We start from the raw sequence: 140,525 nt of genomic DNA on the forward strand, positions 1-140,525 counted from the left end.
CCCCAGTACAGTGTTAGATAGTTTAGTTCCGTGGTTAAAAGTAACCCTACCGATAAAATAGTCAACTCGGTGGCCCATCATGTTGGTGGATTTTGTTGGACAGTTGAACCGTAAGTATTTAGCAACAGCCTTCTCCTCTTTGAACGGCTCACCGACCTCCTACAACAGAGAAAGTGCAAAATTAAGAGAGTTTTAAGCACATGGGAAAAACATTCACTTGGGCTCAGAATTCAGATATTGCAAAATCCTCATTATTTGGTGGCAATTTATAAATAACAAACAAAATGTAAAAGACGTGAACATAAGTCATTATTCTCAAGAGCTTTCTTTCTACAACATGCAAAAGATACATAATCCCAGAATCTAGTGTTAGATGATCCAAAAGTAACGACTACAAACTCATTCAGCAGCTCTGTAAAAAAGGCAAATTAAAGGAGGAAGTCAAAGGAAAGTACTGGACACTTGGCAAATGGAAAGCTGCTTACAAGGCTGGAGGAAAAGAGTTGCGAAGCTGAGAGCGAAGAAAAACAATACAGAGAGAAGAACTGGCATGTATGAAATGCCAGCAACACAGGCATATTGACAGAATACTGAGCAGCTGGAATTTCATGTCGAAGAGGGGTGAAAACCATGTTGAATAGAAGTTGAAAGATTTGTGTCGAAGTTTTCAGTATGACTGCACGACTACAACGTGACTTAGACTTACGAGTACCATCGAGGAGGTTCTCCCAGTCCAGGGACTAGGAACACCAGTATAAAGCGCAGCACGTTGAGGTACATGAGCTCCAGAACAAGCATTTTAGGAAAAAGGCACCTTTAGTCTACAAACATCAACACATGCCACACATTTCCCAACTTGCAGACCAGTAGCAGAATTCAAAGGACTTGTAAGACAGAAGGCAGAAGATAAACGCTTTCAGTTGTGTTGAATTACTGCCTAGTATTTGTAGGGAGGGAGGAAGACCTTTTGAACATTCCTGCTTCAGAAAATCATGAAACAAACGTTTGGGATATTACACCGATTCACACAAACTTCCTCAAACTCCTTTCTGTAAGAGCTCTTTCAGTCAGAAAGGCTCAGGTCTCCAGGTCCCCTCCCCACGGTGACCTGGGGATCATGCACACAGACACCCCAAGACTTTTTGCAGGCCAGCAGCACCTTTTCTGTACCTGTCCTTGTGCTGCCCACAGAAATACAGCACAGAAGCCACGAAGACTGTGGATTTATGGGGATATACAGAATGCAAAGATCCAGTGTAAAGACACGGCATTTTTAAAGGTCCATTCCTGCTTTGAAGCTGCACAACCACAATACTGCAAGAAGCAGAAACGCAAGGTCAAGCAGTCGTTACCCCTGAATAAAAACTTCAGACAGTGTGAGCTGTTAACTTTCAACAGCCTGCACTGCTAGCTTTCAAAATCAACTGGTTAATGAATGATCCTTCTAAAGGAGATTTTTGCTTTTCCTACCTTTTTAAAGAAAATCAATCAGGCGCAGGATATCCACCTTATCAAAAGCACCCAGTGGTTTGTTAGTTCTGAGCCTCCTGAGATTTTTTAAGCCTGAATTCTTTGTGTGTGTGCAGAAATATGCTCTCACTCTCGCCAGTTATGTTTACAAACACACGCCAGATGATCCTAGCAGACCTCACATGGATGAAAAACTTTCTCCGTGTTCAACCCTTCATTTTTCTCCTTTCCAATTTTATCAGTCTGTGTGTAACAGCAGATAACTACCCACGAACTGGCAGTGCACGCACACACATCATTTAGATACTGTGGTCTGAAGTCCCCTTATATGGTGCACTTGTACCAGCAACTATAAATCCCTGATTATCTTACTAATTTTGGTACCAAACCAGATTTGATTCAATAGCAACAAACTACACCACAATGCACTGAAGGGAAATGGATGAATGTACCACATGATTAGGGTACGGCACCCACACCAAGGTGCCATGGATACAAACGATGAGATGCAGCAGCTGCATTTCAGAACAATGCTTTTCTCACGTTTCCTACCAGCACTTCATACTCCTGATGACGATTCACAAGGCAAACGCTCTTCTTTACAGCACAGTCCATGAAACAGCCCGAGAAGTTACTCACTTCATTCCTCTGCCAGGATTTCATATTTTTTCCTTCCTTAAATGTTTACGATTCTGCTAAGCCATGTGATGTGCTATACAGGCAGCGACTGGCACCAGTTTTTTTGATTGCTCCTTACTATCTAGTGCTTTGTCCTTTTCTGTGGGGTTGCAGCAGAGTAACCCAAGCAAAAAAGCTTTCCTGTGAGAGAAATTGCCATAGTTTGACCAAGCTTGTTCTCAGAAAGTTTTCCCTGCAAATGAATCCCCATTTTTCATCCTATTTTCAGCACTTTACTTGCAGAGCCAGACTTCTGTTACAATATTAAAGCAGATGACAGACAGAATACTGAATTCCCTCATAAAGCGAAGTCAACAGAAGCACTGAAAATGTCAGTACCTAGAGTGCAAGTTTTTAAAGATGCAGTTTAGCAGATCTCAATGCTCAGCTGGAGAAATAGCCAAACAGGGGGCTTCTTAGGCCTCCTGTACATTTAGAAAAGGGTTACACAAATGAATCAAGGGGTAGCTTGGAATAAATTATGAAGCTTTAAAGCAGACAACACAGCCTTAAAAAGCATGCGATATTTAAAATTCACTTTTATAGGAAAGACAGAAGACCTGCACACTTCGGTTTTCAGAACATCATCCCTCACAGACGGTTTCTGAAGCCGAACAGTTTATACAATTTTCAGATAAGGAAAGCAAGACATTTGCGTACTTAATCAGGTGCAGCCGATCCTCCCAGCTGAGAGTTTACATCCAGAAGGAGTCTACATCATTCCATGCTCTCCTCCTCCTCATACCCTGCCTGCACACACAGCTGAATCCAAGTTATCTCGTCCCAGGATGGTCTGAGCATGTTGGAGTTGGGCTGAATCACCAGCCTATCTTCTCTCGGCCTTGCAGACTCTCAGGATGCCGTTTTCTCATTTTGCCAAACGAGCCTTCTCCAGGGGGCACTGCCAGTGGCACAGAGCTGGCTCCAGTGCTTCCTCTGCGCCATCAGAGGATCCCTTATCCCAAAGTCCCTTTCCACTCCCAGTATGGCACAAAAGGCACGAAGACTGGCGTGGGGTTCAGCTCTAGTATCACCCACTACAAACCATCACTTACTGCTGGAGCAGGGGTTAGGCAGCACGGACTTCATGGCAGTCCACCAGCTCCTGTAACCACTGCCACCTGCTTTTGAAGTCCACATTCAGCACACAGCCAGCACCACAAACGAAATGCACACAGGCTAGAAGGCGCTGACACTCACACCTTCAGCAAGTGTTGACATCCAAACCCACACAGACATTTGCCAGGATTTTCTAAATGCCTAAATGTTGTTACAGTGAAGTTGGGGTGAACTCTTCAGGGACAACCAGCATTTTAACCATCTAAGAATCTCTGAACACCTAACCCAGCCCCTGAAGAGTCCCCCTGCATCACCCTTTGCTAATCAGATAGAGGTGGTGGGGGCTAAGCCACCAACCTACATGGAGCACCTGTACCTAGCTGATGGGAACGCCCTCATGTCCCTGCTAAGGACTCAAACACATCAGCTTTCCAAAGGATGCTGAATATGTCAGGGCACACTCAAAAACATTCGCAGGCTCTTCAATCAGTGGTGCTTATACGGGGCACATGAAACCCCTAAACCCCCTCCTCAAGAGGATTCATACCCAAACCTTAGGCTGGATGTTCTGTGGCAGGGAGAGGCGTCATCCTCACCCACTCTGTTGAAACTTGGGGACTTTGCCTAAAAGAAACCAAGGTGCTGTAGAGCAGAGAAGGAACACGCAAGTTAGCACGATTTGATGCATCACTGGATGAGGCTGGGTCGGGGGAAAACAACCCATTAGGGGCTGATCCTTGCTCTTAGGACTCCGTCTGAATTTTCTTCAGTGCCTACCAAGGGTAAAGCTGCCCGGCTCCTGCCCGGATGACCACTACGTGGATTGCCCCAGGTCTCTCAAAAGGCACCATGGCAGAGGCAGGCAGAGGAACCAGTTCTTCTGCATTGCTGCGGCTGTCTGCTGGCCACAAGACGCTCACTCTTCCATACAGGAAAAGGTTAACCTGCTTTTGTCCTGTACATGTCCTAGGTAAGTAGAAGTATTTGTTTGTTTCTTCGTTCTTTGCAGCTATCACTAATTTTCTGGAGAAAAAACTGAGTTTACATATTCACAACAAAACACATTGGGTTCTAAAACTCATGCCCAAGGAGCAACGCATGGTATTTGGGAGATAAAACATGCCAGCTGCAGTCTTCTTCTAACCTGAGGCCAGTTGTTTTGACTTTCTCCCTTCTTATTGCCAAAAATCTAATTCAGATTTTCATACTACAGGGATTCTTTTGTTATTGACACGAGGAGCTACTATTTTAAATGCTTATTTTTCTGTTTTCCCCCCTCAATCTTTGTTTCTTCTTCCTTTACCACTTGATACTACTCCCTTCTGAAAAAGCTACTTCGCTGTTCTCCCTGGTTATCATCCTACTCGGCTTTCCTCGAATTTACCAGAAGATAACAAGAAAATTGGCCAGCTGCATTAACATTTCTGGTAATGGTACAGTACTGCATTGTCATTTCAGAAGACCCTTTCCGTACCCATTCCCAAAAAGCTGTACCACTTTGCAGCAATGCAGCTGTTGCACGTTTTCCTTCCAGCAGAGCCCAAATCAAGGCATGGAAGAATGACCAGCAGGAACAGTTAATACCAATTAGTCCATGTCCTTCATCAGGAGAATCTCAAAGCTTGCATCCAGGGATTCAAGAAGGGGAAAAAAAAAAAAAAAGACAACAACGAAAGCACGTTCTCCTGTTACCCCCAAACCTCAGTTTGCAGTCGAGGCATTTGCCAAATCACTGCCTCAGAAGAGTTTTCTCTATTTATAAAAGTGATATTTATACGCATTAGCATTTTGAGAGTGGAGGGCACAGCACTAGGATGCTATGCGAGTGCTATTAATCGCAACGCAAACACAACTTCACATCTGCAGAATAAAACCATGCACAATGGAATCTGGCCAAAGTAATTAAAACTTAATGCCGACTTAATAGTCCGAGTGCAGACCTGCCAAAGTGCCACGTGTTACCCAACCGAACGCTCGTCAAAGCGACCAGCTCAAGATTTGGTGTTTAAGTGAGTGTTTCGGGACAGACTGTTTTTCCCAAGAGATGAAATAGCCTTCCTCGGGTTGCTGGAGCAATAGGCATCCAAAGACATCCCCCAGATGTCTTTGACACCCAGAGAGGTGTCTGTCTCAAGAAGAAATATTAAACTAGCCATCAGACAACATATGTTCTTTTCTTTTACTAAGTCCTTCATATACATCGAGCATCCCTGACTTCAGAAGTTTGAATCACGTGGGAGCCCACTGGCTCGAGCAATCTGCTTCCCACAGAACAGGCTCTTTGCACTGCTGCGTGCCTCCATGTTAATTACAGTTAAATTACCGTCAGGAATGACACCGACAACTTAACCTACAAAACGTCTTCACTCCGGCTTTTGAAGTTAGGATTTCTGTAACTTCCCTCACTTTCACCTTGTTGCCAGAGGAAGAGTCGAAGCTCAGCGGTCCAGATTGGGCAACGTATTTCGTTATGAAAATGCATCCTGAACAATAAATCCTTCCTGGTATCGCTTCCGATGGAAAAGCAGGCTTGAGAGAATTTTGAGCTGTTTTATTGCCCCTTTTTGCATGCCTCATCTCACATTTAGCGTGTTGACCAAAGTACCACGATTCACATCTTGATGGTAGATATAAAATTATTCCGAAGCCTGTTTTTGTACACGCAATGTTTGTGATTGAAGTCTGCTCCATCAGCTTTTTCCACAGCTAAATATTCTGTCTCCTGCTACAGTCTTACTCTTGACAAGAAATTAGCAATGGGGCACTCAGATGTCAGACCCACTCACAGCATGGTAAATAGCCTCTTTAGTAGGGGGTACACACTGCCCTGAAGTAAGTACTGACTTCTAAAGCACTTCAGACACCTACAAACACACACCCCACTCTTCCTTTCAAAAGCAACTTGCAGCATTATCCTGAAACATGATAAACATACTGTAACTACGCCAAGAAAGTTCAAAAAGCTTAAAAAAAAAAAAAGGCAAACCAGAAAAATACATCTTGCTTTATTCACTCTGACCAATTAGGATCACCCTCTGGGCATTCAACAATGTTCTTTGTTCTGTGTCCTGTCTTCCCATTGTCACTGGGACTACGAGGAGGCAAATAGGGACGTAGCTGTACAGCTGTGCCACAAATTTAGGCCAGAATCACAAACCTTCAGCATTCACACCTAGACACGGATGCAATCGGTAACAACCCAGGAAATCCTCCTATTGCTAGCAGGCTGGAAGTAAACATGTGCTTAAGTGCTTGCAAAACCAGAGCCCTGGGTATTATACAAAACATTAAATTACTTTCAATTTGGTTTTGATGGATGCTTGATTGGGCTGCTGTCATCCCTCCTCGGTAAGGGACAGGCTGGGACAATTCTGGAGAGTGAATAACCCCGTAATGCCCACCGCCTGTGATTGATAACTTATTTAACAAGATTCTGGTTAATTACTCTTTGCGTTTTTTCCCCCCTTCACGGTAATTTGAATTAGAGGGGAACAGGCACCACTGCGAGCACTGACACATCCCCATCTCCTCAGGGGAGGGGAGGGAAAGGAGCAGAAAGAAGGGGGCAGCGAAGCAGAAGGACAAAGTCTGAGGCGTCCATCTGTTGAGCAGCTCTGCGACTCCCCTCACAAGCGTCACCTCCACTCCGAGCACGGCCATAAAACCTGACCACTCCTCAGCACTAGGGCTAATGATAAACACACGCCAGGTCCCAGCTCCTGATGCTGCAGCTATGCACGGAGTCGCATCAGGACCCCCACAGCACTCACAAACCCCAATTTTTGGCAGGAACGGCTCGAGGGGGACACCCGGCCCTCCCCCCCGCCTCCACCCGCTTCTCTCCGGCCCTACCGAGCCCCCTCAGGGCGGCCCCGCGGCGCTTTGCTAGAAAATTCCCAGCCCCAAACCCCCCTCACGTCCCGGCGCGGGGCTCCACCGCCTCCCTTCCCCTTCCCCTTCCCCTTCCCCCCCCAACCTCCCCTTCTCCCTCCCGAGCTCCGTGAGGGGGCCGCGGGGAAGGCCTCGGGCTCGGGGCCCGGGGCTCGGCCAGCTCTTTCCACCGAGGGCTCCCTGAGGGGAGCGGCGGAGGCCGTGAGGCCGGCGGGGCTCGGTACCTGGGTCCGCTTCCTGTGGCGCCGCCGCTCCGCCATGTTGTCCCCGTCCGCTCCGGCGGTGACGTGGGGCGGGCGGCGGAGCGGGGCGCGAGGAGGCGGGGGGGGGGGAAGGAGGCTGCGGCCTCGCGAGAGGCACCGGGGAGGCCGCGCCCCTCTTCGGCCCCTCACGGGCGCCGTTCGGCCTCAGCGGCGCTTGCAGCTCGCTCTGTGGAGCCCTCAGAGGGGCTGCTTGGGTTGTAGAAGCGCAGAATCACAGAATATTAAGGGCTGGGAAAGCCCTCCAAGGTCCAAGCGCCTCCCAAGCGCCGTCAGCCACCGAACCGTGTCCCCAAGCACCTCGCCCAACCTCCCCTTGAACACCCCCAGGGATGGGGACGCCACCGCCTCCCTCAGCAACCCGTCCCCACGCCTGGCTGCTCTTCCTGAGGAGAAATGTCTCTGAATTTCCAACCAGAACCTCCCCCCGTTGTGCCACCCCTCATGGTGCCCGCAGGTGCCCCATAGGCTGTGCCCATCGCCCCGCTGCACGTCTTGGGCAGCCACAAGCCGTGCATTTAGGGTCAGTGCACCCCAAGAGCCCTTTAGGCCACGCAGATGCCCGATGTGCCCAGCTTTTGTTAGGTGTTACCCACTTAAACACACCCCGGGTGCCCTGGCCCTCGCACACAGCTCCAGAACCACAAGTAGAGAGCATCCTATATAAAACAAAATGGATTTTTGTCAGAGGTTGCCCCACATGCTTTTGCTATTAGGTCACGAAGCTAGGAAAGCGTGTAATGGTTTATCCTGGCACCGTGTTTCCAGACCGCGCCCTGGCACTTTGGGATGGAAAAGCGTGTGTGGAGCTGTATCATCTTGTCCAGCCCTCTCGCACCGCATTGTGCCTTCCCATTCCTGTGATTTTGGAACCTCTTAGATTGAAAAATGTGTAATTAAAAACCTGAGATTGCTTCCAGTAGCATATTTGCCCCTGAATCACCATGCCAGAATTAGTGCATTTTTTTTCTGGTGCAACGTCTTTCTCTTTTGAACGTTTTCCTCTTGCTGTTGCTGGGCAGAAAATCTATACAAGTTACAAATTAAGCTGGCTGACTGCAGAGAGAACTAGAGAAAGTATCATTCAGGAAAGGAAATCGTAAATACAGAGAATTAAAGTTTTTATGGTTACAATAAAGCAATCTCTCGTAAAATTTAGGTGAAATATATTTATTCAAAAATGTGTTTTTAAAACAGCGATCATTTTAACAGTTATTTAATGTGCTTACCTTACAGTAACATAAAAGCACATCTGAAATTGAGGATTTCTTGCAGAAGAACTTTTAGCCATCTGCAACGTATGGCTTGCTAATAATAACAATCTTCCATTGGTGCCAAAACGATGGTTTGGCAACTGAAGCAACCAAGAATTAATGATCAGGACACAAGCACGAAGAGTATAATTTGACAAATAAAACAATGAAGAGTGGCCTGTTGCTGTCATGGTTTGCTGTCAGTAAACTGACCACCTCAAGCAGATCTCTGAAAAGGACTGAAGGACAGAAAGTGGGCCAGGGATTGTATCCTCCAGTGTGAGGCACTGGGTACAGAACTTACTATCACTGTGGAATGTGGACCCTAACAAGACTGAATCTTGCACGGGACAAGCTCATTTGTACTCGCAAGTATGGCTGGAGAACAGGAGAGACACAACTGGCAGAATCTCAAGAAAATCAGGCGATGGAAGTGGAGGTTCAAACTGCTTGCCTTTAAGGTAAGTGTCTGTGTTAACTGTGGGGCATGTTGGAAAAGGAGCATTTCAGAATTATGTGGTGAATTTACAGCCTCTTAAGTGACAACTGCCATTTTTGTTAGATAAGGTTTCCTGAATCACGAAAACTTAAATTACTGTTGTGAAGGATATTGCATGCAATCGGAGTGGTTTCCTTTGTCAACTGAAGCAAAACCCACAGCATTTCATTAGCTTGTGTGTAATCAACTATGTTATCTAATATGGCAGCAGGGATGCTGGAAACTTAGCTTAACAAAAAAAAAAAAAAAGATACATTCATGAAACAACAAAAAAAATCTCCTCTGGCTGGTATATAATAGATCCTTGTAGATAAAAGAAGTGCTCTGAGACATTTGCTTTGCTTTTACACTCTGATTTTAGGTGTCCTTTATTGGCCTCTGAGGCAGGACACTAAGGCAGGCAGTGTTTTACTCTCTCTGGTATATATTTTCTTCTACCCTTACATTCACTTGTTCCTGGCAATTTACTGGCATGTGTGCTATTGGGCCAGCGTTGGTCACACTGGTAAGATGATGTGGTCTTACCACTGTGGCATAGTTGATATGCACCAGAAGTGCAAGTCCACATCGGCAACTGGATTACTGCCCAGCATGTCACGAATTATCTTTGGCGTCACGCTGCCTTCTGCAACACAGAAATTGAGGTAATACCAGAAGTTCAACCAAGCATCTGTTCTGCTGAACTAGCCATTCATTTTTATAAAGCTCTGGACCCATGGTTAATCCTTCTGGCTTTGGGGAAAGAGATGGGAAAACATGAATCAGAGTTACCTCAACCGTTATGCTGAGGGGAAGGAGGATGGGTGGGAGGGAAGGCAGGAAGGAGGGAAGAACATCCATGGAGGGAGCTGAGGATAGACAAATTCCCAAATGATGCATTAGGAGCCATTTCCTAGAGCATCTATACACGATAGCATGCTGCAGGCTCTGGAGTGACTTCCCATTTTATCCAGTCAGCTTCAGCATTGAATATGTGTTCAAAATACAAAGAAGATGGGCCTCATACTGTACAGCAACACATACTTTCATGGCAGGTTTAGCTAACATCCACCCACAAACACGAGTCATTACTCAGAAGCACACTCCAGTGTAGACATATCCTGAGTCACTTCCATCTCAGAAGCTTATAAATATTTAGTTCGCCACTCAGCTTTTAATTTAGCAGAGCAACAAAGATTCATTAGAAAAATCTCCAGAATTATGTTTTACTAAGAAGCTTCTGCAATAACTCCATTCTTGCAAGTTCCTTTTCATTTCTGCATAACTCAGAATTATTTGATATTTATAACCTACAAAAAAACATAGTTGAACTAAGCATGATTTTCCCCTGATTCTAGGCCTTATGTAATCAGTTTCATCAATTTCAGATAGCAGCTTTGTTCATTGCAAGAATATTTTTTTATTTTACTCCCTGGTGAACCTAGTAAGGATACGACCCTCCTGATGTCAATACTGCTGGTCCAGCAAACCATACCGGAGTCAGCGGGGATATACCTGGATATACAAAAAAAGTTAAATGGAAAATACATCAACCAATTTTTTGGAAGAATAAGATCAGGCTTTTGGAAAGAAAAAAAAGAGGCTTGCGTACCTCTGTATTTTTTGGCAGTAGCAGGAGGGGGAGGAGAATGGCACTAATTAAAGATCTAGCATTAGGAAAAACTAAATGTTATTGTTTTATAAAACCATACGTTTGTTGATATGATTACAAGTGTTTGAGTTTAAAATCCTTGTTATATAAAAATGTGATTCTCGGGTTTACATTTCTCAAATTAACGGATTCAACCAGAAGCTGGTGAGTGCTTTACAGCCCATCAATGCAGACTGTTTACAGACTGCTGGAAGCCCATGAATCACAGGCTGAGCAGCACTTATCTTGCAGAACTGTTTGAACCTTGTAACTGAAAGGTAATCAGCAAAGATGAAACCAGATTGATTTGTGATGCTTTCTTTTTTCCCCTTTGGTTAGGAGTGCTTTTTCTGTTTGCTATTTTGGTTGATTGATTTTTATTTCAGTAGTTCACACATGCAGATGCCAGATACTTGTGTTTTTAAATGTTGTAAAAGCAAAACACCTATTTGTGTCTTCATTGTACTATAGGAAAAATATCATTCTCTGTGTAACATAGGCAATAGGTTCCTTTTTTCTATAATCTTGGTAAAAGACTTTGTATCCTTAACAACAGGGAAATTGTTGTCCAAGAAGAACACACGGATAGCAGCAGAACTAATGTCTGCTTGGAAGAATACAGACTTAGGTAAACTTGGCAGGAGGGCAAGGGAAAGGAATGTATAAAGGCCAAGTCAACGGAATAAAAAATATTTTTTTTTGGTGGCCTACAACAAATGAAATAGGAGAGGCAGGTTTTCTGCTTACCGTAAAATGTATTCCTATTATTTTAGAATTACTATAGCATGAAGGCTTAGTCAAAGCCAAGCATCACAGGTAGGAGAACCCTGATGAATACCCAGCCTCATTGAACAGACTTGTTATTTTCCAGTGAATAATGAAGGGCTGAGATGAAAATATGGGGTCAAATAGGCTGATTCATAGAGCATCACGCTTCTTCCTTTGACCAGGTGTTTTGTAAAGGGCTGAAGCATGTACCTGCCCTGGTGGAAGTCAGAGCGCATGCAATTTGTTTATGGCAAATAGTAGGGGGAGTTTTAAAGCACAGAAGAGACTGATTTAGCAAATAAATGCAGAGTTTTGTGGATTGTATTAGAAGTAGAATGAATAGCTCATGTACAAAGGAGGCCTTGGGAAAGGTTCTTACAATAGTTTTGGATTACATCTATCTGATCTGAAAGCTGCATGGGGCTTTGACTACTATGCACACGGTTTGTAAAATGCATTGCACATCCATGTCAGTCAAAAACCTTTCTTATTTGGCTCAGGTATTTGGGTTGTATTACAAAGCTCAGTTCCATGCTTTCATTTTCCTGGTGCTGCCAAGGACAGCACTCTTAAAAACACGGATGGCTGTCCATGTATGCTCAGACTTACATTTTAATAAGGAAATTCTATTTTGATATAGTTTACTATGTCAGGCTCTTGCACTGATGTGAACTTTGATGACTTTTTTTTTTGCTTGTTTGTTTGTTTAAAGGGAAGTCTGCAAAGGAATGAATACAAGTTGAATGCGAATGAAGGCTGGGTGGAGGTCACTCAACGCTCAGACATCCTAGCTTTTAAGTACATATAGAACAGCAGGCAGGAATAATGGGAAAAAGGAAAGTGTACACTTCTCCCCATAAAACTATGGCTTCTTATCACCGTTTCTTGCATTCTCTGAGGAGAAGACTGTTTCACAAACCCATCGGAGAGCCAAGAACATAGCATGGTTGCTCGTGTAGCACATACATAGGAACAAATTGATTTGAACATTAGTAGCAACTTTGAGCCTGACTGGCTGTACTGCACTGATGTATATTAAGGAAGTCTTTAAACACAGGAGCCTCTGCTGTGGTTTAGCCCTGGCAGGCAGCTCAGCACCACGCAGCCATGTGCTCACTCGCCCCCAGTGGAAGCTGGGGAGAGAGTCAGAAAAGTGAAAGTGAGATAACGCATGGGTTGGGATAAAGACAGCTCAACAGGCCAAAGCTGCATGTGCAAGCAAAGTAAAATAAGGCATTCACTCAATGTTTAGCCATCTCCACCTGCAATCTTGGTTGTTGGTGTTTTTGGGTTTTGTTTATTTTTCCCAGATAGGAAAAAAAAACAAACAAACATTTCTTAAGGGGTTTCAATCTTAGGTATACCTTAAGTGCCGAGTTTAGATTGTTGTTCATCTGATCTGAAAGCTCCCTCATTATAGGATTCTGTTAAATGCTGTTCTGTCACTGTTAGTTAACATGTTAAATGCAAAACCAGTACAGGAAGGTGATGAGGAATTTGGGTCTCTTATGCCACATTCAGGTGATAGATGCTTCATTTTATTGAACCACTGGCTTTGATTTGTGTCTGCTTTCATGTAACTTTTATCAAAATTACATTTGGATATGGTTGGATGACTGCAACTCCACCCAGCAGAGCTGTTAATGCATCGGTGTTACAGCCTAACACACAGCTGATGTTAAGGGAAACACCTCTGATGGTGCCGTATGTATTAAAATACATCATCTGCATTCCAATGGGATTTAAATAGTGTAGCAGATAAAATGAGCACAGAGGAGGTATAGCCACCAGCAAATCAACAAGTACCACAGTTCTGCCAGCTCTGCCACTTGTGATTGCTAGCTACACCCCTGTGCAGCCGGAATAAGCACTGAAAAACAAAAAACCACATGCAGATGCTGAGAATCAGCAAGGCCTCGAGTGTTTCAGTGTAAACATAACACCTGAAAACAAAACAAAAATGAAAGTATGACTGTCTACTGATTCTCTCTCTCTATATATATTGAATTTTAACCTTATTTTTGTTTTGTTTTGCTTTTCTTTCTTTCTGAAGTGTTTGTCAGGGAGGAAACTTTCATTACTAGTGGTATTTCCTTCGTTAGAAATAGAAAAGATTATGTCTATTTAGGTAAACCCCTTTCCTTCCTATTTCCCCCTAGCACAGTATGCAGTCTAGGCCTTGTTGCAGTTTAGCTGCTCTGATGCGTCTCCTCCCAGTACAGGAAGCCATGAAGTCATTCCTTTTGTAGTTTTGGGAAGAAGAGCCCAGTATGTGCACAGGATCACATCACATGCTTTCATGTCTTTTTTTTTTTTTTTTTTTTTTTTTTTTTTTTAATTGCAGAAGTGGTATCAGACTGCAAAGTTTGGATCCCGGCTTTCTCTGCTTTTGGAACCGTTCACGTCTGAGCCATTTACAAAAATAGTCACACACTTCAGAACCAGATTTCAGGCTTTCTTCCCTGGCATATGGGATTTCAAGTCAAGCTCCTCTGCTGCTACTTTAGAAAAACAAGTTCAGTTTCTTCACATCCTTGCTCTTGACAGGCCACCTGTACCCCCAGTGTGCTGCGTGTCACTTTGGGATGGATTTGGCTAACCTCTCGCAGCTTTGCAGCGACATCTTGTGGCCCAATTGACCTTAAAATGCATCAGGGTGGAGGTCTCATGAAGATTAAGACGGTGAGGAGGCAGGGTGCCATTGGAAAACCAGTACATTAATTGTGTTTAATTAGATAAGTGGCATTGCCACTATGATAGTCAACTTTACAAACAACCAACAACAACAATAAAGTTAGAAATTGTTTCAGATGCTAAACAAAATTGGTGTCCCTGAAACTTTTACTATATAAAAATATTTGCTTTTTCACCAACGTTTCATGAAGAATCTACTTCAAAAAAGGGGGAAATCATAACAATTAAATTACTATAAAAGTAAAACTTTTCTTCTGATGCAAGTAATCTAAGAAGTTACATGTTAAAATAACAAGTAAAAGCATTACAAACAGGACTTTTCTACATTGAAAATCGTGTTTTATCCAGAATCTGGAAAAGTAAACATTTTTCATTATTAAGTTCAACAAAAAACTCTCCAAGCTGCCTTACTAAGTTTTAAAGCCTTGAAAAAATATAGAAAAGTTAATAAAGAGAACGGAGCTTGACACTTTGTGAAACTCATTGAGACAAAGCAAACAGCAAACTAATTCCAAGCAAAGCCATTCCAAGATTAATCATGCTGTTGTACTCTTCTTAGGCAGTCTTATGGAATTATACGCAGGCTTTCCAATTTCAGCTCATAATTTTGCTTTTTCTAAACACCATTGAGTATTCAGTAAACAGTTCCTTATGTGAAAGATGCCCTCACATGATGTGTAAGACATAATCAAACTCTCGTGTTAATGGAAAGAGTCCCAATAATTTCACACGATCACAGAAGATCACTGCCAGCAACTTTGGAGTATTTTGCTGCGTAGCATTTCACCGTTGTCCATCAGGCCTTACTGGAATTTATCAGTTAACCCTAAAAATGTATACCCTGCGTACAGTATTTGGAGATTAACACACAAAGCCCCAAACTGCCATAGCTGGAGTCAGTGGCAGAGTGTTCAGCAAAAGCAGAATCAGGCTTAACTCCTTTTATGAGACTGCTGTAGATACTTGCCCTTCCTCTCAAGGCTGCAAAGTTTGGACAGCATAATTGGTAAGTAGTCATAGGTAGCAAAAGTGAGGGGAAAACACAGTTTTGCAGAGAAAAGACAGCTTTCAGGCTACAGTTGGTGACCTCTTCCAATATGAAGAACATCGCTGAGTGAAGGGCTGTCCGTGGCCTGCCCAGGGGAGCAGAGGTGAAGGGTGCTGCTGCAGGGAGCGAGGCTGGCAGGAACCAGGAGCCTTTCAGCCTGCCACCTCCAGGGATGTTGCTGTCTCTGTGACGGGTCTTCATGGCAGCATCTGCCTGTGCTTCACTCTAAACTCAGCTCATCCATGCAGTCACTCAAAGCAGTTTCCAGCCCTGACATTAATAATGCCTCAGAATAATTAAAACAGCAGCTACACACAATATTTTGATGTCCTGGATTTAATCTGCGTACCCTGCCTATACCCTTACCTCCTTCCCAGGCACTTTGAAAGGCTTCGATCTAGAATGGGAATGGACTTAACTCAAATTGTTGAGTCCAGGGTATATTTCTCTCTCTGTAGCAGGCAATTCCTTAGTCTCCCAATGAATTCTATGTAAATGCCGCTGTATACATTTTCTGTGTAAATTTTGCTTCAACAGAAGCAGAAGCCAGCTGTGCAGCCGTAGCTTTTCCTGGTAGTTCCTCAGCAGCCTGCAAAACTGTACGGAGTGCTCTCAGCCTCTGACAAATGTCAGTGATGACACCAGACTTTAATGAAAATTTAAATGTATCTGTGAGCTGTACTGATATCCTTTTAAATGAATTGCACTTGAAAGAAATTGCACTAATATGTAGTCGCATTTTTAAAATGCTTTTGAGATGCCACACTGCCTCATGCATCATTTGCAGCTTACTTTGTTCAGTCCCAATCATGCAGGGGTTTCAGGCTGCAGCTATCCTCTCAAACACTTCGTAACTAGAGGTTCCTGTATCAGCAATAATGTTTTATGCCCTGGACCCAGCTCAACTTTTTTGAAAAGTGATCATCTGGAAGTCAGCCTGAGACCCAGCTGTGTCACACGGATTTTCCCTGCTTTCTGAAACAATCTGCTCCACTGTTTTTGAAGCTTCTGGACCTTGCGAGCAGGGACTATCCAGAGCATCACCACTGCTGTTGCAGTGAAGAGGGGAGGCGATGTCGGAGGGCTGGTCTGATGGTTTGCCTGGAGCAGACGGCAGAGGCACGGACAAAGGAAGATTCATCATGTAGAGCACGTTGCCCAGACGTCGAGACACCTTTAAAGACAGAAACACAGTTGCAGGAGCTGCTTTTTGAGGTAGAGTTAACATCACTAAATGTTAAGGCTGGCTGTCACGTAGCAATGCCAGGGACAAAGCCTAGAAGCCGTGTAGATCCCAACCATCTTATCAGTGGTTAGCAAAAGTGAAAAAAAAAAAAAATCTCTCCTATTTTCTCTCTCATATTTTTCTAGGCTCGGCCTTTTTCCATTTTTCTTGTGGAAGGAGCTTGGCAATGCTCAGCACAGCCTGCCTGGGAAATGGCTCAGCGTGCTGGCGCTGACAACTCTTGCTCTCTAGGTACTGTGGCACCCAGGAGACAGAGGGGAGGCAAACTGCCAGCCAGGAGCTGGGAAGGTGGTTTTAAAAAGAAGAGTGACAGAGAGCTTGAGATTAAAGAAAACAGACAGGCAGACAACAGAAACACACAGAGAGTTTATATTACTGGATGAAATGAAGAGCAGAAAATTTTAAACATAAAGGGACGGCCTGCCTATGAAACATGTAAGGTTATATTCCCAGAAAGGCTGTAGAAACATTCACTTGGCATCTTTAAAGGCCAGGCTGGAGCAAAAGCAAGTATGTATCAGAACACTTCTTACCAGCTGGGAAAGGAAAAGAGTGCAATAGAATAAATCCATCAAAATCATCAAATCCATCTTTTCCATTGCCAGCCTCAGCTTAGCCTCCAGTTCAGTTGTGTCCTCACTCTAGTTTGGGCATCTCTCAAACTATCGGTCCTCACAAGCCCTCCACCTCCAGTGTCTCCCTGCGTGCTGTCAGTATGTGCAGAGAAGCAAAAGCAAACTATGCTGGAAGCCTTTTTTTTTTTTTTTTTTAACCTCAATATTAACAGTAATTACCTAATCAGTGAGAAAAAAAAAAACACAAACGTTTTTGTTTAGAAAAAAAATATCCTGATAACTTCTGACTCTTTCACGTCTTTGTGACTTTCTGGTTTTGGCACATTTGGTGATCATACCTGAGAGCGGATTTTTAATGCTGGTCCGAGTTTTAAACCCATCGTATCCAGGAGATGTTCTTCTGTTAGCAGCGGGAGGGTTTCTCCATCAATAGCGTGGTCTTTGAATATCTTACATGAAACAAAAAAATACCATCATGGGGTGATAAAGCAGACTTCACTGGTTATTTTTTTTGCTTAATCCCGAGGCATAGACAACAAAAGGAGGAAATAATTTTAGTGTTTTATCTTCCTAGTTCTCTCTTAACGGCAGTGTGAGGCTGTTTGCTCAGATATACAGATAGCTGCACATTTGCCTGTAGCTGGTCTACTTTCTTTTCTTGGGAACTTTGTCATCTTTCCATGTTAATTAGTGAGGTTTTTGTTTGTTTCATTTGGGTTGTTTTGTTGCTTGTTTCATTTTAGGAAACTTGAGCAGCCTGCTGTCAATGAAAGAGGAGTGTTCATCTTGTTAGATCTTTCCCAGCAGTATACGTGATTTCAGCCTCTTGCATTTCTCATGATATTTCGCTTTTTTAAATGCAATGACGCTCATAAAAGCTCAGGGGGTAGGTGGGTTAAACCAATATCCAATAACATAGAAGTGCTTTAAAAATTGTGCAGGATATGTAGAAAGAAAACAATTAAGATACTTTTTTTATATTGTTGTTTTGCTGCTGATCCTCTTAGTATGTGTCATGAGCAATGACTGCAGATTGCAGCATGCGAGCAGAAGTGCATGCGACCTCTCAGAGCATGGGCTACTACTACATTTATAACTTTGGGACAACTAGCTAACCTCTAACATATTCGTTTGATGGCCTTTAAATCTAGATGATCCTAAAGACCTTAAAATGTGACTGTGAACATGAGGTATGTTTGTAATCACCTGGGCATAATCTGAACAGCCTGGGAGGCTGCTGATGAAGTTGTATACATCATCCACAGTCCACTTGCGAATGTCTTCGATGGTAGAAATGTCTTCTCCGTTCAGGATCAGGCCATGTGCTCCTGTAAGGAAGAAGGACAAGCGTAATGTTTTTAGGACTCTGCTGGCAAATCGGTTGGAAAAGACTGTTAACATAAGAATTTGTACACTTAGCCAGAGCCCCAGATTTTAACAGCACTGTGTATAAATTCTACATTTAGCTGCCATGACTCTGTTGTACCAAAATTTAGCTTAGATCAAAGGGAAGAAACAAGAGAGCAAGTCATTAATAATACTGAATATCAATATGCCATTTAACTGCAGGCTGGAGACTTGACAAACCTGGAGTTAGCAATGGGTTGCTGGGTACTGGAAACCCATATGGTAGTGCTGAGAAGGGGATTGCAGAAGGGTACATGTACTTGTCATCAAACGCAGCACAAGAGCTATTAGATTCCTTCTCATTTGTGTTGCTGCAGCTGTTGCTTTCAGCAGAAATTTCGTGAGCAGCACAGTTTTTCCTCAGGTCTTGTTCAAACTCTTTGCAGTTTTTGGCAACTGCAGATGGCTCGGTCTGATTTTTGCTTTGTTCATGTTTGTTTGGTGTCTCCACCTCGGCTTCTTTCTTGTCCTCTTTCTCGTCATCCACTGCGGTGGAAGCAAGGTCTGCAGTTTTGTCTTCGGCTTGGCTCTTGGTGCCATTGGCACCACAGTCTGCGGTTTTGGGATTTCCAGCTCTTCTTCCTGGCCGGCGGCCCCTCTCCCTCTGCAGAGCGCCGACTGGAGGGTATGGGCTGGCTGCCATGAGCATAGTGTTGCCGTGAATTTCATCGAGGGTGGTACGATGAACGTATAAGTCACTGGGAAGGTGGCCTTCAGGTAGTCTGTGCCTGCCGCGGAAAGCAATGGGGCTGGCTGGCATCCCGTGGTAAAGGAAAGGTGCTTCCAGGCCCAGCAGCCCTTTCCGATGAGCTTTCTCCATTTCTTTTTGCTGAAAAAGAGCACTCATCTCCATTTCCATCCTAAGAGACACACAGAGCACAAGCAGTCAGGGCAGCTCTGATCTTTAATCATCTCTTTTATTTTTTTTTCGTGTTAGATTTGACAGCGTGGCCTGCTCCTCCGGGGCCTAGAGTATTGGGGGATCACTGGACCTTGGTCAGGGGCAGAGTCCCTTCAAGAACAAAAATTTGGGCCCATTTGGGCCCAGCACAGCTGCAGGGGTGCAGCAGGTTGTTTGATAACACCTGGTTATCAAAGCCAGAGGAAGTGGGAGAGCTGGGGGCAGAATGCAGGGGGAAGGTGCTAGGACTGGCTTGAGAGTTGGGTAAGAATTTGTCTTGGGGATTTAGGCTGAACTTATTCACTTTGGGGCTTTCTTGGGTTTGGTGGGCTGAGGGAAGAACCTGAACAGGCAGTGGTGGTGCTGATATGGCCAAGGGGATATAGGCTGCCACTATTTGTGCCTAGCTATTTTTTATTTATTTTTTTTTACACTGTGTGGCAGCAGTTACGTGAAGCACATTGTTGATGCAAGTCTTGTGCTTGGAGGAGTTCAGCAATCAAGACTGGCTTACTGAAGAGCTTAAAACACTTCTGTCATAGTTCTCCTGAGATGCCTAATCAAAATTTATCAGTTCTTTGCTCTTAACCTCTTTATGCAAGTGATGCTGCAGCTCAGTGCTGTGCCGAATCCCAGTGTAGGTATAGCTGGGGTCAGAGTTTCCCTATGGAAATGGTGTGGCTGTGAGGGAGGGCATTAGTGACTACTTCACCAGCTACTGATTACACTGAAACTGGTACAAATGACCAGGCTCTCTGTTGTAACCCTGACATTCACATCGTTTGGTTAAATTGGGAAAGCTGTCCACCCTTGGTGGGGTGGAGACGTGGCTAATCATCCCCAGGGCCCAGCTGTAGAGGCTTAAAGTAGTGCATGTGATAGCACACAGCTGTAAAGTTTGAATTTGTTTTTGACTTTTTGTAACTTCAGGCTGTTTGGGTCCAGAGCTCAAGGGCTGGGTCTGCAATCTGTAGCATGTTTGTTTCTTTAACCAAGCTGACGGGGTTGTTTCTGTTCCCTAACTCATTTTAAGGCTAAAAGCAAAATAGGGACAAGCAGAAAGTTCAACAGTCTCAGACCCTCAGAGATACGAGGGCCCTCTGCTTCTCTGGGTGGTTTGAAAAACTACCTCAATGATTCCTAATAAAAAAATCAGCAAAGTCTGTGACTTCATTGCTTCCATCTGCCTTTGCTGTCCTAATCCTGGCCCACACCTCAGAGCAAAGCTTACTCTCAATTACCTGGCAATATTTTGCTTTTGAACAAGTTCCTGCCTTCTGGCCACAGCCTCCATGGATTCCGGCTGGAGAAAGCTGTATCCTTAAAGAGAAAAAAAAAATAAATTGTTTCCTCAAGCAAATGCACAAACCCCAGAGCAATGCAAAGGCACTTCAAAAGGCTTTTTAAGGCTTGAACCGTGTGCTTCTCCAGGAAGCTGCTGTGACTTCAAGTTAAATACTACTTGTGTTCATTACTTCAGTGGGAATATGTAGAAGAAGCACGAAGTCTAGGATCAGATGTGTCGTTAGGTGCACCCGCCGTTATCCATAAAGGAAGGAGGTAGCAGGGTTGTGTTATTTGGTGACTTAGGTCTCTGAAGTAGTTACAGCTGCTCAGAAAGTAATGGTTAAGCAAAGCAAACCTGCTCCTTAAAGACTATTTTCAGCCTAGATGTCATGTTATTTTAAAAGGCATTTTCTCTTGAGGTAATTTCTTATTTGAGATCTGCGTTTAGAGGAAAAAATCTGAAGCCAGAAATTCTTTCTATGGATCTATGCAGAATCCAGAGTTTGCATCCTCTGGTCAAAGAAGGAACCATAAGATAGGACCTCTCAGTATAAAGCGGTGTATAAGCTGATTATAAATAAACTCATGTAAATATATTTTTAGCATGATGTGTGTACCACAGTTCTGCTGCCATGCTGTGGTATCCAGCCTTCCCTTAGAGCTGTGCCCTGCAATTCTGAGTCTCCATTTAGGACAACCAACAAGTCAATTACAAAGTGTAATCTGTTGAGAGAGAAAATGGCATCTGATACTGTGATTAGAGAATATGTTCAATAAAGTAGTCTTTTAAAACAGCTAATACTGATACATGAGCATGAGTTAAATGTAGCAGAAAATGTTGATTGGACTCATTTGTTTAGCTGCAGACTTCTGTTTAGGTGTGCGATACCTGGGAAACAAAAAAGGAAAGAGAGAACAGAAAGATGCAAATGGTTTGGAAATCAGTGTATTTAACAGAAGTTGAAATTGGTGTTTAAGACCTAAACTGGCACAGTTTAGAATCCCTAGTAAGAGATTGTCTCCTTTTAGTGAGACTATTTTACCAAAGAAAATAAATTAGGGTTGCAGATACTGCTGATAAACCAATGGGGGGAAAAAAACTAATAGGTGCCATTTGTTTTCTCAGTTGCATGCTATCACTTATAACTTACAGACAGTGCTTCATTACCTGGGCCTGGATAAACACGGTTGGACAATATGTTTGGCATGTTTGTGTGCTGTGGGACTGTGGGCCCGAGGTGGGATGCTATATGAATCTGTCTTGGGTCAGCTGATGCCACCATTTCTGTGGAAGGTAACAAATCTCTGCGAGAAAAAAAGACATTCAGACATTGAAAGGACAATGTTTGGTTAATACTAATATAAGGTTTTTATGTACTGAAGGACAGCACATGAACATTTATTCTTTAATTGCAGTATTACACTAGAGAAATGATGAAAAATACCTGTCTACCAGTCGAGGCTCAAACTGGGAGGAAATCGCCTGCATTCTCTGCTGGCCAGTGCCCATTAGCGGGGGGTTTACTGCCATCAGCTGATTCCTCATGAGCATCTCCTGGCGCTGCCGCAGTTCTGACACAAAGCATACACAGTTTCCGCTGCCACCTTAACTGCTTTGTTTAACTAATGCGGTTTTATACAATCAAAATGCAGTAAAAATAAACAGGGTGTGCACAGTCAAGTGTATAAAAGGACAATTTACAATCAGCAATAACTTGTATATCACTATTAAACTGGGAGAGCATAGCCATGAATGTGAAGTTCTCTGTTAGAGAGAGTTTTCATTTCTAATATGATTTTTCTTTTTAAAAAATCTTACTGGCTGGGACCAGCCTTGTTGTGAGAGAGCAGCTCTAGCAAGAAGAGCCTGCAATTAGAGCCAGAACCTCTGTGTCCAGCTACAGCGTCTGTTGCTGAGCTGCTCTGTGGCCTTGACTCCTCTTCCAGATGCTTAGCACCTCTTGGTCAGCTTCTGAATGCCAGCAATTCCCCATGTTAACTTTTAATTACCTTGATAGCGAAATGCTTTTTCCAATTATTCCTAAGAGAAATTTGAGATCTTTTTAAAAGGCATTCAACCTGTTGCTGGCTGTTTCTCGAGATTAGCAATCCTATAAACAAATGTGCCGTAAGGTTTCTTCCTGCTTACCTCCTGCTGCCATGCCACTTGCTAGCCGGTACAAGTGCTTCTCTTCGAGAGCTCCTTGCTCCCCCAGCATAGACATCTTTCTCATGTGATCCCGAGGAGTCATGCTGTAAGGAGACAGCAATGTTTTTTTCCAGTGAGAACAGAATCAGCAGGCCCAAAGAAAGGAGTAAGACATTCAACAACGTAAAGAACAGTAGGTTTTATACAAGTTGTCCCATCCCTGTGATTTAAGGCCAGGCTGGATGGGGTTTGGAGCAGCCTGATCTGGTGGTGTTCTCCACATTTCTGAATGCTGCAAATGCTCAATTCTGTGTTGGCAAAGATTGTGGACTTTTTTTTCTTTCTTTTTTTTTTTTTTTTTTTTAAGGATACTTTAGACTTAAAGCGGTTTAGGATGCTGGGTGCCTCATGAAGAGCATTTGAGCTGCCAAAGTGCTTCTGAGCTGCTAAAGCATGCTAAAGCTCAGTACTAAAGCGTTTTAGTGCAGAACTAAACTGTGCAGCAGCTCAAAAAATAGGAGGCAACTGCGAAGATATTTGCTGTACCATACTGGTCCAGTGACCATCTGGGTGGTTTCTGTTCATGGCTGAGTGGGCTGTACTAAATGCACTAGAAAACGAAGCTGAAATTGTAAACTTCATCCTAACTTCTGTATATCCTGGTGCACCTGACTGGAGAATGTGAAGGGACAAAGCAACCAGCAAAGGGCCATGGAAAAAAAAAATAAAGGAGGTTTTTATCGTTTTAGTTTAGTAAATCAGGAAAGAAAAAAATCAAAGTTAATGTTAACGCTGATAAAGTTTCTCCTGTCGGATGACTGAAATGCTGTACCACTTTAACATTTTAGGAAATTGCTTCAATTCAATTTTGCTTTTGTTCATCAGGCCTAACTAGAACTCCTGCACTTTTGCTGTTGTAGTAGAAACACCTTCTTTCTCCTCTATAAAATCACACCTGTGACTAAAAATATGTGATGCAACTTTTAAAGGGTGGAATCACGGAAAACCTGCTGGGAAAAGACCCATCTATTCTGACCCAAAACCACCGCCTTCATGTAGGATCAAATACATGTATACCCTGTCTGTTTTGACCAACACCCAAGTGACAGTAACTGTGGTTAGAAACCATTAGCACCAGTATCACAGCATTATTTGCTGTAGGGTCTGGATTTTGTGTGGATGTGAAGCAAGTTACACTGGTGACAGTGTCTGTCTCCTTTCAGAGCTGGAGCAGAGACTATCTAAAACCTTTTTCAAAATCTTTCTTTTATAAAGGTGAGGTTAACTTTTGAATGCTGGCATTTCCACTGAAAAAAAAAAGGGTTCCATTCTGTATACAGCAGCCTCCATAGTGGAGCTGATCCGTAAGTTTTGATAGATTATTATCTATTGGATGACTAAAGATATGCCAGGATTCAGAGAGCATCACTTCAGGCAACGTTCATGACATCAGCAACTTAGCCTTGCAAAGGCAGAGTAGGTGGTCTATTGGTTTGATAAGGAATAGATATTATATTGAGAAGTCATGGAATAATATCACTTAAAAGTTTATCTTCCACTGCATCTGTAGCTTACTGCTTCCACTGACCCAGTTTTTGAATCATCATGAGCCAAAACGAGGGTTTGATTCCTTAATGAGGTTTTCACTGGAGTTGCTCCATGAAGCCGTTCTGTTTTGTTTTGTTTTCTGTTGTGCCAGTCAATCCTGTCTAATTTATCTTGGATTTCTTCTCAGATACATGAAAAATAACTCTGGTATTTCTGGTCAAAGTTTTCAGGATGCTGTTTCCACTGAAAATAATCTGCTTTCCTAAGCTGGATATCAGAATACCCGTATGGTGCAAATTTTATGTAAAGGAAATGTTTTGTATGTATGTTATCAGTTTTAAGTTCCTTGCTAAGTTCCCTGACTTTCCTGTTCAGGGAAGTATTGAGTTGGTGTGGTAGGATACATACTTAGCTCAACAAACTAATAGTAAGACTAGTATATAACCTTGTGTCAGGAGGAGATACTGAATTCTCTTAATTCGTTACACTGTTTGGAAAAACACCTTCTTGAGTTATTTAGCTGGAGCTCTGACTGGCAGGTCAAAATTAGGGTACTTAAAGCTCATACTATTTTCATAATAACTAGCATAGTAGAAAAAAAAAATCTCTAAGAAGAGAACAGGGAAAGTATACTTCTGATACATATATTAGCTGGGATTTAAGAGCAGCTCAAAATCCGGCCGCTGAGTTCATATAAATTCATACACACCAGCTGTCCAGTGTTGCATTCATATATGGCTCTTCTCTGATCCTATTGCACAAATCCTGGCTGTACAGCACATTACAGGGATGAAGACAAGTTAATCTGTACCTTTAGAGTCTTACCCTTAGCAAACCCTTCTTGGCAGCAGGCAGAACCACTCACCCAGTACTAATTCTGTCTCAGTTTATTAGACAAGAAGTGGCAAGACACGAACTTCATGAAGCAGAAGCATTTGGAAATCTAATCAACCTCTGTGCGCTTTCAAAATGTCTGTAGCAGTTCTGCGTCCATATCATAATGCCATCTTATGTATAGTACAGATTTATTGGAAGAGTTATTATTTTAGTTAAACACATTAAGATTTCATTGACTAATACTGCTTTTATATACATCAAATGCATATAATTAGCATTTTTAAAGCAATTTTTGGTATACCTTTGCAATGAATGGATCTATGGACTCTTTGAAAGAAGCTGGGTATTGTTTAAAATTTTCATGTAAATTTATGTCAGAGAAATCACTTAAACATATGATATAAGCGTGTATCCAAGCTTATGAGTGAAATATCTGAAGCAACTCATGCATAGTATCATTTTAATTCCCATTGCCTCCTTTCTTAGAAAAAGAAGTTGTGATTACTTGAGAAATCAGATTTTGGTTGAAAAAATAAATATTATTAATACTCTAGTGTTATTAACTGTCATATCAAGGGTTCTTACCTTTAAACTATGCTAGTGCTGAAGTTGTACTTATTCAAGAACCCACAACCAGTAAAGTAAGTTACTTTTGGAAAACAAGAAAGGGATTATACCAACATTATGTTCTACAGGATTGTGAAATATGTCATCTTAATTGGGGTGAGGTACCATTGGAGAAGTTGTAGGGCTAAATTCTAATCCTAGATACGTGGGCACAGACTGCTCAGAGACTGAGATTAGAGTGTAATCCTAAAACTGGATTGAGAACGATACATTCCCTAAAGAAAGGAAAATAACTATATTTACACTGTGTGTGTCATCCAGTAGAGTTCACGTTGCATGCCGCTACACCGAAATGGAGACATGGATGTTTCACCACTTTGGAGCTAGCTAATTGTTAAGACTGCAAGCAGCAAGTCAAAGTTCTTTTAAGCATGTTGGTTTGGGGAAGAGATCAAGGCCTAGTGCTGGTAAATTCAGTCCTTTGGGTACTAAGTTAAGCTGGCAATAGGAGTTCATCTTGTTGCCACTGAAATGTGTGGGAGCAGAGGTAAGGTGGTGTTCCTGCCTGCTACCGAGACACCATCAGCTTTATCGACTGAAACGGATGGCAGAGAGGCTGTGTGCTGAGCACACGTGCACAGCAAGAGCCCTGAGCAGGTGAGACAGGCAGATGGTGGAGGGAAAAGAAGCAGCCCTTCTGCTGTTTGACGTGGCATGGGAGTGGTACGGATACAGGATGGTGAGCAGCAGAGCGGGGAGTTCTGCTTAGCATCTCCCTGAGCTCCAGGCTGGGACCAAGAGACTGGGTCCTGCAGAAGCACGGTGCTAATGACTTGGAGTTGCATTTGTGGCAGCACCCAGAGGCTCCCACTGAGCAGAAGCTTAAGCGTGCACACAAAATGCTGTAACTATGCTTGCTAGAAACATAGGAAAATAACTAAGCAAGAGCTAATGAAAATAGTGGTGGTAGCAGAGCGGGTGTGTGCGTGCGTGTGTCTATGTGTAACATGGCACACTGACCCTCGTCTCCTGACAAACTGGTACGTGGCAATCTGTTTATAAGGGATGGGGCTCTGCATTACGTGGGTTATATGCAGAGAGAAAAGCATGATGAAATTTGTTTTCCCTACGGATTTATTTCATAATTGGCAACGACATTTGTCTTTTCATTGAAACATTATCTTGTTGTCTTTTATTCTTTTCGAAGTTGAAAGATTATAAAACATGGCATAAGTGAGATCAGTTAAAAACAAAGTATATTTTTCACTTTTTAAAGATCATTTTTACTTTTAAAGCATTAAGAAAGGTGTTTTTTTTGTTGTTTTGTTTTTTCCATTTTTTATTTCTAAATATTGGAAGTACAAGACTTGGAATGGAAAACTTTCTGATGATCAGAGAACAAGGCAGGTATTTTAAAATGAAATGCAATTGAATTATAGTGGGATTCTTGCCTTACTTTAACCTGAAATACCAGTGCAAATGACAACACTGCCAGTCCCAAAAGAAACCAGACAGAGGAAAGATGAAGATGTTTCAGGAAGGCTCTTTAAAACTATTTATATTTAACAACTCTTTGATTTCCACTGTCTAAGAGTTTGAATCTTGAAAACCTGTACCAAATCCTCAGCACCTTTCCCCTTGAGTTAGAATCACACCAGTATCCTTCAGACTTCCCAAAGTTCTTTGATAAAAATGTAGAAAACTGCATTTGGTGTGTCTTAGACCACTAAGATAAAACAAGATGGTACTTTTTTTTTTTTTTTTTTTTTCTATTACTAATCTTTTCAGGCTACTTTTCTTCATTATAAATCAAAAGATTAAAATAAAACTGATTTAAAAAAATATTTGCAGGTATATTTAGATATATGCAAGTCATATCTCAGATACTAAAACCATCATTATTTTCCACATTCATACAGAAAATTATAAGTTTTAATACGACCTTTTACCTTTTACAAGAGTAACATGAAATTGCAGATTAGCTCCCGTATACAGACTCAAAAGTCAGCATGCTCAACAGACTGAATGTTTTCTGTTCCACAGTTTGTAGGATCAGGCCACAATAAAATTACTTGAGTCAGGACTGTCTCTCTCGCTCTTTCCCTATCTTTGGAGCTTGGGGGAGAGGGGAAATTCACGTATTCTGTAACTGAGCAGCTTGAAATTTTATCTTAGAAGGCAATTTAATAGTGCCCAAGCCTTTCTCGGTCTATAGTTAATTCCACCCACATATTCCGATAATACCAAGATGTAAGGAACTCTTACAGCATAACGTTATTTTTACAGAATATATCACACTGCATATGCTGGTGTTCTACAAAGCTGTTATCACCGGGGTTTGTTACAGTGACTAGGCATAGGAGCAAAACTTTAATTAGGCAAATCTAACGTATGTATATCAGAAGAAAACAGCCAAAATCAATAGCCTTGATTAATTCCGATTGCACACTGATTTAGAAAATCCGCTGCTGTAGGAAATACCTGCAAAATATTGATTTTTATCTATAGCATTGAAAAAAAAATAAATTAGCACAAAGATTCAGCTCTACACATTAACAGACAGTTATCTTTTAAGAATATTTTGTGACAGAAGACAGTGAAACATTGGTTTGCGTATATTAAGTGACTCAATCTGTATCCAATTTGCTTGCAAAATACTGATTTTGCAATGAAAAGCCTTCCCAAATAAAACCTTTCATTTGTGTAATAAATCTTTAAAAGTTTCCAAAATGATCAAATTTATGCTTTAAAACAAATACAGAGTTTCCACCTGAACATGCAGGATTATTTACCCACGAGAATACACATAAAAATTGCTGAGAAACCTGTACATAGTTAATCACATACTTTAGTTTTTCTAAATCGCCCCTGCGTACTCCTAACTTTACTCTTTTCATTCCAGTGCTGCTTTTAAAGAAAAACACTGTGAAGAAGGCTCCTTCGGTCTCTGCAGTTTCTATCATGTCTTTCCTATAAAATATGAAAAATCATACATTTCTTGCTTAGCGGATGTAGCATAGCCACTTACATTTAAAAAATAGCACTATTTAGTTTTATTACATATACTTACGTCTATTGTGAAGGCCTTAATTTTGAGAAAAACGATGACACCATGAACCTCCGAGAGCGTGTGCCTTCACTAGAAGTCTTCCTTTCGAGCTGCCTCAGTAATGTGATTGGCAGCTTTTAAAACACATCAAGATTAACATGTCAAAAACTGCCTTAACTAACGCTGACTTTACTTTAAATACAAATTGAATTTATCTTGATTAGCCCTCATCCCTGCTTCTAAGCCCTACCCACTCTGACATCACAAGCCCTTCTCCAATAGCATCCTCTAACCAGGCTGTAAAAACATAATTACAAGAAGAGCACTGCAGTGATCTGATAAACCTATTTCACGTTTAACCTGCTAAGCTGTTGTTAGCTTTTAAGATGCTTGATGCATTCACTTAAAATCTTCCTGTTCCAAAAAGAAATAGGAGAGGTGGCTAAGAAGTGCCTAGCTCTGCTGCATCGTGTTACTTCTGTGCGCTGATTTTCGGAAACGGTGGACTTCTGGCAGTTGGCAAGAGTTCCCCCCAGAACTGCCTTATTCCAAGACTGTGCATCCGATTGGATTGGGGAGAGCTAGGAGATGGAAATCCCGTTAAGCATATTGTGAGGCTAACACAGGGATCAGATGGTTATACTGCTCAAGCTGGCAATTTACTCTTTAATTCTCACTGTCGGTGGGTTAACTCTCAGAATGAACGCCTGGTAAGTGGCAAATTTTAAAATGGCAGGGTGTGGTTGGTTTCTGCTAATATCCATGTCACCTGGTGGCACATCAGAGTTAATGTTTGTTAATCCCTTGTCCACACACTTAAAGTTCATCAAATGCTCGCTGCAACATCAAAAAATTGCCCCAAGTCCTCTCAAATGTTAACACAATGCCTAAGCCTAGAGAAAATTCGTTACGAAAATTGCTGCCGGAGATGCATTAACATTAACAAAGGGCTGTAATTCTGCTATAGTTCAGCATGACCTTACAGAAAATGAGCTACCTTTTTGTAACGTAATGCAAAACACATAGAAATCCTACATTGCATAGTATTAAAAAAAAGTTAGCAATGGCGACTAAATATGTTTGTTGTTGATGCTACTGCGGCTGTACTGTTGCTTTCTGAGCCTTCTTAATTAAGAAGAAAATCATACCCAGAATTGTTATTTTTCAAAAAATAAAAATAAAAAATCCAATGCTAGTGTTTTTAAAATAACCTGAGAATAATTTGCTTGTGACTTGAAATGTGATGAATCAAAACAGTCTTGAGTACAGCTCCTTTGCTGGGATGTTTCAAGATTGTCTGGGTGAGGATGAACCAAACGCTTTCTGAGGTATTGGGTTGCCCAAACAGATTAAGAGCAAAGTATTGCATCAGCATATATTTTTCATCAGATGTGTTAAGCCATGTTAATCACTTTTCAGGAAAAGTAGGAAAGTTTAATATTAGGAAAAAATACTTCCTATGGTAGAAGCAAAACCAATATAATAGGGATGCATATACATGTATATTTTTTTCTATTTTACCTAATGAGGGAAGTTTGGAGAGAGAACACTACTTCTCAGCCCCCCGGCATCCTGTCTTTGATTTTTGGCACAGGAGCAGGACTGCTGTATGCTGTAGTGAGGTGCGAAAACCACAATTCATAAAGATGCTTTATTGGCCCCTTTCCAGAGAAGATATAGATGTTCTTGGCTGGATTTCACAGGCATCAGGGTATATTTCTGAGTCATGCAGTGGTCTGTCTATCTCCGTGGTCCTGTTTTTGCTGGAAAAGTGGTAGAGCAGCAATGGAGCAGGAGAGAGGGGGACGTAGAAGATGAGTTCTGAGTAGAACAAAGCTATGTGGACTGTATCAACTTGGCCTAGGCCTCGGTCTGTCAATTAGTGTCACTGTTAGCTAAGATGATTTAGGGCAGCGTAGTCCACGTTATCCCCTTTGCACTGATGAATCTATCGGTAGGTGTTTCTGTAGCCTGACAGCTCCCATCCTGTCTCTGGTGGTTGCAGCCTGAGCTACTGGCACTAGATAAATTCTAATGCAAAAGCTGGAGCTGGAGTCACGCCTTCTTCTGTACACTCTTACCCAGATTTAGTGCCTGGGGTTACCTCTATGGCAAGCAGTGCTGAAGTCCCAAAACTGGGATTTGAGCCTTCCAGTATAGGATGCACCAAGACAGCATCGCTTCATCCTCAAGTGCCAGAAATGGTAAGCATACGCTATGACAGTAGTAGCTCTAATCTTACTGTTGTCACCAGATATTTTGTCAGGACCGATATAAGTCAGAACTTTATTTTCTCCCCTTCTTACAAAATCAATAATAAACATGTCTCAGCTGATGGGATGTATAGCTTTGGTCTTCAAAAACGGAAGGCAAATAATGATATCAGACAATTTTGTTACCAGTTCAAGGGCTGTTGTTTACCAAAATGCAATGATAGAATGGATTTGTATAAATAGAGAACCTGCTAAACTAGAGTCTAAGCAGGTTTTAATCCACAGTTTCCAAACACTGTCTGTCATAAGTGAGGAATCTGTGGAAGAGTGATAATCCTGATTTCTTCTCCTTATGTGTTCACTGAAGCAAGATGCATTTCAGTGGAGCCTAACTTCTGTGTAATGAAATGAGCTGGGCTGACACAGAACTTGCCAAATGGCATCTTTATCACTGATCGCCCTTTTCTAAAATGAAATCTGTGTTCAGAAACATGAAATTCTTTATCTAAACCTCACTTTTTTTCTATATTTCCCCCAAAAGTTTTAAACCAGAGTGTTCACAGCTGAGGCACCTGTATTTGTGGCAGCATAGGTAAGGAACAATGTGGTCTGATCAGGAAATCTGAGACAGCTAGGCTGGAAATCCCAAGTTTAATTTTGAACAAGAAGCTGTATCCTATAATTCTGGGATTAGAAACAATAACTGGACTCTACGGTGATGGTGTTGGCTTATAAACATGTGGGATCCTGCTTTTGGAAGAAACTAAAAAATAACCAGAGAAGGGAATGGGCAAAGCTGTGTGTTGGAGTGCCACGGTAATCATCTGACATCTGGGTGCACAGAATGTCCTTTAAGATATAACACTGCTTGGGAGTGGGTGAGTCTAAGGGACGAATGAGACATGGCAAACCAATAAGTTCCTTTGAAATCTAAATTGACCAAACACTGTTTGTTGAAAAAATATTTTATTATTATTATTATTTATCTATCTATCTATCTATTTATTTATTCTTTCATTTTGTGTCCCTGAATCAAAATGGTTGGAAATGTCTGGATTTGCAACCGTAGAAGACCTGATTTTTTGTTTGACTAACGTAGTCCTAAAGGGAACTGAAAAGCTTTGGTCACATTTTGCAAACTGACCAGATGCTGAAAGAACAAATCTGTTGGTAAAATTATATTACCAATTCCATGCACACACACCAGAGGTAATGGAAGATGCACTCTGCCATGCTTGTGTCATCTGTGGAACTTCACTCCTTTTGCTCTGGACATGTGTTTTTACATTGTTCTCGTATTTGGTTGTTTGGGGATTTTTTTCATTAGCCTATGTATGGATTTAGGGTATTTTTGGTTGTGGAAGGACAAATTGCAACTGCACAGGTATCACACTGAAAAAGAAAAGTGTTGAGTAAACCCTGTCTTTTGAATTCGTTTTTGAAATGATGGCTAGAAATACAGGGATTCAGGTGCCGTCATTTAGGATGACCATAAAATGCTTGACAACCAGCTCGTATATCAGCATAAATGTGCTCTCCAGTCTGAATATGTATTTCCAGGGAGTTTCACAGAATGCAATGGGGTTTCCCTGAACTATCCAGGCCCATTGTACCAGATGGTACCGTATGGAAGTAACACTGATCCTTTGACTCTGTTGATTTCTAATTAGGTTTCTAGTAATTAATATAGTTTGCAGGCCTTGCATGAACTCTGCAGATTACCCATTCATGTAAATGATTAACTGAAAGGGGATTACTCCTGGCATAAGTTCAACCAAAAAGAATTTTCCAGCCCTGAAAATCTTCTTTGACAGACTAGTAGGTAGTAACAGAGAATAAAATATTAACTTTGTATTTGTGTAATTCCATTTCAAAAAGGGTGAGTCGATAGAAGAGCGTTAAAAGCATAAGCATGGTGGATATGAAGATACATTTTCTGGGATACATCTTTCAGTCATGCTTTTTATGGGATCACAATTTCTATGAAATCAAAATGCATATTCAGTGTGAAATAGTAGTTGGAGAAATCTACTTATCATTGCTATTATTTTATAATTCATAAGGTAAATTCTGTCTTTATGGCTAATAATGTGTTTTAAAAGTTCAACCCCATGGAAATGCTCTCAGACACAAGGTCTGATTTTTGGGTGGTCCTGTGTGGAACCAGGGGTTGGACTCAGTGATCCCTGTGGGTCCTTTACAATTCAGGCTATTCTCTAATTCTGTGATTTTACAGTTTGTGTTCAGCAGCTTGGGCAAAAGGCTGAAATTCTCTTAACTATAGAACATCAGTGGCAACGAGGGACACGTCGCGGCTCTGCTCACGACCCGTTCACCCAGCACGTGCACTTGCAAGATGATCCTGCCGAGTGTGCAGCCCCTTTAGCTCGGGCAGAGTCCACCTTTGCATGTCAGCATCGTAGCTCCATAACTTTACTTTTTGTTATGTTTTAAAGTGTAAAAGTACAATGAAAACTCTAAATCTCCCTCACCTTTCCACCCGCAAAAAGCTTCCCTGAGTTTAGGGGGTCTATTTTAAGGTTATTAGAGGAATATGCATTTCTGAACCCATCGTTTTCTCTGGTTTAGCATATTCTCAGTGCCTTTTCCAACATCTCCTGTGATCAGCCTATGTCTATACATAAATACTGAGTGAGGCGATTGGCTTTGGTTTTCATAACCCAGTGAAATCTATTTTAAACAGCTGCCTCAGGACTGACTGTGGGCTGATACATTGGAAGGTCAAATATTTATTTTGTGGGAAACGATGAGAATACTTGGGCACTTTGGACCAAATTTAAGCCTCAGGCACGCACACCGATCTCAGTGCAGGGCAGTCTGGAATGGGTTTTCTCCGGGGAACTGTCAGCGTTACACAACGTTTCTGATGGTGTGAGACACAGAATCGCCTGGGTGTAGGCAGTCTGCATCCAGTTAGTGGGTGACACAGATACCGTGGGGCTGGTGACATACCGACAGCATCAGCTGAAAACTTCACAGCTATGGAGACGAGTTATAAGGGGTCGGAACTGAGAAAAGGTGGAGGATGGAGAAAGGGAAGAGACAGAGCAGGAGAGGGAGCTGTGGGGAGTACGGCGTGGTCTGCCAGGCTGGGAAAGGTGAGCCAGGTACTGGAGCAGGCCCAGCACCAGCTAACCTGGCACTGGCCGAGTGAGCAATGCCAGGAAGCATTTTTCCATCCAATTTCTTGGCCCATGCGATGCCTGCTTCACCAAGGCAGCCCACAGCAAATCAAGCCAAGCAGGAGCACAGCACGGAAGCTGCTGCAGGCAGTGACATTCGTGCAGAAGGTGGGAAGAGAGCAGCAGAGGTGCGTGCTAGGGGAAGGGAGGAAGAAATAGCATCGTAGTGACTCAGTCCCCTCCTACAGAGAGTGCTGGCTGCACTGGGAGGGAGCAAAACTGGGAAAGGAGCTGCCTTAGGGGGAAGTAAACAAGGGACACTGTGTTACTGCATGCTGCAGGACTCAACATTAACAATCCCTAGCAGATAAATACCCAAAGACATTACATTCTGTGTAAATATTGAGCCAAATGCCTCCCCGGTATAACCGCAGTGACTGTACTACAAGAAGCATTCTGTGTTATTGTAGCCAGGTGCTTGGGGGATTCATTTTCTTTAATGGATAAAAAGGGCCACTGAAAACAGAGTTGCTACCTTGCTTGAGCTTCATTGAAAGACACACAACTGAAGGGAGAGGAAATCCCCAAAATGATACTCAGTGATTAAGTACATAGAATATAGGATTTCAGTGTTTGCAAATCCTTTTTTTCAAATGAACTTGTGGCACTAATCCTCTAATGGCATTATTTCTTTGGAATATATGCCGGATTAAGGAGTCACAATGAGGCAAAGTACAAAAATCCACATTAATCTCTCACCAGTGGATGCTGTGTGGGATGCAACTTTAACTGTTTTGTTCCAAAATCGGTTCTGTCCCTATCTCTGCCCCAGGTCCACCCAGAGGGAGGTACAGATATAAACACATGTGACACTGAGCACTTGGCAGATGGTCACTCACCGTATCGCTGGATACAAAGGGGAAGGCGTTTATTATTTTTAAACTGCAAAAGCTGAGCCTGCCCGTGACGGAGGGCAGGCACCGTGGGGCAGGAGCAGGACAGCTCCCCAGCAGCACGCCGTGGAGGAGACAACACCCGATGTGGCACAGCCTGGGCTTGGTCTGCCAGCTAGCGGGGGCCAGGCTGGGGCTGCCATCACGGTACGTTGCATGTTCTGGGCACACCCTGCCTGTTGCAAAGGATTTAACACACTTAAGGACTTCCCTGGTCCCAGGGAGCGGAGCTTAGCAGATATTCCCCTGCCACCTTCCTGTCGAGCTGCAGTGGGCATCGAGAACCACAGGCACAGACAGGGGTTGCCTTGCATCCGTCTTATCCCTGGCCATTCCTTTGTCAAGCACAGCATGGAAAATGGAAAGGGGACAGCCAACACTACAACCGACTTGGAGATCCTTCCTGGTTGGGAGTAGAAGTGTGCCCCCTGTTCCTGCAGGGAAAGACTGCCCACCACACTGTTCTGTGCATCTTTTCCTACCGTAATCATTTCCCTGTGTAGTATGTCTCACAGGCAGGAGGATTTTCCTGCTGTGCACTTTAAGTTTCTCTCTTTAAATCTTATCCTGTTGGCTCCTGGCAGCAGCCATGCCTCGTTCAGCCGGGTCTGAATCATTCCTGCGTTGACACACTGAGTCAAGCTGTCCCCAGGCTGCTGTCTGCTCGGCTGCTTTCCCTGAACCATTGGGTTTATTGCCCAGCGTTATCACTCCCCACCAAAGCACTCCACTTTGCATATGTCTCTGGTGTGTACATAGCAGAGGAAGGCCCAAAGCTTTTAAGGAAGTGTGAGTGGTGTTGGAACAGGCGTAGACCCGGGAGAGCAGGAAATGGAGATTCTGCCCCGTAAGGGGAGATGAGAAGTATTTGGGTGGCTTAGGCTGTGTAAGTGAAGACACCATAGGTTAGAAAAAATCACTGAAGCCAAACAGATTCAGGAGAAGTGACCACAAGCACGTTTAAGCTAGAAAATGTAACGTTTACTGTCAGAGAACTCAGATTCTAGGGCAGATAGTATAGGTATAGGGCAGTATGTATATATGACGTGTTACATGATTGCCCCATAAAGCTGTGTCATGCTGCTGCCTACAAGCAGCCTGCACGGGACGGCACAGCAGGACCTCTCCCCTCCTGTCTCGCTGCCCTGCGGTGCCAGGAGCGAGCTGTGCGGGTGCCGTTCTCCTACAGAGCTGTGTAATGCCCGGTGGCAAGGCACGCAGGGCTTTGCTCAGCCTCCAGCAGCCCTTCTGAGAGGTATGGACAAAAGGGGTGGGAAAACAAAGAGCTTTTCTTCAGGTGCCCTGCAACCTGATCTGTGAGGTGGCTCGGCCCCTGCCAGCAGCAGCTGTCAGGCCAGGCAGTGGTTAGGGTGCAGCATCGAGGGCTGTGCTGCCGCTTCCTGGCTTCTCAGCCGTCGCTGGCCCGAGCTGGGACATGGTCTGGGCGTTCAGGTGGCTTCTCAGCTCTCTCCCCAGCAAGAAGAGGCCGTCTGATTTCTTCAGGAGACCGTGGAGGAGAACAGAGGCAGCAGGAAGGAGCCCGCAGAGCTGTCGTGCAGAACTGCTGCTGCCGGGCTGGTGAAGACAGAAACTCTTGAAAGAAAAGTATGTGGAAAGTCCTGTTAGGGAGAGGAGCGAGGTCTGGCTTGCATGTCGTGGCTCTCTTCTGCAAGCCCTGAGAGTGCTGCAAATGTGAAACAAATCCTCAAGCGTACCAATGGAAAAAACAGGTATGTGTTTGTGTCTGTTTAGAATAACACTGTTCTACAGCACAAAAAGCAGCAGGCATGAAAACCAGCACTGCTTTGCAGCCCAGGAATTGTGCCTGTACATCTCTGTGCTTTGCTTTGAACAATGTCTGTGCTTTATTTGAGAATACAGCTGCGGTAGGCTATTAAGAGCAAGCTTAACACAATGCATCAGGTTTTTGTAAGTGCTCTGCCCTTGAACACTTGTATCAAAGCAGATAACTTCCAGCGTGAGAAAAAACACATACGTGTATGCTGCTGCTGCCAGCGACGTTGTATTTAACAGTTATTAAAGTGATTGAGTTCGTGTGCTCTGGGGATGGCAGCGGATGGTGCGAGGAGTTCAGTGTGCAGGTCTGCACCAGGGGCTGTGAGCACAGGAATCTGCCCACGAGCCCTGACCCTCGTCCTTCCCCTGCAGTGCCTGGCACACAGCAGGACTCAGTACGTCTCCCTTCCACCCAGGCTTCACACAGCAAAATCAATGATTGCCTGCTTGGTTTGCATGAGTCACTGCCCGGTTAAAAGCATGTGTGTGCAGGTAAGTGCTAGAATTAGGCCTGGAGAAAGAGTGTTATATTAACATTTAGAGAAAAACAAAGCAGCTCAGAGTCAGCAGATGATGATATGGTTTGTGTAGCATAAATAGAAATAAGGAAATAATATATAAAAATTATTATAAAATTTAATTTACATGTCAATTAGTCACTGAAATTGAGGTAATTATAGCACTGAACTTTTTCAAACAAGTTGTCTGGAGGGGGGTCTTGTTTTTTTTTCCAGCATTGGCACACTCCCAGCACTCAGAGTTGCAATATCTGGTTGTTTTCTGCACTATCACTGCAGCTTTGCTCTAAGGTTAATGGGTTTTCATTTGCTTGTTCCACCCCTAGCTGGGAGAGCGTGACATTGTTTGGGCAAAGATGTCCTTGTGCTCCCTGCTGCACACCTCCTCCTCTCACCTTCCTTTGGAAGGAGGGGAAATGAGTTCAGAGACTGGTCCACTAAATAGTGATAGTGATATTGGTGTGGAGGGGATGGTAGGAAATTCTCAGCGCCCCTGCTGCTATGAAAGAGGGTAAGGAAGAGTGAATGTTAATAAAGCTAATTCCTTCTCTGCTGATCCCCCCAAAGGAGACACTCAGGGCTGCCAGACCAAGAATGAAGAGGCCATCCCAAAGAGCTCCCCGTTTGACTTCGTTATAAAACAGTTCCAAGGGAAGAGATCCTCTTCTGGGAAAAGGAAAGAGCAGCCTTCAGCCATCAAAAAATTCTTCAGTGGCTTTGACTTTGGGAAATCTGAAGGCAAGGGTGGAGGGGAAACCGAAGAAACAGAAAAAAACAACTCCAGTGCTGAAGATCAGAGTGAGAAACAAGATCTCTCTTTAGATGGTAATGTTGGTACAGTAAAGAAATCCACGTGCATGTGTGTACATTTTAATTTCATAGAGAATCATGTGCTTTTCTTGCTAGCCCAGATGTTGTATTTGCTGCCTGTAATTTATTCTTTAGCCAGAATTTGCTTCTGATTGAAACATTATGAAGGATGTGCCGTCTAACTTAATAGGTGCCAAGCAAGGAGTGGGACCTGTGTTGCTGAGGAGGGATAAAGCTTTGGGGTGACCTCCCTCTTGATTTCCAATGTGGGAGGTCAGTGCTGGAGTCAGCTCATTAGCTGCAGAGCTTATTTGGTTTCAAAGCCAAGCTTTGAGCAGTAGCTTGGCTTGTTGTATTTAAGATTGGTCTCTGTCCACCCTGCTGCTAAAGCAATCTGAAGACAACAAGAGCAGATGTCTCCTACCCATGGCACTCGTGAGGGGGAGGGGAAGGCAACTGAGGTTCATTATGAGTCTCATTTTGTGCACACAAGAGTACTCTTTGCATCCATACCAGAGGAAACGAGGGTGTTTTTAAAAAGATGCTGGAAGGTGAGGTTTAAAATCCCATCCTTTGTCCTGAGAGTTGTAGGTAGGTTGGGGAAAACAAGGAGAGGGCAGCTATTGTGAGTGGGGTTACTGTTTTGTGTAGTTTGGGGCTGTTTGATTGTTTGTTTCTTTTCCAGCTACGGACATGAGATGAAATTGCCAGTTTTTTAAAGGATTTAGTAAAGAATGTAAATGCAATTTTCCTTTCTGTACAAACTGTGCGGGGGAAGAATGTAAGGAAAGCAGGAACTGCCTTAAGCAGACAATGTATGAAAATGAACACAAGCTGTTCCAAGGCAGAAGATCACTACGCAACTGCAGGGCCACTTGGTTCTCACTGTCCAAGTGCAGACTGTACTCCAGCAATATGGCATGCAGAGGTGGTTGTATGACGTGCATCCGGAATAGCTGCAGCCCTGAGTTTTGCAAGAATTTAATGTGCTTGAACTAACCAAACACCCACTGGCATAGGTAGCATGGAGATGAGCGAGGAAGACTCTTTTCTCATTGTGCACCATGAGCTTTGTACTGATCTGATCTACAGTGATCTTATCACTCAGGTTGTTGGTCCATATGGACCAAAAATAGAACCCATTTTACTGGCAGGTTCAATCCATTTTGTAAAGTCTTCACCTGGCAGCCACAGGTTTTACATGCTGGGTTAGTTGCAGGGTTAACCAGGACCCTATTTCTTTGTTACTCAGATGGACCTTCACATCCCGTTTCTGAAGCGGAGTCACCATCTGGTGAGCAGAGATTTAACCAGTTCATGCAGAAACTGGGAAAGAAACCCAACAGCAAGAACCTGGATCTAAACAATTGTGCATTAAGTGCAGCAGATGTAACAGAGCTGGGTAAATACGCATTTTACTCAACTAGGCACTTCATATATTTCTTTAATTCTTATTTGCCTGTTCAGTTGTTCGCTCTCCTCTTTTTCTTTCCCTTTCTTTTATATCAGGCTTGGCTTTATTTAACATTCCATCTGGTGGTTCCAACCTTCTGAGAAATGTTAATTAATGAGTTATATTAATTATGTAATATATATAAATATTAAAACCACGCAAGTCTGTGAAGCTGGAGAATGTCCTTATGCTCAAACTACTGATAAGAAAATACAGAATGTCATGATTTTATAGTGCTGTACTGGTTTTAGAAAGCATCTCTGTATTAAGATGTATTCACATGCAGGGTTTGCAGATAACATGCAAACAGAATGCATTTTTTCTTGTCTTTTTTTTTTTTTTTTTTTTTTCCCTTCAGCTTCTTTACTGCCATTTCTCCCAGAGCTGGAGGAGATCAGTCTGTCCTGGAATGGTTGCGTTGGAGGAGCTCTGAAAGCCCTCACTGTGCAGCTCCATCACGTGAACTTGTTACGAGTCCTTCGACTTAACAACTGCAGGCTGACGGCTGAGGATGTCACCTCCTTAGGTACAGGATGGAATTTGCATTTACTTCCAGACAGCTTGGGTGTAATGTAATCCACCTCGTCTCTTACCATGCCCTGCCTCTGCTGCTTCCACACTGGACAAAATAAACTCCTGCTGTGGAAGGTTAGAAAGAAGTTGGGTTTATGCATGACCTCATACATTGGAGTGGCTCTGCCAAGTTCATTGCTCAGATTGTGAAGCTGTATCATTAAGAAGGGAACAGAATTCAGTCCCATTTGGAGAAAAGCATGTTTTCCATCTGGATTAGTATTTTTTTGGCTACTTTTGTTATCTAATGGTAGACAGAAGAACTGAAACAAGCTGTCAGTCATAATAGGGTCAGCTTAGGACTTCGTGCTGCAGGACAGATGCAGCGCTCATCACAAAATATTTGATGGTCTTTTGGAGGAGGCTTAAAACCAGAAGTGCTGCCTCGGAGCTTTATGACTTGTTTTTGTGAGTCTGGGAGAAACTTATTCTTCTGCTTACTTCTTTGCTTGGAGTGCCTGCAGCCCTACTTTTGCAAAGCAGGAGATGTAAGGGTTTTAACAGCGGTGTTATGCACTCAGATCCTGATGCTGAGTCACTTACCTCTGGGCCTGGCGTTTACTGCTGGGGTGGGTCTGTGATACTTATCTGAAAGAAGGGCAAACTCAACCAACTAAGTTATTCTAGAAACCTGCTGTTTATTTTGCAAGTTCTGAAAACTGGTCTGAGTTTGAAGGCTGTTTTTTTTCCGTCATTCAAATCCATTTTTTTTTCAGGAAATATTTAGAAATAAAACAACATATATGGTAATAGCTCAAAAGTGGGTCATGCTATCTGTTGGGGAGGAAAAATCCGTCTTTGCAAAAGCTGGTGAAAATAATTGGTCTGTTTCTGATGAGGGCAAAAGCTGTGTTTCATTTTCTATTGGATTTTTTCAAACATTTCTTTCTTTTTCAGCCCCCTTTCTCATACTTTCTCTTCTCTTTGAGTTTTATTGGTTATATTTTCAACTAATTTATTCTGCCTTGTTCTTCCATGCTGTTTCCTTCCCCCTTGGCTCGGTCTCTGCTGAGACAGACACAAAACTGATCATAGGATTTGAATTTGCAGTCAAAATTTGATTCCCTTGAGATGTGGAATGACAACAGTCTGTTTGCATTGATCTGCCTGCGATTTTAAAAATAACACACATGTTTAGGCCAGTACTGCCTGTTTGACCTTGTCCATCCATCTGTGGAAATGCAGCCATCTGTGGAATCTGTGTATTCTGCTTGGAAATAAATGCCTCAGATATAACCATAATATCAACCTCTCCTATCTGATTGCTCTGAGCTGTGACTGTAAGAGGTGGTAGGAAGCCATTCCTGAAGTTATAGTCCATTATTTATCTTCTGGGTGGAAAATGTGTCTGGAATGCTACTTCCCACATCAAACAGAAACAGGCTGTGCTGCAGTGAGAAAGCCATTTCTCAGCTGTAGAGCATTGCTCAATATTCAAGACTGAGGAAACCACTTAAAATAAATGAAAGAAAAAAAAAATTAAGATGTATTTTTCTCTCAATCCTGGATGTTCACTTATAACAACAGAAATCATTATTTTTGTATCAAAAATCTTTTGTGAGGAATTAGTTATGAAAACACACAGACAAGAAAAATTCTTATTATTAAAACTCAATTCTCAGTTTTTAGGTTGATGACGAGACTTTAGATCAATGATTTATATGTGACACTTTGAAATTGCATTTGCATATGGTCTGATTTATTTAAATGGGGTTAGGAGAATGTACATCTGCCTCTCCCCGCTGCAAAGCAATTTAGGAAGTTGGATTTTGTAGTGGATATTAGTGTTGCAAAGAAGCACTTACACAGTTCCAGCTGGCTGGTGCCAAGTCTGGAAAAGGGTAATTTTTCTGAATAGAGTCAAAATTGGTGCTGTCTGTCTTGAAATCCTGGGAAAGTTAGTTTGGGTCAAAACAATGCTTAAATGCTTATCTTGATTCCTTATGAAGTGAGTTGGAAATTCCTGCCAGAACCAAACCTTTTAAATTTCAGAAATAGCTATGAGACGACTTGTTTCATCCCATCCAAAACGACCTGTGGATGCAGTACAGAGGATGCTGGAAGTTTGCCAAATAAAATAAGGAAAAACTATACAGGACAGTAAATTCAGGCTTGTTGCTTCCCTGTAGACTACTTTCTGGGTTGTGGCACAGCTCTGCAATGATAGGCAAACAGTCTGATGAGTATTTGGGAGCCTGGATAAATATCAGGTCTGCGTGTGCTGTGACAGTAACTTGTGGTCTATACTGCTCCTTGGGCAAGGTGAGAATTTATACAATGTTGTTGCAGTAGCATGGCATACACCAATTTTTCTATCAAACCATATAAAATATAATAATTTGAGAATTAAATGGCTAACTTTTCCCTTTTATGTATTCAAAGCCTGTATTTTTTCCTTGCATTGAAATTGATCTTTAGAATGAATCATCTTGGACTTCTGTTACAGGAGAGGCATTTGAAATTGTTCCTCAACTTGAAGAACTGGATTTATCATGGAACAGCAATATAGGTGGAAAACTATCACTCCTGACAAAAAAACTCCCAAAAGGATGCAAGATAAAACTTCTGAAAATGACAGATTGTAACCTGACAGCAAAGGATGGAGAATCCCTTGGTAAGTGTATCCACATAGCTAGACTGAACAACTGGCTTCACAAAAATGTAACTCATTTGACTTAGATGATGGCTGTATTCAGGTCAGTATTAGTTGAGAGCTATTTATTTCATGCTTCACATTATACCACTATTTACCACACAGTATTGATATTTAATGCACTTCCTTCCAAAGAGGAGTGTTTTTCTTCCTAATCACGTGAGGGAGAATTAAGTGGAAGAATAACTGGGTCTAAACCACAGTCTGGCTGGCCCAGTGGTCCACGATTGCTACATCCTTTGAGACCCTGAGCAAGTCTTGTACACCAGCACTTCCAACGCTGATTACTTGAAGTTAAACAGCTGAATATGTAGTTAGCCGTGGGATGGAAAGGAAGGACTGAGGGGTAGGAGTTTAGGCTGAGCTGGCATTCAGTTGCCATTCCTCCCCTCTTTCCTTTTACCATAGCTTAATCCTGTGTGGTCTTTTGATCTGATTCTGTATTTTAAAAGCTTTTCTCCCTAAAAAGAATTCCCTGTGCTCTGTTCTGATCTCCAGTGCAGGAAATGTCTCATATGAAGCATGTAATTCTATATCTTTTCATTATAAATTTTTCATTCCCTTTGTATTCTTGTTTTTTATTCCCCTGTATTTTTTCTTACCATCTTGTATTTTTTCATGATTTTTTCATATAGATTTTTCAGAGATTTTCTTGATTCCTATCCAATTCCTGTTTTGATGTATTTTTTGGTAGAACAGAAACTGAATAAGTCTAAACCACACATACAGGCAAACCCAGCCTGCCTCTTCCTGTTTGTCAGGGTGTTATTTTTTTCTAGTATTCATCTGTATATTCCAGAAAATTACCAATTCTGTTTTTGTTTTTGTTTTCCAGCTGAAATGCTAACTGTGATCCCAAACCTTGAAGTATTAGATCTCTCTATCAACAAACACATTGGCTGCAGCATGAAGGTCATTGCTCAGGATCTGAAAAATGTGCCAGGCCTCAGAGAGTTAAACTTGCACATGTGTGGATTAAAGCACGACAGCCTCCAGGGCTTAGGTTAGACTTTACATTCAGAAAGACTTTCATTCTGAATAAACTGTACATCTGAAACCCATTTAAGAAAGGCAACGAGGTGGGGTTTTGCCGAAGGTTTGGCAGTATTAATGGGCAATGGTTATTTGCTGTTTGAGGATTGATAAAAGACTTTCAGCAGGAGTTAGCATTTATCTTCCCTGAGCTGAACATTGCAAAAGTCAGTGGGGAGAGTCACCTTCCATGCCATTTATCTGAGACACATCTTAGGGTGGATTAATGGCCCTCTGGACGTGCGTCCTCTATCTCCAGACAGAACATAGGCAAGGGCACAGACTGGCTAGCTAACTTTTAAAGACCTAATCCTGCTCTCAGAGGGGAATCCAAATTTACCATTTTCACTTAATGAGTGTCCAGTGAAGCCGTATGAAATGGGCTTATTATCTGTGGCTCTCCCTAGTGGAAGTCTTGTCCATAAGACAAAACAACTGGCACCAATTTGCACTTCCAGTCATCATTTCAGCAACATGTTGACTGGATGGATCTGGGGGATGAATTACCTCACCTTCACCTGCTCTTTTAGAGAAGGATGGAGTTGCATGGATGGGGAAGCTTTGCGGTATTACTGTGTGTCTGCTGTGTTTATACATTGAAGCTTAGTGTAAGAGCTTTGACTTCAATAGCTTGTGCAAACTTTGACATTAAAGTAAATAAATGCTAAAGCTGTGACCTGTGCTATTGCAGCAGCCAGTGACCAGCACGCTGCCTTTTCCATTTCAGATGCTGCCTTACAGCACCTTGCAGAGCTAAGAAAATTAGACATATCATGTAACAAAGAGATTGGTGGTAGCTTCAAAGACGCAGCAGCTCATTTGGCCAACTTGAAAAATCTTGAAGTCCTTGATCTCCACCAGTGCTGTGTAACAGAAGAAGATGTGACTGTTTTGTGTAAGGACATTTTAAGGAAATTCTTTACAAATGTATGGTTGTGACTTCTGAAAATATCTCAAAGGCATAAGAGATTCTGCCCAACCTAGTCTAACAGATCTCAGTACAGTTTTTGTTAGGCAGTTCTGGAAGTGCTTTATTTTTAAGTTATTGTACACTCACAAAAACCAATAGAGAATAATCACATTAATATAGTTTCAGTTAGCAGTGATGATATATTTTGGAAATAACCCCCATCTCATTTAATGTTAAATTCCCTACTTTTCCATCTAGGAATTTCAACCAGGGAAATTTCAACAGGAAGCTGTGTCCTGACAACCTTCCATACACTGTGTAATACCTAATTTCTTAAACATTCCTACTGAAAATGTCAAGGCTGTTCGTGGAGTAAAACATTACTCATCAAGTGTCAAAACTTGGCCTTCACTTTTGGATTGATTTATAAAGAAAAGTAATGATGTCAGTCAAATTTATAACTACATATTTGTCCTAGATCAGTGACTGTCTAACAAATATTTCATGTTTTCAAAGCCCAGGTGATACCTTTACTCTCCAGTCTTCAAGAGCTGAATTTATCCTCGAATAAAAATGTAGGTGTCTCATCTGCTCCTCTTCTTGGCAGACTCAGATTTTTACCAAATTTGAAATCTGTGGCCATCAGCAATTGTGGTTTAGGTGAAGAGTCCTTTTCATCACTAGGTAAGAATGTTTTTTAAAGTGTGTCTATCCTCAGTGTCTTGTTGTGGGATAAAGATCTTAATTCTGTTGGCTGAACTCCAGAGATAATGGTTACGTTATACTATATGTCCTGAGTAGAAAAGTAATTGTCTCTGCTCTGGTTGCCTTGTGATGAGACCAGTGCTTTGTGGGACTTGGTTGCAAGGGAAGATCATTGTATGTCTTCCCCTGTTACACCTGCCTGGATGAAGTCCTTTGAGTCCTTTGTCTGATAGTGAGCTTTCATATACTGCCTAACATCGGAAGAGGAGGAGGCAGAACAAGGTTTTATATTATGCTGGAATTACAGTTTGGTTGTAAGACTGCAATTATTACATTTATAACAGAAGGATCTGTTAGTTACTGTGCATTGTACAGTTCTGGTATATTTTGTGCTGTTTATTGGTGGCATTGAAACCCATCGTAAAACTCAACTTCCTTCAGCAAAAGCAGCATCAAGCTGAACTGTTGTGAGATCCCCACAGGAAGAGCACAATATTTATATCATTACAATTATGTAAGGATGACATCATGGAAATCAGTGCTGTCAAAAGATACAGTGCATTTTGCCTTCCAAGGTGAATTACAGTAAAAAAAATTGCTGGTTTTAAATGGATTTAAAATGTTGTAAAAATGAGCAGTTCTACTAAATAGACTTCAGTGGGACAAGATTGTAAATGTAAAGAGAAAGGCAAGAAAACTCTTCGGAGTCCTTAAAGACCCTGGTTACATGGTTTAATGAGCATAGGAGGTATGTTTGGGGGATTTTTTTTTGAGGGGCGAGGGGGTTGGTCTGACTTTTATTAAGACAAAATAAATCATTCTAAGCACAAGTAGGCAGCCTGTTAGGAGCTTATTTGCAGGTGAACTGCCGGTGAGGTGTCTGTTGAGGCCATGTTGTTTTCTCTTAGTAAGCAGAAGTTGCTGGTCTTAATCTTTTCAGCTGAGGCTGCCCTTCACCTTCCTGAACTGGAGATATTAGACCTTTCTTGGAATAAGTGCGTTGGTGGCAACCTAAAGCTGCTTTTGGGAGCACTAAAGCTTGCAAGAGAGATTCAAGTGTTAAGACTGAGCAGCTGTAACTTGGTGGCAGAAGATTTGGCACTTCTAAGTACGTATGACATGGTATTTACTAGCAGTCAAGGAGCCAGTGCATGTAGACCACAATTCAGAAGGGACTTGTTCCATGTGCTGAGCACGTTTTTGCATAAATCAAACGAAAAGATGGAAAATACAGCAGTATTTTTCCCGGAAAGGGTTTTCATTTTGCTGAAAGCTGTGTGCCCTGTTACATGCACAGTGCAAAACCTGAAAATGATAAAAATACAAGGAATCACCCTCACAGTTTTATGTATTAATACAAAACTGCAGCACTTGGAAAAAATGTAGGGTTTGAGTCTGTTTTTTATATCAGATGTTTAAAGCTGCCACTGAGGAGTTTTATTTTGCTCAATTGCTCTTTTTGGGTTAGTAATTTATGAGAAATGTACATGCTGACAGCTAGTAAAGCAGGCACTACCAGCTCTCAGTCCATTAGGTATGTTTCTAGAGTCAAACTGTTGTGGGAGAATTAAAATAGAAATATTTAACCTACTTCTCAGCAGCTGCTAAGAAACTCTGGAAAATGGGAACCCAATGAAGGAATAAATTTCAGGATCCTTTTAAAGAAACCTATATATTTTAAAGCCATCCCTGTGATTCTGTGCGCTCATGGGTTCTGAATGTCTGAAATTGGCAATAGCTGCACAATAAGTGTTAAGGCCCTGTAAACTGAAGGCTGGTGGAATAAAGCCTGAACATTTTGACTTCACAAACATCAGCCTTGACGGGTGGCTCTTTTGCTAATTATACATTAATGATCCCAGCTCCCTTTAGGGTATATTAGGTCCATTACCCTCCCGTAGTGAGAGGTGGATGTTGTAATCGTGCATCCTTACAGAGTTTTGCTTTTCTCTTTCTAAATCTCCCTGTACAGCCTGCCTACCTATTTTAATTAGCACTTCATATAACCTCCAACTGACTCAAAGGTGTTCAGGTAGCCATACAATTTTAACCTGACACTTTTGTTCCCTTTGAATTGTCTGTGTTTTTAATATTGTACACACCTTCAGCTGTGATAAAACAGTCTTTCTGAGAACGACAGCAAGTGATTGGCACATTGTATGTTGCCGAGGAGTTGATCCTTGCTGTTCGACTGCAGAAAGGCTCTAAATAATGTGGTATTAAAACACTCCTCTTCTTACTTATAAGCTTTTAAAGCAATTGCTGGGATGTATTGATTGTGTTTCTGTGTGTCATTTCTTGCAGCGTTGCTGACGCAGGATGGCCATCTAGTCAGACTACGGAAGCTGGATCTGAGTTATAACAACAGCATCTCTGACGAAGGGTGGATGGTTTTCTGTCGCGGCTTAGCAGCATTCAAAGAACTCTCAGAGCTGGATGTCAGCCTTCGCCCCTCGTCCTGCCGTGACTGTGGGACGTGGTTCAGTGAGCTGCTAGCAGCACTGACAAAGCTGCCTGCATTGGCAGAGCTGGGGATGCAAAGATGGGTCCTTTCAGAGTCACAGCGGCAACAACTGGAAAGCTTTAACCAAGACAACAAGAGAAACATTCGTTTTGACTGCTGATGGAGGTTGGAGGTTTCTGGAAAGCCTCTCACAAGCAGCATATGAACCAAGTATTGTGTGTCTTTGACTTAGAAAACTGCCCAGTTTTGAGTAATCTCTTCTCATGAGAGCTCTTGAAATAGTTCCAAAATTATATAAAACAGTTATTTAACCTTCTGCAGACACAGATCCTTCCATTTATTAACATATTCTTTCAGATTCTCTGAGCCATGCTTATGCTGCTATGGTGACACTACTATATATGCCTAATCTTCTTGTGAATACTACAATGACTGATGGCAAAAGAGCAATGAGGATTTCAGATAGACACACTGCAGGCTTGCCAGTGGAAGGAAGTGGTTGGGGTATGCACTGATGCAGACGGATGGGCAGTGTGATTATGGCCTCATGCCTATAATGAAAATGCCTCTAATGTAAAGATACTTGAAACCTCTGTGTTTTAAAATTTGGTTTCTTCTTCCCCAAAATGTCTGCCCCTTTGGGAACGCTTTAAAGCTACATAATTGTTGGGATGCTTTCCAAATCTCACAGCTCAGGATTATATATCAGTCCAGTAAGAAGAAAGCAGAAGGAGCTGTTCTGCCTCTGCTCTGGCCCTTGATACCATCTGATAGTGTAGATGAGTTCTGCATACAGAATCAGCATGAAATCAAGGTAAGAAACGGTTGATTGGTGTCTTTGCAAGCCTTGGGCAAAGAAAATGCTGCAGAAGGTTAGATCAGATATGTTCTGCTATTTTAGTAAGGATTTGGAATACAGAGTAATTCATAAGCATTCTGGGTTAGGCTATGAAGAAATTTCAGGATACTTCAGATGCTCCTTCACATCCTGAGGTGTTCCATCTTTAACTGGGTTGAGCTCCCTGCACTGAACATTTTATGACATGCAGCACAAGGTCAGACCTCAAGATTGAGGATTCTGATCCCACATTTATCAAAGCCAGTAGGAGTTCTTGGAGTGCCTTCATGCTCTCTGCATTCACGATTAATCCATTAGCCTTTGAAACACATTGTGACATAAAATGTGTTCTTTCTCTTACCCTAAACATGGAGGAAACCAAGCCAGGGAAGCAAAGGCTATTATTAAAAGCCACAGGGCAGCTTCTAAGTAGGAGCAGAGCATCCTCCTTTACACCCAAACCTGTTAGAAAAATCACCAGCTTGGATCCATACAAGTGGCTTCTCTTTTTACGTTTGATAATTTCTTATTTGGCATTTATTGGATTTGCTTACACAGAACCAAATTCTGGCATACTGACTTGTGTCATGGAGCCTGTTAACTCACGCATGAGCTCAAAGTCTGCAGTGGGATTATTCATTGGTAAGGTATTTTAGGAAGTAAAGATATTGGATCTGCCCACTGAATGAGGAGTCTTAGAGAAATCCTGAGGCAGCTTGAGGGATAAAGTACTGCTCAATTAGCCCTGAGTATGTCTACATGCTGCAGCAGTCTCCTGGAGGAGAGGCACAACAGGACTGTTCACTGGCACTTTCCTAACTTGCAAGGACCCTTCAGCAATTCCTCCCATGCAGAGGCAGGTCAATATTCAGCTTTCTGCCTGGGCGACCCTTCCAACACCAACTTCTGCCTGGTCAGGGCTATAGCAGCAGCTAACCATGTTATGCTGATAGCCCTTCGTTGTTTAATCCATGATTTCACACGAGGGTCTCCCTGGACTTCCTGATTGCAGTTTCAGTTTCACTGAGAAGTGCACTTGGCTCCCCCAGCTCTGAGGACCGTGAGATGAACCGGAGTGCTGTGGTCAGAGGTAGTAGGGAATTGCTGCAAAATAGGATCAGCTGCAGGTATGTTCAACCTCGGAAATGAAGCAAAAAGCCCCTATTCTATACAGGGCTAATGAGGGAGTCTTTCAGTCACTCAGGCCAGGAGAATTATTTTCATGTGGAAATGCTATCACCTCTGTTTAACACCAGCATACCCAAACTCTTAATCACTTGTCTTCCTGTGACTTTCCCTGTCAAAACTGCCTTTGGTCCAACTGGGAAAATTTGGGAATCTCTGTGAATCTCTCCTCTCTCACTTGAACCTCTCCATCTAATTCAGGCTGAGGTGGGCCTCACTGCTGGGCTATACTTGAGTTCCTCATTCACAGCTCCAGGGCACAGTGCAGACTCACTGTTAGTAACCTCTCCACTTGCTTTTTTGGATCCCCTTCTCTGCCCTTCACTCTTTCACGATTCTGTCGTGCCTATTCTACCACTAAAAAGCTTTTATTAAATCCCTTCTATTATCCTGTCTATCTGCCAGTCTTCCTGGAAATCTCTCTTCCAGTGTTTTCCTCCTCAGCAGTCTCTGAATCACGCTTTTCTCTGTGCCTCTTCACCTTCACTTAAGGTGAAAAAATTTCCTAAGACACCTGCAGACAGTCAAAACAGCATCAGTTACCTAGTAGGATGGAAAACCAAACCTGAGCAATCCCACTATTCTGCACTTAAAAGTCCCCGGTTCTCTCCTGCCAGCAAGCATATTACTGAGATTTCAGTATCAACAGGTTCAAGAGCCAAACAGCAATGAGATCCATACCCTGGATGCAGATGTAGCCACGGCACTCAGAAGAGCAGGACCTGGAGCAGAGCTCTAGGAAGAGCTGAGTCTCAGTGACCCTGCCTTCACCACCTCCTTCAGGGTGCCACCAACTTCTCTTTCTCTGAGGCAACGCAGGCACAGGGAGGGAGAGCAGGACTGAAGGTCTGACCTGCCAATGAAAATAAGTAGGGTTCTGCTCCCACCCGCTCCTGCAGTTTGGGTCTGCACCGTGGCTGCTCCTAGCTCAGCTCTGCGCTGAATGGATGTTGCAGACGGAACTCTGTAGGGGTGCGAAGAGTGACTGACTGAGCAACGAGTAAAAACTAGACATAGTGGATGTCTGACAGGTCACTGGTAGTCCCAGCAAGTGCTGTGGAGAGGTGTGTTTGCATATAAATTCGGCATGCAAGAATCACTGCAGAATATGGCATTCTGCAAGCTCACTGTTTTCACATAAACACGTTGTACACAGGCATTTTGCAAACTGTCACCAAGCTATCTCAGGGATGAGCTATAAAGCTCAGGATTTGACAGCTTGCAGTCATTCAAGGTACTATAACTACAGCGTGTCAAAATGTTAGGGAACATTATTGCAAAAGTGTAGAAATGCTTTTAAAACAGCTCTTTATCCTCTTGCAAGGTACTGCAGACTGTGGTGGAAGTGTGTGTGTTCTGGCTGCTTGGAATCCTGCTCCATATTTCCAAACAAGATTTTGATAATTTATGAATGCAAAAGTCATCAAATAGCTGCTAGTATGCAGGGCTACAAGTATTGTTTCATTCTAGGTAGGACGTACCTCACTGACTGGAAAATAGGTTTCTCAGTATTGGATGTAAAATCCTTTGGAATTTAGAACAATGAACACTTCATTGCACCAGATTCCTGCAGATTAGATTAATTTCCAGTTAATCATCTGCCCCTATGCTTTGAGATAATGTATTCAAAATGAGAAATCTCAGAATATTTCAGCAGATTTGATATCTCCAGATTCAGCTGGAGCAAATGATGACAAAAGAACTAAAACAAGCCTCAGAAAACAAAACAAAACAAAAGTTTTCATTGTAACACTCACTGCTTGAAATGCTTTAATACTACTGCTTGTCTCCTACTCACTTATCTCTGCTCACGTTTGCTCTTCTTGTAAATGAGAAGTTCTGTTCCAGTTACTGCACAAAGATCATTTTTTGGTGTTTGCCTTTTTCCCAGGTTTCTGTTTTCCCTTCTCTTTTCCTTTCTTTTCCTTTTTTGTGTCTGCTAGACTCTTCAGTATCAACAGAGATCCAATCCCCTTCTTGGTCATCAACCCTTGCCACAGATTTTTGATCTCAAAAAGAGAGAACAGTCTGGTTACCTTGCGGAAAAGGGTAAAAGCAAACAGTTGTGTGGAGCAGTATTACTGCTGGTTATTCTTAATACAAAAAGCTTGACACACCGTGGTCTCCAAAGCAACTCTTATTCTGCATTCAACCACATTGTTTGCAGCTTGACTGACAGCCACCTGACTTCTTTTATGGTGTTACTTTTTCAAGAGGAATTCCTTACCAAGGAGGACACTAACACTGCAGTCCTCCAGACCCTCTGAGTGGGAAATGACTATGTCTACACATTTTTAAGTACCATCACTTAGTTCAGAAGAGAAGTTTGGGAGAAACACATTAATTCATGAAGAAATAGCAGACACTACAGAAGGAGAGGAAGAATTTTAGTTTCAGAAGAATCAAAGGCTGAGTGTTTGCCCTTCCTTCCTTCTTGCCTCATACTTTTTTCTGAGCTAATTCATTCCATGGCCCATTGGGTGATACAAACTGCTCTTCCTTTGGGGGGAAAAAAGAAAGAAATGAACAAAAATAACCCTCACACAAAAAAATGTTTTGTTCAATGTGTCAGCAACTGTAACTTCAACTTTCTACAGTCAAAACACAGTCAACAAGAGTGGCAGTTAGATTTGTCTCTAAACAGTGTCTTGACTTAGAGGATCTGACTCGTTTTTAGGGGCAGTAACCATTCCCCTGTCACTGCCCAAGCTCCATTTCAAGTTGCAAGGGCTGTACTGCTGATTGTGACCTGGTGGGGCAGTGACAACCTTCTGCTACGTTTCTGCCAGCTGCCCGGTGCTCTCTTTCCTGGTGGTTCCCCATGCTTTACCTTAACATGACCAGTTTTAGAAGTATGGCTCCACAGTAGCTGATGCAAACAATGTTTTAAAGTGTTTTTGATGTTGTGCAGGTGCTCTGTAGGTTGTTCTACAAAGTATCTGATTACTAAACCTGCTGCTGTGTGTGTGCATTTGTGGTTGCTTTCTTAACAGAGGTACCTTCAGGGCCATGGCTTTTTTATGCTTTTTTTCCTGTAAGTACTCCAAGATAGCAGATGTCCCCTGACAGCACACTTCGATCGGAGGGTCTCTCATAGGGTTCCCGTTCACAAGGACCACCTCCAGCTGCTGCAGGCTGGCCAAATCCTCGGGCAGCTGGGACAGCTGATTGTCCTGAAGGAGCAGTTTCTGCAAACCTGAATGCACAAAAGCAGAGAGCTGCAACACAAAGAACAGGAATGACGTGGAAGGCAGTGCTGTTCCCTGTGAACAGCATATTGGTGAGGCCCGAACAATTCAGTCTGTGTAGGGGAAGAGTTTGCGTATTGAAAATTCAAAGTGCCTCTCCAAGAGTGGAAGGATGGGACTGGGGCTCTCCTAGCAATGCACGAACTTGGCTAGGTGAAGACTTTCACCTGTCAGGCTGGTGGCCAAATCCAGCTTTCAGAAGTCCTGCTAAGTGGTGCACCGGCAGTGTTAGTGAACTGGGGAAGATGGGAAGACTGGGCTGGGGAGTGACCCCAGAAAGTAGGTTCCTCACCACTGCCCTGGGGTCACTGGTGCTGACCCATCAGGTCTTCTCCCATCAGAGGTCTGCTTGGAGCTTGGAGACACCCCGTCTCTGTGCTCCTGGGGTTGGGGAGGGTCACCAGGAAGGACCTCCTGCCCACTTGGCTTGGGCACAGCACTTCCCTCACCCTCCCACCTCTTAGCCTCTGTCTGGTTTGGCCCTTTACTGGACGAGCACTGCACAATGCACTGCGTTCCTCCTCTCCCTCCTAACCCCGGGATGCTTACTGGTATCTGTGTCCTTAGGGCCACAAACACAAAGACTATTTTTCACCTTGTATCTGGCATACAGACTCTGGGAGCTCCTTAAGGAGGTTGTTGTGACAGTCAAGTATTTTCAAGTGGGTCAATGAGCCGACCTCTGGGGGCAGGTATTCCAGATAGTTATTCTCCATATACAGTTCTTTCAGATTCTGGAAAATACGTGCATATAACTTTTCAGAACTGAAGGATTTTTCCTTAACTTGCTTTATAATTAATATGCAGAGAACATCAATAAGTGCAGAAGTGAGGTTTAAAAGCTTAGACACTATTGGGATAACTAGCACTAGAGAGTGCATGAGTTTTAAACACTGAGTATTAATATTCCTATTTTAAGAGCCCTGGTCTGATGCTGTACCATGTACCTAAAGAGATTAGGAGAACTTTCAGTCCTGCATTTGGGAGCAGCTGAAGTCCTCAAAAGTGCCAGGCCACAGCAGCGAAAGATCTTCCCCCTTCTGTTGCTCCTACCTGCAATTTGATGATGTCTCCTGGCAGACTTGTGAATTTAATTCCTTTATTTTGTCCCAGGTATAACCTCTCTAATGATTCCAGGAGAAAGATTTCCATTGGAAAGGTACTGAACTGGTTTTCAGACAGGCTAAGGCATTTTAAATTTGTCAATTCTTGTATTTCCACTGGTATCTAGACAGTTGTCAAAAAAAAAAAAAAAAAAAAAAAAGGATACATGGATACATTAAGTCACTTATGCAGTAGTCTTAGGGATTTTATTTTTAGGGGAAAATTTCTAGGAAAAAGTTGTGGGGCTGCACTACTGTTGATTATTTCCTCTGCTGTAGAGATTTCTTATGGGGTTGATTTTCTTCTTAGCAGAAATATTTGTCTGCTTCTTCACCTCCTTTTGTATGCTCAGCGCAGGGGAGAGTCATTAAATGGATCAACTCTGAAAGTGATTCTTTTGCATGAATTACTACATCTGTAAATGTAACCCTTAAGAAGAAAATTGCACTGATGGAAATCTCCTTGGAAAAAGGAGTTGCATTTACTTAAAAAAGGGAGGTGTATTCTCAGACCTAAAAACGAGCATGTCACACTTATAATAGCACAATTTAGGGTATGTAACTGTTCTTTATCAAACGAACAGCAAAAGTTAAGGATGTTAAAGGCATTAACAATATCACATCCATCTTAAAGTTGCCCTCTGCTCTGGTTCAGTTTGTGATGCTTTGGTTCTACACAAGTGCAGATCTTTATTTTCCCATATGCACAGAAAAAAAGATGCAAAACCCTGAAGCAGTCCCTTCCCTCCAGTCACTATTTCGTCTTTACTATTCCACACAAAGGTCAGTGCTTCTACGTTCTTGCTTCTCTTTCCCTGTCTGAATACTCGGATGTCAGAAATAATGAGTTCCCTACGCTCAGGTGTGTGCCAGGTGGAACACATCTCACTTTAGTACAGAAAGGTGGGACTCAGCTGAAACAAAGAACTTAGACTTTGCAAAATGGGGAGGGTTTCAATAAAATAAAAACAGAAACAAAGAAACAAATACCTCCTGTATTTGATTGTCATCCAGAGCCAATACTTCCAGGCTTTTCATAGTGCATATTCCTTTAGGAATTTCATCAAAGCAATTTTCACTCAGATCTAGTACCCTGACACTGGTTAATCTGGTGAAGGAGATGGGTACTTTGTGCAGTCCAGTGTTCCTCAGATAAACACGGGAAAGTGATGTCCAGAAGCGTGTCTGGTATGGGAACTTCTTCAGGCTGTTACCAGACAATTTGAGATCTATCATTTCTGTGAGCTTCTTCAAACCTCGGGGAAGCTTGCGCAGGAGATTGCAAGACAGATCCAGCACAGCCAACTTCTGGCAGTGTTGCAGTGTAGGAGGAATGGAGGATAACTTATTAAAAGCTAAAAATAGCTTAACTAAGTTTGTCAACAAACCTACCTCTCGTGGGATGAGACGGATTAGATTTTCTTCCAGATCTATTATTTCTAAGTTAGCAATCTGACAAACCTCAACAGGGAAAATTTTGAATCTATTTTTTTTGAGGTAAATTTCCTTGAGTTTTGTCAGGTTCGCTATTTCTTTAGGCAGACTCTGTAGTTTGTTATCAGAAAGGCCAAGCAGTTCAACATGGTGGAGGTAGTTGCAGATCTGCACTGGGATTTCCCGCAAGTTTGTTTTGTAGAGCCTGAGCTTACGAAGGGACTGCAAGTTGCTGATAACCAGCAGTGAACTGTAAGAGAGGGGATTGTTACTTAAATCTAAGCTCAGAAGATGTTTCAGCTCCCCCAGTTCTTCGCATATGTCCTGTATGTGATTCTGATTCAAGTAGAGAACCTTCATGTTCCTCAGGCGATTTATGGCTTTGGGGATGCTCACAATTAGGTTCTTTTCTACGTGCAGCTCCTCCAGACACTCTAGACTGAAGACCTCTGATGAAATGGTTTGCAGTTGCTTATTGGACAAATCAATAAAAAATATCCTGTCTGTGATGTATGGGGGAAAAAGAGCTTTGTTCTCCGGAGCTTTGTTCTCCAGAGCTTCGTTCTCTGGAGCTTCGTTGTCCGGAGCTTCATTCTCTGTTATTTCTTGTGCAGTCTGAACAAGGTCATCCTCAGAGCAGACAGGTTCATCTTTAGGGTAATGAATGTCCCTTGTGCTGGCATCCACGCTCTCCTGAGACTCAACCATCTGTGCTCCTTATTTTTAATTTCAGAAGAGAAAAAAAAAAAAAAAAAAATCAGCAGTACTCAAACACCTTCTTGCACTAAATAAAGACTGGAAGAATTTAGCATTTAGGGACAGGTTCTGATCATGGCTGTACCACTCAAAAAAAAAACCTGCTTACATTCCTTGACATGGAGGGGATGTGTGTACAGCAGGACTGTGACTTGGAACCCAGCGTCCTGACGTGCCCCAACAGGGGGATCAGAGGGTGACCTTTGTGAAGTCAGTGGGGCTGGAGGAAGCATCTTCCTTGGTTCTTAATTTAAAAGTGCTGAGTTCTGTCTTCAGCTATGCTGACTGTAAAGCTGACAAGAGCCTTCCTATAAAAAGGTGGTACCTTCTTTTCTAACACTCGGCAGTTTCTGAGCTGGAGAGACACCGGTAAGCCTGATACCTGATAACCTTTAAATTGCAGTATTTGGACTGTGAAAGAGTAAGGAGGTGGAAAGGAGCAACCACCTGGCTGACTGTGTCTACAGGAGTGGGTGGAGGACACCTTTTGGCTGACATTTAAGACAAGCTGAAAGAGAGGAGGGAAAGGCTGAAGTCAGGAGGCAGCCATCAGTCACCTCCTACCTGAGGCCTTCACGTTCCCCCAGGTGCTTTCCCCAGGTCACCAGAACAAGGAGAAAGAACTGAAACAACGAGGTGGGGGAGACCCATGCTAAGCTTTGCAGTTTCACGCAGCCATTGTATAAGGGCATTTTCTTTTTTATTAGCTCTGAATTCAGCATTCTGGAGTGAGCCCTGCATCTTGTGTGGTGAGGAGAGAGTATGATCCCAGCCCAGCCCTGGGTTTTATGGGGGTCAGAGGAAGGATCTCCTCAGTGGAAAGGAGGGGCTGGGGCACCTCCCAAGTAACTGGTAAACCCCATAGCTACACTAACTCGTGCCAAGGCTCCTCAGAGCTACACAGGCATGCCACTGACTAACAAATTCTGGGACTAAGCGAGCCCGGTGTGACGGGCAGTGTGTGACGGTGACGCTGCCCCTGCCCGGCCTTCAGACCTCTCCCTGCTGGGATGGGACTGCTGCCAGAGCCCTGAGGGGACACCGGGGACTGTGGCCTCCTCCTGCGCCTCTCACCCACGGTCAGGCTGAGGCTGCCCCCCAAAAAGCAGGCACGGACGCTCCCTTGGATATCGGCTGTGTGGTAACGGGCCCAGCCCACAGTACGGGTGTGCACGGGGAGGGTGCTGAGGAGCCGGGAGCAATGGCAGGCCCTGGGAAGCAGCGGCCATGGGGATGTGCTTGCTGTGGTGCTCGGTGTGAGCCTGCTGTTCAGGTGGCACACCCGAGCCGAAAGGTGCCTCCTGTAGCTGCCACATGCACCCCAGGCCCCTTTCAAAGCTGCAGCTTTTGTATCCAGATCCCAAGACACTGGGGGCAGGAGGGCAGTTTGCTCCGGGCCTTGCAGCTTTGCTGCTCTCACTGAGGCTGAGACTCCTCCCAAAGCTTCCCACCTTCAGTCCTCTTTTGGGCTGATTGTCTCAGGTAACTGCAACACGGTGGATTAGATTTAATCACAAACTGCAGGAAACAGTCCTTTTTACAAGGAGAAGGGAATATCTATATGAATATTATGTCTAAAGGCTCAGATCCTCTGTGGTGGCAGATCAGGAATATATACACAATTCCACATTTTTTTTTCCTTTTTTTCCCCCCTCCCTCTGTATCTATCTGTTATTCCTGTATAACATTTGAATAATGGTAACCCTTTTCAGCCCAAGCCCATTTTTATTGTTATATATCTCCCAGCACAACAGAACTTGCGTCCATGGAGATGTTGCTAGGCTGCTGTAACGATGCAATAACAGTTTGTTTTATTTTCAAGCACTGTCATGTCAGTTCTTCCAGACCTTCACCAGCAGTATTTGCAGGCTTGCCAAAACCTGAGCCAACCTGAAAACCCTTTCATTGCTCATGTGCTTCAAGAAGCTGATAAAAGTGATAACATGTAAGGAAATAACAAACAGCATTTTTCAGATTCTTCTGAACTCCTTAAACAAGAAGCGGGACAAGGAATTGAACAGTGAGAAAGTTTATGCAGTTTCAGGCTTAAACACAGATCACGCTTAGCATTTACTGCAGAAGTTTTGGTTTGACTCATCTTGAAATCATATTTCAGAAGTTTGTAGCTGTATATCCCTTCTGGACAGCTTTACAAGCAGTAAAATCAAAGGTGAAAAAGGTACAGAATGGTGACTCCACATCCCTTAAAGAAGCCAAACCCAGTGTCTGTAGTCATTCTAACTCCTTTCTGCCTTGCTCCTGTTTAAAAAGCCTCAGCTGCATCCAGTTAGCTTCCAGCTGGTAATGCTTTCCTGAACTGTCTCTGAGTCCTGACAAGGTATTAACCACCCAAACTGTCTCTCCTTGCATGGCAAAATAGGGCTTCCTTTCATGGGTGCTCCTAGGAGCAGGATTAATTATTGTTTGGAGAGAGAACCCAAGAGAAGACAGGGTAAGGTGGTGGTTTGTGTTAGCTTTTTATTTTGGGAGTGGGATAGAGTAGATAAAAGAAAGGTAGCAAGGCGATGATAAGGTAACCTCCAGGACAGTTTCTTTATTTTCATCTGCCCTCTCCTTATCTTGCTGTTTCCTGCTCTCTGTGTATTTGTGGTCTTGCAGCAATACAGTGTCTTGAGAGTATCAAAATGGATAGAGCTTAGGTACAGGGTGAATCATACTGTCTGTTATGGCATTACCACAGTTAGCTACAGCAGCAAGAGCACCAGTGAGGTCGCACGTAGATACACTTCTTATATGGAGAGAGAACACGTTTTTCTGTATCACTTTCTTTCTCCTGACGTTCTTATGTTTTTGTGTTACAGGAAACAGATAAAAGGGATCACATTAAAAATAGCTGGAAATAATCATTTAGTGCCTGTGCAGAGAGTTACAGATGAAGATCTTCAAGTTCTTGCCTTTGTCTTAAACAGCTCTATATTTGTCACAGGTGAGTTTTTTCTTTCTGTGTTTGATGTGCTAATATTGTGGTGGTTCAACATCAATGGGCAGCTAAACATCATATAAAAAAATAAGAAATATAAAACATAAGCAGTCTTGACTTCAGCCTTAGTTCATCTTTGTTTCTTTTTGTTCATAGATCAATTAATTGTAGGTATACATTTGTCTCATTCTTCATCTTTTTCAGGTTTGGATCTTAGGTATAATGTATTGACTGATGTTGGAGCAAAGCACATGGCAACACTCCTCCAGGTGCCAAAATGATGTTTATGTTTCAGCAATATGATTTATTTGGCTATGTTAATATTTCTGTGATGTATTTGAGACAAGAATGCATTGGTTTGGCAGAATTCCACTGATTTTGATTTTTGTATCCAAATCCATCCCACTAGAATCTCAGATTGCATTCTCTGGGGGAGATTTTTAATTTCTGAGAGCAAAAGAGTTTTGATATTTATCTAGGGTGTTGTGAAAAAGGAATGGTGGAATAAACCAGAAGGCTTTTAAGCTTACATTCAGTTAAACAAAGGATGTAATGGTAGTGTCAAGTGTGCCAGGGCCTTTTTTTCGGATACTTTATCCTTTCTATTAGCCTTTCTGTGGTTCTAAACATAGGAACCTTTAACGCTTCCTTTCTGTCATTGTTAACACTTGAAATACAGACTGAAAGTGGTGAGTTTCCACTCTGTGACTGTATTTCTAGAGCTCAGGGGAGTGCCTTCAAGTTCACAAATTACCTGGAGTTCTACATGTGAGCTTAACCACCTGTCTTGTTTGGTCATATGGATTCCTAGGTGGCTATTGTAAGCCCCATGAGGATTTACACACTGCATGTTTTTCTCTCTCCCTCATTTGATGCACTTTAGCATTCTCAAACCACTTCTCCAAATCAGGTTCTGTCTATAAAGTGCAGGATGGAGGTTGTAGGTATGTGTATGACACATCTCCTTTTTTGAAAAGTTCAGGCATGCTCTAGAAAAGAAGTCTCATTGCTTTCTGCTGTATTTGTTCCTAAGGAAAACTCAACTCTGCAGTACCTTAACCTGATGTTTAATGATATTGGCACAAGTGGAGCAGAGCTGATAGCAAAAGCCCTCCATGTGAGTATTAGTCTGAGAGATTTTAGATGCTGGCATCCAGTTTGATATTTTCTTGCTTTTGATGAACAGTACTAGTTGTCCTGCCAACATCAAAGTTGGCTGAAAGGGCCCTCTGTCTTCAGCCCATTCAGCATTTTGCTGTAACACAGGGATTGCTTGTTTTCCCAAGGCAGCCTTCAGAAATCAGATTTCACGCAAGAGAAAGTTGCGCTGTGCTGCCATTAATACTTAATTATCACAATTATCGCTCTGGATTTTTGTGTGAAAAATGCTATGCTGTGCTCCAAGTTGTATAATGCCATCAATATTTTCCTTTGAGCTTTTTTTAATTATTTTTGTATTAAGTTTGCCTGTACCTTGATGTCAATGCTTGTCTCAAATCAAGATGTCTGAGACGTATTTTCAAAGCTTTGCCTCACAGCAACAGCACAAAAACATGTTAGTTGTTTTTAACGTGGTTTCCTCAAGGAAATGAGGCTTGCATGTATGACTCGTGTTTATGAAACAAGACTCTCATGGGCTCTTTCTTCCTCCTTCATAGTCTTTGAACTAATTTCAGCTAAATCTGGGAGGCCTCCACAACACTAAGGTTGTATGGTAGAGCTGTACAACATCGGGCTTGCCAGCATCCCCCAAACCTATTTGTGCAGCCCCACAGCAGCATTTGCTGAGCTTGTCCTGCAGGCAGGTGGCAGGACCTGATCTGGGCTCCCCATGGGTGAAGGGAGAGGAAAAAGGAAGGAGATGCTGTAGGGAGGCACTGCAGTGGGGGAAAGGGGACCAGGGACATGTGGAAGATGTAAAAGCCATATGAAACCAGGCTTCGTTATATCTTCTGCTCACAGAACTACTTGTTTTGTAATCTCTTACTGAATTATAACCTCTGATAAAGAGTACAGTGATACTGAGGAATTAAAAATAGAAAACTGCTCTGCATTGCACTTAGGACTTCATCCATTTAAAAGGTGTTTTGTATCCATTGAAATTCTATGGAAAGTGGGGGAGAGCTGCTGACTTCTCTCAACCTCTGATCAGAACTTTCTACTGGCAGTCCTGCAAAGACTGATGCATTGATTTGACTGTGTAAAAAAAGTCTTACTGAAATCGATTGTCTTTGCTGGGCTTTGATTTCAAAGCCTCTGAGAAACACAAGCAACCTTCTGCTTTCTTAAAGGCACGTTGTATTCTTGTTTAAGTGAGTTTTGGTATAACTTGCATTTCACTTGCCAGTGTATGCAGAAATATCTGCCTGGATTATTTTCATGAGTGTGCAGCTTGTGAGCTTACTTGGGAGAAACAAGTTTTCAATTAATTAAGCTTTGCTTCCAGACTCTTGATGTGCTTCCACTGTGGAAAGCTTGCGTCAACTGCTTAGTCAGTGTTATCACTTGGGCAGAATTCTAGAGGGATGTTTTGTCTGTGTGGCAACCAGCAGGATTCACAGGAAAAAGGACAGTTGTTCAGGTGTTATTCTTCTCATTTGAAAAGGATTTTTTTTTTTTTTGTCTAGAGGAATGAAGCCCTTGTATATTTGAGAATGACTGGAAACAAAATAGAAAACCAAGGTGGAATGTACTTTGCTTCGATGCTACAAATTAATTCCACCTTAGAGAAGTTAGATCTTGGAGACTGTGATCTGGTAAGTAAACCAGTAAAATTATCAGCAGTTACCAAAGTCATCGTATGTGTCAGTGTTACAAAGATCCTGCAGTGCTTGCTTAGAGGAAGTGCCCTCTGTTGCCATTGAGTTTGCATTTTGTGGTGGCTGGAGGTAACACAACGTATAACAATGCAATTTGTGCTTGGGAAGGTGTGTTGCATAAAGCCCTGAAGTCACAACCAGTGATATATTCAAGTCACTGTCCCTGGGAATTCAGGTGCTTGGTGTTCACATATTCCAGCATTGTTTCTGTTGTTCATTTGTTATGCTGTCTAAATCCTGTGTGATCCATGCTGAAGAAGGGGGTTCTTCTAAAGTGTGCAGTGCTATAAAGCCCAAAAGTCACCCTTTCCATAGCTCTGTTGCTCCTGTTAGAGCTTGACTCATAAAGGACTCAGGCATGGCAGTGCTGAATTGAGTAGGAAGGCCCCTAATTTGATCTCATGTAACTTGCTGCCTCCTAGGTGAGTGCTGAGGCTCCCTCAAACTGCACTGGGAAATTCAGGAAGGTAGGGACAGGTCAAAGCACTACACAGAGAGCTTCCTGCTCTAGCCAGTGAAAACCACGGATGGCTTTAAACATCTGTGAGGTGTTTACACCAGCAGCAGCAGGTAGCAAGTGGAGCAGTGAACCTCCTCCAGGTGGTGTGTCCTTGTGAGGTAGCCTCAGGGGGGCTGCAAGGTGGCCATGGTTCTTCTCCCTGCCTAGGAGAATTTGGTGCTGTGTCCCTGCTGGCAGGAGAATGCTCTGGCCAAGCTAGAAGTGAAATTGCGATGGGCTGCTCTCAGCCTCCTGTTAAAGCTGCTCACTTCTCAGGCTAAGTGTAGGTTGGGCATACAGAGTAAGCTGCACTGTAACGTAACAGTTGTGGCTGTCACCTGGAGGTCAGATGAAAAACTTTATTTTGTTTGTTTCCTGGAATTGCAGAACTTGCTCCCACACTAGAAGGGGGAATGAATACCTTCCAGAAACTGTGGAGGTTATGAATACATAAACAAGGAAAGTGTTGCTGGAGTTAAGATTTATTTAAACACTAAGTATGTTTATGCTTGGTAGGAAGCTGACGGAGTTGTTTTAAAATGAAATAGCTTCAGGTGTAGACCAGCCTAATTGGAAAGGAGCAGAAATGTGAGGTAGTGACCAAACCAAGGAAATACAGAAATCCACATTGGCCTGTATTCTAGACTCTGACTGCTCTATACCACATTAATTCACTTTTAGCATGCATTTATCTAGTGGATAAATGTTAGCTAAGACTTTTACTGAAGACCTTGGGAAACACACACACAGGCTATATTTTGCTTCATAAATTGGGGAAAAATGAAGTATGGGATTAATTACATAGACAAAGATCTCGCTGAGATGCGTTATTCTTGCTTTTTATTTTCTGACTTGCCAAATTTCCTGGTCATTTGTAGTTCTTAGTTTAATTCCATTCTGTTATTCCATGGGGAGTTGGCATCGGTGCCTGTAAGCACTCGCCTACAGCACTTAGATTTCTCCAAGGTACAGGGAGGCAGAAATAACAGTATTTCCAAGCAGAGCCCATTCGGTGTTTTTGATCTTCTGACAATCAATTTTAATAAGTCATGGTAATGTAGTAGCTTGATCTATACATTGGACAGGTTTATCTAAAGTTTTCTTTTTTTCTTTTTTTTTTTTTTTTTTTTTCCCATTTGCAGGGTACGCAGTGTCTGATAGCAATAGCAACAGCCCTGACTCAGAACAAATCAGTCAAAGCAATAAACCTAAATCGTCCTTTACTATACAGCCAAGAGGTATGTTGGTAGACTGCAGTGCCAGCTCAGTCAGAGAGAAGCATAAGTAAAGTCAATGCTGATGTATTTATGGAAATCTAGACTACAGGACTCTGGGTTTTCTTACAAAATGACATAATATTTTTTTTTTAAATGTAGATTTTCATTATTATTTTCTTCTGCCACAAATTTTGTGCCCTCACAAGCCACCCTTGTTTAACTAGGAGGCTAATTTTTTTTCATCTTAAACGTCTTTCTTGGTATGTACGCCTTTGTTAAACAAAGGGCTGATGGAGATGACTCGGTACTACGGAACTGGGTATTCCTTCCACTGCCAGCGCATGGGGAGTTTTATGCATCATTCAGCAAACCGAAGAGATAAAAGCTGTTTAGCAGAATCTAAGGGGAAGAACAAAAGGCTGCTTTTTATCTGAGCAGTGTGATACATGGGCAATTGCCAGAGGCTGCAGCCTAAGGAAGAAAGGCATACTTTAACAATATGCCACATTCACTGCGCTGTGTGGTTTCGTTGTTTCACTATGTGAACTTGAAGCTTGAATTTAACAAGTGAATGAACCTCAATGTAAAACCTACGATGCATCTGCGATCCAAAACAAAGACACAGACCTGCCAAAACAATCAGGCGCTGAAAAGAGAATCAGTAAGGCCGTGTTTGCTGGGGGCAGCACCACAGGCCACTGGATGGGTACTTGGGCGCAGAGGTGTGGGCTTTCACCTGCAGGCATGCGGCTTCTGTTGCATCCTTGTAGGCTTTCACCTGCAGGCATGCGACTGCTGTGAATGGCTGCTGGTCCTGCTAAGTCTTGGCCACAGAGCTGGTTCTGCCAGGCTGGCAGCAGTTTTCAGGTGCCTGTGATGTGTATCCCATTTTCCTGATGGCAAGATAATGTAACTAAACTGTCCCGAAAGCCAGATCTTCCCATATCCCAAAGGTGACTTTAAAAGTTTGAACAAATTATAGTTATTTCTTTTCTACTAAGAAGTAGGGGAGGGTAAGGGGTTTGATCTGCTTAAGTACAGACTTACAAATAAATCTAAACTACTGGTATTGAAAGTAAAGGCCTAGTCTGCATCTGTGAGAGTTCCTATTTGCCATTGTTCCAACCTTCAACCCCATCATCTTCTGAGGCCTCTGGATTGCTCCCTTATTTTTGACTCAGAGAATTCACTTGGTTGCTTTTGTAACTAAACGTGACAATTTCAAAATGAATTTACTGTGCCTTACAGTGACAGGGCTTATCTTTCCCCTCAGCAATTCTGTCTCTTTCCATGAAATAAGAGTGTCATGACAAAATGTTGTTGATGTTAGCGAGGGCTGACTCAAACATAGTTTTTTAAAAGCAGTGTCTGGGAGGGAAATTGATCAGATATCAGGGGCATCAATGTTTGAATCATTATAGTTGTAGGGATGTATATAGTACTGTAAGTCTGCAAATACTTTTGTTATTTTTTCCATCTTTTTTGAGTTCTTATAATACACTGTTTCCTTGCTATTTTCAATATGAAGTTGTAATATACAAAATAGAATGCTACTGATGAAAAAGTTTTGCCGTTGTGCATCTCTCTTACTGAAGCAAGACCATATCTTATTCTAACATAGAGTTTAATAAAACTTGGTGTGTACTTCTAGGAAGAGACCACAGTCCATATAGCTTCGATGTTGAAAAATAACTCTTCTCTTGTGGAACTACATTTGTGCAAGCACGAAATTAAAAGCTTTGGTGTAGAGCGACTGTGTGAGGCGTTGTATGAAAACTGCAGTCTGAGATACCTTGATCTTAGGTGGTAAGAGTTACTATGTGACATAACCTTGATTAACATTAGACACTCATTTTCTTAGTGTTCTTTTAAAAAAAAATATATATATATATATATGCATTATCTCTTTCAGTAATAAGATAACTCGTGATGATGTGAAATTTTTGGGAGAACTACTAAAACGGAACCAAACCCTGGAAATACTAGATCTTAACTCAAACCGAATTGAAGATGACGGAGCCATCTACTTGAGTGAAGCTTTGGCTTTGCACAACAGGACTCTTCAGGCGTTAGTATTCACGTAACTTCCCCCAGGGGCTGCAGACATAACCACTCAGGGTAAAAGGAGCTCAGTCTTTGCAGTGGCTGAACTGACAGGAAAATTTTGTGTTTTTATGCTACCAGTCAGAACAGTCAGGAAGTTCCAAATCTTTTGGTCCAGCTGAGAGGGAAAAAATGTGAGCACCAGATTGTGTGGGATTCATTTGCCTAAGCATAGGTGTCACGGCCATTTGAGGTGCCCTGAGGCCTGTGAGAGATCTGTAGGATGCTGCAGGGAAGCCACACGGGTTCTTTCGGAGACCTGCAGCTGGAGGCTGGGCAGGGCATACTGATGTGTCCTACATGGCATGAGAGACTTGTGTTTGGATAACTGAATGCAGCCCCCTGTAGCTTCACATGAATGCTAGGAGTAAAATGCCAGGCCAAGAAATGCCATGCAGGCCAAGGTGCTGACACTTCATGTTTGCCTTCTGTGCCTGTACTTGTTTTGTTCATCTTGGGTCCATTGCTGCATAGCCTGATACGTGCTTGTTCTTCTATCTTTGGTTTTGGGTTGAAGCTTAGATGGGTTTTGTAGAGGGTCTCAGCATCCTGCATGGGATTCACAGCTTCTAGTCATTGTGAGGAGATGAGGGAGGCTATGGGATCTGCTTTGTTCTTCTTGCATAGGTCCCTGTGGTGTGCAAGCGTAAACACAACAGCATCTGTAGGGCTTCAGAATTTTAAGATAATCAGATTCTGTGCAGGGATAAGGCTCTATATTTGTTGATTCTGATCTTCAACAGATAACAAAATCCTCTGTTGAAGTTAGCTTCCGGGTGAACCCAAAAGAGCTGTAATCTCTCCATCAGGGTGTATTTTGTAGCCCGCATTAAACCTTGCCGGCAGGATGTAAAAGCTGATCAAAGGTGTTACCTGAAGCCATTAGTTTTAAGTAGCAGACTGAGGAGGTGGTGGCTGCTAGGTGCCTCTGAAAGCCTTCCAGGTTCGCTAACATAAAAATAACTGCCAGTCCGCAAAGATCAAAGCTTAGCCTGGCTCTGTGCCAAGGCCTGGGCTTCAAAGCAGACTACAGATGAGATGTGGCCACCGCACAATAAGTCACTGACGCTGGAGAACTGAAGTGAGCAACCTGGCTGCGCGAGTCACAGAAGTGCCTTGAGAAATAGCACAATTCCATGGCCCAAGCTGCCTCTAGCAACCTGAAGAAGGTTTTATAATAGGACTGGACCTAATACAAATATCTCACATATCTCACTGCGTTTTATTAATATCAAGTATACAATTTTGATACCCATATAACTATATAAAATCTATAATAATATAACTCAGTAAAAAAATATTTTTAACTAAGATATGGGAATGGAGTGGTGTGGCACCTTTGCATAACTATTTTCTCTGTTTATTAGGTTATCAGTAGTAAGCAACAATATAGGTGGTGAAGGGCTTGTAGCTCTTTCACAAGCAATGAAAACAAACATGGAACTTTCCTACATTTATATCTGGGGGAACAAACTTGATGACGCCACCTGTATGGTAAGTGTTTACTTCTGAACCCTTCTGAGGGTTTTCTTTTTTTCTAAACTGGTTTTCACAGTCACTGGAAGACCACAGCACTTAGTGAACAAGATGCTTGATTTACTTCTTAAAAAAATACTTATATTATGGTGCTACTGTAGCAAGTCACCTGTCATCAGCATACTGAAATGACCAAGTACTTGCCTATTGTGTTATGTTTTCTAGATCCTTCCTTGCAGCCAAAGTATTGTGTTATATGTCAGATTTTTGTTTTTATTAATGACAGGCATTTTCAGAATTAATTCAGACTGGCCGCTTGAAACCTGATTGTACAGATGTGGAACCCTATGAAGTGGATGGGCACGTTTACCTTGCAGAGCTCTCCCACGGCCTGAAGAAGCATTACTACTGGACACCCAGTTATGGGGAGGTAATGAACAAAGCTGCTAACGCCAGCCTGGCAGTTGGAGCTGTTTCGGAATACTTGTAAGGTAGGAATAGCCTGAAGCCATAAATGCTTGAGGTTTTTCCACCTGGCTTCTAGTGAAATGGGTGACATCATACTTACTGCAGGTTGTTTCTTCAGGCTCTCTAGTCTAGGAGTCTAGAAACAGTTGGAAGTGGTATTAGAGATGAGATGTTGAACCAGTAGCTATAAAATTTGTTACTAAATAATGCCCAATCTATTAAAAGCTTATTAATATGAGAATGCATTAATTCTGCTAGTCATTTCTGTTGCGCATGCATCTCCTGTAGGGACATGGCTTTGTGGGTGATACTGATGGTAGGGGGATGGTTGGAGGTCTTTTCCAACCTTAATGGTTCTGTGATTCCATGCTTCCCTTGCCTTACTGTAGTTAGATGTAGTTCCATTGCCCTTCCTAGGCTGCAGTCAGGCTTCCCTGTAGCAGGCAGAGCCTGCAGGTTGTGTTGTTTTGTCTCTGCAGGCTGGAGGCCAGCCAGGCAGACAGAACCGATAAAAGCTTCCACCTAGGACTGCCTCTGGGCAGCAGCTTTGCTTGAGAGCAAATCAGATATGTGGTAGAACAAGATTCCTATTGAAGCTAAAAGAGGCTGGAGTAAATGCAGTTGTTGCCACTGCTCTGTACGCTCTCCTTTTACTTAAAAATGGCGTGCTTGTGTTCTTTATCCAGGAGTACTTTTTTTTTAAACCAAGTTAAGTGAATTTAAGCTCTTAGCCACAAGAATGCATGAATTTAAAAGCTAGTAAACCTAGTTCACAGATATATAAATGGCATTTTGATTAACTTGCTGTATGTAGTTCTTAACTTCCAAATGAAAAACACCACTGAACTTGGTGTTATTTCTTCCTGTCTCTTAAACTGAAAGCACTTCCCTCATTATAGCTGTGGCAATTCTGACATATAAATAACACAACATGTGCATATAAACGTAGTTAAAATTTGTTTAATGCTTTGGATACAAGCTGCTTAAAAGTTTGGGAATCACTCAGATTGTTTCCTTTTTCCATCCATTCTGCTTATACCTGTAGGAGCACAAATCTTGTCAAGTCTAAACCTAAAACATGACCCAAATATGACAGGTTTGCTCAAAGGTTTTCACAAATGCAATTTTCTGCAGATCTAAATGTGCCTGATTTAAAAAAAAAAAAAAAAAAAATCACACAAACTAATGTGAACTGTAGGTAACAAAATAATCCGTAAACTCATGTGCACACAGGCAAAAGACCTGTAAAATGGAAGTCAAAAGAAAAAGATAGGGAAGTAATTTCAACAGTGTACTTAAAAAGCAGTGATGTGTATTACCACAGTGGTAGTGTAGAAACAGAGAGGTGTATGGATACGGTTTATCAATCTGAAACAACTGAGGTGGTATCGGTAGCTATTTGTTGTTTGTTTTAATATTTAGAACATAAATTAGCTGGGCTTTGTTGGTCCAAAAATTGCTTAGTGTCAGCAGAGGACTTAGACCTCCTTGTCAATCAACTCCTGTGTAGTAAAACAAACCTACCTGCTCAAAACCAAACCTACCTGCTCAGTGGACTTACCTCTGTCTCTGCTCCCTCAACCTGCTTGCTTGCTAGCACCAGTGTTTAAAACCTGAGCAAGTTTTCTTCACCTTCCTGACCAGGAGTACCCCTGTGTGCTTGTCATAGAACAGCTTAACAGATGTAATACCCAAAAAGCGAGTGCAGAACAGGAGAATGGAAATGCATTTACTTTTCTGGCCTGCATATGGACACCTTAACCTGTGAACATCTTGGTTAGCACAAATTTGGTCTCTGGTCACCGTGTGAGAAGACTGTCCTAGACAGACACTTGTTTTTTAGCTGTTATTGCACAGGAAGGAGAGAACAACAAAAACAGCAGTTGAAGGTACAAAGAATGTAACTGTTTGAGAGGGACCTGCATACTAACAATAGATTTTTTTTTTTTTTAAAGTAGATGAGCTGTAATATTGGCTTGCATTAGTAAACATTGTTTTTCTGCATGTTGCCTCTTTAGAGCATTGCAGGTTGTACTATGACACTCTAAAGCAACTATTCTTAGTGCTGATCCACTGATCAGAGAATTTCTTGCCAGAAAGACCACTGCAACATTCAAATTGAGGTATCACTTTTCCCTCTATCTGTCTTTCCCTTAGCCTTTACTTCATGTACGGGACAACTTCATTGCCTGAAAGTTAAGTCTTAAATTTGTTAAATCTTGTTACACTGCTGCAGTAACAATCAAAGCTATGAAGTCAGTTTCAAGATAGCAATGCTGTTATACACAACATTAACAGCATAATGGCATCAAGTTCAAAAATGCTAGCGTATTTTTTGAAATGTTTTTACTCCATGTGAACCTTTACTTAACAACAGGAGCACTCTGCATTATCGATGAGATCAATAAGAATTGATCATAAGAAAGGGCTGCAGTGTCATTCTTACTGAATTTCGTATAAACAGATTCCTGTAAGCTACAACTACTACTTATACCAAGAAAAAAAAAGTATTGTTTAAAGAGGCCTATGCCAAAGACACTGCTTTCCTTTCTCTGAAACCCAAACCTTGAAATTCTTGAAGACACCTCCCTGTGTTCTCTTGAATGAGAGAATTCACATAGGCTAGAAATTCTTGCCATGCTGTTGTAGTACTAAAACAAGCATAATCCTGTTCTGCAAGCAAGTTTTTGCAGCTGTCAGAACTCAGAGTACCTTTCAGAAAGGCAGCGTGTTGGTCTCACACTCTGAAAGGAAGGAAAATGACTAAGCCAGCAGGCCAGTGGTATAGTGCAGGTCAGCTAAGTCCTACTGCATACTCTAGCCACTCTATCACCTCCTGTAAAATTAAACAATTGAGTCAAAATAAATTAAGATACAAATTCTGATCAATAAATCCACTGAATATCTCCTTGAGCTGATAAAGTACACCTCCAAAGCACTCAGGGAAAAAAAAATCCCCTACCCCTCAAAATGAGGGTGGGGGAGAAAAAAAGTACTAATGTTAGAGTGATCACATGAGATTGCAGTTAGAATAAAGTTCTTGTTTAATTTGGTTGGAACAGATCCAAAATATTTTCTATCAGAAAAATTGTGGTTTTGCTGCCAAGAAAATGCACTAATCCTTGCTGCAACAAGGGCAACCTTGTGTCTTTCTGACAGGGTGCTTTAGTGGTGGTTATGTTAGACTGCTTCCCTCCGCCTCTTGTTGTTTCCCCTTGCAGTTATAAATAGCACGCACAAGGTGAGGGAAAAATACAAAACAAGTTTATTAAAGTCTAACATAAAACACTTCAGGCTGAATATGTACAACTCCCTTCCCAGGTGATTATAAAATTGAGAGTTGAGCTATATACAAATAACAGAGGAGAAAATGTATATACATGAAAGATACTTTAAAAATAATTTAACCCAAAATCAGTCATTAGTCTTTATCTTAATTCTGCAAGGCTTATTGACAGCCTCTCCAAGATCACAGCCCTGAAGTCCTTGACATGGGACTTGTCCATATTCAATTTTCTTGAAATACATGATTTTAGGAAAGTTGTCATGCTTTGTGCCCACATATAGACACAAATTCAGATGTAAGTGCCATACAAGGAGTTATTCTAACACAAATATTTCAAAACAGCCAATTCAGAAACTTAGAGATGTAGATAATCTATTCAGGCAAAACTTGCACCCACTTCAGTGCAAAATTGACTGAAACAGTACTGAAACAATGGTGTTGCTGAGATAAATCATGGCATTCTCTCTAAATTACTGTTAATGGAATTATTAATATGTCCTATTTTGTTTTGCAAGTAGTTCTCAAGAATGAAAATTCTCCATAAAAAACAATTCCATGCTTTCTTCTATTAACCCCTTAAAGAAATTACCAATACTGTTAGAAACCTTGCACCTCCAAAAAGAACTTGGAATCCTTAAGCCTATGATTTAATGTGCAGCTGATTTCCATGCATCTATCAGCAAAAGGTACAGTGCAGACCTGCTTCTTCAGGCCTTACAGCACTCAGCATGAACATTCCTACAAATTTAATATATATATATTTAATATCTATATATATTTAAAATCTATATTCTAGTAAATGAATACAGTTAATAGAGATCATACCTCAGCAGCTGAGATATCTTCACGAGAGATGAGGGTAAGGATTGAGACTCTCAGATGAGAACTGAAGAGTGCAGGTCACTAAATTATTGCTCCAAGACAAAACTACAAGCCTGTGTGTTCTACTAAGAAAGGTTAAAATTGTTGCCTTGTAAAAAATAATGATTATCTTCTTGTCTATAAAGAAAACTAAATGACTAATAAAGAAAGTGTTACTGTTTTTAAATATCTAAACAAATCCTGTATAAATCTAAGTACTGTTCTTTAAAAAAGTCTGAAAATCTAAGAATACAGTATTAAGCTATAATCTCAGAAATATAAAAACAGTTCAAACTAACATTATTATGGAATGCATTTCCTATGTAGGAATGTGTGTTGTTGTTTTTTTTTTTTTCTAGCGCTATTTCTCTCTTGCTGTCTTTTATCCTGGATATATTAACCTTCACATGCTGTTCTTCACAAAACAGCAGAGTCTCATTAGCTTATCTTCCCAAGTTGGTTAAACATTAAACGTACCAGTTGTACATCTTTGTTCTTTTTTTCAGCACTCATGACTAAGTCTATGTCTATCCCAAGACTTCTGCTCTATTTTCAGAAAGAGAAAGTAAAGAGGAGCCCTAGGACAACTAGGGCTCACTTTTGTTAACGCAGGGTCAAGAAATTTGCCATTTGTCAGTGCCAGCTAGCTAAGGAATCTTTCATCTACTCCATCAACAACAGAAACCTGAAAAAAAGGGGAGGCGGGGGGCAATGCCAAACAAGAAAATCTGAGAACTTCATCTATTGTCCTTTGCTGGTGTTATGAAGGACATCAGCTGTTCATAAATGCCGTGCTATGAATAAGCAAGGAAAATAAAGGCGAGGAAGATAGAGTAGTAACTAGCTTTGGTGGACAGTGAGAGATGCCTGCATTAAGAATGTTCCTGGGGAACTCTACATTGTCCATGGTAGCTTTTTATCAAACTAGCCATAATTAAAACCTAAAATATGATCAAGAAGCGGTTTTGAACATGCAGCCTACAAAGATGATCAACACAAAGAAGTGAAAGATCTATTACCTCACAAGCTTAAACATGTAGAAATTAAAAGAAAATGATAGTCATGCTCAGGAGTCAAGGGACCATTTGCAGAATCTTTAAATGAAGTCCTCCAAGAAATTTTTCACAAGGCTTTTTAATTAAGGTGCAGATTAATTATTACTCCACGTAGAACAGAATCAGTTAAGAGGTATCTCCTATGCCCTTTGACTTATCAGTGTCTAGACACAAGGCATCAGTGGGAATAAAATGCTAGCACCAAGTAAATAACCAACAAATAATATCTTTAAACATCTTGTTGGTACAGAATATGATTGTTTCTCACTATTTGATGATTACTTAGATAATGCTTACATTATGCTAATGGCACAAACTGGCAAAACGGAGCATAAAAGCATTCCTACTGTCAAGTAATATTTAACTAATGACCCTACCAGGACACTATGAATGTTGTTTTTTAAAATTTAAATTGCTAGTAGTAAAACATACCTTTACAAAGGTCTTGCTAGATACCAATTGTGTGCAGTTACACTGGATAAACGGTGTGAGAGGTAAAGCAATACATAAATACTTCAATTAAAATAAATCAGTCATACTCTAATAAACCCATGCCTGGAAAAAAAATTAATCTGCTCTGTTGTACTCTTCTTAATGCCCCCTCAGGGGGGGCATTATTCATTCATCTAGTATTTTCACAGTGAAGGGCAGTGTTTGTTTCTTCTTTTGTACCTACTGTCACAGAAATGATAATTATGAAGCTATGGTTCACGCCTCACAATTAAGTCAATGTGTCTTTTTGTCTCATCTACAACGTGCACGTTCCAGCTCTTCTGTTTAGCAAACGCTGCTGTTTGTGCCAAACCAAGGATGTTTCAGAGATGTGAAAAACAAATCTGGGACAAGATACAACAATGCTAGATTCACTTTAAAAAAAAAAAAAAAAAGAGTGACTTGGAAAGAATACGCAGCAGTATCTATGCCGTTAGAGCCCTCTGACTTGCCATGCTGAAGAACCTCCCCTTACTTGCCTTGTCAGGGACATTACACCAAGCTCACTTTCCCTCTGGTCAGACTGAATTGAAGACAGGCTGCTTCTGGCTGACAGCAGTAATTCTTTGACAGGGCCTCGCCAGAGCACTGCCCTGCCTTCCGCCACGTACACGGTATCACCTCCGAATGCAGACGTACAAGCTCGTTAGCACAGTCAAATTCTGATTTTTCCCTCTAGAGCTCTGGATTGATATTCCTAAACTATCAAATATGGCTTAAAATGTTTGTTCTCAAATCACAGAATGGTTTGAGGCGAGAGGGGACCTCTGGAGGCCCTTTGGTCCTACCCCCACACTCAAATCAGGACACCCAGAGCAGGTTGCCCAGGACCTTGTCCAGGCAGCTGTTAAGTGTCTCCCAGGAGGGAGCCTCCACAGCCTCTCTTGCAACCTGCTCCGGTGCTCAGATGACACTGTCACACCTCAGATCAGCAGGAACATAGAAAGTGATCTCCAAAAATGCGTTAACATACTTAACAGAGAATTCTTAAGGCAGGTGTTGCTGAAAAGGAATTGTCTCCTGGAAATCAGTGTTAATTACAAATAGAAATTTGATTGTAGATTAGCACAATTCAACCAAAAAAAAATAAAAAAAAGAGGAAAGACAGCACTGTACAATGGAAATGCCTTATGAGGATTTTTACATAGAAGAAAAAAAAAAGAACAAGTCCAATTCAAAAACTGTGACTGCTTGATTATGTTCATCTTTACCAAACATATGCGAGTTCACTGCTGGATTACCTTGTGGCTCTGTTCTGCGCTGTCAGTATAACTGCTGCAAGAAAATAAACTGAGGTTCTGAATATCCAGTCACAGCGGATCTTAGCAATGTCTCTGACGAAGGAGACTGACTGCCTGTCACAGGAAGCAGCATCTGATGGTCTTCAGTCCCAATGGGAAGGGGAAGCGGTAAAGACATCTCGGAGGGCTTCACATCTATGGACTCTGATAAAGGACTTTTCTGACTCTGAATGGATTCTTGTTCATTGAAAGAATTATCGAGTGTATTAGAATCAGGGGGAGTTTCAGATCCTGAGAAAAGAAAAAAAAAATGTTTTTCTAAGCATTTATTTTATTTTCCCAGCAATTAATGTAAGGGAAAATTTTGCAAATGATACAAGAATTGCTGCTAGCAAGAACCAAGCAAGACTTGTTCTCAGAAAACACAGACTAACTGCTACTAGAAATCTTGCTACAGATAGCACAACTCAACAAGAAGGAAAGACAGCACAAGTGCCTTTACACAGAAGAATTAAAATGAACAAATCCAATGTGAAAAATTAAAGTGCTTGAATGATTATTTAGATCTTACCAAGACATTCAAATTCCCTACAGATTATCCTGTTGAGGACATCGTATGAACTATCCTCATGTGTGTCTCATACCATCCCTCTTAACTCGCCATCTCTCTTGGAAACCATCTGAAGGAATGTTCAAAAGCTCCTATGCAAATTCTGCAGATTCCCTTTCAACTGACTGCCCAAACAAGCACGGGGCGTGTCAAAGACTGCCTGGGCAGTTGTGCTATCAGTACCTTCAATGTGCTGTGAAGCCAAAACAAGCTGTAAACAGAGTGTGAAAACTGAGAATCACATCCTCTGCTTCCTGTGACGTGACAAATAGACAGATGATGAATTCTAAATTGATCTCTACTTGGCATGGTACAGAAGATAAGAAATCCTTAACACAGTGAACAAAGGAGCTCTGGAGAAAATGCACTTATGAAGGTTTCCTTGAGATTTTCCATCCCCAAAAACCTAAGAACCACAGCCACATAGTGCCCAGCCCTCGCTCACTGCTGCTCTCGCTGCACATTTGCTTCCACCCCCTTCTGCATTAGCACCTTCCTAAACGGGGCTTCACGGAGACTTTGACCTTCAAAGCTGCCTCCGCATGTGACTTGTTTTCTCAGCCTCTCCCTCGCCAAGCCAGACATATACAGACACCGATTATTCCATTTTTCATACGACAGAGGCTAGGGAATTAGGACAAATACACTTAAGGATGGACAGATAATGAGGTACGTGGAGCCAGTGTTGAAAGAGACTGGTTCTGTTCTCTGAAACATGTCCTGGGTTTTGCACCATAACCAAGTACTATGTCACATTTCTTCCTAGTCAAAATCTGGTATGCAGAGCAGGATTTGAATGTATTTGAAGTCTTTTTAGGGCAGTATTTGCAGCAGAGAACATTTTGCTGGCTGCCTGGTACTGTGTTATTGCTAATCCAGTTCAGACCTCAATTAACATTGACTATACTGTTGCATTAAAAATACTGGGTCCTTCTAGAAGGAAACTAATTCTTGTAACCAGTATGCCTTCTTCATTCACATTATTACCCTAATACGGACAGATTCCAAAAAGAGACTCAGACGAAAGAAAAAGTTACCTACAACTCAGGCCATGCCTTAATGTGGAAAGCTCTCACAATTTACGAGGACAAGAAAGGAAACATTCACATACAGAAATTCTTGTCAGCAGCAATCTACTTTTCTGTTGGTCAAGATGTGCTTGCTATAGCAATGCAAACTGCTTGAAAATTTGTCTTGAATTTACTTTAAAGCAAATCCTTTAGGCTTTAAAAGGTTTGGGTACCTCTAAACCAGATGCTTTTAGCACTAAGGTGAGCTACCATCCAAAAATCTTCTAAATGTAGAAAAATTTCTAAAATTAAAGTTTTCTCAATTTAGGCCAGTTCAAGAAAACAAAACAAAACAAAACAAAACACAAACAAACAAAAAACAATAATATTATTTGACATGAAGAGAAAACAGTTATGAAGTTTCTTAACCTCTCTGCACAAGGAGCTCACCTGTGTGAACTTTCGTTTTGTGCTTCTTAAGATTTTTTATATCCGTGTAAGAATTTCCACACATTTCACAGATAAATGGTCTTTCACCTGAAAAAACAAATGGGTTTGGCAGATAGAATAATTTTGAAATTGAAAGAAAACACAGTTGCAGATGTAGAACAATGGAATTTAGAGTTGTATTTTAAAATACAGTTTGTAACTCTAAGGTTCTGTCTGTCTGTCAGTATTTAGAATAAAATTGTTTCCAGAATAGGAGATTAACAAAGCAAAAAGCCTCTGTGTTTGAAGTAAAACCATGATCATACATCAACACCTACACTGTTACACACAGAAATTAGTCTGAAAAAGGCAATTAAAAAAAATCACAGATATTTTCTTTACTTTATTTTCACACAGAGATACATGGATTAAGAAACTCTGCTACTTTCAAGTACAGCACAATGTGGTATATTTTAAAGGCAAAAAGGTAAAAGTAGAATATTATTTATTGTGCAGGAAGCAGCCTGTCTGGAAACTGACCTGTATGGGACCGAAAATGTTTATTGAGTTCTCCAGAGGAAATAAAACTCTTTCCACAAATGCCACAGATATATGGCTTCTCTCCTAAAGGAAACACAAAGTTTATTTCATTATATTAACCATAATACACATAAAGAACAAGTTAAAATAAAACAGAGGTAACATCCAATGGGAGAAAGAGCTCCCTAAAGTGAAGTCAAAGGGAAAAAACGTGAAAAAGAAGCTGGATGGACACCAGAGGTCACTCCCAGATATCCCAGGGCAGAGATTTCCTCTGTCTCCCCTTACCTGTGTGTTTTCGGGAATGGGTGATGAGAGAACTTGAGACAGCAAAGGCTTTTCCGCAGGTGTCACACACGTAGGGCTTCTCCCCTGTGTGGCGACGCACGTGGTAGGTGAGGGTGCTCGCCTGAGCAAACCGCTGACCACAGCGGTCGCAGACGTAGGGCTTCTCGCCACTGTGCTTCCTGCGAAAGAACAGACAGTAGTGATCAGGGCAGGAAGGGAAGCAGCACTCATGGTTAGGTGACTTTCCTCAACTCTCCCCTGCCTTCTCCAAAGCTCCTTGTGTTACTGTTCTGTGAGCCACAAAACTCATCAACTGGGAGCTGATTTGGAGTTAGCAGTTTCTCGTGGAGTAAAATTCACTGTCTGTTTGCTTGGGGAATTCGTGCATCAGTGATTTCACGGCAGCTTAATCAAACTATGGGCCCCGTGCACGTAACAGTCACCCTGAGAACTCAGCAAGTGTTGCATTACAGCGCACTGAGAGATAAAACGATGGTTCCGAACAAGGGAATGTGATTTGTGCTCCTGCCAGAAAATGCAACATGCCAGCTGCTGTGTGCAGGGAGACCGGTTCTGTTTCACTTCCTGTCAGGGACTGCTTTTGTCTCCAGGTACTTCAAAAAGTTTAAAACAAACAACCGTCATTGCCATAAGGATGCCAGTACGTATGTTGTGCCATTCATAAACTGCTCCCTCCCTAACAAGGGAGGACACAGACGTACGCATTCTGTTAGTGTGATGTGAGACAGGACCCAAGACAGAAGGATTAAGAAACGATCAAATTATGTGACTGTGTAAGTCCTGCTCACAGCACAGAAAATTATTCTGTTTAAATAAACACGTGGATAAACATCTGCAGGATCTCACTTCTCCCTACCTGGCGTGAATCTTCAGGTTGCTCGAAGTCGCGAACTGCAGGTTGCACACGTCGCACTTGTACGGCTTCTCTTCGCCGTGGTGCATGCGGCTGTGGAACACCAACTGGCACTTCTGGGCAAAGCCTTTGTCGCACAGCTCACATTTGTATGGCTTCTCCCCTGGTAAAAAAACAAACCTCTTGTACTCTCTGGATTTACGTAAGCAAGCTTTCCAATCCATTACCTGGCCAAGGCTCAAGTGTCTCTTCTAGTAGGTCTTACAAACAGCATCCGGCGTTCAGCCCGCTGAGGTGGAACGTGCCAGCAGCACAGCGCACAACAGGCCATTTCTGGCATATTACCATTTGAAAACAAAAGGGAATAATTCATGGTTTTAATAATGCCATTTCCCCTCCCCCCCATTACTTTCTGAAAGCTACTACTACTTTTTCAGACTTTGTGCTGGTCATGTTTATTCAGAATTCTAAGTATCTGAGATGATCAGCCAGTAAATCACCTGCTTCCTTGCCTCTCAAACAACAAGAGGTCTCCAGTGCTCTCTAACTTCTCACTAGTGTCTGCTGCAGAACACTACAGGTACCTCTCTGACTGCCTGTGGTTTCTCTGTGGTCAGTGCAGTCTCATCAAAGGGCTGTGCGACGCCACAGACTCAGATGGCAGCATGAGAGCGCCTCTGCACAGCCAAACTGGGGACTTGACAATTCCTAAGCACAACGTGTACTTAAAAGCTTCGGAAATAAAAGCACCAGGCAGCTAACCTGCCAGCTAGGAGCAGCAAACTGGCCCTGAATACTGCTCATGAGTTTCACCTTGCGTATGAATCTTTAGTGAGTCAGTGGCTGACGATATTTGAAGTTCTCTCCCTTGGTCACTGAACGGGAATGGTGTTCTCCTGCAGCTGTACCTCAGGACCTCCTACTGGAGGCTTTGCATCCTACTCCTCTTCTGCATCCTCACAGCTTCCTGGAGAGAGCTCCACGGCTGACCTCTGCTCACAGTTTTCCAAAGGGAAAAAGAGCAAAAGGAACCATTTTTAAAAAGCCTTTCTCACTGTTACTTCAGAATTCGGAATGCCAGCCACAAAAGGAAGAAAACTATGCAAACAACGACCCTCTGCTGCTCACTGGGTTTAGCACAGCAGCAAAGGTGAGAGCAGAACGGCTACGCTGGATCAAATTGAAGACAGAACTAATCCAGTAGCAAGCCTTCCTTGTCTAGGGATGGGCATAAAAATAGACAAAGAAGACTTGTGCTTCTCCTCAGTGTCTTCCCAGGCTCCAGCAACTTGCTGTTCATAATCTTTCCAGGTTGAATGCGTTGTCTTAACGTTAAAGTGTTCATAAATGATTTTTCTTTGATGCTTTCTCTTGCAGCTCTTGCTACAACACAGATTTCTAGTAAAGTTACTGAATGAAGAGAACATCACACCGTTCAGCCATACATTTTACTAACTAAAATCCCAAATGGTGTAATTTAGCCACCTCCACTAACTTTTTTTTTTTTTTTTTTTGAAGATCCCCATGCGAGAAGCTACCTACGTGAACCAAGAATGTATTTCTGTCTTTTTCCACCATTGTTATCAAACCTATATTAGGATTTCATGTTAAAAAAAATAAAAATCAACAGAAATTCTGGTATCAAGTACCATGAGCCTTTCACGCTCTGCTGGCGGTGGTTTCTGGCACTGCACTCCAGTTTACGTCCCTGCAGTTAAAGGGTGCCAGCCTTTGGAATCTTTGCAAAGATCAAGGTGCTCTGACAAATAAAGTCCCCTTCTAGCTACTTAAAACTGAAACTATGGTTTTGTACTGAAAAAATGTCAAAACACTTTACGCTGCCAGGATATAGACGCTATCGCCACAGTACCAAGAACAGACAAAACCTCCAGAGGAACAACTCAGAACACAAAGATCTCTTTAGTCCCATGCTGCTATCGCAGATCTCCAGTCCACGGAGACAAACCAACAGCTTACCTGTGTGAGTTCTTACATGGGTTTTCAGCTGGTTGCACTGCGTGAACGCCTTCCCACAGAGCTGGCACACGTAGGGTTTCACTCCTTTGTGTATCCTCATGTGCCGGCGGAGGCTGCTGGCTTCCGAGAAGACTTTCCCACACGTGTTGCACACCGGTTTGGCTTTGGAGTACTTCTGGTCAAGTTCCTCTCCTGAACTTTCCAGCTGGTAAGTGTTCTTTTCGTTGGCTATATTGGACATGCAGTGCTCCTTCAGCGCACAGTTCTGCTGAGCCTTCCCCCGTTTTTGTTTGGCTGCAATAGTCTGAACTAAAATATCCTGGGCTGCCAGCGTTTCGCTTTCCACCACGGCTGCCAACTGGAGTTCGGAGTTATCGCTGCCTTGGGCAGCCTGCTCTGTTATCTGCGTGGCCAGCTTATTTGCATCTAAAAACATTTCAATCGACGCGTTCTCAGTCACGTCAGTCTGGTACTGTATTGATTTACTCTGTATGCTTTTGGGAGAGCTGAAATTCTTCTTTCGCTTTTTGGTCTGAGCGGATTTCTTTTCTAAAGCTGTTTTCTTTGCTTGTGGCTGAACCAACTCTGCAGGAGGAGCGTCTGCTTTCTCCCGATTGTTGTAATCTCGGAGAGTCAGAAGGCAAGTCTGCTGATTCATTTCAATGTTTCCAGTGATACTAGACGTCTCTGTAGAAGAGGGATTAGCAATAAAAGCAAAGTCTTCCATCTTTATTTTGCATTTAGTCACCACTTCTTCTACTTTGAGATAGTCGGCAGCCTGGTGAATTTCTTTAACATTCCAGCTGCAAGGAAACAAGATTTACGTGACAATATTCTGGACAAAGCAGTAATTTGTTCTGTACCAACTCTATTAACACAGACAGCACAACTACAGAGAAGTTACACAGCAAGACCTAATCTTGTGTCCATAAGACACCAATAAGATAATTATTCTCCAACTGACAGCCCGTGCCTAGTGGAATCTGCAGCTCCACAGAACTGAAGATGTTATTTTTGTTTGCATGCCTTTTGTAGAATTTTAATTCTGACTGTAAGGTGGTGAGACCGGACTTTGTTTTGTCTGTCCAAAATGCTCAGAAGTCATAACACAAAGGGATAAAAGACTGGAGAATAAAATGCTACAATTATTATCCTTTCTGCCAAAAATCATAAGTAATTCACAAGCAGCATATTCACCCCAGCAATTCTGCAAAGCAGCTATTAACCTTGTTTTATAAAATGACTTGCACACATTCTTTATTCTGTATGAACTACACACAGACTGCATCAACACCAAAGAAATCCTCGTTTAAGTTACTACACACTATTTTTCAGTTATATTTTTCAGTATCCTATATTTCAACACAGGCCTTGATGATTTAGAAAAAAAAAAGCATCCAAAAACGGTAGCAACAAGTACCAGTAACAATCTGTGGATTTCTGGCACTTTAACTAAAGATGAACAGTAAACAACAACATTCTGCCTGTCTATTTCACAGCAAACTAACTAAATCATCCGACAACAGGCAACTAGCCAAAATTATTCTCTGTCCATGTGTAAAACTGGCTCAGTAGCTTGTATGCCACTAGCACAGAGCTCTAGGTAAACCCTCTAGGGTTCACACATGCCCCTGCCGTCACAGAAGACAACGGGGGCTGCAGCAGGGATACATGGCAGGCTGACAGGTACACGCCAGCAGAGCCCCAGGTGTTACACAAACAGCTCTCCCTGGGTAAGAGCAGCACGGTCACAGCCCACGTCTTTCAGAGATCCCAGCCGCTCCGAACGAACCCAGAGACTTGCAAAGCCTGAGGCACTAACTTTGAGGCACTGCTGTGGGAGTTGCTCTATTAGCATTAAAACTTGTAGCGAAGTTAGAGACAGAAACAACATCGAAAGGACCACCCAGGCTTTTAAAATTCTCAGTCTGAGTTTCCAGACATCAGCAGCAACAAAGTTTTTTTTTTTCCGGATGCATTTGACACCAGACATTGCAACAGGAGTTACACTTCTGGGCTAAGTGCCTCTGAGTAGTTACAGCTAAATGAGCCACACCTCTTTCTTTTCCCTGAGAGAGCAGCACTGCGAAGAACCCTCCCTGTACACAAAGTAACACAACATGCACAAAAACACCTCCAGGAGGGGGAAAACAAGTATAGTTTCTGTGTGTTAACTGGAAAAAAGGCTCTTACAATCCAACTTCGGGAAGAATGGAGTTATCCCTCCCCCTCCCAGTAACCACACAGGATTTTTAATCCTTCCTGATCCTGACAGAAAGACTCAAGAAACTGCACCTATCAGCAAAATATCTGACAACATACTTTTGTTTTGGGACTTGTATGTCATGTGCTACCCTGAAGCATGCAAACAGACGATCTTCAATGGTTTGTATGCATCACATCCACTACTGTGCTCCTCCCAGATGTGTTACAACGAACAAAAAACCCAGCACTGCCTCAACACGGTTTGTTTCCCCATTTTCTATCCGCACGCGTTACCTGTCAAGGTTCAAGTTCCCCGTGTAAATAAATTCCAGGAGCTTTTGGAACCCATCGGCCTTGACTTGCGTCTGATCCAAGACCACGTTGTTGTCCGAGGCGTCCCGGTAGAAGGCCCCGAAGTACTCGCTGAAGGAAGCCAGCACATTTCGGTGCGCCTTGAACTGGAACTCGCCGATGACGACGGTGCAGTCGCAGAGGAAGCCGGCTTCGCGCTGCTTGTTCAGCCTCTCCAGCAGGTGCTCGCAGTGATGGGCGTACTGCATCTTGCCAGCTGCCTCTTCTCCGTCCTGGGAAAGCGAAGCAGCCCCGTTACACACCGGATTTTACTTTTTTTCCCCCCCCTTCCCTCAAAATAAAGTTAATGCTGACAGACACCTCAGCTCTGACCCCTCCCCCCCCCCTTCCCCGTGGCCGCCTCCCTCACGGGGCCTCCCTCAGGGCCGCGGGGAGCCCCCGGCCGCCGGGGCTTGACCCGGGGAGCACCGGGGGACAACGGGGAGCGGCCTGGCCACAGCTTCCCGGGGCCGGGCCCCTCCTCAGCCCTTCCCCGGTGCCCCCCGGGTCCCTCCGGGCCGGGCCGGGCCCGCCTCAGCCGCTCCCTCCCGGGCCCGTCCCTGAGGCGGCGGCGCCTCGGGCACCTGCGGCGGGACGAGCGGGAGGAAGCGGCGGCGCCTCCGCCTCAGGCCGCCATGTTGTGCCGCCGCCGCTTCCCTCACGCCACTTCCGGTGCTCCCGGGACCGCCGGGGACCGGAGAAGGGCACGGGGAGGCTGCGGGGGGAGCGGGGACTCGGCGGGCAGCGCCCAGAGGGGAACGGGGCGGGACGGGCCGCGGAACGACCGCTGGGAGGGTCGGGGAGGAGAGGACTACAGCTCCCGTGATGCACCGCGGCGCGGTTGTGCTGGGGTGTAGGGTGCTAGGGAGCGGTGCATGCTGGGGGATGTAGTCCCGCTGGGACTGAAGGCTCTGACATCTCTCCGTGTTGGTGCTTGCAGTTCAAAGTAATTCGGGGCGCTGGCTCAGCAGCGCTGGCGGACCTCGATTGCTTTCTAGCACGACGTCGAGAAATATATAGGGGGGGGAAAAAGAAAAAAAAGGCGAGCCACCCGCCGGTGTTTCCGCCCGGTTTCGAACCGTGGACCTTTCGCGTGTTAGGCGAACGTGATAACCACTACACTACGGAAACCCCGCTCTGGAACGCGTTCTGCGGCGAGCCCCCTCATGGTACTCACCGCGCTCACCGCTGCGGCCTCACCCCCAGGATCCCAAAATCATTAGGGTTGAAAAGCCCTAAAATCACCTGGTCCAACCACCCCCTACCACCGTCACCCTCTGAGCCGTGTCCCCAAGCACCACCCCCAGGGACGGTGGCTGCCCGCTGCCCCATCTGCCACAGGCAGCCTCAGCGGGGCTGTGGAAATAAACAGCTTGTTTGTGTTCCTAACGGCAGTGCCGCGGGTTTGTGGTGCCTTTCTTTATAACACTTTTCACGTGGGAAAAGGCCCTGCGTAGTCTGGTACGGTTTCAGGCAAAAGCAGGTGACTTCTTGAAGTGTGCAGGCTGACGGAGCATCTTTTCTTCCTCTCCTTCAGGCAGTGAATCGAGGAGACACACTGCCACCACCGCACACAGCCCTGAGATTTACACCTGCTGAAGAGCTGGACCCGCCACCTTTTGGGTTTTTATTTGAACCACGTCGAAAATATTCGTTGCTGGCTGAGAAAGGGTCCTACCGCCAACAATCGCAGCATTCACGTGACAGAGAAACTTTGAGATCTTGATTTTCAAAATCACCCGATTCATTTGCAATATATTTAAGCCTGTATATGTAAGTAAACAGAATGCCGCACCTTGGGTTAATGTTTCACACCAAAGTGTCATTTGAAAGCACTTTTTCCTACAGCGCCAAATCTACTGGCCAAATCTATCTGGGGTGGTTATAGGCCCAGATTTCAGCCCCTGAGCCCAGCCCCAGCCCCAGCCCCCAAATTCTAACCCCCAATCCCGAGCCCCCAGGTCTCCGCCCCCAGACCCCAGCTCCCACCCCCTGTTTCCCAGCGTCCTGACTCCACCTCCTGGACCCCGGACCCAGCCACCAGGTACCGACTCCGAGCCCTAAACCCCAAACCCGTAAACCCCAAACCCGTAGACCCCTAGACCCCAAACCCCTAGACCCCAGCACTAAACCGTTAAGACCCCAAACCCTAAACACCTCAACCACCAGGTATTTGCCCTCTAGACCCCAGCTCCCAGTTCTTAACCCCCGACCCCAGGTCCTAACCCAACCCCAGATCCCGGTCCCAAGCCCAGACCCCATTAGGGTCACGGGGGTGGGGAGGAGGGAGGGGGGGGAGTCCCCAGCCCGGCGCGCGCCGCGGAGCACGTGGTGCAGCCGGCGCGCGGCTAACCCGAGCCTTCCAAACTCCCGCCGCTCTCCCGGCCCCGCCCCCTTCCCCCCTCTCGCCCAATGGCGGCGGAGGAGGGTGCCGCCTCGACCAATGGGGGCGCGGCGGCCCGCGGTATAAAAAGCCGCACGCGGGGGGCTGCGGGCGGGCCGCGTGGCGGGTGGGAGGCCCGCGCGGATCTAACCCTAATGGCGGCTGCTGCCGCTCCCTGCGCCCGCCCGCTGTTTTGGTCGCTGGCTTTCAGCGGGCGAGGGGAGCAGACAGGGAAGGGAAGGGGACAGGGAGGGAGGGATGGAGGGTGGGAAGGGGGGCGGGAGGCGGGAGGCAGTGAGGGGGGCGGGGCGGGTGGTCTGCGATCGCCCCCGGCCGGAAGAAAAATAAAGAAGAGGAAAACAAAAAAAAAAAAAGAAAAAAAAAGGAAATAAAGAAATAAAAACGAAATAAACCACTAATGATAAAAAAAAACGTCAGCGGGGGCTCGACTCAACGCCCGTCAGCTCTGGGGATCCCGGCTGCCGGGGGCCCCCCGCCCGGCCCCCCCGCTGTCCCCCCTCCCTCCGGCCGCGGTCGGCCGGCCTCGCCATGGCCCCTGCCGCCGCGAAGAGCTCGCCTCTGTCAGCCCGGGCGGCCGCACGAAGGGGGCCGCAGGGCCGGGGGGTCCCCAGCCCCCAGCCGCCGGGATGACCCCAGCAGAACAAAAAGGGAACGGTGGCGGCTTTCCTGCAACCCCTCCGCCGTGGGGTGCACAGCCGGCCACGCTCCAACACCACCGAGGGCTCTGAGGTGTCCCCCCCCCACACACACACCACGGGGCGGGCAGGGGGCTGAGGGGATGGGGGGCACCGAGGGGGTCCCCTCTCGCTGTCCCTGACTGGGAAATGGGCAGCAGGGAGGCTGGAGGTGCGGCTGGTCTCGTCACGGAGGGCCTGGCAGTGATGTGGACTTGATGCGGACTTGAGGGGCTTGATGGGGGCTTGAGGAACATGCGAGGATATCATATCCGAGGATGGGCAGCTGGCAGTAAATATTTGGTGAAGGTGTGGAGAGGCGAATGACGACAGATCTGCAGGAGAAAGCGTCCGGGCTTGTCTGAAGTCGCCTCCCCTCCAGGCCCGGGACGCTGCCGCGCACCGAGCTGCGTGGTGCGAAGATCTGGGCTCACCGCGCTCACCCCGACCGACAGGCTCCGAACGTAGCTCCAAGGCCGAAATCACCACCTGAGGAAGGATTTCTCCAGCCAGGACCAACATCTTACAGGAGACTCGCCAGAAATACAAACCCACGTGCATGTCACGTGTGATGGGAGCCAAGCGTGCGCTGCTTGCCGCAGATCGCACCTCGGCGGGACATTGGCATGGCCCTGGAAACTTGGGTCAAACGCGGCTCGATGCTCATTTTTTATCGCCTGTCCGACGGTTTCCTGTGTGTTTGACCAGTGCCATCTTGTGGTCTTTTCTTCTTTCTTTGTGCAGATTTGAGCATTGGTGAACTTGGGTACTTAATTTTTGTAAGAGTGTTTGAAAGAAACATGTGGCCAGAATGAGTGGGAATGCGAGAGTCCAAAATCACCTGCTTGAAGCTGCAGAGCTCCTTCCTGTTAGCAGGAACTGAATCTCTCTTAAAAAGCCTGACCTGGCTGTGCCAGGGTTTGGTAACACGCCTCTAGTTTCAAAGTAATGCATTTTCAATGTTTCTGAGCAACAGGTTTCACTAGCAACGAAATACTTTGTCAGACTTGTAATTGCAAAGCCAAGATACTTCATGTGCTTAATGCTTGTTTTTTTTCCAAATGAAGCTTTCCTTGCCACACAAGTATCAGGACAAAACGTTGTTTCATGGAATGTATCTCTCGAGGCATTTACCATGTTTTGTTTTTTTTTCTTTTCATTTTTTTTCTCTTTTTTTCCATGTTGCTTCTGAAAGTGGTGATAAGCTTAAACTACAACTTCGTGTATGCATGAAAAAGTGTAGTTATGTTCGGCTTATTCATGTACCAGAGAATAAACATTTAGAAATGGAGAACTTGGTCTACTTTTATTTCTGTCTGTTTATTATAGCAGGGAAGACTTTGCACAAACGTAACTGAATCTGCTGTTTCAGAAGGGTATTCTGCAGCCTCCTTCCTGTGCCTGCTGATCACTGAAACAGCCCAGAAAGGGGAGACAGCCGCTTTTTAGGAATTGTAACAAAAATTCTCAGCACTTTTTTTTTTTTTTTTTTTTTTCCCAGAGTAGTTTAAAGCCATTTGCAAGTGATATCCGCCATTGCATATCAAAGGAATTGCAGCTGATGGCTCTCCTCTTAAGTGGGAGAAGCAGCTGCCGGTGAGAGTCAGCAGCCTGGGAAGCAGGTTGGCATCAGTCGCTTGGTGTTAGGCAGATTTTCTTCCCTGCAGAGCATGAGTTAATATACCCGCTTGTTAACATACCTGTTAATATATTCATTGTTAATATACCCTCTTGTTGTTGGGTTTTGTTTGCTTGTTTTTGTTTTAAATATATTTGCTAGTTTGAAGCTTGCCTGCACTGAGGAGTTTATCACCGCTAGCTGCGTGGCACAAAGTAGTACAGAGAGGTGATGATATCTGGGAGGAGTACGTGTGCCCAAGGAAATTATCAACACACCTTTCTGAGGTTCGTTCTCTAGGCTGCCACTCATGACTTGGGAACTAGGGTTGTGTGTCCTGGCTGACTTACTATCGAGTGTCAGCTGCCTGGAAATTAAAGCCAAGAAGTTAGGAGGTCCTCTAAGGATTGTTTAGGTGGTGAACTTCGAAGGATGCCTTGCTCACATCTGCTCGAGACAGATGTTTTCACTGTTTCAGATCAGTCGTGTGACACCTGCTTTGGATGCATGGAAAGTGCTTTGGCCAAAGGTGATAACACAACTTCTGTCATGCTAGCACTAAGAAATGGCCTCACCATGCTCTGGTAAAAAGTGAGTTCCCATTGCATGGTTGTATTTCTAGTGTGGCATGCTTTTTCTGAATATTAGAGTTTTTGTTTTATTTTTTCTTCTTTTTTTTTTTTTTTTTTTATCCCTTTGAGGCTAAGGGAATTTTTTTTTTTCTTTCTGTTGAGAATGTTAAATAAACAAACAGCACCATGTGGGTTAAATCCTTTAGGAGGCTTGTTCTGTGGGATCCGGGGGTAGCAGCAGGTGTGACATTGCAGCACTTGTGTGAAGAGCCCTCTTGTGACGGAGTTTCAGGAGTGGATAGGTTTGGGGATGTTGGGTGGGTGACCTTACCTCCCCCATGGGAGTGAGTTATTCTGCCCATGGCACTTGGTGGCATGGGGGGTCCTGAGCTGTGCTCCAAGCCGGGCTCTGCCTGCAGCCCCCCTTCCAGCAGCGGTGCCCTCCTGGCAGCACAGCAGCACTTTTTTCCACTCCAAAGAGCTCACTGTGTACGACAGCAGCAGTATTTCATCTCACGCTGGTTTCACTAAGCTGTTTCCAATTTGTGTTTTAGCTTTCTTGTGTTAATTTGGAGCCATTCATGATTGGGATGTACGTGATTTGCCAGTACACAACAAACCAAAATAAGAAAGGTCAAAATCTGTTCACGAGGTTCACATGCGAAGATACGTGAACTCCACTAAATTGGTATAGATTCACATCCCCGTGTGTCTTTGTGTGCAAACCCCGAATACACTTTGCTGTGCTCTTCAAATAAACAACAGAAAAGCTGGGTTTCTTTTCAGTTATTTAAAATTCTGCTAAGTATTTCCAAAAGCTGTGGGCAAGGATGCCAGGACGTGCAGGCGTTGTAGGAGCAGTGCGAGTGGAGTTAACATTGAACTGCAGCACTCGGTCTAACAAAACAGTTCACGCTGACCTTGCTTATGAGACAACAAAAAGTGTCTTAAGAAGAAATAATAATTATCAAAGAGTAAAGAATGGTTTAATTCAAAGGCTGTTTAACCTCTGACAGGTCTGGCAAACATTAATAGAACCTACCCTAATGTTGTGCCTCAACAAGGGGCACGTTCAAAAGGTGTTGGGAGTCATATCTAAGGGTATTTATCAGCAGAAAGAATGGCAAAAAGAATGCATCTCAGCCGTGTTTAAGAAACCTAATGGCAACGTGAAGTCATGCAATCTAATCTTAAAAATACGGACTAAAGGTTGTTTAAGCACATAGTGAATTTCTGTGCTTTCCTTTGCACTGCTCACGTTCAGCTTGACAGAGCAGAGCCGCGAGTTGTTTTATCCAAAAGCTGCTAGGAGAAAATGACAGAGGAACTTCAGAGAGTTCTGGGTATTATCTGGGTTTGGCCCTGTGCAGGGTGGCTTTGACCTGTGTGATGGGTCAGACCAGGTCTGTCTGCAAGCAGGAGCTCAGTGGTACATGGCCCTTGCACATACTGGGAAGGTTGGGGCGACTTTTGCCTTCTGCAGTTGTCATTCTCAGCTCATAGAGGCACGACAGTAACTTGGGTCTAACAGTATCTTAAAATTGAGCTTTATTTGGTAATCTTTTACTTTGTGTGATTCAACTCTAGCCACAGAAAATGGGGGAGTTTTAGAAACTGACCTGTTCAAAAAGAACAGTTGTTGAAGTCTGGATTTATTAAATCATGCATTTATTTTTATACCTGGTTCCCAGGTATACCAGACGTAAAATCAGAGCGGTTTAGGAGTAAGAGACTTCTTTTCTGCCTCTCTTTTGTTCAATTGAATATTGTAGTTCAGTTTTGAATGGAGGAAGCTGCTCTCCTATATGGCTTGATCAAGTCTGTTTTCTACATTTTGTCTGTGCTCTGAAGGCGGTCTGTGGGATAGGCTCCTGCTGCTGCTGCTGTTTTTTTTTCCAACAGTAGATGGCAATAGCTATTCATTTGTAAAACACGGGAGCAGAACTCAATGCATTGCAGAATTTATGTGTAAGCAGGATCATGCTTGGCTACGGATTTTAAGAGAAACTATTTATAAAAACCATATTTTTTTTTCAAGAACAGGTAAACTGTTGTTAAATAACAACCTTTGCAATTTAAATAAAATTGTTATAGAATTCACTTCAAAGCAAAAATGTTGAAAGACATTATTTAAGCTTCATAGCAATGCACTGTAATGAATTGTCATCCCTGTGTAAGAAGGCATTAAAAATGCATTTTGTGATGTACATTTTAGCAAAGCTCAGGTCATGAAGGAATGCTATTTAAATTATTATTGTTATTATTTTATTATTACTTTTCAAGCCTGACCAAATTAGTAGTAGTTTTCAGTTTATGTTTGTCTTAGAAACTAATCAAAACACATTTTTCTCAAATTAAAGATTTTCCTTTTCCTGTTTATAAACTTCAGGATTCACCTTGAAAAATTAGTTTGAAACCTTGACCTCAAAAATAGTGTCAGAGATCAGCATTTGCAGTTCTTCAATTTTATCTTTACCTCTACAAAAGCATTGCATAATTAGACACTGGAGGTGCAAATGGTAGCCTGTCTAGTTTGCCACAGTTGCCCTCCCCCTTTCTCACTTATTTAAACAGATTTGCAGTTTGCTTTTGTGAGATGTATACTTTGTTTCCCAAACACAAATGTGGGAGGTGTGGGAGGGAGGAAGGTAATCGTCTGTTACAAAGTTGTAACCCAGTCACAAGACTTTGGGGAATTTCACAGCTGCAAACCAAATTTCTGCTGCATTATCATCGCGTTCTGTTTTGCCATGATAACAAGTTTAAAGGCAGCACTTCTCTGTATTTTGTTGGAAAGATAATCAGACATGTACATTAATGATGGAATATTGGCAGCTATGATAATTTGGGAGCAAATATTTGAGAGCAGCAATTAGTATTCCAATAAAGTTTTTTTTATTATTATTTTTATTTTTTCTTGTGTTGGTGTTATGTGAATCGTGCATGTGGATGCTTCACTGAACTCTGAGGGGGACAAAATAGGGCAGAAAGGGCAGAAATGGTCTGAAATGAAGGGGATTTGGTCCCAGACTGCTGCAAGTCCAGATGTGCCCTGCTGAGCACTTTTCCTTGGCGGATCCTCCACCTACGAAGGTCTGTGGGTGAGAAGTGCTGCCCAGCACTGTCCCCACTGCTGTCCCCTTCCAGGTCAGGATATTCCCGTGTAAAGCCTGTGCTGCAGCCTTCCAGGACCAGAAATATTTACCCAGCCCGCACACTTAAACCTTTTCTCTCCGTTTCAGCCTCTGAGCCTCCTAAAGCGAGGAATTCCATCACTTCTTTCATCACTCTAATATTCCTTTAAACAACTGTATCATGGGATCTATTGTACTTAGCTACACCACGTCTACCGTACAGTCCATGTTTTTCATCACAGGAAGCAGCTTGAACTGCTTATAACACATGGAGTATACATTTGTCTTGTTGTAGAACAGCTTTATATCGTTCAGCTGGCTTTACAGCCTCTTACGTGTCTAAAGATAAGCATGTTTGAGTATAATCCTGAAGTTTTTATCTTCTGCATCATCAGCCTGCACTTTAGTTACCACTTCGTATTATGCTTTTCTGAGCAGCTTTGAACAAGCCTAGCCTGACAATTAAGGGAGTGAACTGGCAAAACTCTGCTAATTTCTCTCCCTTTCCTTTCACTCTTATCTCGTTCCCCAAGGTACACGTCTTTATCTACCTGTTTCCAAGAAGGTGTTCAATTAATAACTCAGAGGAGTCAGAGCTGATAGGATCTTTTCATGTATTAATTTAACTCTTCGTTTTACAGGAGGTGCCAGAAAAACGCTGTTTTCATGCTTTCTCTGTTTATCCTGGCCAATTTTTAATTTTAATTTTTATTTTCTTATAGGGTTGAAGTTGCATGCTCCAGTTCTTTGATTCTGCTCCCAGCAAGTTATCGGTGATTGCAGTAGGGCCTTGCAAGTAGCTGGGGCTCTCACTGCTGTACTGAATAACAGTTTCCTTCTGTATTAATGTAGATTTTTTTTTTTGTATGGTGATTTTTATTTGCAGGAAAAGAAAAAAAAAAAAAAAAAAAAGAACCCGCAGACACCCACCTAGGATCTAGAAATATTAATGGTTTGTTATTCAGCCTCTTTGTGTATTTCTGGTGACAAGAATAATGCAGTACATCAATGATGAGTACAACAAAATTAATTTCCAGTGGAGACGATCACAAAACTAATGCAAAGACAGTTTGTGTGTGGCAGTCACTTAGCAGCTACAGACAGCAATGTTTAAAAGCTCCCTGATCTTTCACTAGACCTGAATGGGAATATATTTATTTTCCATTTGTGCTGGTCTTGCGGCATTCAAACTTGCAGTAAGTGTTAAGATGAATTGATACTATAACAAATACTCTTGGCTTGTCTGCAATTTAAGTGTGTCTGGTCCCTAGAAGTATCTACATCACTGGCAATGTGAGCTGAGAGATACAAGAAAAAAAACCTAGTTGCTCTTGGCTAGAGCTGGAGAAGAAGACACCCAACTCCACAGAAGAGCAGGTCAGTTAGTGAACGTGAAATGAATGAATTTCACTGAGAAAACAGGTAACCAACAAACAAAACATGAAGTTCTACACTGAAAAAAAAAATTAAAACCAGAACCTTTTGTTTGTTTTATTGGAGGTGGAGTTAATTCTTTATTGTTGTTTTTAATATTGAAATATACTGATAAAGGATTTTAAAAATTTATTTTCCTATTACTTGTAAATAACTGTTCTAATTACTTTCAGAGGGAGTAGAAACCATGAATCTGAAACCATCAAAAATGAATAACAAATACTGGCAAATGACAAGTGGAGTTTGGCTCTTGATTTTCCTTGTTGAAAGAACACACAACTTTCAGTGAACCATTTTCCTGGAAAACCCACAGAATCCAAAGGTATCTAGTGCAGAAATTGGTATGAAGTACAGAAAAACAAACAAACGAAAAACCCTACCCATTAATAAGCTTTTCAAAATTATCTCTTTTTCTGCCAAGTTGTTTTCTTCATTCACCACAGGACTTTCTATACTGATTTTTTTTTACCCCCTTGGCAATGCCATTTTTCAGGTAGCAAAGTTGTATCACCAGGACAAAAAGCTGGTTTACATTCAGTGAGGATTGTAAAAAAAATGTGGAGTAACAGTTAAATTACTGATTCTGTGCTTAATACCGGCTACTGTTTCAGTTCTCAGTCTATTTCATGGAAATCTTAGGAATGTGAAGTCCAAGTTAAATAACCTCTGGGATACAGCAGCTTTGGAATATTTCCAGTGCTTTGTTCCTATTTTCCAGTTTATCTCGCTGGTGTCACTGGAGCAGATGACATGAGAAGCTGCAGGTGACTTGCTGGCTTGCAAACCTGCCGTGTTGGAGGGCTTGGCTGCCCTGTGGTAACATTAAACGTCTTTAAAGTAGGATCTAGTCTTGTAATATCAGCCAGCTCGAAGCATTTTAACTGTGCCTCTCAACTGTAGGTTCTGGCCAAAGGCTTCAGATAGCTCAGGAATATGGTTTAAAGAGGAGTTATTGCAAACGGAACAATACATAAAAAGGTGGAATTCTGCCCTTCTGAAGCCAAGTTCTGCAAAAGTTTTTTAGTATTCAAGTATTTTCCTTGATAATAGTGCAAAGTGAAACATAAATGATAATGGACAGTAGCCTTTGCTATTTTTCTATACATCTGTTCAGATTGACTGGATTCTGGACAGATTACTGCAGCAAACAACATCAAAGTGAAGGCAAGATACTGGACGTGGCTGTGGCTTGGAGTAATTGTGAGCGACCTGACTGAGGAGGACACACATTATTTCTTGGGATCTGATAATTGGGTTTGTGATTTACCAGCTGTTGCTGCTTTTTCATGGGAATCTTTGTGTCCTAAGTATGCCTTTTAAAGTAGCCCCTTCTAGTAAATCAGAGGTAGATAAGTCCCTTGGTTGAAGGCTTGGGGACTGAATTCAAAGCCCAGAGGAGAGGTTATTGAATGCCCACGGGCAGAAGCCAGGGACCTCGGGCTGCTGCGGATTCCCAAGTGCTGTGTGCTGCTCGACGAGGAAGAATACGTACTGACAGTGTTCCTGAAGGCACACTTCAAGGACAGAATTAAAACATTTCCGTAGGGTGTAGCCATCAATCACCAGAAGGATGTTCGTGTACACCAAGTACAACACAGCACAGCTTTCCAGCGACCTTAACACACCAGCCAGCACAGGAGCTGCTAGAGTAATTACAGATTACATTAAGTATCAAGTAAAAGCCAACAGCCAACTACGAGGCGAGCCTTTTATGCATTATTAAAATCATATCCTTCCCAGAAGATTCAAGCAAATAAAATTGTATTTGATAATGCAATCAGTAAAAAGTGAGTTTGAAAAAACCTTGCCTTTGTTGATAATGTCCCAAGAAATCCTAGGTTTTATATAATGCCTAATATACATAAATGTTGAAATAATCCCTTAGGTAAATTAACAGTTTCAGTTGCACAGGCTGAGACTGTCTTGATTTTTTTTTTTTTTATAATAATTATACTTTATTAAGAAATAATTGTTATATACCAGGCATGCATCGCACCTAGGTTAACAATTAAAGACTATGGTCGCCTGATATTTCTGCAAGTAGAATATAGAAAATTATAAGAAGCATGAAATTGGAAGAATTGTTCCTATGAATCAGGAAGCTAGTTCTTCTTCCCAAGCAGCTGGCTGGGCCAGTTTGTTTTAAAACAAGGCACATGCTATTCCTATATATCACATACGCAATTTTGGAAAAAGGTTGACACTGAAGGATAGTGTAGAGCAGGGTTAGTGTGTTGCTTCTCTCATCCTACCTGGTCCAGGAGCAGGCTGCAGAGCTGTCAGCAAATGGGCTGAAGCTGCACTGACCATTGAGAGCGTGCCTCAAAGTGGGATGCTGTGCAGATCATCTGAGTAAGTGGCAAAATGACTGAAAATAATTAAGGCCAAGATAAATCAGTTTTGTGACAATACGTTTTACACACAGAACACCACAGCTGCAAAGATCTTACTCTTCCATCACCAGCTGGCATAGCGGTGTAAGAGCCTACCCCTGCCGTGCCTAAATGAGGACCCATGTGCTTAATTGTTCTTTAATTCCCCAAACCTGTAAGAGTTGCTGCAGCTTTGTGCATCCCACCAGAGCTGTTACCCAAACAGCAATTACTGTCTGGTCTGTTTCTCCTAGAGCACAAGGCAATGCTGCTTCCAGCGGGAGGCAGCTGAGAGTTTGTCTTTAATTTAGGCAGTTTTAGCTACTCCAGATCTAGATACGGTCTGAACCGTGGCTTTTGAATCAAAGCTGCCCTAATAAATTCTATTTTTTACTTTCTAAAAGCCAGATTGCTTATTTAAAAAACAAAGCATAGGTTCCTTTTTTTTTTTTTTTTTTTTTTTTTTTTTTTTCTAAACAAACCAGAACCTCTCAGGCCGAAGACCTTCTCTGGGGTTTTGCTGTTTGCTGTTGCAGGGAACCTGCCCATGGCACTGGGAGCAGGCACAGAGAGCCCAGGGCAGCGCGTGGAGGTGTGCCTGCTGAGCCCAGGGCTGGATCTGGCCCACTGTTCTTGCTGTGTGAATAGACATCCTCTTTAAGTACTTCAGAGCTTTGTAATTGATGTTTTCCACTCATTTTCTGCTAGTTCTGTATTTCGGTCGAGTGGCGTTTCCTCAGCTTTCAGATCTATGCTCGAACACTGGAAATGCTCACTCTCATGCATAATGAAAGAGGAAAAGTTGCAGGGGAGGAATTTATTGGCTACGGTCTCCATTCCTGCTCTATATCTTGCTCCACAAGCTCCCACAGCAAGTGAGTGGTAGAGCCAAGAATAGAACAGCACTTCTCCGACACCCAGTCCCGTGCCTTAACCCCTGCCTCCCGTGAGAAATTTTGTTTCGCTTTTCTGTGCGGCGCAAAGATAAGATCATACTTTATTTTGGTGTACAAATTGATCTCCAGGGTGAATGAATAAGGTTGGGAAATAGCCAGAGAATAACCCAATGTAAACAGTGAAACATAAGGAGGACATATATATAATGCTGCCGCTTCTCAGACTGCTGTCTGAGAATTAAGAGAGAATTAATTAAAAACTACATGAAGGGACAGAGTTCTTGCGCCTTTGTCTTGGACACACGAGCTCTTCTTCAGGGAAAAAGGGAAAATTTTTCTGCTCAGCTGGGTGCTCTCAGGGAGCAGGCAGAGGAGGTGCAGAGGTTGTTCTCTCCACTGGTACCTGCTTTGTCGGGGATATCGATGGCAGGTGCAGTGATATTTCAGAAACCAAAGGCATTCGGAAAAAGACAGGGTTGGTATGGGTTGGCTGGTGTGTTCCAGCTGCAAGGTGCTGCTATTTTTGCGGGTTGAGTCTAATAAGGAGTAGCTTGTGTGAACTTAGCTAATATGAAGTCCCCAACTGCACCCAGCATTTACCACTGGCCATCGCAGCGGTGGGCGCTGGAAGTGCTGGCTCAGCACCCTTAGCTCCTCAAATGACCACTTCTTGAAGTTTGAACAAGGAAATAATACCCTCCCCAAAATATCTAGCTGCAGTGGTTTAAAATGAGCTCGGCTGATATCGGTGCTCACATTGTCCTTTGCTTTGGTGTCCACCAAACTTCCATCAGATTCATGACTACACTCGTGCTAAAAGGTCCAAACTTTTCATGATTTCTCCTCCAGAAAGACTTTGAGTTTTAACAAAGTTATCACCTTGCACTCAATTCCAGGCAGCATAAGAGCTTCTCTTTTACAGCCCAATGTGTGAGCAAGAGGCAAGGGCTTAGTGCCACAGGTGAAGCCTTGTTATGTGCAGAAGAATCATTGTCTCTGCAGATCCTAAATTTCAATCTTTCTCCCCCTGCTTCTGTAAGGAAATTTTATTTGTGCCTATACATCCACTTTGGATAACATTTGTACAAGCTGTTGCTGAAGGAGGATATCGGAAGTGATCTTTGCACCCTACCCTGGATCCCACCTCTCTTTTAAAAAGCCATAGAGGTTTGAAGAGTAAATATTTGGGAGAGATTTATTTCTAAAATCTCTTCACACATCATGAGCGGGTGTGTATGTGTATATGCACACACACATATATATGTATATGTATGTGAGAAAAAAATAGGAATCACTGTGACAGGATAGACTAAAGGTGACGGTAGCTTTCTGTGTCCTTTATTCATGCTTTTTCTATAAACATTTACAAGACAAACTGCAAATATGTTTGGAAATGCCCCCCCCATTATTTTCGGCACCTAACTGAGTGGAGGCAGAAGCAAATGGCTGGGGGAAGCTGAGGCATGTGCTTACGGCACCGCTGGGACACAGAGATCCCTCTCTCCCGATGTAAAGTAAGACATTTGCTTGCTCACTGGCTAGAAATGATTGGGACTTTTTTGGCAGTGCTTTACACTCGGGAACTCTTTATTTCTCACCACTGAAGCATTTGGTGGGAACATGCCAGCTTCAGTGAAACTTTTGTAATAAAAAGTTTGTTTTCAGGCTAGAACTGAGAGGGAGTGTGTCCTAACCCTGAGTGCCTGTCTGAGAAGAAGAACTTAACCCCCAAAATCTTCATGTTCCCAGAGAGCCCTAAGTCTGGGTGTTATTGGAGTGGTCTTTTCCTTTTCCTGTGCTTCTGTAAAAACAAAGCAAACAAACAAACCAAAAGCAACGAACAGAACCCACTTCTAAGTGCATCTTGCTGCCTTTGGGAAAACTTCGGATATTTTGAAATGATTTCTGGGATGGGAAAAATTATTTTTCTTCTTTGTACCTCAGCACTTTGTCATGAAATTTGCATGCATCTGAGGTTTTGCTCTTGATGAACGAGCTCTCATCTTTACAGCCTGCTGTGAAATAGGCTTAAGGACTTTCCTGAGCAATGAAAACCAAAAGGTTAAACCACAGATACCTTAGGAAATGCGAAGAAGGAGAAAACCAGATCTTTGCTTTCCTGCCTTTTCTATAGGGTTTTATCGTTTGTCCTTCAGCCAGATGCCCTGGTGTGGATGCTGGCTGCTCTCGCTGAGCAGGACATGGGAGCAGAGCAGCGCTGTGCCCTTGGCAGGGCTCCAAACTGGGGCTGCAGCAGCTCCAGGGCCTGGCAGCACCTCACTAACACTGCCCCAGCTGCTTTGTCCAGATGGGCTGGGCTCTTACGAGCTTTTTGGTTGCTGGAGAAAAAGCTGAAGGAAAAGGCAGACCTGCAACAAGCGTGAGATGCCATTCCCTGCCCTCCTCCAGGCAGCAGGTACCACAAGGCTGCTCCTGAAGGGCTGCCAGAGAGCTCATGGTGCTGAGCTTTTGGTTAGAGTCCATCAAAGGCAAAAGAAACCTTACAAATCACTGCACCGTGTAAGCATCCCCCTCGGGGAAGATGCCGGAGAAGAAACGGTCGAACAGATGTGTGCTATTAAAATGTACTCAGATTAGGGTGATGAGTGCAAATGAAAGAAACAATATAGAGCAGCAAATGGGAATACAGTGGAAATTTTCCCAAAGACCTTTTGAAAAGATTACTCAGTAGTCATAGTATCAGGATGCTGTACTTGATGGCTCTAGAACAGCGGGACTTCAGAGTACATTGGGTTTAAGTGTGGTGGAGGTGTTGATACCCAGCCTTTGGGGAATCCTTAGCTAGCAGAAAGGGCTGAGCGACATTATCTGTGCTCATCTCCTAAACAGATGCGGCAGACTGTGACACAGGAGCGAGTGATTCCTATCAGATGGGGAAGGAATGAAGCACACTCAGCTTCTGCCAGCTGCAGGTGTTGTCTGTAAATGCCCTCTATTGATATGATGTATTGGTCGATGCACATTTTCATATAAGCCTCAACAAACTGAAGCAAAAGTGCTCCAATGCTATCTTCCTTCTTCATGCCTTTTAGAAACAGGTATTGAATCAACTATGAATACAATCATTTTCCATGCGTTTATGATTTCAAATTAATGAAAGCCATATAAAAAAATAATTTAAAGGCACTTTTCTAAGAGAACAAAGGCAAAGATAGAATGTGGTTCAGCTCAGCCACTATGGAAGTCTTGAAAGTCCTGTGAAAGGTAGCAACAGAGCAGAAGATTTGCTGGGAACTGGACAGCAAAGCAAGCTAAAAAGTCGTATGTTTTCTGAATTATTTGTGTGAATACCTCAAATTTGCTCCGACAAACATTTTAATTTCAAGTTTAATGTTAATAGATTGAAAGAGTTATTTTTTTTCTTCCCCCCAACCAATTCTTACTCAGACTTTGAAGTTGATAATTTTAATTCAGCAGGGAACGGATGATTTTCTTTGATGTTTTATTGCAATAAACATGCTACATCTAGGCACCATTTTCTCTCCCCTGTTCTCTTTTATTCTTTATATGATGCTATTTGCATGTTAGCTACAGCAGGCATCAAATAAAACGTTTAATTAAAAAGTATTATCAGACGTCCAATGTAAAATCAAAGATCACATGCTCTCAGAGATCCAGTACCTTGATACTGCAGGAACAGGTACCTCAGAAATAGTCAGGTGGGGTAGATTAGACAGTAATTTATGCTAGCTTGTTTGCTTTTCCTTAGTACTCATTCCAGATACTGTAACCTGTTAGAGGTTTTAAGACAAAATAATAATTTCTAAAGTGAAATGTAAAAGGCTTCCAGTTTAAACAAAACTGATCAAAAAATTATGGAAGTAGGAAAATGAGACCTTTAGAATAAATACGACCAAAAGCATAATAAACACTGACTGCGAGCATAATCCTGAATGCTAACATAAATCCGTTTGTTGTAACAAACATTTAGTCTAATTTAATCTTTGAGTGTGTTACTGCCAGAAAGAAAAGGTTTTACAGGCTCTAATGTCTTGGTTACTCTGAAAATTCAACTCCAGCTATCGATACCGATAGCATTTCCCACTGAAAAGACCATTTTAATTATCAATGTCATCTATCTCAGTGAGGTCTATGCGTGTGTATCAATTACAGATCATTCTTCAAACTGCTAATAAGTTGGGTACGGACACGGGATTGAGAGATAAGATGAGGCGGCTTCTCACGCCGCCCGTGGAAGTTGATGGGGTCCGGTGGTGTGCTCTTACCTGCGAGCTTTTGTTTTGCTTCTGAGTCACTTTGACTTCAGATTAGGTAATCTAAACGACTGGTAGGGAACAGTAATTTTTTTTGTATTCTTTCACGCTCAGAAATTATTCCAACAGTTCTTCCGGCTGATAAATCGTAACCAAGCTGGTTTCTAATGCGTCTTAACGCTCAGCCGGTATGCGCAGAATGTTATCAGCTGTAGTGCTACAGATAGGGGAGGTGGAAAAGTGGTTTTAAAATTGTGTTGAGCTACTGCAAAGAATTTCCATTTGCCTCTCAGACATTGCCTTCTGCAATCCCAAGGCAACTGCATCTACGTGGTGGGGTCTGCCAGGAGGGATGCTCTGCAAAACACCCTTTGGGTCCAGTGGCTCCAAAGAAGTTGTGAACTACACGAAGTGTTGTGATTGCCCAGCAGGACAACAGAGAAGACCTATGGTTCTTCTTACCATCTCCCCTGGCATCTTTCCCTAAAAGACTTTAAATTACATTTTTTTTTTTTTTTTTTTTTTTTTTTTTTTTCCCAGAAGTGGTTTTGGTAACAGTGCAGGAATGCAAACAAACAAGTAAAAGTCAGTCTAATCAGCCCAAGATCCAAAATTTGGTACTTGGCTTCGTTCTTGGGAGTGACCAGTGTTTTCAGAAACAAACTCAATATAAATATCCCTGTATCTAATGGAAATGGACATCTTGTTTAAATTCAGAAGCAAAAAAAAAAAAAAAATGGGGTTAAGTGTAAGACCCCCGATTCAATTTGCATGTTGAGTAATCCGGACTGTAAGAGCAGCTCTGTCGTGTTAAGGTTAGGTCTTTCCTGTGGCTGTTCAAGTGGGCTCTGAAGTCTTTTTACCGTGTTGCAGGATATTGAGGGGGGAAGGTCTGACCTCCATCCATTTTTTCAGACACCCTTCTGCAGGTTTCATCACACTCCCCGTGCCTCGCACGCGGGACCTTGCTGAGGGCAGGATAGGTGCCCAATTGCCTACATACAATTTCATCAGGAAAGGTGTATGATTTATTGCCCTGTAAAGGGTTTTGACATGAAGCCTGTGAAAAGCACTATATAAATGCCAATACAATATAAAACGTCACACAAATACTTTACTCATTAATTCCGACCCTGTGCTTTTGGACTGGAGAGAAATGGGAGTGAAATATGAATGTGTTCCTTATGCTTTAGAGGGAAAAATGGGTTTGTGGATTTTATAAAGGCTGATGTGTTAACCTGTCTTTGTGGTTCCTGCAAAGAGAGGCAGGAAGACGCCCGCGCTTTACTGGCTGTACGGCTCCGAACGAAAGCAGTTGAAGGACCAGCAAAGAGAAACTCCGGGATCTCGCTGATAATCCTGGGTCGGCGTCCTGCTCTCACTGACACAAGCAGCTAATTTTAGTTTTGGCTCAAAAAATTCATTTATTGCAGTGTTGCCAGCCAGAGGCCCCTTTACATTTTCTGCTGTCGTCCCTTTACATTTCCCCCCTTACGTTTAGTCGTGTCATCTTGTTCAAGCAGCCAGATACCCGAAGCTTCCCCAGCCTCCCTGGTACAGGGCAGGCCTGCTTTTGCACAGGGCTCCAGTGAAAGAAATCATGATTTGGGGAATGGCAGTGCCCTGCTGGAGCTGCTGGGTGCTTGTTGCTCCGTTTCCCCTGCGAACACTGCCTAGAGGGGACCGCAGCTCCCCAAGCCCACATCCCACCTACCCACAGCCCCTTCCTTCTTCAGAGCCACCGGGGAGGCCCCCAAACACCCCTCTCTGCTTCTGTAGGGATTTTCTGACCCTGTCCATGCCACTGTGCTTAGCGGCAGCCAGCCTGGCCCCCTTGGTGTAATCAGCCCCTGTGCCGAGTCACCTACCTGCACAGTGGGGCTGCCTTTTTATTTTAATTTGTTTTTGCCCTGTGACCGTTGCTGAGCACTGAGGTAGAGCTCACCTCCTTCCTTTATTTTTACCTGGGATTGCTTTTCAAATCTCTTCCCCTTTCTGTCTTTCTCTGCGATTTTGATTATTTCAATTTTCGCTTTTAATAGGATGTTCACTTTCGGCTGATCTCTGCTGACATTTTTCCCTTTTGATTTGTCACACTATTAATTCCCCTCTGCCCAGTGTTTTGTCTACATTCAGAGCATGTTTGTTCTCTCTCTAGTGGCCCGTAATTACTTCCCCCCTCCTCCCCGTTACTTTTTCCTGTTGCATCTCCTTTAGGAGCAGGCAGACCAAGGGTCACCTCCTGAGGATATGAAGACACGACTTTTTTGGTTACGTGGTGCTCTAATTCTTGGGGAGGAGCTTGGCTTGGGGGCATTGGTTGTACCTCTCTTTGGTTAACTGGTAAATAAATGTTACGTTTGCAGCTGGGGGATGCACGAGTCCTGCTGTATGTCCTGGGATGTCCCTGCCCTGCCTCCTCCTTGCGGGGCTGGGGGCTTTGCTGGATGGATTCCTCACTGGTGGAGATGTTTGTGCCTCTTTGAGGTCTCTCCTAAGGCTTTGAGGATTTCCCTGAAAAAGGTTAAAAATTGTGGTTTAGATCTCTGCAGTGCATTGCTGTGGTGCCTTGAAGCAAAGCCCTGGGATCTGGTGAAGCCTCCCTCTGGTTACACGAGGCTGCAAGTCCCACATGAAGGAGCCACGATGAGGCAGAAAACAAAATTTTCTTCTTCTGTGCTCCATGCTAAGCCCCGTCCTGCTCTTTCCATCCACCCACTGCGTCCTCTTTCTTTTTCCTTCAGCCCAAACGGTGCCGAAACCCAAGCCCCCATGGGCAGATGTACTTCACTCACATCCATAAGGGCAGAAAGGTGATGTACCTCACCCTGCATCCCGCACCATTTCCACGGGGAACCATCCCCGGCGGAGACCTCTCCACCATCCCCTGCGCACCCCTCAACGCGCGACCTCTCTCCCTCCATCCCCCGGGGGTAGCATCCCTTCTGCCGGGCACGGGAGAAAGCCGTGTCCGCGGAAATCTCCGCGGGATGCTGGGGGGAGCCTCGGTGCCCCCTCCTGAGCCCTGCAGTGCTGCGCCGGGGCCGCGCGGGGGCGCCGCAGACCGCGCAGGAGGCGCGCAGCGTTGCGCGGGGCGAGCCCGGCCGCGGGGGCGGCGATTTGCGCGCAGCGCGCAGCGAGAGGCGCAGCCCCGGCCGCCGCTTTGCGCCCTTCTCCGCGGGGCTGAGGGTCCGGGGGGGTCGGGATCGGGGTCCCTACACCGGGAAGGCACCGAGGAGAGTTTGGTGCAGGAGTAAAATTGGGGGGAAAATAAGAAAAAGCGGTTTTTTGGGGGTTGGGAAGGGAGCCGATAAGTTGTAGGGCGCAAAATGAAATGTCTGGGGCTTACGCGAAGGCATGTTTTACAAGGGAGAGGGAAACTGTGCAGAAAATGCAAGCGCTTTTATTGCTGGGTTTCATTGCCTGCATCGCGGTGGATGCTTTATGCTACGGAGAGCAAGTTTAATTGAAGCAGATCGCTGATTTCGTCTAACAGGGGGCACGGGTTTTGGGGTTTGGGTTGCCTTGGGTTGGTTTCCAAGTTAACCGTTTCGGGGAGCAGAGGCAGCCAGGAGCGGGCTCCGCAGCCTCCGAGCTCGAGCCAGCAAATAAAAACACATTACATGAAAACAAACACCGAGCCCGGCTATCAGAGCTTCCATCTCTCTCTATTATTTTCCCTCGTATTTGGACCTATTTCTTTTTTTTTTTAAATCACATCTGTCGTTCCCAGCCTTTCCCAGGACCGCCGAGCAGAGCGGACAGCTTCCATGTGACCACCTAGCACAGGAGGCATTTTCTACTGGGAAACTTCGGAGCCCTTTTCTCCCTCCCTTACCTTCTGGGAGCTCGGAAAGGAAAATTTGCAAGCTTCCCAGCGATTAAAGCCTCCGTATTTGTCTTCAGACTCACCGGCTTTATCCAAACTTTTGTGTGTGTGCGTGCGTGCCCCCCCCCGTGCATTTGTAAAGTAGCCCCATCTAGCAATGATAAATATCCCTGTTGATCACTTGATTGATTACCTCTCGGAAAGGTCACGCGGGCTTGCAGTAATTTCCTTTTGCCTAAGGCTCCCTTTTCACTTTTACTCCCCGCACGACAGCTCCAAGTATACAGGATCTTTAGGTTGGATTTTAACCCCTCCATAGCTCCCCGAAAGCCGGCGGGGGAGCCGGAGGCGCTCGCCCGGCGGGGTCCGGCTCTGGGAGCCCCCTCCCCGGCTCGGCCGGGGGCTGGGGGCCGGCTTTAAACAACCAGACAAGCTATTAATTTACCCGTGCTACCCGGGGTCCTGAACCCAATTAATTTCTAATAATTACAGCCCAAGGGGGCTGGAGAGATCCCTCTGCCTCTTTCTAGCCTTGCCACTCGGCGGCACCGAGGTCAGCGTATAATAATAAAGTGTATATTTTGAAAGTGATCAGCAGAACAGTGAGTTATTGCAATGAATGAAAATTGTTTCCATTTTGCCTAATTGAGCCCATGGCTGAAAGCTGCAGTTCTGAGACTAAATAAAGAGGACTGTTTCATTTCAACGTGGGCTGGAAATCCCTGCGTTGCTTTTTTTTTTTTTTTTTTTTTTTTTTTTTTCGGTCGCCCAGCGAGGAGCTTAATTTCTTAACAGCAAACCCGAAATCAAGCGTTGGGTAAACAGTATTAATAATTGCATTACAATGATTAAATTAATCTTACTGGTAGCTAGGAGAATATAGATGGCGATTGAATAGCACGACGTAAAGTTCACTGCACAAAGACAATAGCCCAACAAAATACCTCGATGAAGAATTCCAACTTTTCTCCAAGTAGGCTGCGGGGCTCGTTCAATTGTCATGTAAGGAAGAGAAAATTTCCTGTTACGGGGAATGTGCGAGGGGGTGCTTGTGCTCTCCCGGCGTGGACGAGAAAACCATCTCCCACCCCCCACCCCCCCTCCCCAAATAAATATTTTCGCGTGGCCGTGGACCCGCTGCAAACGAGCTCTCGTCCCCGCAGCCGGCCGTGAGGGGAGGCGGAGGAGGCTGGCGGCGAGGCCGAGCCTCCCCCCGTCGGGAACGAAACGGATTTCCCGGGGGGGTCGTCGCGAACACGCGGGGACAGGAGCGAGCGTGGGGAGCCTGCGGCTGCCGACCCCGGGGGCGGCGGGGAGGGCGGGCAGGCGGCGGGGGGCGGCCGGGAGGCGGCCCGGGATGGCGGGGGGGGGGTCCCGGAGGGTGGCGAGGCACCTGCCGGGCTCCCGAGGCCGCCGGGACGAAGGGCAGGTGGCGGTGACAAGAGGGAGAGGGGGGGTGAGGGCTGCCCGCCCCGGGAACGCCGCATCTGCGCTCCCACGCGTGTCCTCCCCGCGAGTGGGCAGGGGAGCGGCAGGCAAAGAGTGGGGCGCAGGGCTTGGGGCTGGCCCCCGGGAGGGGCTGGGGGCTTCGAGGGGGCTTCGTGGGGGCTTTGCGGGGGTCTCCGCTGAAAGAAGTAGTAGGGTTTAAGGGAAGGGGGGAGTTTTGCAAAGCCCCCTCACGGGGGATTTTGCTTTTCCCAGACGCGGTGGCTACGTGGGTCGGTCTCGGGGGTGTTTTGGGGACCCACCTCTGGGCAGCCCCACTCCGGGAGGCGCTGCCTGGAGGGGCTGGAGGCGGAGAATAACGCCCGGCCTCCGAGGGCAGCCCCGCAGCCCGGCCCCGAGCATCCCCCTGCGGCGGGCAAGGGCTGCAGGGCTGGGATCTGCCCCCCAAAATAAATAATTATAATAATAATTATTATTATAATTATAATCATCATCCCAATCGCAAATCCCAAATAACGCCCGGCATCAAGGGCGGCTCGGCAGGGCGAGTTCCAGCCCTTTGGGGAGCGGTGCGGGAGAAGGGGGACCCCATCCCGCGTGGGTCCGGGGGGGCACGGGTGGGGTGCGGGGGTCCTGGCCGGCGGGGGGGGCCCCGATCCGCAGCACCGGCAGCGAGAGGGGAGGGTGGAGAAGGGGAAGGGGCGATGCTGAGGATTTTATTAAAACAAAAAGTTGAGCAGCGTGTATGTACTGGCGCAGCACCGAGTCTGAAAGATTGTAATTTTCTTTTATGGTGTCTGGCAGGATTTGCAACAGATATTAATGGGAACATAAATAGCGCAGGGAAGGTATTGAACAAAACTGTTTAATGCAAGGAGGTTGTACCGGAGGAAAATCTATATGTAGTTGGGATTGATTCATACCTCGGACACAGCCATCCCCTAAAGGAGTTCCCAATTTCAGCGCGCTCCCTCTTTGATTGGCAAAGCCTGTAATTAAAACAGATTAGAGCGCTCGGTGTTTCTGTTTTAAAAGCACTTTTTTCTGCCCAACTGGCGGTGGCTGAGCCGAGTTCAAGGTGGGGAAAGTGTCCGCGCTGGGCGAGCGCGCAGCGCAGCGATCCGCGCACACAACCAAACCCATCACCACGTTATCTCTGCCCACCCGTGTGTACGCGGGGATCCACGAGAACCGCGGCCGGATGAAAATAAACTTAAACTTAGGGCACGGACGCCGGAACGGCGTTAATAAGCGAAAAATAAAAAATAAAAAAAAATAAAATAAAAGAGAGGAAAAATGAAAAAATGGGGAGAAAAAAAATGTCATTTCTTCCAGCCCCGGCCCCTGCCCCGGCGGGGGCGCGGAGCTGCCGGCTCTCAGCCCTCCGGCGGCGGCTGCCCGGCCCGGGCCGGCCCCGGTGGCGGCTGTCAGGGTCCCCCCCGGCGGTGATGGATCGCTGCAAACTTTTTTTTGGCGGCGCTGAAATGTTGAAGAGCGGGGGGGAGCCGCCCGTGCGCATGTGCGAAGGTGTCCAAACTGACAATGCTGGAGAGATAGCGAGCCGGGTTTGCGAGAAAGGGAGAGCGTGTGTGTGCGGGAGAGGGAGAGGAGAGAGGGGGAGCGAAAAAAAGGAGGAAAAAGAGAGGAAAAAAAAAAAAAAAAAGCCCCCCCACCCCCCCGGCAGCATCGGCCGCGGGACTGGCAGCATGCGATCCAAAGGCAGGGCGAGGAAGCTGGCCGCAAGTAGGTGCAATCCCCCTTTCTCTTGGCTTTCCACCCTCGCTCTCTGCCATGTTGCACAGACGGGGCTGATGCGGCGAGGAGCTTGGCCGGCAACCTGCAGCATCCCCCGGCCCGGCTCAGCTCGGCTCGGCTCGGCACGGCCCGGGGGCGGAGGGGTGGGGGGGGGGGAAGCTGCGGGGCTGCAGCCGGGGCACGGAGCGGGGCCGGATCCTGCGTGGGGGCTGCGGGCTCCCGGCGGGAGGTGGGGAAGGAGTTGAGGAAAAGTTCAGTGGCGAGCGCTGGAAGTTGCTGCCGCCGCCGGGGGCTGGAGGGGGGGGGTCGGGGGGGGGGATGTGCGAGAGGCTGCGGGCCCTATAGTGGGCGCTGTGGGCTGCGCGCAGGGCTGGGGGCCGCGGGTGGGGGTGCGGGTGCGTGCGCGCACCGAGGGGCCCCGCAGCTCCGCGGGGGCGCGCAGGTAGCCGGCCCCCCCCCCCTCCTCCCTCTGCTTGTGCCCCCACCCCAAAAGGAACCCCCCCTCAGCCCCTTTATCCGCGGGTTTCGGGACCGACCCCACCGGGCGGGGGGGCCGTGGGAGCGCGGCACGCGTGGGGAGGCTGCGCCGAGGTTGCGCGGAGGTTGCGCGGAGCTGGGGGGAGGGAAGGGGGGGCGGCGGCCGGGGGCAGGGGGAGAGGCTGGAGGCAGCCGCGGAAAAGGGGAGCGAAACGCCGGGATTTCGGGCTCCTCTCCAGCGGTTTTTTATACGCTTTGGCCGCCCCGAGGTCTCTGCTCCGCGGGGCGAGGGCTCGGCCGTCCACACGCAACCGCCGACTTATTTAATTATTTGTCCTACGCTCGCTCCATCTGTTTCTCCTTTCTGATAGAGATCTTTGCTTTTAACTGCAGCGGTGTTTTGATTTGATTTGATTTTTATTCTTTTTTTTTTTTTTTTTTTAAAAAAAGAGGGAATCAACAACCAAACTTCGCCAGCTTTGGCGTCCTATTTTAAAAGCAGCTGATGTCTTTATTTTCCCTGACATATCTGAGCAAGTTTCAGTTGATATCCATGTCTCTGGCAACCCACATTCCCGAGTGAAAAAAAAAATAAATGGGCAGGCGAAAAAAAAAAAAAAAGGAAAGAAAGAAAAAAAAAGAAAGTCAGATGAAATGTTGCATAAGTTGCGTGACGTAAAAAGCAGATGCTTATTTACTCTTTATTTGTGAAAAAAAAAATAGAGGAGCGTGGAAAAGGGGGAGCGAAAGATCTCTCCGCATCATCCCCAGCTTTGCCGTGAACCTTAACAATACCGGCAGCAACCTGCCTTTGATTAGGTGATTTTCGAGCGGGGAAGCCGGCGCACACAGTTTGCAAACAAAAATGTTGCTCGGTGCCCAGCTCGCGGTCCCTGCTCCGGGGCTAGCACCGTGTCCGCGGCTGCATTAACTAATCCTCCGGCTGCAATCCACTTCTAAAGGAAATCGGGTTTAAAAAGCCGGGATTCGGGCGTTTTGCGAAAGGCTCGCTCTTTTTTTATTTTTTTTTTTCTCCCCCTCCCCGAAGAAGCGCTCGGTTTCACGGCAAGTGGAAGCGGGGTCGGAGGCGACCCCTGCGATGTCGTCGGAAAAGTTTGCAGCTTTTCGGTGCTTTCTTTCGGGGCTGGGACCAGCAAGCATTTCGTAGCCTTCACCCTCTTACGTGGAAAAGCGGCAGGGATCGGGATCCAGCGCGCCCCTTGCATTATTTCACTTTTCATTTTTTTTGTGTGTGCGGCAAATAAAAATCGCCCCGATTGTGTGGCTGCCGCTAATGCTCAGGAAAGCTTTTCCCTCGTCGTCACAGGCGGGTACCTGCCGTGAACATTTGCTCGGCCTCGGTGGAAAACTGCCGAAAACCAATTTGGAGGTGTCCCCCCCTTACAGTGCGCCCAAACTATAAAGAAAAAAAAATAGAAGGAACAAAAAGAGGAATAACTAGTAGGGAATAACTATTGATATATATATATATATTTTTTAAAGACCAGCTTTAAAAACAGGGGGAAAAGGGAGCTGAAGCCTTCCTCGCTGCAGCGCTTGCGGGGCGAGCGGTGCGGGGCCGGGTGCGGGGGTCCGGGGCCGGCCCTGGGGGTGCGGATCCAGCTTTGGGGGTACGGATCCGACCCTGGGGGTGCAGATCTGACCCTGAGGGTACGGATCTGACCCTGGGGGTACGGATCTACCCTAGGGGTGAGGGTCCAGCCCTGGGGATGCGGGGCCGGCCATCCGCAGCCGCGCTGCACCTGCGTGGTCCCCCGCGGGTCGCGCAGCGCCGGGCAGCCCCAGGGCCTCGGGGAGCTTTTTTGTGCCGGTCCGGGGGGGTTGTGCCCCCCCCGGGGATCCCTTATCCCCGAATAACCCCCGCCCCAGCCCCGGCCGCCGCAAGCCCGCAGCCCTGCAGCCGGCCCGGGGCAGCCCCCGGCCCCCCGGTAGCCTCGTAAAGAGGCAGAAGGTGATCAGCTTAGGGGAACACACGTGAAGAAGGAGGCACTTGTTACTTTTACACTTTATCACCACTTTTTTACAGGCAATTTAGTGCGGCCAAGGTAGATCCAGATCCCCCTAACCATCTGAGATAGTAAAATAACACTTTCCTAAGTTTCAGCAGCTTTTCCTGCGCCTGTAATTTGCCTCAGCCTAGTACTTAAAAAACCCCGATTGAAAAACAGAGCCGGCAAGTTTATTTGCCTGTTTAAGACTCGGTCCGGGAATTTGTTTTCGAGCAGGGAAACGTTTGCCGTGCCCGGGCTCCCAGCCCTCGCGGCGGGGCTCTTCGCTCTCCCTTGCTTTACCGGTGCCTATACCGCAGCCGGCGCCGTGCAGCCGGCACGGCTCGGCTCGGCTGGGCTCGGCTTGTCCCTGCTCGGCTTGTCCCGGCTCGGTTTGTCCCGGCTCGGTTTGTCCCGGCTCGGTTTGTCCCGACCCGGCCCGGCCCGCAGCATCCCGGCGCGGCGCTGTCCCCGGGTGGCTTCTGCGCGGCGGCCGCAGGCACGGGAGGCTCCGGGGCCGGCCGAGACAATCCCATTACATGCCGGGCACATCGTCCCGGGGCGCTGCCTTAACCCTTGGCAGGGTGCAGGGCGGGCGGGGGGCTTTCCTCGCCCCTTGCTTCCTTTCCTACTTTCCCTCTTCATTTTCCCCCTCTTTTTTTTGCCCTTCATTTTTCCTCTTTTTCTCCTTTTTTTTTTTTTTTTTTTTTTTAAATTCCTTCCTTTTTCTTTCTTTCTTTCTTTCTTTCTTTCTTTCTTTCTTTCTTTCTTTCTTTCTTTCTTTCTTTCTTTCTTTCTTTCTTTCTTTCTTTCTTTCTTTCTTTCTTTCTTTCTTTCTTTCTCTCTCTCTCTCTCTCTCTCTCTTTCTCTCTCTCTCTTTTTCTCTTTCCCTCTTTCTTTCTCTCTTTCTCTCTCTCTCTCTATCACTATTTCTTTCTCTTTCTTCTCTTTCTTTCTTCTTTCTTCTCTTTCTCTCCTCCTCTCCTCTTCCTTCCTTCCTTCCTTCCTTCCTTCCTTCCTTCCTTCCTTCCTTCCTTCCTTCCTTCCTTCCTTCCTTCCTTCCTTCCTTCCTTCCTTCCTTCCTTCCTTCCTTCCTTCCTTCCCTCCCTCCCTCCCTCCCTCCCTCCCTCCCTCCCTCCCTCCCTCCTTCCCTCCCTCCTTCCTTCCCTCCTTCCCTCCTTCCCTCCTTCCTTTTCTCTTTCCATCCTTCCTCCTTCCTCCCCTCTCTCCCTCCCACTCCCTCACCCAGTCTCTCCCTTCCCTCCCCTCCTCTCCCTCCTCTCTCCCCCCAATTTTTCCATCTCCCTCTCTCCCTGCCCACCCCCTCTTCCTCCCCCAGCAGCCACCACCACCACATCTGGCACCGCCGCCTGCCCCTGGGCAGCCACCACTACCTGCTGCCCCCAGCTGCCCCCAGCTACCCCCAGCTGCCCCCAAATGCCCCCAAATGCCCCCTGTCTGCCCCCCGTCTGCCCCCCGTCTGCCCCCAGCTGCCCCCCGCTGCACCGACCCGGCTACAGTGAGGGGCAGGGGCAGGACACAAAGGGGAAGGAGGGTCCGAGGAGCAAGCTCGTCATTAATGCGGCCCTGCTTGTAAATGAAAAATGTAACCCTTGTTAATTAGCGCTGTTTACACGGGGTACAAGAAACTTAAGAAATGTTTCTACAAAGGGGAAGGAACTGTTTACAAAACTCTTTCAAAAGTGTGACATATTGCTGCAGTTCCAGCACTAAAAAGCCAAACACACTTACACGCCTTTGAAGTTGGCTGGCTGAGGCAACATTATTTGACTCGGATTCAGCTATTGCTTGTGGGTATAACTAATGGCTTTTACCTCGTCCGTGGGCTGGGAGGGGCGAGGGCCTGGGCGCCGCGGCCATTGGGTCCCCCCGGAGCGCCGGGGCTGGCTCCCCGCCAGCCCTGCACAATGTCAACATTGAATATTTGAATTCCCAGACTCTATTTAACAACTTTCTAAATAAATAAACTCATTGTGTGTCTGTGTTTAAAATTATTTCACCTCTTGCAGAAAAGCTGCAGCATCCTATTACACCGGCCTCTCGGGCTGCTTTCCCCCCCCCCCCTTTCCTCCCCCCCCAGCACACGCGAACGGGGCCGAGGGGCTCTGTCTGCGGCCCCATATCTCCCCTGATCCCTTTCTCTCCGTCTCCTCGCGAAGCACGAGTGGGAGCCGCTCAGACACCTCCCGCCCCGCGCTATCTAATCGCTCCCAAAAACAAAGCCAGGTTCACAAAGCCAGTTAAATATTAATCATTTCCAAAAGGAGGCCCACGTGAGTGCCATTGCTGCGGCGGTGCCCTGGACGTACTCAATCATTTTGGCTGCCGTACCATAGGCGGGCTCCAGGGACAGCTTTCATTGTTGTTGCCATAAATGGCTATTAGTGTTCATATTCACCTATTCACCCAGTTATTTGTGTGGATGTGTGTGCGTGTGTGTGCCCGTGCCTGCTGTGCTTGTGTGCAGACGTGTGCATTCACAACACACCTCTCTGCTCGTGCCACGGAGCTCTATAAAGGTGTATGATACCTACATGGAGCTGTATAAAGATACCTATAGAGACACCTATATGTGTGTGAATGTACAGCTGAAAAAGCAGGTAAACACACCAGACATCTGCAATTGCACTCGATGCATGTGCTGTGTTACAGAGGGATCCCCAGGCTCCTGTGGGTGCTTGCAGGCTCTGTACCCATGGCTCAACAGCCCTCGGGGTTCAAGATTTTTGTGGCTACCTACAAGGAGCTCGGACCCAGAGCTGGGATCTGCAAGCCCGGACGTCGGTCCCTGGCTTGCGTCCCAAGTGCATTAATTGTGGACTTCCGTGGTGGGAGGACGCACTCTGAAATATTTATTGACTTCACATGTAAGCAAAGATGTTTGGCCAGAGAAGATGTTTCTGGCCGTCTCGGGGAGCACGGCTCTCTGATGGTTGCTGGAGATGAAGGCAGGGTGTGCTGTGAGGACAGGTACCTGCTGCGTCGGCGCTCAGCCCAGCCCGCTGGAGGGTGGCTGAGGAAAGGGCAGTGGGAAGCAGCCGGAGTTTTATAAATCTCAGCTAATGAAGCCTTGTCCACAGGAATTGCCCTGTCTCGCTGTAAACCAGTTTCGAAGCAGATGTACTTTAACTTTGGAAGGGACTGCTCAGACGCTCAGGTTTCCAGCTAAGAATTCAGGATATTTGTTTGTTTAAAATTTAACTAGGTTTGCTGTCATTTTTGGAGCAAGTCAGAGCTCTTTTGCCATGATTTAATACAGTCAGTTTTACATCATTTTAGTTTAGTTAGGCAAGGCTGTGAGTTCCTACATGAAAAGCAGAAAGAGGTTTAATCATACATAGCTTTTCCAGCTAGCAGATACAAGTGTAATACTATCCAGTAGACAGAGCTAGAACTGGGCAAATGCAGATTAGAAATACAGTTTATATTTTAAGTAGTGGAGGTATTTAACCATTAAAACAATTTACTGAGAGCTGGGTGGATTTCAACATCACTGGAATTCCTTTGTCTTAATTAAGGTTGGCTGTTTTTCTAAAAAGATATGAGCTAATCCAAACAGGAATTAATTTAGGGAATTCCTGTAGCCTGTGTTGTGCAGGGGGTCAGAGCAGACCATTCTTCCTGGCTTTATACTCTGTGCACCTAGTTAAGGCAGCGCCTTTCATACGGAGGCATTGACTCGAGGCTGGGCTCACAGAATTGCTCTTTAAAAAATGAAATGGATGTAAAAAAAAAAAAAAAAAAAAGAAAAAAAACACACAGGCTTCGGCTCAGACAACGGAGAACCGATGCCTGGCTCGAAGTCTGCTGCTCTTTTCCATCACTGCTGCTGCTTGTGTCTGCACTGCAGGGCTCCCGGTGGCTGCTCCTCATCTCAGGGGTGCCCAGTGCCTGTGCTTGAAAGCAAAAGTCCCCAGAGGGGTTTTACACAGGTGGGAAGGGGAAAGGAGCCCGTGAGGTTAGGATGCTGTGAGGGGGTCCCGAGGTGCAGCTGCAAGATGCTCTGTGGTGCTAAGAGGTGGCTGTTGTTACCCATGGAGCCAGGACTCTGCCTCTTTGCATTGCTGCTTTAAATCTGAAAATTAAAATGCCCAGGGTATGGAGCAGTCCTGCCTGGTGTTCACAGACCCTATGCTCCCCCTCTTTTGTGTGCACGTCCAGGCTATCGCTGGGCAAAGCCTTCTCCAGGGCTCTTGCAAGAAAAGGCAACCCCAGAGCCGTGTAGGAGGAGGGAAGCAATGAATATTATGTTTGGTGCTAAATGTGTAACAAAGAGAAAGAAGTGTGAGCTAATCCAGCAATAGGAGCTGAGAAGTGAAATACAATTTGTTTTATTTCAGGCTTTAATATCGTGGTCTGTTTCAGGGGAGCATTATCTTTTAAACTAGGATATCTGCAACGGCATAAAACCCCACTACCTTGAGGGAACGTCAAAGTTTGATCTCCAAAATAAAGGAAATTCGAAGTTAAGGCTGAAATGTACCACATGGCCTCCGAGTCCCAGTAACAACAGGAGGCAAGGAGGCAGCTGAAGGTACGGCTGTGCGTGGGGACTGCCCCAGCCATGGCAGAGAGGTGGCATGAATCTGAACGGGGCTGGCACGGCGCGGAGAGGCGCTGGCTCAACAAGATCTGCGATGGGCTCAACGCTTTTTGCAAGCCTTGGCTGATCTGTGAGGAGCATGTGGGTTTTATGGTGGCAAGTCTGCCTGATAGGGCTTGATTCGTACAATAGGAACACTCATTCCCCTTTGGCACTGGTAGTTTTTGTTTAGAAAATCTCATATTAGGGCAACATTTTTGGACAGAAAAGAGATATACAAAAATTACTTTTTTTTTTTTTTTCATCAAGAATTGCTCATATGTCTGATCATGTGCATTACTCCTTAGCCCTGTTTAAACTCTAAACTAAATTTAAATTGCCTGTAAAATAATACACAGGGTGGAAACTGCCACACGACTGTAGCCCCCTCTCCCCGACCCCAGCCCGGTTCCCTTGCAAAGCAGTGCTTTTAGTTTCAGGACTGCAACGAGCTACAAACCAGAGGAGCAAGACTTCTGTGAATAGGTTATTTTTGGCAGTTGCATCACCGATTATGTATAAAATTTCAAAAAGTATGAGTTCTGCCAGTTTGATCTCGGAGAGGGCTACAGAAAATAGAAAGCCCCGAGACTGCTGTAACATCATCCTATTTTGTCTATTAGCTCTCATTAGATTACCAGGATACCGAGAGCTCCGTATCGGCCAATCTAACAAAATCTCCCAGGTGGCTTAAATTAAAAAAATTAGCCATAAATATATTCTGCATAATGCAATTTATTACGGCTGTTTATTGTGTGCGGTGGGAAAACGCCTGGTGTCGGGTGATCCGAGTGCAGCGCGCGTGCCCCGCTGAAGCTGGTTACACCGCGAGGGCCCCCGCTGAATTTGGAGCCCGGCACCCTGCAAAGCCACACACATGTGGCACGGGCCTCGGGAAGCCAAAAACTGCAGCTGTGGTGGGGGAGCTGGATGCCAGGGGAAGGTGGAGGGTGTCTGGAGGCAGCGGTGTTTGCTGGAGAAAGCGGGGAGCAAACGGTGCTGGCCCCAGCATGGATAAACCCAGTTGTACTGGGATCGGGGGCTCGGCTGTGCCCCCCTGGAGGTTTTTCCTGGACGAAAGGCAGAGGGGATGGGGCTGTTGGGGACGGGGATGACACGTCCACCTGCTGCTGGGGAGCTGCAGCAGGGAGCTGGTGGCTCCAGAAACAGCTCCTGCCCCTTCCCCTGCCTTTTTGCACCAAGTCAGCACTCCAGCAAGGGCAAAATCATTCCTCGGTTTAACAGAAGTCTCCCCCCACCCCCCCCGGCTCCTTCACACACACATTAACACCAAACTGGCAGGGCTGATGGAAAAGGATTTTGCATTTTGGAAGCTGAGCTGGCTCAGCGCTCGCCACGGGCCCGATCCCAAACCCACTGCTGGAGCCCGTGGAGGTCGCACCGAGTCCCAAGGGCTTCGGAGTGAGTCTGGCCGGAGTCACCCCCCTCCCTTCCTCCTCCAGAGCTTTTATCAGCAGCCTGTGCTCTGCAGCGAGCCCCGAGATGTGACGGTGTAACAGATACCTGCATTTACATCGGCCTAAGTGAATTAGGTCGGCCCTGTAATCTGGCCTCGTTTAGGAGCTGTTTCAGCCATTAGGATGAAACACGAACGCTGCTGGTGGGACTGTGGTGAGCCCACATGTTTGTTTCCCACTGTGCCCCCTCCCTTCAGCCATCCCATGGGATGGGGCTGTGGCAGGGGCCTGGGGAGGGGACCCGCACCCTGACAGTACCCATGTCCCCTGCATTGCATCTCTCCAAATAGCCCAAATTTGCATCTTCTAACCAGATATTTTTTGCTGCTGAAAGCACCTGGTACCTGCAGGTATGTGCTGCTGCTCGTGCTCCATCACTGCCTCCCTGCTTCATCCCATACAGGTGTGTGAGAGGTGAGGACTGACTGCCAAGAAAAAGCACCCCAAAACATCTAAAACATGACTTGATGTGCTTAAATTTTTGGTTTAAAAGCTATTTAACATTTGAAGCATCTGACAGAAGTGATTGACTTTTCCCTCTTGAAACTCCTCTGCCATTTGAACTCAACGTGGGCGTTTCCACTGCATTTTATTCACTTGCACCTTGGTGGGGAACTAAGCAAAGCTTTCGGTGTGTTTTAATCCTTCCCTTTCTCTTCGTGGCTCTGCACGAAGGGAGGAAAGGAAACATGTTACTTGAAAGAATTCTGAAGCGATATTTCTAGTTTACTTTTTTTAGGCTCTTGGTGTATTTTTGGCTGCAGGGACTGGCATGGGGATTGGTCTAAGAATACACAACAAGAGAAAAATAAATTGGCTGTATCTGTGCTAACAGCACCGCTTTATACTCTTGGTGTTTTTTTTTTTTTTTTTTTTTTTTTTTGCTATATCATGATAATGGTAATTTACAGCAATAATTAAGACCTGTGAACAGGAAAAGATGAATGGTATTTGTTTGTCCTGATTCTTTCAGTTTGTATAGTAGCAACGTCTGAGTAGTCTGACTGCCTATGGAGGTGCTATTAAGCATCTGTGCTCTGCCTGCCCAAATAATTGCTGTGCAGCGGGTTGAGATATGTGGTGCCATGCAAAATGAGATGATGCACTTGGCCAGACAGGACGCTGGATGTCAGAGATATCTGAAGGATGCGAGCAGGCTCAGAATGAGAGAAGAGATGAAATGAGCTGTGCTGGACCAATGCCCCAAGTGAAAGCACCACCAAACCTGTGCCTCACAAGCTGGCACAGCATTAGACTTGGGATGGGATGGAGCAGGGCTTCCCCCTGAAGGGTCAGCTGTGCACTGAACCCAGGAGACCCATTTCCAACCTGGCACTGTGATTTATGAAGACTGGAGTTACAGGAGTGGCCACAGAGCCCTGCCAGCACTGGGTGCTCCTTCTGCTGAACCCTGTGCAAACACAGGCAGCTCATGCAGAGCTTAGGACCTAAGAAATGCAAATTAAACCTCAGGCTTGGTGCGCTATGTATGCAATTACCACATTGTTGGAGGCAGAAATAAAATCCTGGGCAGAAGTTGATGTTGTAAGGAGAATCCACCAAGTTGGGGCTGCGTAGTGTTGGGCTTTCTGCTTGTGTGCCAGTGGGTGTGCTTCAGTTTTTCTCTCCCTTTGCCTTCCAGTGACCCCCTTGCTCTATTTTAGAGGGCCCTATTATTTTTGTCTGTGTCTGTTGCGTGACCAAGACATGTTAAGCCGTGAGGATCCTGCAGCATCACCCACTTGCTTTCAAAGCAAAGAGCCCTGAGATCTGTAGGGAAGGAAGGGGGCAAACCCAGCAGAAAATTCAGCCCCACAAAACCCTGGGGCTGTGGTGCCAGCACGTTTCCTGCCCCGGCACTGCCAGGGGGACGTGAGCGGTGTGGCTAACCAGTGCCAGCAACCAAAACGTTCCCCAAGCCTGCGAGGCTTATTATGGTTCTTTTAAAGTCAGTGCCAAGAAAAAGGGTCCACACAACCTCCAAGTGAGGCTTCATAAGCTCAGTTTTATGGTGGGATAATTTGGAGCCAAACCATCACGGATTTTGCATAGAGAAATACCCCAAGGAGCATCACCGACCGGGAAGAAAATATATTGAGGAAAGAGAAGACTGATAATTTTATGGCTTTCCTTGAAGTTAGGCAGTAAAATGGGCTTTATTTAGCAATTTCCTCACTTCTGATTGCAATTTTGTTACCAGTGCAATGTTTTTAGATATAATTTTCTGTGAATGTGGAGAAACTTTAGATGCCCAGGCTTTGTGCACTGTGCCCAGAGGTGCCACAGTGCTTCCCATGATCTGCCTGCAGTGTAAAACATTTGATTTTAGAGCAGATTGCTGGGCAGGGCGTGCTGGTAGCACTTAGCTCTGCTCTTAATGCTGTGCCTTGAGCCCATGTGGCTGGACAGCCCTTGGAAGGAATGGTATGAGCATTTGAAAGCCAACTGCATGGCTTGATCCAGGTCACGGATGAGGGACACAGATATTTTTCCAAGGATGAAGTATTTCTAACCTGAAATTTAGAACCCGGGTGGGGTGATCTTTGCACTCTTAAAGCTCATCTTCCCAAACAGGGGCTATTAAAATCCCTTGTTCCTTAGCCTTTTGGCCAAAGCACGTGTGCAAATCCCATCCAGGATTTCTCTGGTGGGATTAAGATAAACCTCCGCTATGTTTGCTCCTTGCGTGAGTAGTTATTTTTCACTCAGCATGGTTCAACTTTAACAAAAATGTATTTCACAATGTAATAATTCACACCCACTTTTCTTTGGGAAATCATTTATAGAAGGGAAGTTAAACATGGGCAGTCATTAGCGGGAGTACTGCTGATACATGCAACATGTCCAAATGTTGAGGGAAGTGATTGTGGGTACAGCAGAAGATGCCATCATGACCTTGGCAGTTTGTTTATTAGACACAAAATCATGGATATTTCTTCTTCCAGCTGTAACTGGTCTGAGAACTCAGATATAACCTTAAAAGCCCTTTCTGGGGTTTTGAACAGAATTTAAACCTCATCGCTGCTCAATACTATTTACGCAGCTTGAATGAGAAAAGGGAAAACACCACAGGAAAGAAAAAAAAAGGTGCAGAAACTAGAGAAAAAAAGGTTTTTCACCATGATGGCTGAATTTCCTCTTCAGTGTAGTCCCTCCTGGTGTCACTGCACAGCTGGAGCAGAGATGTGGGGAGCATTTGATGCCTTTCACCCACTGTGTTGGTGCGCCCTGTGCGCATGACAGCTGGTACCCAACGGGCTCCTCTGACAGCCTCTTGGGTGCTGCAGGCTCTCCCCGGCTGCTGGCAGCAGAGGTGGCACTGGAGGTAAGGCAGAAGTGTCCAGAGGACAGGCAGGTGCTCTGTGGGGAGGGGATGGATGATGGGATAAGCTGACAGATTGCTGTCAGCCCCCTGATCCAAAGCAGGCAGACACATCCTCTCCAGTGGCACCTTCCCGCTCAGGAATATTAAAGTAATTAAGGGCAGTGGATTTAAGAGGTGATCAGTATTTTTTAAATACTAAACAGGCCCTGGGTATGCTGTTCTTGATGGTTTCCTCCCCTCGGTGCCACACCACTTTTGCATCCACCTGCACAAACTCAGCAAGCTGATGTGGCGAAGTGACCCCTGCGCATCCTGACCTCCTCCTCCCGATGCTCAGCGGGCACAAAGGTGCTGGGCCTGCCCTCGGCTCCCTGCCTTCCCTCCGCGTTCCTGAGCAGCAGAAATGGCCGTGCTCGGCGGGTCGGGAAGATCCAGCTGAAGGCTGCGAGGGCTGGAGGGAGCGGTGTTGCTTTAGGCTCCCTGCCCGCTGAGTGACATATCAGGAGGGAGAAGTCTGAGCCCAAAGCGGTGCCGAACAGGATTGGAGCGGGCTGGGAGGCTGAGCTCCTGCAAGAAGGAAAGCGAGGAATTCAACGGCAGTAAAAGAGATGTTAAGGAGAGAACAGAAAGGAAAGGAAATAAAAGTGATATGAAAGGCTGGAAAAACAGCTACATCCAGATATTAACCGCTGCTGCTGTATTTGGACACCACACTGAGCTAATAGGAGTACTTGGTGAATGTGTGTTGGTGTGGAATAGGAGACAATTTCAGAAATGATCTAGATCTTCAGAAACATGGAAAATATTTTAGCGAAACATATTTTGTGTGCGTGCAAATCTGCCAATAGCTTGAAGATGTATTCTGCAGGAGACAAGCAGGAGAAGGTATGGTTTGCTGTGGGATTTTCAGCCAAACTCCCTCGCTCTTGGAGTTTGAGATCCCTTTTTTCTCCAAGATGCCTTTTGCCGGCTGTCAGAGGAGCAGGAGCAGACAGACCCATCCCCTGCCGATCAGATGTGGCCGCCTGGCAGCCGCAGAAACCACACAGATAGTGCTGCCTCGGAGGGTTTTGTTCCTCCGTAGCATGCTGGAGCAGGAGGAGCAGCCCCAAAGCTGGTGCGAAGGCGGCCGATGGAGGCGAGGGGCTCTGCTGGCTGCTCGCCCTGGGATCTGGCCAGGGCGAGGAGAAAGCAGATACAGGGCAATCTTCACTCTGTCTGGGGCTGCTCCCATCTCTAACACTCAGGAGGAGAAAATCCTGACAGTTGTTTAAAACAAGGAGCTTCCCCTCCCTTTTGGGTCTCTGGATGTTCCTGGGGATTGCGTTCTTCCAGGAGCGTCATTTGTTTTGGAGCACAGCATCACGGCCAGACAGCCTCGACTTTAATTTCTGGGAACATCTTTATAGGCTGTTTTCACAGCTACATAACAACGTTATTTTATCTATCCATCTCTCACACCATTTCCCGATATACAGAATTATCAAGGCTACCCATCAGTCACTCCTGTGTTTTCTAGTCCTCAGTGCCTTTACCAGTTTTAGGACATCTTTCTGGCATTACAGCTACACTGATCTTGGTGTTATTATTTTTTCTTAAATTACTTGAAATCTTAAAAAAAAGCCTGTCGAGATGTGCAAGGCTAGCTGAAGAGAAGCAAAAGATTAAGCTGCAGTTATATCATTACTAACTTCCTGAATGTTCAAGTGAGGAAAGGCTGTTAACTAATTTTTTTTTTTTTTTTTTTTTTTTTTTTTCCATGGAAGGGCAGGACATCTGCTTTTTTAATTGTGAGCTAATGAGCTGGGGCTGCGCACCATCTGATGTTGTCCTCTGCAGCCTTTCAGGCATCCATGCCGCCCAGCTGCTTTCTTCCTGGGCTTGCACCAGTGTTTCTCCAGTTTTCAGAGACTCCCCGGTGTGTTTGCACACATTTCGTGCTGGATGGTCTGGGGTATGATGGGGTTAGGTGGGAGATAGATAGGAAGAGAGAATATTCCTTGGTGCAAGGCTGAAGAGATTGGGAAGGTGATTCCTACCCCTCCTAAGCTTCTCCTCCTCCCAGGGGCCTCGCTCAGCTGTACTCAGTCACGGGAAAGTGGCTCCCTCTTTTTGGGAAGGGTTACTGATGCTTTCCACCTGCTGCTGGTTGGATTTGGGGTTGGTGCAGGCAGCAGAGGAGGCTTAGGGCAGCCTGGAGGTGCTTTGTTACTGGGTGAGGCTGCCTCGGTTTCCCCCATGCTCAGGGCTGGGGGCTTCCTTCCCTGCAGCATGGGCACGGTGATGTGCTTCTTGGTGCAATGTTGTGCTGTAACAGCATCCTGTGGGGTCATCTAATATCGGTGTTGATGATGCGCTGTTCCCCCTGGTAAAATCTACAAGAAATGAGTTTGTTTATTCTTGACAAATATATATAGAGATTTTTTCTTTCAAAATTTTTACTTATTTAGTGTTGTGTTTGCTTTTTTTTTTTTTTTTCAGTGTTAGTTACAACATCCAGAAGCAACAGGAGAATTTTTTTTTTCTCCTAGTGTGCTTTTCAGATGATGCTGGAGATTAGCTTGGGTGTGGGATGAGCTGCTCTGTTCCCAGCAGGCTCCTCACCCATAGCTGAGGTGCTATGGGGATAGGTGCTGGATGCCACCTCTTGTTCTACTTTCTGCCATAACCTTGAGAGCTGGTGCCTCTGTTGTTTCCTCTTTCAGTCCTGTGGTTCTGCTGCGTTTTGTGTGCTTCCCTCGAGGCATAAAAATGCTATAACAAGAAAAAAAATCACTTGTGGCTGTAGGTTTAGGTTGGTGTCAGTCAGCAAGTGGAAGCCAGTCTGTGTTTTGGGCTTCCCGGTGCCTAAGAAAGCCTTGAGGGTGCTCAGAGAATGGGTATCTCTTGAGAGCTGGTGGCTCCTCATATTGTGCTTGCAGAGCCCATGGTGGAGGACATGGTAGAGCAGCCCAATCTCACCCTGTTGAGAACCTGCAGGTCCCCATGGAGCTCAGTAGATGTAGGCTGTAACTGTTGGTCCTGATAACTTGAAGATGACTTTTTCCATGTGGAGAGGGACTGGCACCTCTGATGCCACAGGTGAGAGAGCAGAAAGCGTGCTGAAACCCGCAGAGCTGTGCTTTGGGGCAGTGCCTACCTGCATATGGGGACCTGCAGCTGCTCCTGCTCCAAGCAGCAGGAGATGGCAGGGGCTGGTGTCACTGTGTCTGTGGGCTCTGCTGGAGCTCAGCACATGGTGTCCATTCGCTGGGCTGATGAAAATCATGGGAACGAACCCCCAGCCAGTGTGGGGCATCACTTGTGCACTGCAGTTGTGGCTCTGTTTGTCTAACGTTAACACGTGTAGCATAAATGAGTTCCTATACCCTCTGCTGTTTCATTAATGTCACTTGTTTATAAGTGCTTTACATTAACAGCTATTTGATGGTGTCCATCAGCTTTTCCTAGGGTAATGTTATATAATAAAGCGAACGCTAGCCAAAAGCAATAGTAATACGATAAACAAAAAATCCAAATTCTGGGTGAGAAATGTAATGGAGCGAGGGCTGAATTCTGGTGGGAGTTTGGTTTAATCTAAAGGTTAAAAAATGTTATAATTTGGGTTTAAGTAAATTGGCTCTCTAGTCCCAGAGGTCTCGCTCTTGTACTTCTCGTGCCTCCAAAGCTTCCACTAATGCCGATGGGAGTCCTGGGCGCACAAGAAATGTGGGTTCAGGTACTAAAGTTACAGATTGGCTTGGACCAAAACCCCTAATCCAAATACCTCCAGCTTTTGAAAGCATTTGCCAATTGGATTTGAATCTGGACACAAACATTGTGGCTTGAGCTCATCTGAGCTCACTTACATCTGTGTAAATCTGTAGTATGGCCCCGATCCAGCAAAGCACGTAAATATGTGCTTAATTTGACTTCAAGGGGGCTATTGTGCGCTTAAAGCTAAGCATGTGTTTAAGTGCTTTGCTGGACTGAAGTCCAAATACATTGGAGTCAATGAAATGACACCAAATAGTGCAGCGTAAGTGAGATTTGAAATGAACCAAAATGTTTGTGTTTCTACCTGGAAATGAACACGCTGTTCATATCCTACATATCCTGCATCCACTTTGTGTTTTCATCCATCTGCACATAATGTATTCTTTACGGTAACCTGTCCCTTCAATACAGTAAAGAAGAAATATACTTTGAATTTTCCTGCTCTATTACTCATATTTCATGAAACATGTTCTTATGCCAAGTGTCTGTTTATATATATTTATACATGTTGTTTCTTTATTGGTATTGGCAAGATACAAAAAGAAAAGAAATATTTTACTGTTAAAAACTTGTAAACAGTTTTATCCCTCATTTAAAACATTTTTAAAGAGTTTACCTGCCCGTGGTCAAATCACTTTAACTTATTTTCAGTTTTGCTAGTCTGACAACGTGAAAAATTTTTTGTTAAATGCATAGGTTTGTTTTTGGTTGCAAACGCTTTGTAAACAAGTGTGACGTGCAAGTGATGTATGCCTTTACACTTAACTATTAAATGCCACTTTTGTACTTGAAATCCCACGTTTAGTGATCGCCACACTACATAAAGCTGTCAATGAATATTTTCATGTGAATATGTTAACACAGGTTAAAAGATCGCATTTTGCTTTTTCGACTGCTGCAGCTTCTTGCAAAGAGAACTCAGAGTTAATTGAGCCCAGCCCTGGAAAGGTGGCATGGGCATCAGCTGCAATGGGGAGGTAAAACAAGTAACACAAAAAAACCCAAACACAACAAGAAATAGCACTTGTGCCTGTGTGTGATGACCACAATGCCGACATAAAGAGCTGCATGTTGTGAATGTCTGTAGCTTATTAATGAGGTAATAGACGCAAAATTAGGTATCAGCGGGGTTTGGCTCTGAATAAAACAGGGATCTTTTATCTCGGAGTGGTCTATTGAAGACTTGTGGGCTGTGATGTGGTTGCTGAGGTTGTAGGAGCTGACTGGTGCCATCTGAACTTGCCGGTGTTTCCCACTTTGGGCAACCAGATGTGGGCTCAGTTGCAGAAGGCAGCTGGCTGGAAACGGGGGAAAATGTTTGCATAGCAATTGATGAGGAAAGATGCTTTCGTATGTTTATTTTTGAATGTAAAGGATATTTTGTGCTTTGGCTCTGTGTCTGGAGGTAGGTGGTGGTTTTTTTTTTGTTTTTTTTTTTTTTTGTTTTTTTTTTTCCACTGCCAGCATTGAGTGAGTGTGTAGAGGCTGGAGAGTTACTGATGCCTTGCAGAGAGCAATCTGCCCAGCCTGTCTGCAGCCCTGAAGCCACAGCAAAGTGACAAAGGTCCTGTTAACTCTAACGATGCAGAATTGACCCTAGATGGGTAAGGTTTTCCTTCAAGAAAAATCATTACAGGCTTAAGTTGCACCATAAATGCGTTCAGAGTTGAAGTGATTCTGGTACACATACAGCCAAACCCTGAATTCCTTCTCCAGTAGTGCCAGGGTGAGGATTGATTTCTACCCCTGCTCCATCCCAAATGACTCCACTGGCAAGGATGGTATCACTCCTGATTCCCTGTGCATGTGCCTGTTGCCCTCCAGTTCCCCTTGCCCAGGAGGGACAGAGCTGTCCCACAGCAGTAGCACAATGAGGGGGTTTCATCCCTGTGCCAGAGACAGCTTTGTCCCTTCAGCCTTGTCCCACCGAGGCAGGCATGATGCATTCCCACCCTGGGACCTGCTGCAGCACCCTTGGCTTGGGAGATGCCCTATAATTCTCCATGGCTTTTGTTACCTGCTGTGGCACGTGACTGATGGCTTCAGGTAAAGAATGGGTGTTGGAGGAGTGGGTAGTTCACAAAAACATCCTTCAGTGCTTTCTGCTCAGCCTCTGTGACTGGTGCTTTTGGCAGGCAGGCGCGACTTGCAGACCCTTGCCCCAAATGCAGGGACCTGTGGGTTTTGCAGCTGCTGGTGCCCACCTTGCTGTGACATTTTCAGTTTGTTCTTAGATCTTTGGGGTGTGGAGCTGCTCTGAGAGCAGCCTGGTATGAGCACATTAGCAGCGTGAGCCTGCTATAAAATATCGCTGCATCCAGCTGCCCCGTCAGTAGGTCAGGCCATTTGTCCCACCCAGACAGGGTGTCTAGCAATTCTGGCAGTGTCCCTCGCTTTGGCATGGGAAAACTTGTTTTGTTTGGCGCTGGGGAAATAATATGCATAAATAGTAATGCTTGAGCCTAAACGCTCCTGTTGTCTTTAGGCGGAGTTATTTTATGACAGGTATTTCTTTTTTCCTGAAGGACTTGAATCTCAGCCTGCAGAATAGCTGCTGTTGAGTGGAAGCATTCCTGCTATTTTCCCTCAATTCAGAGGAAGCAATGCACTTGTTGTGTTACCTTGGTGAATCGAAAGTGGTTTTCACTTCCCTTAATTAAGCCTCCTTTGGCGATGGCCCCTCCAAGGTGGAGAGCGGAGCGTGCTCAGGAGCACCGCCGCTGATTTGAATTCCTAAATTCCTCTCCTTGCGAACTTCAAAGGCGAGTATATTGCTCTAAGAGGCACCAATTATGTAAACCCTGGGCTATTCAGAATGTTCCATAATTATTTATTTTCAACGACAGAGGTTTTAACCCAAACTAGACAGAAAACTGGCATTTCTCCAGTTATTAGCTTCTATTGAAAAAGGTACCAAACAATGGGCAGGGTAACAGGGTAGATTAGTGTCCCTTCATCTTCCTGACCTGGCCATGTGTCAGAGCTGACCAAAATTACTTTGATTTGATGGCTATTAAAGGTCATGAGCAGAATGGGATCAGATGTCTTGGCCGAGGCTGAAGTGCACAACATTATATATTGATAGTAATTAAGTTGTTTCATTTAATAAGCGCCATCGGATTTAAAGGCATTGTTACAGTAGCAGGGCAGGAGGAAGAAGGAGGCAGCCTGGATGGAGGCTGAGGGAGAGAGAAAGGGCTCTGGAATGAGTGAAATATGTCCCTGGAGTAATTTTTTATTTTATAAACTGAATGCAAACCTGATGGAGAACTATGGAAATGAGCAGTCATGCTGGATACATACACGCACTCTCTCAATATTCCTATACTGTGGGTAATGAAAAGTGCCTTCAGGGATAGGGTGGCCTTACCATTCATCAGTGCCATAGCCTTAAGTGGGTAATAACTAAGAGCTCCCATATCTAGTGTGTATATAAATTCTAGCTCCTCAGTATATTTGCTGCAGACCGTATTTAATTTATACAATTCCTTAGCTTTAAAGCTGTCAATTGATAACATTCAATCTGTGAGTCTGGCTGATAAAAGGGAAGGGAAGAAGTGCTCTCTGGTGGCTGCAGCAGGAGAAGCTGCAGGGGCCAAAGATTGCGTGGGGAGCGGGGTGGTGCTCGTGGGTTGAGCCATTCCCTCTGCTTTCCTCTTCATCCCCTGGGGACACAAGCTGGTCCCTCTGCTGGGCAGGTACTGCACCTGTGTGTAGGCAGTGGTCTGGTTTGAGGATGAAGGTATCTCTCTGGCCTCCAAAGGTGGTGGTGGGAATGCGCCTCTGACCCTTGTGAGACTGGGAAATGCCAGGAGAGCTTCAGGTGGTTCCCCACATCCATGTCCACGGATGTGTGGGAATGATCACTGTACATGGGAGGGTTGGTGGTGGAGCGTCTGGCCCTTGGAAGGAGCAAGGTAGGAAGGAAGCCTCCAGTGCAGTGAGATAAAGGGAGGCTGGTAAGTGAGGGCTTTGTGAAAATTAGCTGTCCTGGGGCTGCACAGTGGATGTTGAACTTGGTCAGTGTCTGCAAATGCAGGAGCTGACGCAGCCTTCAGTCAGAGCAGCAACGAGGACAAGTCTCGGTGACCGAATGACCTGTAGGTGCTGAAGGTTTTGGCCAAGGCACTGAGCACAGATGTGGATGAGGGATGTCATGGGGCAGCTGCTGGCCAAGGCAGGGCTTCTGAAGAGCCGTACTCACTTCTACCTGGTGTAAGGCTGTACATTGTGCTGATGGAGAGCCTTGGAGGTTGACCTGACTTTCAGGGTAATTTCCTCCTGTGTATGGCAGTCTTAAAAAAAGTAGTGTTTTGCTTGTGGCAGCTCTTTAGTTTTCTAAAGAAATGTAATTGATTGATTGGAAGGGACCAATAATGAGAATGGGCTGGGTGCAGAGCTTGTTGCTCTTGTGGAAGAGTCCTACAGTGGGATGTTGGTGGGGGTCTGTGTGCCTGCTGCTGTGCAGGAGGGGAAATCCCACCTGCCCCGATGGTCAGGGCCAGCCAATTCCTGATGTGTCCTTTGAGGACCAGCTCTGCCACCTGCCTTCCAGGATTCCCCAGAAAGTCTGGACAGTGCCCTGAAACACAGGCTGAAAAAGTTATCTTTAATTCTGAGCTGTTGTGTTAAAAGCCACCCCCTGCTCAGGCAGTGATGCTGTGGTTAGGTCAGAAGGAAGCAGAACAACCCCCAGCAGCACCTGCAGGATCAGGATGAGTGTGTTTAGTGTTACTGAAATAACCGGGCAGAGCAGCCTGAGCTCAGGCATGGCACTAGGTATCCGAAGCCTTGGTGCTGACCGCAGCCGCTCACGTGGGGCTGTTTGCGTGAGCTGGGAGGTGCCGGATGCGGCCGGCAGCAGCGTGGGGAGAGCAGGAAGCCCGGCGTGGGGCAGGCGCTCAGGAAGGGGCCGTCGGGAGCAGCGGGCACGGCTGTGTTCCTGGAAAGCTGAGCAAGGCCGTGTGCTTGGCCTGCAGGGTGGGAGCAGGAGTGCTGCTGGGTTTGCTTTGGGCTCAGGTTCAGGAATCAAGTTTTTTCTTGGCTTAGCTATGCCCCAGCAGTCATTCTTGTTAAGGACATGTTTCTTGGAGATGTTTTCTCCTGTATCCCCCACTTGCTTCTTCTCCAAACTTTTAATGCTCCCTCCATCTGTGACACAAACTCTTTGAGCAGTCCATTTTTCAGTCACCACCGAGCACCTTATCTGAGCGAAATAACTCCATTAGGGAAGGATCCCAGCTCAATCAATAAGCAAGCATCAAGCAGAGAGAAATAAACTTGGAGAGGACATTGTAATTAACTGGGAGGGGGATAGGGGTGGGGTGGGGGGACACACCAAAATGAATGATTTATCGGCTACTGAACATTTGGCAAAGAAATTTTTAGTTGGCTCCTGCTTTGCCCCAACTCTTTCAATGGGAGAAAGCTCTGTCAAAAAAAAAAAAAAAAAAAAAAAATGGCCCAAGCAGCAGTAAGGAGCTTGCGAGCATCCAAGAAGGGAAACAAAACAGGAAAGTTTGCCAAATAAGGGCTGCAACAGGTCTTGGAAGCTGGAGGGCTGTGATGGAAATAAACCTGTGGAAAGCTAAACAAAACACATAGCACCCCAGCACAAAAGAAGGAAGGAAGGTGATCACTGCAGCAGGCTCCTATACCCTTCTAAGAATAAGTCTTCCAGTATATGGGTCAGGAAGAAGCGTGGCTTCAGCCTGGATGCCTAGGGACAAACAAAGCGATTGTTGGGTGGTATGTTAATGTAGCAGGTGCAGTTTTATTTAAACAAGAGGTAGCTATTGTTTTCTGGAAGTGTGGTGATTTACAGGCTCATAGTTTATCCCGGAGGATCAGGGTGTTAAGTCATGTGCATGTATGTGTGTTTTACCCAGGGTGGCCGCTCTCTGCTCGGCCTCTCTGAGGCAGGAGGAGCTGAAAGGAAAGGGCCCTGTAAGCCCAGCGAGATCTAATTGCTGAGGTGCAATCAGTAAATTGCTCAACATGGGGACCTGGGTTTGGGGTGAAATGGAGATGTGGTCTCCAGCCCATGTTATGGGCTGGGAGAGTCCCAGCTGATCTCAGTAGGATTTGTACGTGGGGATCTAGGAAAGAACTTGGCATTATAAGCTGTGCTTGCCTGGCAAGCCCCACAGGAGAGATCAAGAATTAACAGATACCTTAATTCCTGACAACTACATCAACACAGTTCCTTCAGTGCTGAGCACAGAAGGAAGGCTGGTGAGAGCTGTATCTTGTCCTGCTCACCTCTGCAGTGGTGTTTTTGTTTTGGTTGTACCCCAAATCTCACTGTTTGTGCACAGGTATGGACACAGCCAAGCTTTTCTGTCCCTGCTGGTTATTTACATCTGTGTATTTTCATCTCCAGACTGGAGAGAGTGTTTTATTTTTTTTCAGAACACTCAGGTTGTTCTTAGTGTGCTTGGAGTCCAAAAAAAAAAATATTAAAAAAGCTATAGAGACTGGGTAAAATAGTTATTCCACCCTGAAAAGCCTGCTGCTGTGCTACTTTAACCAGAAGGGGGGTGGCTTTTCTCCAGCTGAGGAAAAGTAGGGGGCTGTCTGGGCTTGATTCTTCTAATTCAGTCTGCTGCAGAATGAGGACAACTTCACTGGGATATGTGCATTTCCACTTAAGTGTGAGCAGTGTAAAGAAACATTTGAAAGAAGCCCCAAATTGTGGTTAATCCACTTAAGAGCTGGCAGATCCTTCTTGCTGACTGCAGATTCTTACACTGTGGAGTGAAAATCACCTTTTCCCCACATGAGCCCTGGGACTGGGTGAGGGTGTTGGCGATGCTGCAGGTGATGCGCAGGGCTCCCTCCCTGCCCATTTCCTCACTGGGCTCGGGGATGAGATGGCTGCTAAACATTAAATGTTGCACTTTTACTTGCGGTGATTAATATTGCTCTGATATTTGCCTGATGGGAACTCCCACTGGCGGGCCAGGCAGCGCCCTGTTGTGCTGCTCATTGTCCAGTCCGGTGTAAATGACCGTCCCTTCCTCCGTGAGCTCACAGGCTAAAATTAATAACGGGTTTGAAATGAAGGGTGCTTTATGAGTAAGGGCTGTTTGTTGTTATCTTATTTTTTTCCATAGAAACAGAACATTTTATTACTTTCACTGAAGAAATCCACGTTATCAGTTTCCTTTCATGCAACAAAACACGCTTCCATTCTTCTTTAATAAACATTAATTGCGTAAAGCTCGTTCTGTGCTTTTCATGTAGAAAACCCTGCAGAAACGCCAAGTATCCTTTTCTCTTTTTCCTCCTGAAGCTTCCAATTCCCTGAGTCCACCACGCCAAGATAACACCATCTCAGCAGGCCAGCACCGCGACAAATTTACAGCCTCAGAGCTTATATCTTTGCAGGCAATTGTCTTCAAACAGACAGTGCATTTCTGCGTGTCGGAGGCGTGGGGCTGGAGTTTCTTCTGAGAAACGGCCGAGTGTGTCACTGTTGAACCTCTGAGTGACAGCAAGTGCTTTTCAGCTTCTGTCGTGATTTTATTCTTTTTTCTTTTTTTTTTTTTTTTTTTGGAAGGGTTGGCAGTCTGAGCTATTCTCAAGGATTTGGAAAAGAGCCACAAACAGGAATTATTGAACAATTGCTCTGTGAAACTTAAGATAACAGTTTGTTCCACCACAGTGGAATTGCTTTGTGGGAGAAGGAAATTATCTTTTTAGCTCTTGATTAACATTATGTGAGAAAAATAAAATTAAAGGTTGATTATATCTGTTGTCAAATGGAATGCGTGTTCGTGCGAGGGGAAGGGGGCACATGTTGGGGTGACACGTATGGAGATGAATGCTCCTCAGATCTTAGGTTATTTGAAAAATTTAGATTTTTAATGTTTGGAAAATTCCTCTGCTGCTCTATTATTGTCAGGTTAACAGTTACTGTGTGCTCAGTGTGACTGTAAATACTAGATCATTAAAGAGTAGGTACATACCACTGTCTTGTCTATAGTAGTAGTTTGCTGGTTGAGAAGGATTTGTGTGCAAATTAAACTTTTTCTCTTATATCCCAAGTTTTGGTGGTTTTGACAGGTTCATAAACATTACAATAACAACTTGCATCTCCAGTTACTCTGTACAACAGCACACCTACCTCCTCATGTGCTTATCTTCAATAAGCATTAGTGATAAACACTATTATTGAGAGCACAAGTACATTTTTAACATACCGGCCCGATCCAGCTGCCCTTGAAGTCAATGGCAGACTTTCCCCCACAGTCAGAGCAAGTGGGATCAGGCCTGGGGCTGAAGGCATTGGATGCAGGGACAATGTCCAGGGTATTGCTGGCAGAGGGCTGCACCTGCAGGGCTGATCCACCCTGTGACTGCAGGATTTTGGTTCAGCAAGCCCGATTTCAGGTGCATAGTGGTGCAGCCTCTTGTCCGTAAGCACATTCACGGGTGCCCTGACAAGGCTGTGCTCTGTGTGGTTTTGTTTTTAGCTTTCAGATAATTCCCCACTGGTGTTGGTAGGGGCTGTGCTTCCCTGCTGAGGGCATGGTGGCTGTGACAGGAGCCAGGCCCTCGCAGGAAGGTGGCTCACAGCCTGGCTTTAGCCAACCTGGGGCTTTTCAAGAAGCTGTGGCCTGCAGGGGCAGCCTGAGGCCTGGAGCTCTGCTCCACAGCCGCCTTCCTGCCCACCCCAGAGCCCTGGCGGTGGCTTTGACACCCTGCGACTCGGAGGGAAGCGCTGAGGATGCTGAGATCCAAACATGAACTTTCTGGGCAGGCCAAGCCTCGGCTGTGATCTCTGAGCTCGCTGCATGTGCTTATCTGTGCCTGCAACACATGCTGGGAGATCAAAATATGCCCCTTCTGAGGCAATAGGAAAGGGACAAGATGCTTCTTTAATCACGTCTGATAAATTCTCACTTGTAATGAGAGCCCTAATTAAGGGAAATTACCTATTGGAAAAGAGTTAAAAGGGGCCCCCATACTCCTTCCAGCAAACTTAAAGACAAAAGGAAGTTTCTAACAATGGGTCACTGGAGATGCATTTCCGCTGGGTTTTAAAAAACAAGGTACTGTCTAGCTGATGAGCGGTGAAGGCGAGCAATGCCGCTTTGATGAGCCTTCTCCTGCTTCCTGATATTGTGACCCTCTTAACAAACACTGCAGACTAAAATCAGCATGCCTTCGGTATGCTGTAAGTGCAGGCAGGCTATCTGAAGAGATGCCTCACTTGCAGGATATGGTTTAAATCCTGTTTTGAATAAGGTTTACATCCTTGTCACTGAAATAATATTTTTGTACCGTAAAAATCAATGCGAAGAGACAAGCAGACAGGTCCCCCAATATGTAAACAACCTATCTTTGATGTCACATCTTGCCAATTTTTTTTTGTCCCATGGGATGCCCAAGAGTTCAGCTGTTTCACTTTACTTTTACGCATCTCTTTTTGATGTCAATAGGTGTGCACACTTCTTGATTTTTGAAGTGCTGGCATAGGAGTCTCAAGATTTGGGGCCTCTGAAACTGGCTCTCTTGCATCCACTTGGGTGGCTTAGGAGGTTCTGGTTTTCTGGTCAGCTCTGCGACTGGAATAACAACAGGAGGGGTTCTCTGGATGTGGAGGGGAAAGAAAAGAGGCTCCAGGTCCAGGAGTTTTGGTCACTGATCATCTGGAATGAGCTTTCTGCGTATCGTGAGCTCCTCCTCGGTGGCACGTGCTGGAGGGGGCTGTGTGTGGTGCTCCAGGCATACTTCACATACTGATCTCTCCTCCGCCTGGGTTGGTCTCAGATCCCGGCATGTCCTACCCGCAGCAGCCAGTGTTGCTGAGAGGCAATGTATCTGCTTTCCTCCTTGTACGCAAATTTGTTGTAAAGCAAAAGAAAGGCTGTCCGTGCAGTAAAAATACTGGGGTTTGCTTGCACATAGTGAGGGCACAGTGTTGGTGTCAGATTTTAGGTCAGGACCAGGTGATTAACAACAGCTGTCTGCAGCCCTCCTATCAGGTTTGCTGCGGAGCTCCAAATTGCATCTCCAAGCCTCAAATATTCAGTCAGCATCCAAAATGTTTGGCTTTCACCAGCTGATGAGGCAAAGAGCATCACTGATTGAAGCATAGCTTTGCTTTACATTAGGATGTATTTATTTACTTTTTATGAAACAAATCATCAGCAGTTTTCCCCATTGTTATTATTATTATTATTATTTGCAAAACTACAGCTAGCGGTGGTTTGAATCTTATTTTTCTTTTTATGCTTAGGTGTTTGTAATTTTATTGCCCATGATATGAATGAGGTTCAGGCATGTCCAACCACTGCAGCAGGCTCCCCAACACCTCTGTGGTGTTGCTGTTGGCTCTTGTAGAGAATGAGGAACCTGAGGCGCACACAGAAATGCAACCACTTTCCTGGGGAGCTGCAGCAGGGATGGGAGTGTGGTTTGGTGGGTTGTTGTCCTACCCCTAAGCTTCTCTTGGCTCTCTGGAGTAAAATGCATGTGACGGTTTGGGGCTGTGGCAGGGGGACAGGGCACTAGCACCACTGGGAGCTTTGGAGGGATGCTGGCCTTTCTCATTAATAGGCCACTTGAGGATTTCCCAGGTATCCCTATAAAACGAATGGACTGTGCTCACAAATCTGAGAACAGACCACAGGTCTCTGCCACCCAGTGGCAGGGTGACCAGAGCAGGGCTGGAGCTTTGAGAACAGGTAGCTCAGGTGCCTGCTGCCTCCTGAAATCCTCTGGCTGTTGCATGCCTCCTTGCTGTTGGGGGCCTCTCCCAAATTCCCCTGGATTTTTAGGTTATGGTGACATAAACAGCAAAAATACCAGCCCCTTATCTTTAGAGGAATGCCCCCCAAACCTTTGCTTTCCTGGAGCTGCTGTCTGCGCAGGGAGGAGCCCAGCGCATGCGGGAGGTGGATGCGTGCGTGAGCAATGTGCATTCAGATGGACTTCTGGTGTAATTTGAAAATTGGTTTGTTTTGTACCGGCCTCAGTTGCAAACAGGAATGATTAACCAAAACAGGAGCGCGCGCGTTACTCACCTTTAATTATGTTTGCAATACATCACGGTGATACAGGGGAGCAGAAAGCCTTGCTGTTTTCCAGCATGCCTGCCCTGTAGCATATGGTCCTAGGGAAGCGGTTTTGATGCAGAGCCCCCAGCAGCATATGGCGACAAAACCGCCCCCGAAGGCAAATTGGAAGTAGCGGCCGGGCCCGGGCCCCGGAGGAGCCCACGTCTCTGCCAGCCGGCAGGAGCGGGGCTGAGCGTGTCACCGTCACACTCATCACGGCGGTTTTATATTTGGTTTGGGACGCTGGTGCATGAGGTTCGGGATGTAAAAGTCAGAAGAGATATGGTTCCTGTAATGTCTGCAGAGATCCTTGTGTCGATAAGGTCAGCAGCAAGTTAATAGATTTTTATCTTCTCATCACATGAACTTAATATAGTGCAACTGTTGGAGGGGAGGGGGGAGACCTCCCTGCTGCTATTTCCTGATGTGTTGCAGGGGGGTTGAAAAGGCAGGGTGTGCCTGCAAAGCCCCGTTTTGCTTAATGTGAAAATCAATAGTTCAAAAATAATAACAAAATTCTCAGATACGAACCGAAGGCTAACGCTGCGCGGTAACTGCAGTTAAAAGTAATTACAGAAGGGGAAGAGGAACAGGCTTCTCCATGGTGGCGATGGAGCAGTCGAGGAGGGGGACGTGATTTCCCATCCAGTGCTCCCCACAGCATTGGTCTGCGTTTGCTCGTGCCATTGAAGGACTGTGGAGTAATGCGGGAGCGGGGTGATGGGCTTGGTGCTGCAGAAATAGCCACGAGGGATGCTCTGTGCTGCTCCCAAATCAATGAATGTAGGGGAACCAAGGCCCCAGCCGAGCTCTGGTGTGCCTACAAAAGCCCCGAGTGAGGGGGTGACAGCCCTGATGGATGCAAGGGCTGCTGCCAAGCCGGGAGCAAGGAGGGGGACAAGGAGATGGGAACAGAAAGACACTCCACAGCCGTAAATATATCTTGCCACGAAAATTTGGTGTCGCTTGTGTTGCAGCCACCATCTGAGCTGATGGGTGGAGGAGAGGGTCTGCGTTGGTCGGGGAGGGGCTGCTCCAGTGCCGGAGACCTGGGGCTGAAATACGGCATCGCTGTCAGGGGCGAAATCCATGGAGGGACACCGCCGGGTCACGCTGACTAGTAGGGCTCAGCGATCAAACGTGTCACACCTGTCTTGGCCACGGGTGCAGGTGTTCTAGGTCAGCTCTCGCTGTGGTTATCAATCGCTGACAGTTGACAGTTTAATTTTACACCACAAGTACCTCATTACTTGTGTAGGCACTTGAAGAACATGTGGGCACTGGGTTGGATCAGTGATCAATGACAAAGGTTGCGCAGGGTGCAAGTGGTAGCAGTAAAAGTGAAGGTCTCCGTGCATGAGTTGGCAGTGGTGGGGATACATGACAAGGGGAGTTTAGCTGACAAACAGTCTGTCAGGGCTGGAAGAATGGAGGCTCGCCGGAGAGCTGGCGCTCCATTATAAAATACAGCTCGCTGTTTAGAAAAAAAAAAAAAAAGGTGGGGGGGGAAGGTGGGGGGACCGGCTTTGAAAAAGTGTTTAAACAAATTTAATGCATGTGGGGGGCTGTAAATTTTTATTCTACAAGCATTTATTCCGTGACACAGGAGCATCCAGGTGTTCAGGAATTTTGCACGCCAGCAAAGCGGAGATGCTGTTTGATAAGGATGTACGCGAGTGCTGCTGTGGGTCCGGTCCCTTGTTGGGCACGGACGAGGGGTGCCCGATGTGCACCCGGATCCTTCCACACAAGATCTCCTCTCCCCGTGTATCGATAGGATGGCTCGCAGTGAAATCTGCTGTGACAGATTTCCTCCGCTGCAGTAGGGGAAATTTGTTATTTCAACACACTTTGAAGCGGTGCTTTAATCAATACCATCCAACTTTCTGTTGTGTTGCTTGTTTTCCTCTGTGGAGTTTCTGACATTCTTTTGCATGTCAAATCTAGCAGGCGGATTATGTCACTGGGGCGATGACTGAAGAAAGAGACATATGGCATTGGTTTGGTACAGCCGTGTATCTTGCATTAGGATGTAAATCTTGTTTGCTTGAGAAACCGCCTTGAAAGATACTTTGCTCGAGGTATAACGTAGCCGTGTTATTGAGTGCACCTTATAATAATTGATATGGCGGGAACAATATTAATGAAAATAATGTGAATTTCACCCAAACTGTAGTAAATAAGGAAAAGACTAATAGTCTTTGCCCTTTGCTGAATTGAACACATCTTAAAAAAAGACGCTTGATTATTTCTCGCACGCTGATTAGGTGTAGGCTAACTTTGATCACATCACCTATGGTTCCCACCGAAAGGACACGTGCGGCGCGAGTCGCGTTCTTCTGGAATTGTTAAAATGATTGAATAAGCAGCTCGGAAAGCACACAGCTTTAAAAAATGAGATGCACACTCTCTGTTGGTGCACTGTATTGATTTAATAATGCTGGAAAGCCCTCGTGGGGCTGGGTGTGCCAGCAGAGAGGTCCCGCTCCCACCGCTTGCCCTGTGGTGCTGGTGGCAGAGCACCACCACCTTTGCTCCTGGTTTAGCCCCCAAGGAATGATCCGTCCTTGTCAAACATCAGTGGGAACAATGGACATTGTGATAGAGATGGAGAAAATCCTTCCTGTGAATGGTAGTGAGGGACCTGAGTCACCATGCTGGGTTCAGGTTCCTCTGGGCTCTTCATTGCCTTCTGAAGCCAATCCAGGCTTCCCCAGAATTTGCTTTTTTTTTTATTATGCTTTTTTTTTTTTTTTTTTTTTTTTTTTTTTTCTTATTCACTGTTCTCTAATATTTATTTTAACAAAACTCTAGGCTGTAGTAAGGAGAAGTGAACTGGAGCTTGGGTTGCTATTATGGTTAAAGGAGAGAAAAGGGACTCAAAGGAGCGGAGAGGAGCAGACCCTCCACAGGGAGGGGTGAGCAGGTAGTGAAGGAAGAGGCAAGGCATGGAAAAGTAACTAAATTTAGTAGTAATAATAAGGTTTATTCTTACAGAACTCTGGGAGACCCATAGACTGTGTGGGTCCACCTGTCCAGAGAAAAAAATGGGGGAGCCTCCGGTGCAGTTGCTATGGTATAAGTGAAGGGCAATTTTTGCCAGCAGCGTGCAACAGAAAATATTTGGCATAAGGCACTACGTGGTGTAGTGAGCTGCAGTTCTTGCATCTGGCTTCACTGAGGTTTCACAGTTGGTGGAGGGGCAGGGAAAAATGTGTGTATTTAAGGAATTACTGGGCCAAATGTTTCCCTTAGTGACACCGGTGCAAATCCAGGGCAATCCCACTGAAGCCGGAGGCTGCCCCGGCTTTCCGCTGGGTGCAGCCACTTGGGTTTGGCCAGCGGAGGTCGCCTGTGGAGGTCACCTTGCTGCAGTTGGTGTTGTGCCACCAGAGGTAACTGAGAGAACTTGGCTCAGGATCTGCTGAGGCGACAGCGTGGTCACTTCTCCAAGTGTTACATTAAATATAAGGGATTTTCTTTTCATGTTTGTAATTCAGAGCTAAGAAGTGACTGGTCTTTTCTAACTATGTCAAAATCTTGCCTGTTTTTTTGTCCCTTCTTTTTCTCTCCTTTTCCCCAAGCCACTCATTTCATCCAAACAGGCCAAAAAGTTGGAGAAGGAAAAAAAAACAACCAACCAAAAAACAAACAAACCAAAAAACCACACCTGGCATTTGGGAACTTCCCGGATTTTACAGAAAACATAGCCAACCTGATTTAAAGGATGGTGGTGGTGATGGGATGACCCTTCAGCAGGAATTCTCCAACCCCTTGGGTTTAACAAGCCCAAATCCTTCACTCCAGCAAGCAGGTTTAGCTTTGGCCATTAAGGAGTGATGCTGTTTTACACCAGTTGAGAAACTAGCTTGTTGTTTTCCAATCCCACTTAGCACATGGCAGCGGCAGGGACTGCACGAGGCACATTGAGCTTCCCTTGGCAAAGGTGCACTAGGAATCACTTGGGTTATTTAAAAGCAGTTTTTTACCCCCTTTTTTTTTTTTTCAGGGAAAAAATTTCGGATGAGTGGGCAGCACAGAAAGGGAGCTGGGATGGCAGGCTGCGGGGTGCCAAGGTTTGAGGCCAGGAGGTGCAAGCCCTACCTGGTTTGAGAGATGGGGATGTTGTGCTGGGATTGGTGGGAAACGACTAGTGTGCAGGGGGCAGATGGCAAGCACCTCGAATAGCAGCATGAGGCTGGATTTATCTCCAAAGGCATGAAGAGACACCCTGCCTTTCATCAAATAGCGCTGGAAGGCCAGTCAGACTGGGGACATGGGATGAGTGCAGAGGTGACATCTCAGCCCTGCACTGGGACGATGCAACAGGACCCTCTGCACCCTCTTTGCTGGCACATTAACGCTGCTAGAATTTGAGCAGATGGCAGAAGGAGCATTTAAAGGTGCCTTTCATTGTCTTCAGTACATAAAGGAGGCCCAATCCCCCCGGGGAGCAGGACCCAGGGGTGTGCTGTGAGCGCCCAGCGCTGTGCGCGCTGCCCGTGTTTGGTGGGCTTTAATTTGGCATTACATACGCGGTGCTTGTCTGCAGCTCACATGATTCAAAGTTCTCCATGGGGTCTAATGTACAAGGCTTGCCCTGTTTTCATTAGGTTTCCCGAGCTCTCCTCCGCTCTCCCCAGTGTCGCAGCACAAAGACACTTTTGTCAGCCGATGTTGGACTCTCCTCAAAATCCAAGCACTTTCAGGAAAGGACTTGGAAGTCTATCTTCTCAGTTTCCATATCCCTTTGCCCTCTGCTCTGGCATTTGGTTTGATTGGTTGTAGAGTCCCCCATTTTTTTTCCTGCTTCTTTTTGCAAAGCTGATCTGTCTGCTCCAGAGGCTATCTTGAAGGGGGAAAAAAAGTGTGTGTATAAATATAGAAAATCATGCAATGTATATCTCTGAATTATTGCACATTTTAAAGCATTAACTCCTTCAGTCCTCAGCTGGTTTAAGTGCTAGGACCAAAATCACGATAGGAATGTTAAAGGATTATTATTATATTTTATGTTCATTGCCACAAGTTTAGTAAGAAACTTAATCCCCCCTCTTCTGCGCTCCCTCTCTCTGCCTCTCGAGAGAAAGAAAGAGGAGGGGGGGATAAAAAAAAAAAAAAAAGCTGGCACCAAACTTCCATTTGACTTGGCAACTTTTTCCCTAATGTGATTTGATATGCTTTACTAGAGAGGGTAACGTGCTAATGTTTCAGAAGAGGCCGATTTTCTATTAGTGAAAGTATGGTATATAAAAGATCAGGCATTGCTATTAAACTCTTCAGTCAATGGATTTATAGCCTATTCTAAGTGGTAATGATATAATGGAATGCGATCATTTAATATTAGAAAATATGTTTGGTTTGACGTTTCAGGGATTCCAGGAAATACTGTTATTTATATAGCTTCATCTGCGCAAAAATTAAAAACAGGGAAAAAATACGACAAACCCAGCCAGATATCTTGGATAACTTGATTTCAAGCTGCTTTCGTAACGCATTACATAAAGTCATCTGTTTGATATTTTGCTTTATCTGTTTCCTCAGAATACGCATCACGATTTGTGGAACCCCCAGTACTGACACCACAAAGAGCGGCTGCGTACTGTTTGATTTCACATGTTTTTAAGCTAGTTTGTAGGTTACTTTTTCGGGGCAGAGGTGGAAATAGCATTTCTGCCTATGGGATATAATTATATTACGATCGCTACAGAGGAGGACATAGTTCAGCCCCAATGTTTCAATTAATAATGTACTGTCAGCTCTGAGAGATGATAGGAAACTGCATTGGATCAAAAATTATCAGCATCAGCTGAGGCTGCGGCTCTCTTTGCTTTTCTTTTTTCTCATTTTTTTTTTTTTTTTTTTTTTATGTGCCTGATCGACTCTCTGCAGTTTTTGGAGAATAATATTTTGCTTAAAAGTAAAATATTACATTCTTGCAAGGCTGATTAGGTTACTTTCAAGGGCAGGAATTGGTTCCTTGCCTTATGTGAGCAGATGTTAAGCTCCTTCCATTATATTTTAACATCTTACATCTTGCATATACCTTTTAATTGTTAATGTGGTCAGGCAATAAATTCAGTGTCTTAGGGGAAC

At 44.7% G+C, this 140,525-nt stretch overlaps 7 protein-coding genes and 1 long non-coding RNA gene across 26 annotated transcripts in view; 3 read left to right on the forward strand and 5 right to left on the reverse strand.

Annotated features, from left to right (window-relative positions):
* The window catches only part of SEC62 (SEC62 homolog, preprotein translocation factor), an 18,353-nt gene extending 10,903 nt beyond the window's left edge, over positions 1-7,450 (reverse strand). Inside the window, exons 1-2 of the mRNA XM_084530215.1 lie at positions 7,323-7,450; positions 51-159 (exon numbers count right to left, since the gene is read on the reverse strand). Coding sequence (XP_084386341.1) covers positions 51-159; positions 7,323-7,358 — 145 coding nt within the window. The 5' untranslated portion in view covers positions 7,359-7,450. The remainder of the gene's footprint in view (positions 1-50; positions 160-7,322) is intronic.
* Positions 7,451-14,224: 6,774 nt separating this feature from the next.
* Positions 14,225-29,036, reverse strand: SAMD7 (sterile alpha motif domain containing 7). The gene is made up of 9 exons (XM_084530203.1): positions 28,838-29,036; positions 22,816-22,919; positions 22,112-22,238; positions 21,835-21,971; positions 20,621-20,699; positions 18,659-19,338; positions 18,278-18,399; positions 17,410-17,520; positions 14,225-16,424 (listed from the first exon to the last, which is right to left on the reverse strand). Exons 2-9 carry the CDS (start codon positions 22,916-22,918, stop codon positions 16,152-16,154), a joined length of 1,632 nt encoding a protein of 543 aa, XP_084386329.1. The 5' UTR covers position 22,919; positions 28,838-29,036; the 3' UTR covers positions 14,225-16,151.
* Positions 29,037-35,004: 5,968 nt separating this feature from the next.
* Positions 35,005-48,356, forward strand: LRRC31 (leucine rich repeat containing 31). Of its 3 annotated transcripts, XM_084530201.1 has the most exons (11): positions 35,005-36,380; positions 36,590-36,855; positions 38,008-38,265; positions 39,503-39,652; positions 40,062-40,229; positions 42,723-42,890; positions 43,765-43,932; positions 44,689-44,856; positions 45,388-45,555; positions 46,517-46,684; positions 47,881-48,356. In XM_084530201.1, the coding sequence occupies exons 2-11, from the start codon at positions 36,843-36,845 to the stop codon at positions 48,198-48,200; spliced, it is 1,749 nt and encodes a 582-aa protein (XP_084386327.1). In that variant the 5' UTR covers positions 35,005-36,380; positions 36,590-36,842; the 3' UTR covers positions 48,201-48,356. The 3 variants fall into 3 exon arrangements, with proteins under 3 accessions (XP_084386327.1, XP_084386326.1, XP_084386328.1); XM_084530200.1 differs by having other exon boundaries at positions 35,005-36,855; XM_084530202.1 differs by lacking the exon at positions 46,517-46,684 and having other exon boundaries at positions 35,005-36,855.
* A 340-nt stretch (positions 48,357-48,696) lies between these two features.
* On the forward strand, positions 48,697-68,372 carry LRRC34 (leucine rich repeat containing 34). 11 transcript variants are annotated; one of them, XM_084530204.1, is made up of 11 exons: positions 57,373-57,764; positions 58,427-58,549; positions 59,427-59,551; positions 59,750-59,814; positions 60,579-60,662; positions 62,173-62,301; positions 64,006-64,101; positions 65,732-65,886; positions 65,993-66,148; positions 67,551-67,677; positions 67,946-68,372. In XM_084530204.1, the coding sequence occupies exons 2-11, from the start codon at positions 58,434-58,436 to the stop codon at positions 68,147-68,149; spliced, it is 1,257 nt and encodes a 418-aa protein (XP_084386330.1). In that variant the 5' UTR covers positions 57,373-57,764; positions 58,427-58,433; the 3' UTR covers positions 68,150-68,372. The 11 variants fall into 11 exon arrangements, with proteins under 11 accessions (XP_084386334.1, XP_084386338.1, XP_084386335.1 ...); XM_084530208.1 differs by lacking the exons at positions 57,373-57,764; positions 58,427-58,549 and adding an exon at positions 48,697-48,854; XM_084530212.1 differs by lacking the exon at positions 65,993-66,148 and having other exon boundaries at positions 57,361-57,764.
* On the reverse strand, positions 48,871-57,274 carry LRRIQ4 (leucine rich repeats and IQ motif containing 4). The gene is made up of 6 exons (XM_084530197.1): positions 57,210-57,274; positions 56,714-57,112; positions 55,405-56,564; positions 54,365-54,538; positions 53,907-54,045; positions 48,871-53,259 (listed from the first exon to the last, which is right to left on the reverse strand). The coding sequence occupies exons 3-6, from the start codon at positions 56,554-56,556 to the stop codon at positions 52,910-52,912; spliced, it is 1,815 nt and encodes a 604-aa protein (XP_084386323.1). The 5' UTR covers positions 56,557-56,564; positions 56,714-57,112; positions 57,210-57,274; the 3' UTR covers positions 48,871-52,909.
* A 695-nt stretch (positions 68,373-69,067) lies between the features above and the next one.
* Positions 69,068-84,114, reverse strand: MYNN (myoneurin). Of its 2 annotated transcripts, XR_014696186.1 has the most exons (11): positions 83,931-84,114; positions 83,290-83,579; positions 80,791-81,593; positions 78,817-78,976; positions 77,940-78,118; positions 77,652-77,735; positions 77,133-77,219; positions 75,063-75,353; positions 70,840-70,963; positions 69,861-69,942; positions 69,068-69,273 (listed from the first exon to the last, which is right to left on the reverse strand). XR_014696186.1 is itself a non-coding variant. In XM_084530196.1 (9 exons), the coding sequence occupies exons 2-8, from the start codon at positions 83,553-83,555 to the stop codon at positions 75,085-75,087; spliced, it is 1,848 nt and encodes a 615-aa protein (XP_084386322.1). In that variant the 5' UTR covers positions 83,556-83,579; positions 83,931-84,114; the 3' UTR covers positions 69,068-70,963; positions 75,063-75,084. The 2 variants fall into 2 exon arrangements, 1 of the variants encoding a protein (XP_084386322.1); XM_084530196.1 differs by having other exon boundaries at positions 69,068-70,963.
* A 9,045-nt stretch (positions 84,115-93,159) lies between these two features.
* LOC311441761 lies at positions 93,160-105,568 on the reverse strand. Its single transcript, XR_014696203.1, has 3 exons — positions 105,459-105,568; positions 95,435-95,550; positions 93,160-94,825 (listed from the first exon to the last, which is right to left on the reverse strand). It is a non-coding gene; the product is annotated as an uncharacterized lncRNA (long non-coding RNA).
* A 1,896-nt stretch (positions 105,569-107,464) lies between these two features.
* Positions 107,465-140,525, forward strand: part of MECOM (MDS1 and EVI1 complex locus) — a 317,440-nt gene continuing 284,379 nt past the window's right edge. For 4 of the 6 annotated variants that reach the window (XM_084530220.1, XM_084530225.1, XM_084530231.1 and 1 more), the window contains exon 1: positions 107,465-107,703. In XM_084530220.1, the coding sequence (XP_084386346.1) occupies positions 107,478-107,703 (226 nt within the window). In that variant the 5' untranslated portion in view covers positions 107,465-107,477. The remainder of the gene's footprint in view (positions 107,704-140,525) is intronic. The other 2 variants (XM_084530226.1, XM_084530222.1) reach the window with 1 other exon arrangement.

Source organism: Aythya ferina, assembly GCF_964211825.1.
Source record: "Aythya ferina genome assembly, chromosome: 9".
Lineage (NCBI taxonomy): Eukaryota > Metazoa > Chordata > Aves > Anseriformes > Anatidae > Aythya > Aythya ferina.

Coding starts and splice junctions, on each gene's coding strand:
- SAMD7 (XM_084530203.1), bottom strand. CDS start 22,918: ATGACTCCTCGGGATCACATGAGAAAGATGTCTATGCTGGGGGAGCAA. Junction 21,972..22,111: donor GAGCCTCGACTGGTAGACAG/GTATTTTTCATC, acceptor TTTTTCTCGCAG/AGATTTGTTACCTTCCACAG. Junction 17,521..18,277: donor GCTGTTCAGATTATGCCCAG/GTGATTACAAAC, acceptor GTTTCATGTAAG/ATATTCAAAGACCACGCTAT.
- LRRC31 (XM_084530200.1), top strand. Junction 39,653..40,061: donor AGCAGATGTAACAGAGCTGG/GTAAATACGCAT, acceptor TTTTCCCTTCAG/CTTCTTTACTGCCATTTCTC. Junction 44,857..45,387: donor AGAAGATGTGACTGTTTTGT/GTAAGGACATTT, acceptor ATGTTTTCAAAG/CCCAGGTGATACCTTTACTC.
- LRRIQ4 (XM_084530197.1), bottom strand. CDS start 56,556: ATGGTTGAGTCTCAGGAGAGCGTGGATGCCAGCACAAGGGACATTCAT. Junction 54,046..54,364: donor GAGACATCATCAAATTGCAG/GTAGGAGCAACA, acceptor CGTATTTTCCAG/AATCTGAAAGAACTGTATAT. Junction 53,260..53,906: donor GTCTGTATGCCAGATACAAG/GTGAAAAATAGT, acceptor TTGTGCATTCAG/GTTTGCAGAAACTGCTCCTT.
- LRRC34 (XM_084530204.1), top strand. CDS start 58,434: ATGTCAGTTCTTCCAGACCTTCACCAGCAGTATTTGCAGGCTTGCCAA. Junction 62,302..64,005: donor ATCTTGGAGACTGTGATCTG/GTAAGTAAACCA, acceptor TCCCATTTGCAG/GGTACGCAGTGTCTGATAGC. Junction 64,102..65,731: donor CTTTACTATACAGCCAAGAG/GTATGTTGGTAG, acceptor GTGTACTTCTAG/GAAGAGACCACAGTCCATAT.
- MYNN (XM_084530196.1), bottom strand. CDS start 83,555: ATGCAGTACGCCCATCACTGCGAGCACCTGCTGGAGAGGCTGAACAAG. Junction 78,119..78,816: donor AACCTGAAGATTCACGCCAG/GTAGGGAGAAGT, acceptor GTTCTTTCGCAG/GAAGCACAGTGGCGAGAAGC. Junction 75,354..77,132: donor CAAAACGAAAGTTCACACAG/GTGAGCTCCTTG, acceptor TTCTTTTCTCAG/GATCTGAAACTCCCCCTGAT.